Source organism: Sarcophilus harrisii, chromosome 3 (genome assembly GCF_902635505.1).
Source record: "Sarcophilus harrisii chromosome 3, mSarHar1.11, whole genome shotgun sequence".
NCBI lineage: Eukaryota > Metazoa > Chordata > Mammalia > Dasyuromorphia > Dasyuridae > Sarcophilus > Sarcophilus harrisii.
In genome coordinates this window covers 609,807,082-609,951,260 of record NC_045428.1, presented here as the reverse complement: position 1 = coordinate 609,951,260, position 144,179 = coordinate 609,807,082, and the positions used below count along the sequence as shown (strand labels likewise).

At 40.7% G+C, this 144,179-nt stretch overlaps 4 protein-coding genes and 2 long non-coding RNA genes across 9 annotated transcripts in view; 3 read left to right on the top strand and 3 right to left on the bottom strand.

Annotated features, from left to right (window-relative positions):
• Nucleotides 1-17,331, top strand: part of LOC100914046 (zinc finger protein 883) — an 18,518-nt gene extending 1,187 nt beyond the window's left edge. The window contains exons 2-5 of one of the 4 annotated variants that reach the window (XM_031963549.1): nt 11,589-11,715; nt 12,280-12,341; nt 12,644-12,711; nt 15,127-17,331. In XM_031963549.1, coding sequence (XP_031819409.1) covers nt 11,608-11,715; nt 12,280-12,341; nt 12,644-12,711; nt 15,127-16,829 — 1,941 coding nt within the window. In that variant the 5' untranslated portion in view covers nt 11,589-11,607 and the 3' untranslated portion in view covers nt 16,830-17,331. Of the gene's footprint in view, nt 1-9,480; nt 9,684-11,588; nt 11,716-12,279; nt 12,342-12,643; nt 12,712-15,126 lie in introns of all 4 variants that reach the window. The other 3 variants (XM_031963551.1, XM_031963552.1, XM_031963550.1) reach the window with 3 other exon arrangements.
• LOC116422959 lies at nt 16,877-22,729 on the bottom strand. Its single transcript, XR_004233442.1, has 2 exons — nt 21,592-22,729; nt 16,877-17,428 (listed from the first exon to the last, which is right to left on the bottom strand). It is a non-coding gene; the product is annotated as an uncharacterized LOC116422959 (long non-coding RNA).
• A 30,264-nt stretch (nt 22,730-52,993) lies between these two features.
• On the bottom strand, nt 52,994-111,201 carry LOC100931225 (zinc finger protein 471-like). Its single transcript, XM_031961841.1, has 10 exons — nt 111,146-111,201; nt 89,813-89,959; nt 84,384-84,533; nt 81,995-82,121; nt 80,914-80,982; nt 76,924-78,236; nt 69,128-69,139; nt 59,069-59,195; nt 58,038-58,106; nt 52,994-55,505 (listed from the first exon to the last, which is right to left on the bottom strand). Exons 3-10 carry the CDS (start codon nt 84,414-84,416, stop codon nt 54,325-54,327), a joined length of 2,931 nt encoding a protein of 976 aa, XP_031817701.1. The 5' UTR covers nt 84,417-84,533; nt 89,813-89,959; nt 111,146-111,201; the 3' UTR covers nt 52,994-54,324.
• Nucleotides 102,977-118,060, bottom strand: LOC100928035 (zinc finger protein OZF). Its single transcript, XM_031963558.1, has 5 exons — nt 117,955-118,060; nt 111,146-111,229; nt 108,783-108,909; nt 107,736-107,804; nt 102,977-104,945 (listed from the first exon to the last, which is right to left on the bottom strand). The coding sequence occupies exons 2-5, from the start codon at nt 111,176-111,178 to the stop codon at nt 103,681-103,683; spliced, it is 1,494 nt and encodes a 497-aa protein (XP_031819418.1). The 5' UTR covers nt 111,179-111,229; nt 117,955-118,060; the 3' UTR covers nt 102,977-103,680.
• A 14,627-nt stretch (nt 118,061-132,687) lies between these two features.
• LOC116422958 lies at nt 132,688-139,361 on the top strand. The gene is made up of 4 exons (XR_004233441.1): nt 132,688-132,707; nt 135,506-135,632; nt 136,574-136,639; nt 139,270-139,361. It is a non-coding gene; the product is annotated as an uncharacterized LOC116422958 (long non-coding RNA).
• A 170-nt stretch (nt 139,362-139,531) lies between these two features.
• Nucleotides 139,532-141,420, top strand: LOC116422956 (zinc finger protein OZF-like; the record flags this gene model as incomplete). The annotated part of the gene is made up of 1 exon (XM_031963559.1): nt 139,532-141,420. A coding segment is annotated over one exon (1,359 nt), but the record flags the coding sequence as incomplete, so codon positions are not given.
• Between the last annotated feature and the right edge of the window lie 2,759 nt (nt 141,421-144,179).

Below are 144,179 nucleotides of genomic sequence, written 5' to 3'. Positions count from 1 at the left end.
AGGTGTCAGGAGAGGAGTGCAAAGTGCAAAGACTGGATTACATAGATCCCCATCCCCATTCCCCCAAGGGGGAAATCTGGTCAAGATTGTGGGTAGTCCCCACTGTTTTGCTTCCCCTATTCCTACAGGTGAGGCAGAATTGGAATTTCCCGCCAGTTCTGTGATGAGACGAGTGAGCAAGCACCAATCTTGCTAATAATCCCCATAACTGATGTTTCAGGAATAGTTTTTTGGTTGTAATTTTAAATTCGAGCTCAGAACAAACGTGAAACAGATATTCGACAGGGAGACACAGACAGAGACAAAATGACATGAAAGAGGACTGGCCCGTCTTTGTCAAAAGCTACCCTGTAGCACTTCTGCCTTCTCTGGCATCCCAGCTGAGAGACCCTAAAAGTCTGGGGGCCTAGACTTGTGTTGCTAGTTGTCTCAAAAGAATTTACAGGCTTGAACCCATCCTGGCCAAGGGGGGAAGCTTTGTTGCAATAATAACACCATTACAAAGCCAGGTGAAAGTCCAAGGGAATTCTACAGAGAAATAGAAGGAAGGAGCTACAGTGATCCAACTTTCAACCACAGATAAGCTAATTCTGGGGCCAAGGTTAGGGCTAGGGCTAGATTTAGCATTTCCAGACTTATTGTTAGAAAAATTAGAAGCATAATAATAATATAAATAAGGTTTTTGATTTAAAACATGAAGAAAAATTGCCAGTGAAACGACATCAATGCATTTCTGAATTCTCTTCTTTAGAAAAATCACTTGATCCTTCTGACCATTTGACCCTCTGCACATCTGCCTTCAGAGGAGATGGAGTCATTCTGATCCAGTTATGCCAGTGTTTATTCTTCAGCTCCTGATCATATCACCTCAATGTCAGATTTTTAATGATCTCCCAGTAGAGGCTCAAATATCCCTGTTATAATGGGAGAACCAGTCTGCCTTTAAGTGAGCCCTCATTCTAATTGAGATCAGGAGAAAATTCAATGGAATCTGGATTAACAGTGGAAGTTAAGTAGAATTCCCATTTTCCCAAGGTCCAGTTGCTGTCAGCACCTCAAGTATAAGGCCCACTATTTTCTGTTTGGCTGCTGCCCAGGTTTTATCTAGCCACCTTTTTTGCTCTAGAGCACAAGGAATAAGGAGTGAGCCCCAGAGCTGTGAGGGAGATCCTGCTCCTGTGTGTGATTGAAGGACATAGCCCTTCTTGGGAAGGCTCAGGGGCTGGGGAACATGGGAACTCTTGGGACCAGGAGAAATTTCCAAGAGTGAACTGCCTGGAAACTGGAATTATTGGAAATGAGAGATCTCTGCCTTCTGCAAGCCAGTTCTGTAGGTGCAGGTCCCGCCGCCTTTGGATATATTTACCCCCACACCTCTCTGTTCTCCTCTGAGCTTTTGCTAGTTGCCTTTCTCTTTGCCAATGGGTGTAATGTTCTTCTCTAAAATGTAATCTTCTCTGGGAGCAGGTTTCTTGGGGGTTTCTGGGAGCAGCCTTAGTTTCAGCTTAGATGATAATCACCCCAAATGCAGCCAGGAATTAAAGTCCAAATCCTTTATTTTCTCTTTCAAGTCTTGTCTCCTTCTTTAGGCCCAGTTCGCTTTCTTAGAGGCCTCTCTCTCTCCTTGGTTCCAAGAGCTCTTGCTGCTACTTCTTTGCCTCTCCAGCTTCAGCCTCCAGCCAGCACAAAGGTGGAAAATGGAATGAATCTGTCTCCACCTCCAAGAGTGGGCTTGTCTTCTCTGACTTGTGAATCTCCTGGACTGAATGCTGGTTGAGGCTCCTCCTTATATATGCTCTCTTAAAGGTGTGAATCTTGTAGAAGTATAGTAAGCACTAAGTACATTAGTGACCTACAGAACTGTTGAGTAGCAGGCTAAATTAGATAACTAACTTAGCACCTTGTAAGAATCCTAAAAAATGGGGTTAGGGTGGGTCACCTGACCTTCACCTCCACAAAGAACATGCTGCTCTACCAGACTCTGCTATTGAACAACTGCTCCACAACCACCTCATCCCTTTTTTTCACACTCCAAAACATGAATGTTGAGGGTTACTGTCCCCAGATTTATCATCGATTCACGTTTTCCCAATTTCAGACCTTGCCCATAAGGACCCAGGAGTCCCACCTTATTGCTGAATCCTGATTAGAAATTTGGTGCTTCTGCCTTCTGACTTAGACCCCTGAGAGATTCAAGAGTTCTGCCTGCCCTGAGGACCCACTCTGGACGTGGGCCCCCAAAACTCCTACCTGGCTCTGCCTCTCTCCCCCCTCTCCTCAGGCTCTTGGGCTACTGCCCTATCAGACCCTTACCCTGGCTTGCTGTGTCCAGGCTCCCTTTAGAGTCACCAAGCCTAAACTCTACCAGAGGGTCCCAGGCAACCTCCCCAGCTGCTAGGTACCTCAGGACATAGTCTTGCTGCTTTCCCAGGCTCTGTCCCCCAGGAGCCTTGTGTCACTGCAGTGTCCCTGATCTTCCTGTCAGGACCTGAGTCAGAACATCTTCCTCCCAAACCTTACCTTTCCCAGGCCTTCAGGTTCTCTGCCCCCCACCCCTTTCTTTTAGAGCTCTCAGATCCTCCTCTCTCCCCTCCCTTTACCAGGGGGTTAGATCCCAGGCTTCCTCAAGTTCCCCTGGTGCCTCCTTCTAGAGCCATCCTTCCATCCACAACATTTATTAGCCTCCCTTCTTCCTGGATCAAGCTGTCAGTGGGTTGTAACTCGGCAGAGTACCAATGGGAGGCAGAGCTCTGACAGGCCTCATCCCAGTGGGATCTCAAAGGCTTCTCTGCTTCCTAGGTCTCTGTTACTGGATGAGAGAGGGGAGTAATTTTCCTATTCAGATCATTTTCACTTCCAGGTCTGCCCCTCCCTGATGCCCACAGTGTTCTCTTGATTCTGCTCATTTCACTCTTGATTTTCAGTCTTTTTTGTCTTGCTAAGACCAGTGAGCTCACTTCTCACAGACCAGAGACTCCACCACAACCGAACACCATGAACTTCGTCAGGGATTTCCTGATTGATGGGGATCCCTGCAATTTCTTTTTTTTTTTTTTTTATTTTTAAAAAATCCTCATTTTTAAAGTGGCAAAGAGCCACTTTCACCATCCCATCCAAACAAGTGAATGTCCTTCTGCTGCGGCCTGGTGGGAGTTGTGGTGAAGTGCGAGAATCGGGGTGGGGAATCCCCTCTGCAGAGGTGCAGGTCCAGTGTGAGGAATTCACAAACCCGATGGCAAAAAGGGATTTAATGGCACTTGAGAAGCCAGCTTGTGAGGAAGACCTTCTTCTTAGGGGCAAAGGTTAACTCTGAGAAGAGAATATCTTCACAGAGGGCAGGGGTCCTGGAGGCAGCTTTGCCAAGACTGTTTTCTTGGCAAAGGATAATCCTGTTTTAGATTTCTTTAGAGATTTGGGGCTCGGAATTGCCTTTTATTAGTGGTCTGAGGCTTGGGCTTCCATTGAATGAGATTCCTTCCATATTGTCAATGGTCCCAGGCCTAGATTTCCAGTTGGAAAGAGATTGGCTCATCTTGGGAGTTGAGCTACTGGGAGGGGCTCAGTTCAATAGAGGCCACACCTCTGGCCAGATCTCCCACTGCATGAGACACTCACTGCCCTGAAGGGTGGGTCTCTGTCAGGGGGGTTTCAGGGTTCACCACCATCATTTCCATATTGTTTTTATTTCCCATTTTCTTTCTCAAGTCCCCTTTTACCCTATCCCTGTGAGTATCTTTCTCCTCCCCTTCCCCCCCTTCCCCTTTTCTCACCTCTATATATTCAGAAAGGTTCCTTCCCAAAGTATACATTGTTTCCAGGAAATTCAGAGAGGAAGGTTAGAGTGTTACCAGCTCTCCACCTCCGCCCAACCTGCTTTCTCAGTATTAGTTGTTACTCTTGCCCATTTTTTATAATTGTTTCCTTTTTCCCTTTCCCACCCCAGCCTACACATTCAGAACCAACCTTGGAAACTACTTACAGTTATACTGAGTAAATAACTGGCCTTAATGAGTGCCTTGGGATTAGTGCTTCATGTTTTCCTTTTTGGGGATGTTTTATATTCAATTTTCCATTGAGTCCTGGTCTTTTTCTTACAAACACATGAAAGTTTTTCATTGTATAAAATCTCTATTTTTCCCCCTCATTCCATATTCTATTCCAGATTTCTGGGTAAATTATTCTGAATGGAACTCCAGTCCTTTGTGCTTTGAAATTTAATGTAACCAAAGCTATGGTCTTTTAGAGTAGTAATTACTGGGTTGTATGAAATCCTGACTATTTCCCTAGTATTTGCAGTCTGACTTATTTCCTTGTTGGATTGCAATCTTTTCTGCTAAACCTGGGAATTTTGGAACTTCGCCAGGATATTCTTGTAAGTTTTCCTCCTTTGAACTCTTTCACTTGGTGAGCATTTGATTTTTTTTCTTTCGACTTCTATCCTCTTGTTCTAGAAATTAAGGGCAATTTTCTTTCCTAATTTCTTATGTTATATCCAGAATGAATATGAAATTACATGAAAATCATAATGGCTTTGCTGTGTAAAGGCTTCTAGAAAGTTTTCATTTTTCTGAACCTAAGAAATTTCTTTTGATAATATTTTATTCTAGAAAAGGACCACAGATAAAAGGGAGATGTCTTGATTTGTATTTGAATGGGATGTAAGGGAGGCAGTGCTCGGCCAAATCCAGTGGCAAGATAAAAGTCCTGAATCCTTCCTCCAAGAAAACATGAGGTGATGGTAGCCTGGGGGAGGGGGAGCTCATTGGGAGATAAGATGGACAGCCTGGTGGATAAGTGACCAGGTGAATTATGAGTCTTAGGGTGGAATTTGGAAGCCTGGGAGGAGTCTAGAGCTGGAGAAGAGCCATTCCAGTGGTCATTGGCCATGTGATGATGAGCAGGACTTGGGGAGGGGAGGCGGGCAGCATTCAGAAGTCATCACCCTGGATGATTTGGGGAGTGAGGTCCCACCCTCCAGGCTTCAGTGGGCTGCTTGGGGCTCTTGAGCCTCAGAGGACAATCCTAGAATAGATTAATGGGAAGCAGGAAGGCTTGGGACTGAGATCTCTGGGCATTCTCTTCGATCTGCCATTTTCTACTTACCGCAAAACTTCCCTACTGGAGTAGGCCCCCAGTAGGTCTGAGCCAGGGCTCCTAACATTTCCTGACTTCTGCTGGCTGCCCTTGCATAAGCATTCACACTTCTTATCTGTTCTGATGGCCAATGGCCTCCCCATCTGTCAGAACAATTTCCTTCCAGGTCTGGCTAGTTAATGAATTCTTGGCCCCTACCTCTTTTTTAGGTTCCCAAACACTTCAAAAATACTGCATTGCTCTCTTCCTCAAGCTTACCCATTGAGTTGTATTTGCCCAAAGGCAGACTTTCCCCATAGTAACCCAGGAGTCCCACTTTAAGCCTCCTCATCTGGTGTATTATATCTGCCTCCAGGTCCTACTTAGTGAATTGATTGTGAGCCTTCAGACATGGTTCCTAGGAGGTTCCACAGGCTCTGCCTTTCTGCCCCCAGGACCCCTCCTTGGTTGCAAGAACTGAAGCCGTTTCCTGGCCCAACTTCTCTGGACCCACACATCTTGGGCTCCTTCCCAGGCAAGTGGCTCACTGTTTCCACATTCCCTTTCAGGATTCTAAGCCTGAAATCTATCCAAGAGTCTTAGGAACCTTCCCCCATCATCTTTTTAGATTTCAGGACTGTCATCCTGTTTTCCCTGATTCAGCTACCCACCTAAATCACTTCTGGACACTTAAATTTATTATTTTACCCAGGCTTCTGACCTCCCTGCCCCCTCTCTCACCACAGGTCCTGGGAGCTGAGTACCATACCTGAATGTCTCCCAGCCTCAGGCTTCTTCTATTTTTTTCCTGGGGCTCCATCTCAGAGCCCTTATATTCTACTGGATCCTTCACTCAGATTGTTGTCTAGATAATATGTCTGTTGGGGAGAAGGGATGCTGGGAGGACCAAATATCACTGGCAGGGAGATTTCTGACTCAGGGGACATTGAAGTTCTAAGCACTCTTGTGTGGGGAAAAAAGTGAAGAACTTACAGATTAAAACATATTGATCAGGGACTGTTAGCTAAAGCCTCCGTTTAGGAAACACGTGATTTTAGATAAGGTCTGGACTATATTCTATTGTTCAAAGAAGGACACTGGTGAGAAAGCTGTGCATCTACTGCATTCCACTGACCAAATAGGGGAATAGATTTATGTGACCAATCACAGCATATAGAGGGTGGGATTTTGAAGATTCTTTGTTAAAATGTATAAAAGCTGGAAACATTTTCAAGGGAGTGGCTCCGTCCTGCTGTGAATTCTGCTCACAGACCAGGATAGAGTCCGCTTCTCTAGATTCTAATAAGTAATTCTGCTTTCTATGAATGATTTCTGTAGTAGTCACTTTGGGTAGTTCTTTTTGTCCTAAACACTCTCATCCCATCTGGGGCCCCAAATCCCTCCTACCTCTTAGGAAGGTAGGGGAGAAGAAAGGAGTCACAGTCATCTTTTCCTTGTCCCTTCTGTCTTTGTAAATTCCTGCCTGCTCCTATGGCTGTAGTGTTTGTTTTTTTTTTTTTTTTTTTTTTTTTTAATAATATATATGATCGTTCTCTCTGGTAGCAGATTTCTTGGGGAGGTTTTCTGGCGGCAGCCTTAGTTTCACTTCAGAGTAATAATCGCTCCAAGTGCAGCCAGCTGTTAAAGTAGTTCTTTATTGTTTCCTCCAAAAGAGCCCAGTTAGCTTTCTTTGGTTCTGAGAGCTCTTGTTGCTTGCTTCAACCTCTCTCTGAGTCTTGGTTCTGCCTGACTGCAGATTAGCTTCTCAATCTCCCGAACTGAACTTTCACTATGTCAATCTTCCGAAGTGACTTCTGGCTCTGGCTCAACTCCAACTAGTGGCTTCTTCTGTACTGACTCTCCTCCACTCTGAATCTTTTCAATTGAACTCTGCTGCGTGAGCTCAGCTGTTTTTATGCTCTCAAAGGTTGACTCCTCCTCTGAGAGCGCGATTATGGGAGGTGTGAATTCACAATTAACTTTGTGAATCTTCCATACTTGTGAACTCCAACATGTGAGCTCTAATGTGTGAATTCTTAAAGGTGCAAATCCAAGCACACAAGCATTGTTTCCATCAATTCCATTGAGTTATCATTTTGTTTCAAGTTCTGGCTCATAACATATGTCCAATAACCCTGGGGACTTTTCCCTCCTAGACTTGTTTTTGACTGGGTAAAAGAGGTCATTGTTGGCTTTAATCCTTTTCAGGCTTTATTCCCTCTGTGGGTGTTGCCTCCTTCAGACTGAGAGCTTAGCTTAAGGTCAAGGTCTCCACTGCTTCCAGGGCCATCTCCATCATCCTGATCTATATCTGGCCACTGGAACCAGGTGGCTCTGGAGGAGGTAATGGGGCTGGGGACTTTACACCTCACCACCCTCTTTTCCTCTGTCCCAATTTAATTAACTGACTTCCCAATCTTCCTTCCCCTTCTCAAAGTCTGGGTCCTCTTAGAGAACAAAGCCAAAGAAGCCATTAGAAACTCAGTTCTTAACTAGAGTTACAAGTATTATCTCATGTAGGTAAAGAAGGGACCCTGAAACACTAAAAATCCTTGAAGGAGAAAATCTCCTTCAACTCTGCCTCAGTGAGGGACCCCCCCTGAGGGAAACAAGACAAACCATTTCATTCTGTTATCTAGGTGGAATAGGTTCAGTTAAAGAAACTCTATTCAAATTCCAGGTCAATCTGAAACTCAGCTTGTAGATGAGCCAACTTGGGACTCTACCCACTACCCCCCACCAGGTCTGACCTGCTCTGCTCCAGCTGGCCCAGCCCCCAGCAAGGCACTCAATATAGTAGCTTCCATCAACTAAGGCCTTTTGCAGATGGACCTTATAAGATCTTTTGCCACCAGGACCTTCTATCCACTGAGAACTGCATTCTCTCAGTGCAAAACTCCATTTTCCATAGATCTGCCACTATAGAAGTCAGTCTCTGGGTAAACTGTTGGAATCTTTACAAAGTGTTAAGCCATTGGAGTTGATTTAATCTTAGAAAGAGTTATTTTGGGCCAGAACTTGAACTAGGTACTAAGTACAACTGATGGAAACAATGCTTGTGTTCACACCTTTAGAGAGCTCATAAGTATCTAAGAACTCAATGGAGTTCACATGTTTGGGAGATTTCAGAGAGCATACTGGGAGATATCCCACAATCCCACTCTCAGAGAAGTAGCATAAATACAATTCCAGTGCGCGACTCAAGAGAATATTCTCGGGAATATCGACGGGGCTCAGAGACAGAACACTCTGGAAGAAAAGCCTACTAGCCCTATCTTTGAGGCAAGAGAGATCCATTGCATCTTCCAATTTGGTGCTGGCTGGAGGCTGAAAAAAGCAGAGGCAAAAGCCAAGGACAAAGCTGCAAGATCTCTTGGAGCCAGGTAGAGAGATAGCAACTGACCGGGCTAATTTGGAAGGAGAAATAAACGTTTGCACTTTTACCAGCTGACTGCAATTTTGGAGTAATTATTTATTTCAACTGAGAGTAAGGCTGCCTCCAGAAAACCACCACAGTAAACTAATTTCTATCTAAAAATAAACTTTCATTTTGCAACTAATAATTTGGAAATAAGTGAATTCTTTCACTTCTAAAACCTGCGGCTGATTTAAAGGGGATTCTTAACAATTCTCTTACAGCCACTAATCTAGACCACTCAAACAGCATCGTAGGGACAAAACCAGTTTAGTCTTTTTAATTTAGCTTTTTCTTTTTCTTTCCTTTTTTATGCTACTCTCGACAAGTCTTTTATTTGAAAATTTGGAGTCTCTGTTCTGCTGTGGCCTTTTCATCAAGAATGTTTGAAAATTCTCTTTTTCATTGAATGTTTTCTTTTGTGAAAGATGTTTAGTTTTGTTGGGTATTTTTTGCCATTTTTTGGCTATAATCCATGTTTCTTTACCTTCTGGAATATCATATTGCACTCCTGACTGTGCGTAAACAATATTTGACTTGGTTCTGGCTGCTTCCAATTTTTTTTTTGGATCTGGGAGTTTGGCAGTTTGGCTATAATGTTTCTAGGAGTTTTCGTTTTGTTATCTCTTTCAGGAGGTGATCAGTGGATTCTTTCCATGTATATTTTATTTATATTTGCTTCCAAATTTTTAATGAATTATTTTCTTTAGTGTACCTTCTTTTTCATTTGGCCAATTTTTTTTAAGGAGCTGTTTTCTTTAGTGGATGTTTGTGTTTTTCTTAAACCAAACTGGTGACTCTTTTTCTTTTTCCATGATTTTCTAGTTCTACTCTCATTTCTTTTCCTAATTTTTATTCTAGAGATTTCCCATTGGAGTCATTTTAGTCTTGTATTGTTGCGAGTTTGCATTTTGACCTTCCCTTTGACTAAAATAATGTTCTATTAAAAGAGATTTTTTTTATTTTGTTATGGTTTTTTTCTCATTTCCCAGACTTGGTAACTCTCATGGAACCTCACCCTGTATAATTTCCTGTAGGCTATCCCCCTCTCCAGGAAAAGAAGGGAATGACATCTGTTCAGTTATCATCTCCTTTCCCTCCCCCCCAATAATCTGCAGAGGACCACGGCCTGGCCCAAATCAGGAGCCTGGAGCCAGAGGGAATGGCACCTGGAAGCTGCAGAGCCCCACTCCAGGTGAGTGTATTCTGCTACAGATCTGGGTAACATCAGCCCAAGAGGCCATTTCCATAGATCTGGAGGATGGTCTGTGAGATGGGCCATCTCTCTTATCTGTGGATCCTTTACAAAAGTGGGCAGGAAAGTGAATGCAGTAATAACAACACTGCTCTCCTCTCTGCTATGTTTTGGATCAATGTCCCTTTGGCATTTTATGCACTAACTCCCTTCCCCCAGTTGCTGCCCCCAAGTTTGTTTAAATTTTCCTTCAATATAAGTCACTGACAAGGATGACCTCTTCACTCATTAGTGTTTATCTTGTAGGTATCTTGTCTTTGCTTTGGTCCAGAACCATCTCCCCACTACACACACACATACACACACACACACACAATCTAAACACTCTCTGTGTCCTGTGGCCATGCTCCTTCTTATACTCATTGACTTTCCCAGAAACCCTTGACCCTAAGTATTAACTGGAGCAGAACCCTGGAAGCTTCCCTAGCTCTTGTCCTCTCCCTGGCTAGGAGCAGCAGAAATTGTCCTCCTGCTGCTGCTCAGTTCCAGCTGCCTCAGGTCCCACAGATCTTCCCAAATCTCTTTGAATCTCTTCTCTTTGCCATTTTCCACCATTATTATTATAATTTCTTTCCTGAGGCAATTGTGGTGAAGTGACTTTGCCCTGGGTGACACCGCTAGGAAGTATTAAGTGTTTGAGTTCTAATTGGAACTCAGGGCCAATGTTCTAGGCACTGCATCATCTAATGGCCCCTATTATGATTTATTTTAACCCTACATACAAAATAAGAGAAGAAAACAAATTTCAGGCAACCAGCAGAACATAACAGCAGATTTGATATAAAACAAACCTACATAATAAATGCTACCCATGGTTCAAGAGCTGTCCGGTGTTTCTTGACTTCCTAGAAGGGTTTCTGCTGTTCCATTTTATTTTCTTTAACTCCGGAGACCCTCCATGCCCCCAAAGCTGCAATTAGGTACTTCTAGAATCACTCCTTCATACTCAACTTATACTTAGCCTTTCTGTCACTTTATCATTGCTTGTGTCAAAGCAACAGGCATTTTGAAAGGGAAGAGGCTCTGTGGGAATAAAAGGAGATGCAAAAAGGAAAAATCAGATCCTGCCCTCAAGAAGCTTCCATTCTAACATGGAAGACAACACGTCGGCAGCTGTGTCCACTCCAGCTCTGTACAGTGTAGAAGGGAGGCCTTTGCATGATTGTGCTTCCAAATATTCTCATAAAGGATGTGCCCTTTGGGTAAATCCCTTCTCTCTGCTTCAGTTTGCTTTTGTAAATTGATGGCTGTTGGGCCAGATCCATTTGAAGTGTGTGATTCTGGAATTTGGAACGCATAACCTTACAAAAATGAATGTTGAAAACTATCTGTACTTGCATTTGGGGAAATAATACTATTTGGGGGGGGAAGGATCATATTTTCATCTAGATAAAATTTAATTTCTGGCTTTAAAAAATTCATAGGATCTTTTTTTTTCTCCTTAGTGATCATGGAAATGTTTTAGCTCTACAGCACATCATACTTAGTAACTTCACACAAACACTTCATGCCATTTTCTTAACATAGCACTATCTGATTTCACCTCCAAAAATCCTCATTTCTCTCTGATAGAACCCATAACTTCCCGATTCCATGGGCAGTGCCATTTCCTAGTAAGATCTTTCTCAGTTTTATTCCAAATGAAAATACAAAGTTTTTCTATATTCCACTGGTCTTCAGGGGACTTTGGTTTCAGTGCTGGCTCTGACTCCTGTAAGGGCTGTCACCTTTGGGCAGATCCCTCTCCTTGCTTCAGGTCCGTTCTGTACATTGAGGAGCACTGGAGATTAGTTCAGTTATGAAGCTTGCTTCAACTCTTAATTCCTCTGGGTGTTGGTGTTTTAGGAGTTGGTGACCTTCAAGGATGTGGCTGTGGACTTCAGCCCAGAGGAGTGGGGTCTGTTGGACCCGGAGCAGAAAGAGCTGCACAAGGAGGTCATGCTGGAGAATGTCGAGAACTTGCTCTCCCTGGGTAAGGAGCTCTTCCCTTGGGACTCTGGAACTGCCATCAACAGGAGTGTCACTATCCCCTCCCTAAGGTGCAGAGTTTCAGGCTTTTACTAGTTCTTAGAAAGCCCCAAGAGCTGCCTCCTGTCCCCAAGAGACAGGGTCCTCCTGCTGCCTGGTTCTTCTATCAGTTGTCTTTGCACTGTAGGATGGGAACCTGGCAGTTTTGCCTGTAAACCTTATAAAAACTAATCCTGCCCCTTTTCACTGACAATGGGATAGGAGAAGGAAGCCCCTTCTTCTTTGGGGGAAAAGCTTTGTGGATTGTAGTGTTCTTTTGGGTAAAAAGGATAATTTTTTATCTCACTTCCCTGGTGTAACCCATAAATCCCCAACCAAGTGGGCCTTTTTCCTCCTTCATACATCACACAAACCTGTAAAGATACAGGGAGAGAAAGGAAGGGTAGGTTTTTCCATACATTTGCTAGGATCTAGGCCTTGTGTCCAGAGCTTCCTTCATGCACATTATCACACTTGATCCCCACCAAAACCCTTTGTTTTGGGCACCATCTTTATCCCCATTTTACAGGTCTGGAGGCTGACGCAAACAGATGAAATTACTTGCCCAGAGTCACATAGCCAGAATATGTTGTAAGCCAAATTTGAACTTGGGGCTTCCTGACTGCAGGGCCGGTGCTTCCTTCTCTGTGCTACCAGCTGTCTCTAATGCTACTGGGATAGGGGCAGCAAAATCAGGATCTTCTGATTCCAGATTTCTTGCATGACCTCCTTTCCCCTCTGTCCTCTTCTCCTGGCAATAAGCACCCTGAAAACCATCTTTGAGTTGTCCTTGGAACCCAGTAGACCTCACACACACACCCCTCCCACCCTGTTCCAATGAGGAATGAATGACAAGTTTCAAGACTCACACCCACTATCTTCCCCCTCCCCAGGACTTCCAGTTCCCAGAGAAGATTTCTTCTCCATGTGAAGAGAGGAGCCCTGAGGAACTCCTGTCCTGGTGAGTGAGTTGCAAGCTGGGGTGTGGGCTACTATTCCACAAGCTTCATGCTTGGAATCCCTTTTCAGACTCTTGGGGTAGTAAGATCCTGAACACTTCAATGAACCTCTTAACCTCAGTCTCTTCATATATAAAATGAGGGGATTGGACTCCATGGCTCTCAGTTCCCTTCTAAGGAAGGATCAATGATCTTAGTGGAAGTCTTTGTTGGAAATTTTGTGATGTCCAACTATCTACAACCAAAGAAAGAGGGCTCAGACTAATATACCTTTTCTTAGGCCTTCCTTAATCCAAAAAACATTTATTTTAACTTTTTTGATATTTATTTAGAACTAAAAACAAAATGGAAAAAGATAGAAAAGAACAGTTTTCAAAAATGTTTTATGTTCAGCGGAACATAAGGGAGGATTCATATGTAATAATAAATTTCCACAAACCATAAATGAAAGATATTGTATTCAGAACCTTCCATTGCTTTTTGCTTCCTTGTAGATTTTCTTTCATTCTCTGCTGTTCACATTTTACTTTATTCCACCCACCCCTTTCATCCTCTGCCAACCCCCTACACAGGATAGTTAGGCACAAATATATAGGAAAAGCAACAACCTCTGAGGAAAGTTGGCCACAAACTGGAATAGATCTGTTGGAAGACTCCTTCCTGCCTCCTCCCCTCCCTTCTTTCTCTCTCCTCTCTTCTTCCTTTCTTGCCTGTTTCACTATTTCTTTTCTTCTTTCCTTCCTTCCCTCTATCCTAGATGGATACCTAGGAGATCATATGCCCTTACCTACAGATGCTTTTAAAAGCATTTCCCTGGATAGATTTTTTATCTTTCTTCCCTCCCCTCCCTCTGTCCCTCCCTCCTGCCTTTCTTTTCTTTATTTCTTTTTTTTTTTTCATGAGGCAGTTAGGATTATATGACTTTTCCAGGGACACACAGCTAGGAAGTATTAAGTGGCTGAGGCCAGATTTGAACTCGGGTCCTCTTGACTTCAGGGTTGGTGCTCTATCCATTGCTCCATCTAACTGTTCAAGTCCCTTTCTTAAGGAACTTAAGGAACAAACCTTAAAACAAAATCAGTCTGATTCTCATTGACCATCCATAGGTCCTTTGCTGAACCCCATTTGGTCTTTGGATCCTCACTGACTTAGATTGAGTGCAAATCGCAGTCATTTCTGCTTTGGCCAGAAACCTTGAGCTTTTTCCTAGAGTCACTCATTCATTCATTTTTATTTATTGAGATTTTTTTGGCCTAGGTGAGAGAGGAGATTCTTTGCCTCCATTGCTCCCTAGCCTTAATCACTAGATGGGGGCAGCCTCAGTCACAGACCTGTTGGAGACCCTACCGTAAGAAGGCCCAGGTCTCCTCCTGCACCCAGAGCCATCTCCAGTAATCCTGATCTATAACTGGCCACTGGACACAGAAGACTCTGTGGAGGAAAGTGAGTCCTGTAACCTTGTGCAGCCCTCACTCACTTAAATCCAAGTCACTTACATGTCATGGCATGATCTCCCTCATGTCATTGTCCTCTCTTAGAGAGAAGGACTGACAAGAGTGAACCTGACTCTGCCTTCTTGATTTTCTCTGTCTCCATTAATCAGTTTGTGAATGGGAATGGAGCCCACCTTCTTACTCAGAAAGAAATCAGACCTAATTCATCTACTTTCTGTCTTTTCCTGGTTCCTGTTGACCAACCTTTGGCCCATTCTTGGAGCATCATTGGTCTAATTTACATAACTGACAGCTTCCCTTAGGTTAGGGATGTGAGAGGGAAAGATTCCTGCTTATTCCATAACAGCACCAGGAGCCCTAGGCCCTTGTTATCTTCACTAGTGACAATGATAGCAGTTAACAAGCATATGGTGCCTACTGTGTGCTAAGAGTTTTATAGGTATTATCTTATTTGATGCTGACACCAACCTGGGAAGTGGATACAATTATTACCTTCACTCTACGGCAAAACTGAGCCAAAGAAGCACATTCCCAGAGATGCAGAGCTAGGTGGTGCCTGAGATTGAATTTCAAAGAAAGGATTGGAAGTAAAATGGAGAACATCTGTCTAGTGCAGTGGATTGAGATGCCTCAGTTTCCAGTTTCAAGTTCTAATCTTTGCTGCAGAGATTTGGATCAGGTTACTCAGCCATTCAGAACTCATAGCCTGGTTTCTAAATGATGAGACCCTTCATCTTGCCTTTGTCTCAGCTTTGTTGTGGGGGTCCAATATCATTTTACTGTGTGTGGAACTCTGTGTTAATTGAACCACTTTACTGGTGTGAGCTAATAGTATTTTAAAATGATCGATTCTGTCTATTTCAGGTTGAAAATATTTTGCCTGGAGAAATTAAAAGTCAATGATTTTATTATCGGCCAGCTTTAGAGGGTGTGTTTATACATGTGTGTGTTTGTTTTTTTTAGATGCAGAGACGCAGTTTGATATGAAGAAGATGAGTGCAAATCTGGAAATGATCTCATGGAATGACCTTTTTCAGTATTGTGAATACAGGGCTGTTTTTGCCAACCACAAAAGAAAACACATTGAAGAGGAACATTGTGAATGGAATAGACACAAAAAAGCTTTAAGAAAGAGTTCTAGTGTTGCTGAAGATAAGAATATACATTGTGAAGAGAAACCACTTGAATGTCATAGATGTGATGCCGCTTTTCTTATACTCTTCCTTGCCAAGTATCAGAAAATCCATGCTGGAGAGAAACCTTATGAATGTAAGAAACATGGAAAGACTTTGAGAGAGCGATCTACTCCTGCTAAACCTGAGAGAATTCACCAAAAACAATCGTATCTATGTAATCAATGTGGAAAGGGTTTCCAATATTATTCCAAATTGGCTCAACATCAGAGAATCCACACTGGAGAGAAGCCTTATGAATGTACTGAATGTAGAAAGACTTTCATAGATGGCTCCAGCCTTGCTAAACATCAGAGTGTCCACACTAGAGAGAAGCCTTATGAATGTAATCAATGTGGAAAGTCTTTCACATCTCACTCTAGTCTTACTTCCCATCAGAGAATCCACACTGGAGAGAAGCCTTATAAATGTACTGAATGTGGAAAGAGTTTCATATATCGCTACATCCTTACTAAACATCAGAGAATCCACACTGGAGAGAAGCCTTATGAATGTAATGAATGTGGAAAGACTTTCACAGAGTGTTCCAGTCTTTCTGTCCATTGGAGAATTCACACTGGAGAGAAGCCTTATAAATGTAACGAATGTGGAAAGACTTTCACATTTCTCTCCAGTCTTACTGTCCATCAGAGAATCCACACTGGAGAGAAGCCTTATGAATGTAGTGAATGTGGAAAGGCTTTCGCAAAGCGCTCCTATCTTGATGCACATCAGAGAATGCACAATGGAGAGAAACCCTATGAATGTGACAAATGTGGAAAGACTTTCACATCTCATTCTAGTCTTACTGTCCATCAGAGAATCCACACTGGAGAGAAGCCTTATAAATGTAGTGAATGTGGAAAGGCTTTCATAAGTAGCTCCAGGCTTTCTTCCCATCAGAGAATCCACACTGGAGAGAAGCCTTATGAATGTAATGAATGTAGAAAGACTTTCATATCTCACTCTAGTCTTACTTCCCATCAGAGAATCCACACTGGAGAGAAGCCTTATAAATGTACTGAATGTGGAAAGGCTTTCCTAAATGGCTCCAGTCTTACTTCCCATCAGAGAATCCACAGTGTAGAAAACTCTTATGAATGTAATGAATGTGGAAAGGCTTTCAAACACACAAACAGTCTCACAGAACATCAGAGAATCCACACTGGAGAGAAGCCTTATGAATGTAATGAATGTGGAAAGACTTTCATATATCGCTCCATCCTTGCTAAACATCAAAGAATCCACACTGGAGAGAAGCCTTATGAATGTAATGAATGTGGAAAGACTTTCATATATCGCTCCATCCTTGCTAAACATCAGAGAATCCACACTGGAGAAAAGCCTTATAAATGTGATGAATGTGGAAAGACTTTTACGCGGCACCACAGTCTTGGTAAACATGAGAAAATCCACATTGGACAGAAACCTCATGAATGTGGAAACTTTCAGGCAGAGTTCAAATCTTGCTTAATAACAGAGAGTGCACATTAGAGAAAAACTTTTGAGTGTCTGGATCATGGTAAAGTTTTTAACATAGATTATTCTGGGACTAGACTAGACATGGAAGATCCCATACTAGATATAAAACCTCATTCACATAATCCATGTGGAAAAACATTCAGGCTCACTTCATTCCTTTTCGATCAATAATGATTAAGAAATTTTATCTGATTTTAAATTGTTTTTATTACTTAATTTTCCTCTTCATTCTCTTGTATATTCCCAAACTCTTTGGCTCTCCATCTGTGTGATAAGTAATGTGTTCCATGTTCTAATTTTCTTTTAAAATAGCTCCATTTTGAATTAGTTTGTTAAATTGTATTGGGTCAGTTTGAGGGTAAGTGAGGCCTTTTCAGAAAACTGACCCCAAGAAGAGTACCATAGTTTAGGGCTATAGTTCCAAAAAAATCTCCCCCTTGTACCTCCTTGTGGCTTGCACAAATCACTTTGTCACATCAGCAGGCTTTGTAATATATAGTTACTGTTCTAGAGATAGAACAGAAGGGTCCTGAGCCCCCATCCTGAGTTCTCACAGCCATTGTCCAGAGGACAAGCTACAGGGAAAACCTGAGCCAGTGTGAATCTTCTGCCTAAAAAGGGACAAAATGGGACAATAAGGTCTAAGTATTGGTGGAGTGAACATATTTTTTCTGGCCAGGGAATATAAAAACAATTTCCTCACTCATCATTTTGTGCATGTTAAAAACTTTGGACTTTCTTGAAATTTGGCAAAAGACTATGGGTCATGTTTTGTTTCTCCTCACAAGTCCAATTAACACTAGGAAAACATCTAGGAGTTCTGGTAGCTAAAAGCTATAAAGATACAATTTTATATATATTTACAATATGTCAATTATATCTTTTTCCTCCCAAGCTATCAGTATCATTTACAACTATAGGGGTCAAGTTATCATACCAAGTAACGTGTTTAATCATAGGAGGGGTTAGGCACATAAATCCAATGCAATCTTTTGTCTATCCTGTAGGCAACTGTGATAGACATTGCCAGGAAAGAGATCAATGTCCTAACCCCCTTCTCTTAACCCAAGAGGTCTTGTTTTCATCTTCCCATCATTTCTTTTTTTGGAGGTTTCCCTGCATCCTCAAGGCCCTCATCTTCTTGGCTAGTGTGTTGAAAATGCAGATATTTCTCTCTGGGACCTAGTTCTGCCTTTTCTGGAAGAACGCAAGCATAACTTCAACTCTACATTAGTAATGTGGCTGGACCAGTCCAATGACCCATTATTGGATATTTCCAATAGATATTTCCAGTAGATAGGAACATTTCAGATCAGGTGAATTTTCATACCTTGCACAACTCACATTTCTATTGAGCTCATTCAGTTGCTCTTTGCTCACAGAGCAGGGCTCCTTCTCTGATGAGGGTACACCAGGCTGGGCTGCCAGCTTCTCCCACATCATACAATCAATTCTAAAGTTCTTCAGAGAGATCGTGAGAACATCCTTGTATCAGCATTTCTGACTCCCTTGTGAGCACCTGGCCTGTGAGAGCTCTTCATAAAATTCATCTTTGGGTTAGTGTCCATTGGGTATTTAAAAAATGTGCCAGACCCAAGGAATTGTGCTTTCTGCAGTGGAGCTGGAACGCTCAGTAATTTAGTTGCAGAAAGGACCCAGTGTCTGGTACCTGATCCTTTCAGGTGATCTTCAGAATCTTCCCAAGACAATTTAAATTGAAGTGATTCAGTTTCCAGGTGTGGCGTTGATGGACTATCTGGGTTTCACAGGCCTATGACCGTAAGGTCAGCACATAGGTTCAGTAGATCTTCCGTTTGGGAGTCAGTCTAATCCCTCTCCTCTCCCTTATTTTCCTTCAGAGCCTCCCAAATAGTGAGCTAGCTCTGGTAATACATGTGCCAACCCCATTATCACTGTGGATATCCCCAGAAAGTATATTGCCAAAGTGAGTGAATTTAACCAGGGCACTCAAGATTTCTCCCTTTGCTGTAACCAATGCTGGCTGGTGGATCACCTGCATTTTCTTGGTGTTAACTGTTACATCAAAATTAGCACAATTGGAAGGGAATCGATTCAAACTCTTCTACATCTCAGCTCAGAGACTTCATTTAGTGCCCAGACATCTGCAAATAAAAAGTCATTCACCAACATTCCCTCTATTTTAAAGGAAATATTCGCCAATAAATCTGACAATCTAAATGAAGCAGATTGATATTTACAGAAATACAAATTTCCCAGATTAACAGAATAGAAAATGGAATACTTAAATAACACAATCTTAGAAAAGGAAATTGAACAAGCCATTTATGAGCTCCTCAGGATCACTGTAAATCACAAGTGAATTTTATCCCCATTTAAAGAACCTATCATATCTATCAAATTGGCCAATATGATAGAAAAGGAAAATGATAAATGTCAGATGAGATGTGGGAAAATTGGGACACTAATGCACTGATGGAGGTATGAATTGACTCAACTATTCTGGAAAACAATTTGAAACTGTGCCTAAAGGGCCATCAAACTGTATATCCTTTAACCTGAGAAAAACCACCACTAAGTCTGTATGCCAAAGAGATGTAAAAAAAGGGGAAACAACCTTTTTCTGCTCTTTTTATGGTAGCAAAGAATTGGAATTCGAGGGAAACAACTGGGGAATGAATGGTTTAACAAATTGTCTTATATGATTACAGCAGAATATAATTGTGCTATAAGAAATGACAAGCAGGATGATTTCAGAAAAACCTAGAAGGGCTTACATGAACTGACGCAGAGTGAAACAAGTAGAACCAGATCATTGTGCATAAAAAGGACAAAACAGAATAACCAAGACCTGTGAATGACTTGGATATGCTCACAATAGAATGATTTAAGACAACCCCAAAGGATTCATGAAAAATACTATCCCTCTCCAGATAAAGAACTACTAGAGTCTGAATGCAGATCAAAAGCTAGATTTCTTTTCTTTTTTCTTAATTGTCTTCCCTTCTTGTTTAAGAATTTGTCTATAAACTGATTATTTCAGAAATAGGTTATGTGTATGCAATTGTATAAAAACATATCTCAGATTACTGACCATTTCTGGAAGATGTCAAGGGAGGGAAGAAGGTATTGAATTGAGAATTCAAAAGAAAAGTATTTAAAATGTTTTATAGGTCTAATGTGTAATTGTGAAAATTTTAATTACAATTAAAAAAAAAAAAAGACTAATAAACCCCAAAGAGTATCAAAAAGTCAGGCACGACTGAAACAGCAAATACAACAACACAATCATTCCCCACTAAATAAATGGACAAAGGACACAAAGAGGGAATTTTCAAAGGAAAAACTGCCAGTATTCCCAACCATGTGGAAAACGCTCCAAAGCACTAAAAAGAGAAATGTGAACCCAAACAATGTGGAGACTTCATCTCATACTTGTCTGATGCCTTTTGGACAAGACCTGAGGGTCTCCTTTAGGGCACCCCAGCTTCCACGGGAAAAGAAAACTCCAAGTACTTTGAATAGTCTCCCAAACTTAGCCCTTTCCCTAAATTCTCTCCAAGGGAAGGCTGAGGGCCTGAACAAATGCTAATTAACTGCTATTTAAAACAAAAAAGGCATTCTCTTTGACCTGGTCCCAATAGTTCAGGGTCTTTTAGTGTGACCAAGAAGCCAACTTCACCCTGGTTCTTGAGTTGCTGTATTCTCCAGATGGATGTGGGATAAGCAGGAAACCCCTAGTATACAACATTTGCTCCTTCACCCTCCCTGCTTTCTGAGTGTGCCCGAGAGTGGAACCAGCTCCAAGACAGGGGTCAGCCAGTGTGCACCAGGGTGATCAACTGTGCACCTGGACCCTTGAGAATAAGCAGGGCACCCTGGTTTCAAGATCTGTCAGGGAAAGCTTGCTCAAAGGGGAGAAAAGGGGAGGGGAGCAGTTCTATAGATTGTGAGGGAGGATGCTGGGTGTACGTAAAGTGAGCAATGACCCCATCCCTTCAGAACAGAGAGGAAGGAGCGAAGTGGTCCTCCTTGGGTGAGAACTGGATCAGAGTTACAGAGACTAGAGAAACAGAGAAATGAAACTGAAATTAGGAAATAAAAATCGAAACTTAAAAAATGGAGGCTAGGACCAATAGTAAAAAAAAGGACAATGTAATGGGGCTGGGGGCCTCAGACTGGAAAACAAGAACAAAATGTAATCAGAGGTGGGGCCTGAGAATAAAAAAAAGATTGTAAAACATAATCGGGGTGGGAACTCACAAGTAAAAGGGAAGAATTTGCACTGGGGTGGGAGGGGAGGGAGTAATGATGTAATTGAGGGTGCTGGGATTCTGTGCTCTGAATAGGTTGTGCCCTCAGTGGTACTCAGTGGGTGGGGGACTAGGGGAAGGGCTTCTTTCAAGTATAAAAGAGACATATTGATGCCAACTGTCCCTACTCTATAGGATACCCCCTCAGTTGTGTAACTGAGGACTTGAACTTCATCCCTCCCAAGTCCAGGGGGTTATTTCTCGCATGGGTGACTCAGAAATCCAGAGGATGGAGGGCAGCAAGTGGGATGGGGGGATCAGGGAAAGAGGGGAGTTAGTGCTGCTGATGCTGAAGCGCTGCAGATCAGTTTGAAATCCGGAGGGAGAGAGTAGGGCAGTGTCGCTTGGGTTCCATTCAATCTCCTGACAATTTTTGTAAAGAAACAATCCAAAGGGAAGGTATTGCCAGTGTCACAGACAGCCCTGCGTGTCTATGGGAACGGCCTCTGGGATGTTGTGGAGTCTGGGGGCAGGACACTCACCTGAGGGGGGGGGGGGTGGCTCCCACCGGCCATCCCCTCCGGCTCCGGCTCCCTCCTTGGGCAGGCCTTGTCCTCTGAACAACTTTTCCTTGTCTTTCTGGGACAGGAGGCTGGGCTGAGGGGCTTTATCAAGGGTGAGGCCTCACAGCAGTCACAAAGAGAGGGAGGGAGGCAGCAGGGAGGGGCAGGGCTGGAAAAGGGAAGTCTTTATACCTTCTTCCCCTTCCTCTTCCCCATCTTCCTTTAGAGACCCAGGAGGAAAAGGGGGCTTGGGATCCCACATGGGATGAGTCCAGTCAGATCCTCAATAGTCCATGAGTCAGAGATTCCCCCTCCCATATGTCTTCTGCCCTCCCTGTCTCCCATCACACCAATACTCTCCTCTCTCTCTCTCACTCTCACTCTCATTCTTCACTTTCATTCCTCACTCTCTCTGTCTCTCCCTCTCCTTGTCCCTCCCTGGGCCCTCCCCCTCACAAACACATAGTCCTTATCTAGACAACAAACTGCCTGCTTGACCCTGGCAGGGATCCTGGAGGGATCAGGGTCCCAGCCACCGGGGAAGGAGCAGGGAATGCCTGCGGCTGGGAGACAAAAATCCCATCTGGGACCCAGCCCCCTGGCAGAGAGCCTGGGGGCTCTGAAAGAAGAGGGGGCAGGGAAGCCCAGGTAGGTCTGGGAGGAAGATGTTCTGACACAGCTCATGGCATAGAGGGCAGGGACACTGCACTGACAGCAGGCTCCTGCTGGACACAGAGCCTGGGAAAGCAGCGCGGCCGTGTCCTGAAGCCTGCCTAGGACGCCTGGGACCCTCTGGCAGAACTTACACTTAGAGTCCCTAAAGGGAGCCTGGGTAGAGGGAGCCAGAACCGGGGGCTGGCAGGGCAGCAGCCCAAGAACTGAGGGGCCGGACAGGGCCAGGCGGGAGCTCCGTTGCCTGCACCCAAAGCGGGGCCTCAGGGCAGGCAGGACCGAGGATCCTATGAGGGGCTGGATCTGGAGGCAGAACAGCTGAATCTCTAACGAAAAGCTGGGGACAGGGAGACAGGACACCTGGGTCCCTGGGCTGTAAAGTCTGAATTTGGGGGGAAAGGTGACGCAGTGCTGAGTGTGGGCAGGGTTACCTCAGACATTTGGGAAGGGACTGGGAATCTGCAGTTAGGGCAGGGAGCTTGCCCAGTAGCCTACGTGGTGAGATAAGGAGGCTGAGGGCCAGAGGCCAGAGCAGCCGGCAAAACCTCACGGGGAGGGGGGAAGGGGCGGGGGTGGAGGTTGGGGTTGGAGGCTGGCTCAGACCTACCTGGGACTTGCACCTGCAGAGCTAGCTCCCAGAAATCTCAGATCCAGGGAAGGAGGCCCAGAGATCTGAAGGAAAGCACAGAGGTCGCAGCTCCGGGGAAGGAGGCAGAGAAGTGTCAGCTGACAGGCAAGGAAGGAGGGAGGTCGCAGCTCCAGGGAAGGAGGCAGAGACCACAGCTGACAGGGAAGGAGGCCGAGCGATCTCGGCTATACAGCAGGAAATCCGACCTCAGCTTAAGGCAGAGTCTCCACCTGTGTGAGAGACCAGCCGGGGGCAAGTGTCCAGAACAGTTGAAGTGCAATTTCTCCGAAGCCAAGAGCCCACGGGGAGCAACAGCGACAAGCCGAGCTCCCGCCGCATGTTGTAGGCTCCAGGTCCCGGGGGATCTGAGCAATGGGCCGTCGGAAGCACAAACGGCCCCGGGGCGGAATTCTGACAAGGGGTCTAGGCTGGAAAGCGCTTTAAAGCGGCCCGTGCAGTGGAACTGGGGGCCCGAGCCCAAGATGCGCCCAGGGCGGAGCAATAACGCCGACCTAGAGCCGGAGGGGGGAGAGGGGGGAAGAAGGCGGTCCTGGGACGTCCCGGGAATTGTTCCTCTGGCCAATTGTGACTTAAGCTGGAGAAGGACGGGGGGGGGGAAGCCTAGAAAGGCTTCCTCCGGCCTCTAACGGGGACCCTCTTCTGGGGGCGGGGCCCTGCGCCCTTCCGTCTCTCTCACGCTTTGGAGAAGACATCATGGACTTTGACCCTGACGCCGAAAATTAAAAGTGGGGCTTCTGTCTAACTCCTGCAAGGGAGCAGGGAGAGGAACCCCAGCCCCCACCGGGCGGGGCCTCCTGCTCCCCGAAGCCCCGTTTCCTCCCATCACGCCCAGGACCAGCCCCTCAGGTCCCGCCCACTGCTCCCCAAACCCTGCCTCCATCACGTGGGACGCCTTACCCACTGCAATGGCCGCTCCCCCCCTCCCCCAGACCTCCGGACTCCACCCCAAGGCTCCACTTCTACCTGGGCCACACCCACCGGCCGGTCATCTCCCAGCGCCCCCCGCGAGGTTGGGGCCTCTGGTCGCGGAGCCGGGTCCGACCGGGAGGAGGCAGTGGAGATTCCCAGGAATCCAGCGATTCGCAGCCAGAAGGAGTTTAGTTTCGTGGGGGACGTGAAGACGCGGCTCCTACTGCGCTCTCGGAGGCGTCTCCGGGTCCAGGCCGCCAGGTTCTGCCTTGTGACTGCGAGGAGCGGGGCGGGCCCTTCCTTCCCGGCGGATCCGGAGCAGAAGCCGCGTCCTGAAGCCCCAAACCGTAAGCCTTCCTCCCCCGCCTCGGAGCTGCTCGGGCCCAGGCGCTGGCGGCCCCTCCTGCGCCTCAGTCGGCACTTACTCCCGGCTGCCCGCCGCCGAGCCGGCTCTGGGCGAGGCGGGAGGGGGCCACACGTCCGGGAGGTGTCCACACGTCCGGGTCACACCCTGACCTCTCTTTTGAGAAGTGGAAACAGACGTAGGCTTTGAGCGAGCCCAGCTACTAATATTGGGAGTCTTGGCTTTGTCTGTGCCGGTCGGTTTCACAGTCGGGTCCCGGATCCGGCGGGTTTGGTTAGCACGTTTCCCCCCCATCTAAATGAACATGGGCCCATTTAATGCCCCGTGTGTCCTCCCAGGAAGTCACCGCGCCGCTGGACCCACTTAGGGTAGATCAGGCCTCAATGTTTGACATTAAGGGGCCGCGTTTAGGAGCTGGAGGAATAGAAATCGAATGTGGCCGCAGCGGAACTGTGCTGGTGAACTCTCCGAACGCCAGCAGGCCAGAGGGTCCGATGGAAAAAAGGACAGAGGGGGTAAAAAAGGCCGATATAAGGATAAGGTAACTGAGTTAGGGCTATTTGACTGGCAGTTTTGCTTCAGATTTTAAACTGGGCCGTTGTTGACGGTGTTGTTATGCTTCGAATTATTCTCTTTTCGGGATTTGGGCAAAACAAAATGTTGCTAAAACGGAAAAAAGATTTCTAGAGGAATGTATGATCACGCTCCTGAAAATGAACCCTTCTTTTCTTGAATTAATTATCAATTAAACTGTAGAAAATGTAGTTAAGATGTTAAAAAAAGAAAACAAAATGTAGTTAAGATGTTAAAAAAGAAAACTCATGCATTTAATTGGGTAGATTTTGTTTAAAATGATTAATGATTTTTTTACCAAATAATGAATTCTTGGCCCCAAAGCTTAAGTCTTTATATTAGTCAAATACAAAGTGCGTGGGCCGGCAACTCTTACCCAAATTAAAATCGGAGACTCTTCTGGTATAAAGCAAAAAGGGATTTTTTTTATCAATCTGCGGAGAGAGGACAACTCCCAACTGCCAAGGTGTCAGGAGAGGAGTGCAAAGTGCAAAGACTGGATTACATAGATCCCCATCCCCATTCCCCCAAGGGGGAAATCTGGCCAAGATTGTGGGTGGTCCCCACCATTTTGCTTCCCCTATTCCTACAGGTGAGGCAGAATTGGAATTTCCCGCCAGTTCTGTGATGAGACGAGTGAGCAAGCACCAATCTTGCTAATAATCCCCATAACTGATGTTTCAGGAATAGTTTTTTGGTTGTAATTTTAAATTCGAGCTCAGAACAAACGTGAAACAGATATTCGACAGGGAGACACAGACAGAGACAAAATGACATGAAAGAGGACTGGCCCGTCTTTGTCAAAAGCTACCCTGTAGCACTTCTGCCTTCTCTGGCATCCCAGCTGAGAGACCCTAAAAGTCTGGGGGCCTAGACTTGTGTTGCTAGTTGTCTCAAAAGAATTTACAGGCTTGAACCCATCCTGGCCAAGGGGGGAAGCTTTGTTGCAATAATAACACCATTACAAAGCCAGGTGAAAGTCCAAGGGAATTCTACAGAGAAATAGAAGGAAGGAGCTACAGTGATCCAACTTTCAACCACAGATAAGCTAATTCTGGGGCCAAGGTTAGGGCTAGGGCTAGATTTAGCATTTCCAGACTTATTGTTAGAAAAATTAGAAGCACAATAATAATATAAATAAGGTTTTTGATTTAAAACATGAAGAAAAATTGCCAGTGAAACGACATCAATGCATTTCTGAATTCTCTTCTTTAGAAAAATCACTTGATCCTTCTGACCATTTGACCCTCTGCACATCTGCCTTCAGAGGAGATGGAGTCATTCTGATCCAGTTATGCCAGTGTTTATTCCTACAGCTCCTGATCATATCACCTCAATGTCAGATTTTTAGTGATCTCCCAGTAGAGGCTCAAATATCCCTGTTGTTATAATGGGAGAACCAGTCTGCCTTTAAGTGAGCCCTCATTCTAATTGAGATCAGGAGAAAATTCAATGGAATCTGGATTAACAGTGGAAGTTAAGTAGAATTCCCATTTTCCCAAGGTCCAGTTGCTGTCAGCACCTCAAGTACAAGACCCACTATTTTCTATTTGGCTGCTGCCCAGCTTTTATCTAGCCACCCTTTTTGCTCTGGTGCACAAGGAACAAGGAGTGAGCCCCAGAGCTGTGAGGGAGATCCTGCTCCTGTGTGTGATTGAAGGACATAGCCCTTCTTGGGAAGGCTCAGGGGCTGGGGAATATGGGAACTCTTGGGACCAGGAGAAATTTCCAAGAGCCTTGGGCTTCCATTGAATGAGATTCCTTCAATATTGTCAATGGTCCCAGGCCTAGATTTCCAGTTGGAAAGAGATTGGCTCATCTTGGGAGTTGAGCTACTGGGAGGGGCTCAGTTCAATAGAGGCCACACCTCTGGCCAGATCTCCCACTGCATGAGACACTCACTGCCCTGAAGGGTGGGTCTCTGTCAGGAGGGTTTCAGGGTTCACCACCATCATTTCCATATTGTTTTTATTTCCCATTTTCTTTCTCAAGTCCCCTTTTACCCTATCCCTGTGAGTATCTTTCTCCTCCCCTTCCCCCCCTTCCCCTTTTCTCACCTCTATATATTCAGAAAGGTTCCTTCCCAAAGTATACATTGTTTCCAGGAAATTCAGAGAGGAAGGTTAGAGTGTTACCAGCTCTCCACCTCCGCCCAACCTGCTTTCTCAGTATTAGTTGTTACTCTTGCCCATTTTTTATAATTGTTTCCTTTTTCCCTTTCCCACCCCAGCCTACACATTCAGAACCAACCTTGGAAACTACTTACAGTTATACTGAGTAAATAACTGGCCTTAATGAGTGCCTTGGGATTAGTGCTTCATGTTTTCCTTTTTGGGGATGTTTTATATTCAATTTTCCATTGAGTCCTGGTCTTTTTCTTACAAACACATGAAAGTTTTTCATTGTATAAAATCTCTATTTTTCCCCCTCATTCCATATTCTATTCCAGATTTCTGGGTAAATTATTCTGAATGGAACTCCAGTCCTTTGTGCTTTGAAATTTAATGTAACCAAAGCTATGGTCTTTTAGAGTAGTAATTACTGGGTTGTATGAAATCCTGACTATTTCCCTAGTATTTGCAGTCTGACTTATTTCCTTGTTGGATTGCAATCTTTTCTGCTAAACCTGGGAATTTTGGAACTTTGCCAGGATATTCTTGTAAGTTTTCCTCCTTTGAACTCTTTCACTTGGTGAGCATTAGACTTTTTTTCTTTCAACTTCTATCCTCTTGTTCTAGAAATTAAGGGCAATTTTCTTTCCTAATTTCTTATGTTATATCCAGAATGAATATGAAATAGCATGAAAATCATAACGGCTTCGCTGTGTAAAGGCTTCTAGAAAGTTTTCATTTTTCTGAACCTAAGAAATTTCTTTTGATAATATTTTATTCTAGAAAAGGACCTCAGATAAAAGGGAGATGTCTTGATTTGTATTTGAATGGGATGTAAGGGAGGCAGTGCTCGGCCAAATCCAGTGGCAAGATAAAAGTCCTGAATCCTTCCTCCAACAAACTTCTGGTGATGGAAGCCTGGGGGAGGGGGAGCTCATGGGAGATAAGATGGACAGCCTGGTGGGGAAGTGACCAGGTGAAATATGGATCCTAGGGTGGAATTTGGAAGCCTGGGAGGAGGCTAGGGCTAGAGAAGAGTCATTCCAGTGGTCATTGGCCATGTGATGATGAGCAGGACTTGGGGAGGGGAGGCGGGCAGCATTCAGAAGTCATCACCCTGGATGATTTGGGGAGTGAGGTCCCACCCTCCAGGCTTCAGGGACTGTTGGGGCTCTTGAGCCTCAGAGGACATTCCTAGAATAGATTAATGGGAAGCAGGAAGGCTTGGGACTGAGATCTCTGGGCATTCTCTTGGATCTGCCATTTTCTACTTACTGCAAAACTTCCCTACTGGAGTAGGCCCCAGGTAGGTCTGAGCCAGGGCTCCTAACACTTCCTGCCTTCTGCTGGCTGCCCTTGCATAAGCATTCACACTTCTTATCTTCTCTGATGGCCAGTGGCCTCCCCATCTGTCAGAACAATTTCCTTCCAGGTCTGGCTAGTTAATGAATTCTTGGCCCGTACCTCTTTTTCAGGTTCCCAAACACTTCAAAAATGCAGTGTTGCTCTCTTCCTCAAGCTTACCCATTGAGTTGTATTTGCCCAAAGGCAGACTTTCCCCATAGTAACCCAGGAGTCCCACTTTAAGCCTCCTCATCTGGTGTATTATATCTGCCTCCAGGTCCTACTTAGTGAATTGATTGTGAGCCTTCAGACATGGTTCCTAGGAGGTTCCACAGGCTCTGCTTTTCTGCCCCCAGGACCCCTCCTTGGTTGCAGGAACTGAAGCTGTTTCTTGGCCCAATTTCTCTGGACCCGCCCATCTTGGGCTCCTTCCCAGGTGGTGTGGGTTTATTGTTTATATTTTTAGGATGGGTTGGAATGCATTCCAAGAGTTTTAGGAATTTTTGCTTTTGTGGATTGTTATCTTGTTTTTTCTTGGATATATTTAATGTAATTTTGGATAATGATGGCTTAAGCATTTCGTTTCATTATGTTTTGGGAGTGAGGCTATACTTGAATGTTTTGTTTTTTTGGGTTTATTTTTGAGTTTTGGTGGTTTTGCTGGGATTTTGGCTTAGATGGTTGTTTGGGAGAAGGTGTTTGGGGAGAAGGGAGTGAGGACTAAAGATGGTAGGATGGATTAGAAAGTTTTAAGTATTTTTGTGTGGGGAAAAGAAGAATGGTGATAAAATATGATTAGGGACAGTAAGTAAAGTTTTGTGGTAGCATGTGATGGGGAGTAAGTGTTGATTAGGTTTTGTTGTTTTAAAGAAGGACATTGTGAGAAAGTGTGTATTTGCATGTGGTTTCATTACCAAATAGGGGAAGATTATGTACTAATTACAGTATAGTGGGATGAAGTATTTTTGTTAAATGTAGTGTGTTGGAAATATTTTTTTGGTGAGTGTTTGTTTGGCAGATTAGATAGAGTTTTAGATTTTAAGGTATTTTTTGGTGGAATGAGCTGTAGTAGTTTTGGTGTTTTTATTTAAATACTTTTATTCTATTTGGGTTTTAAATTTTTCTGCATTAGAAGGTAGGGGAGAAGGTGAGTTAAGAAGGTTTTTTTGTTCTTTTGTTTTTGTAAATTTTTGCTGTTTTGGTGGCGTAGTGAGTGGCATATATGGGTGACGTTTTGCAGTAGATTTTTGGGAGGTTTTTTAAAGTTTTTATTGAGTATATTGGTGTAGCAGTTGTTAGTAGTTTTTATGTTTTCTAAAGAGTTTAGTTAGTTTTTGTTTTGAGAGTTTTGTTGTTGTTAGCCTCTTTTGAGTTTTGTTTTGCTTGATGTATTAAGCAATTTCTGAATTGAATTTTTGCTTATGTTAATTTTTCTGGTGAGCTGTTTTGGTTTAATTTAATTAGTGGTTTTGTGGGCTGGGATTTTCATTTAATTTTTTAATTGGAATTTTCAAGGTGTGAGTTAGTTGTTTATGTTTCAAGTGATTTCTGAGAGTGCTGGGATAGTGGGAGGTGGGGTTTGCTAACAATTTTGGGAATTTTATGGCTTGTGGGAATGCAATATGTGAGTTTAGTTGTATTTTAAATGGCATATAAGTATTGTTAATGGTTGAGTTATTGTTTTTGTTGTTTGCTTGCATGTTTAATAAATTTTGGGATTTTTCTTGTGATTTTGTTTTTGAGCTGGGGTGTGAGGTTGTTGTTGCTTTTAATTTTTTGTGTTTTTGTTTTCTGTGGGTGTTGTTTTTCAGATGGAGAGTTTAGTTGTTGGTGTTTCATGTTTAGGCTATTTTCATTATTTTGGATGGTTTGCTATTGGAATGTGTGTTTGGAGGGAGTGTAAGGAAGTTGGGACGGCATTAGCCATTTTTCTTTCTGTTCTAGCTTAATTAATTGATTTCTAATTTTTTCTTTCTTCAAAGTTTGCCCTTTAGAGAATAAAGCAGTTAGTATGAAATTTGGAAGTTTAATTAGAGTTATGTATTATTTCATGTAGGTAAAGAAGGGATTTTGAAATATTTAAAAATTTAAGTGAGAAAAATTTTCACTTGTTTCAGTGAGATTTCTGAGGGAAATAAGATAAAATTATTTTGGTTTTGTGTTTGTAAATAAAGAAATGTTAAATTTAGAAATTTGAAATTTTGTAGGGAGAAAGTGGGGCTACTAGGTTTAATGCTTGTTTAAGTGTTTAAAGCCAGTGTGTGTATTTTTAAGAGTAGTTTGGCTGGTGTGGTGGTAGGGATTTTTATGATTTTTGCCATTAGGATTATTTGCTGAGAACTGTATTTTCAGTAAATTTATTTATAGATTTATTATAAGTGTTTTGGAAATGGTGTGTGTGTTGCTGGGAGTGATGAATTTAGAAAGTGAAGTTAGAATTAGCTAGGTACGGTGGCAATTGATGGTTAGTGTTTGCATTTTAGAGAGTGCAGGTGGCATTAAGGGAGTTATGTTTGGGAGATGCAGAGAGTAGGGCTGGGAGAAGGACCAAGGCAATTTTGGCTTTTGGTAAGTAGTAGTAATTTGTGTGCGGCTGCAGAGAATATTTTGGCATGATGGGGTTAGAGACAGAAATACTTGGAAGAAAAGCCATAGTTTTGCTTTTTGGAGGTAAGAGAGATTTGTTGTATTTAATGGTGTGGGGTTGGGAAAGCGAAAAGTGTGCCAAGTGATAAAGTGTAAGTATTTTGGAGTTGTGTAGAGATAGTAATTACTGGGAAGTACTTTTGAAGGGAAATAAATGTATGGGCCAGTTGACGTGTGTACTTTTGGGAGTAATGTTTATTTTAATTGAGGTATGTTTCTAGAAAACTAACATAGTAAAATTACTTTTATTTAAAAATAAATTTTGCTTTTGTAAATTACTTGGAAATAAGTGGGGTTTTTTTACTTTTAAAATTTATGTAAGATTAGTGATTTTTAATACTTTTGCAGTTACTAATTTAGCTACTGTAGTATTTAGGGATAAAACTAGTTTAGTTTTTAATTTTAGTTTTTTTTTTTTTATGTTATTTTTACAAGTTTTTGTTTAAAAATTTGGAGTTTTGTTTAAGTGTGTTTTTCTAACAAGAATGTTTTGAAAATTTTTGTTGAATGTTTTTTGTGAAAGATGTTTAGTTTGTTGTATGTGTTATTTTTTGGCTATAATCTATGTTTTTTACTTTTGAATATTGTTGTACTTTGATTGTGTGTAAATAAGATGCATTTTGGTTTCATGTTTCTAATTTTTTTGGATTTGGGAGTTAGTGTTTGCTGGTAATGTTTTTAGGAGTGTTATTTTAGAGGTATTGTGTGATTCTTTTCTATGTATATTATATTTGCTTCTAAATTTTAATGGAATTATTTTCTTTTAGTGTACTTTTTTATTTGGCCAATTTTTAAGGAGTTTTTAGTGGATGTTGTGTTTTTTAAAACCAAATTGTGACTTTTTCTATGATTTTAGTTCTACTTTTATTTTTTCCTAATTTTATTCTAGAGATTTTCTGTTGAGTTGGTTTAGTTTTGTATTGTTGTGAGTTTATTTTAATTTTCCTTGATTAAAATGTTAATGTTTATTAAAAGAGATTTTTTTTTATTTTGTTGGGTTTTTTTTTTCTATTTCTCAGACTTTGTAAATTTCTTGTGAAACTTTCACCCTGTATACTTCCTGTAGGTTATCTCTTCTAGAAAAGAAGGAATGACATCTGTTCAGTTATTATCTCTTTTCCTTCCCCGCCACACCTGTAGAGGACTACGGTTTGCCTAAATTAGGAGCTCTGAGCCAGAGGGAATGGCATTCTGAGAGCTGCAGAGCTCCCACCCAGGTGAGTGTGTATTCTGCTACAGATCTGGGGTAATATCAGCCCAAGAGGCCATTTCCAGATCTGAGGATGGTCTGTAGATGGCCACCTCTATCTGTGTGGATCCTTTTACAAAAAGTGGGCAGGAAAGGAATGGTAATAATAACACTGCTCTCCTCTCTGCTATAAGCTTGATCAATGTCCTTGGTATTTTATGTACCAATCCCTTCCCCAGTTGCTGCCCCTAAGTTTGTTTAAATTTTCCTTCAATATAAGTCACTGACAAGGATGACTCTTCACTCATTAGTGTTTATCTTGTAGGTATCTTGTCTTTGCTTTGGTCCAGAACCATCTCCCCAATACACACACACACACACACACAATCTAAACACTCTCTGTGTCCTGTGGCCATGCTCCTTCTTATACCCATTGACTTTCCCAGAAACTCCTTGGACCTTGGTATTAGCCTGAGTAGAACCCTGAAGCTTCCTTTAGCTCTTGTCCTCTTGCTGGGAGCAGCAGAAATTCTCCTGCTGCTGCTCAGTTCCAGCTGCCTCAGGCTACACAGATCTTCTCAAATCTCTCTGAATCTCTTCTCTTTGCCATTTTTCACCATTATTATTATAATTTTCCTGAGGTACTAGAGAAGTGACTTTGCCTAGGTGACAGCTAGGAAGTATTAAGTGTTTGAGTTCTAGGCACTGCATCATCTAATGGCCCCTATTATGATTTATCTTAACCCTAAATACAAAATAAGGGAAGAAAAAAATTTCAGGTAACCAGCAGAACATGACAGCAGATTTGATATAAAACAAACCTACATAATAAATGCTACCCATGGTTCAAGAGCTGTCCAGTGTTTCTTGACTTCCTAGAAGGGTTTCTGCTGTTCCATTTCATTTTCTTTTATCTCTCGAGACCCTCCGTTCCCCAAAGCTGCAATTAGGGCACTTTTGTAATTACTTTTTGGTATTGTGTTTATGGCTGAGTTTTTTGCTTTTGCTGTTGTGTTAAAGTAACAGGTGGTTTTGGAAAGAGAAGAGGTTTTGTGAGAATATAGAGGGATTTGGTGTGTAAATTGGCTACGTTTCAAGAAAGTTTGTTTATATGGGAAGAGCAATATGCTGGTAAAGTGTGTTTTACTTGTGCTTGGTGGCAGTAGGGAGGGAGTGTGGTATGGTTGTGTAAATATTTTTGGCAAGGAGGTGATTTCGTAAATTTTCTTGTTTAAGCGTGGTGTGATGTATTTGCTGGGGTGTATTTGCTTGGTGTGTATTTTGAATGGAAATAAAATTTTGGTAAAAATGAAATGTTGAAAATATTTGTATGTGGCTGGAAAAAATAAGGCTATGTGAGGGAGGGACAGGTTTTTGTTTGGCAAGATTTAATGTTTTTAGAAAATTATAGGATTTTTTTCTTTGTGTGATTGGTGGAATGTTTTTAGTTTATAGTATATACATGGTAAGCATAACATGTAATATGGCTGGCTGTGTGATGTATTTAAAAATTTTGCTTTTCTGGATAGAATTTGGTACTTGGTTTATAGGTAGTGGTTTTTGTAAGATATTTTGTGTTTTGTTTTAAAGCGAAATAAGCAAAGTTTATATTTTACTGGTTTTGGGATTGCTTTGTGTGTTGGGTTTAATTGTGGGGTTGCTTGGTAGATTCCTTCTATGTTGGGATATGTGTTGCTGAGGGAGTGTTGATGTTTGGGGTTATAAAGGGCTTGGTGCTTTCTGGTGTTGTGTTAGGGAGTGGTATTTTTTATGTGGGGTTGTGACTTAAAGTTTGTGAGGGAGGGGGTTTGGACGGAGTAGAGTGCATAAGTGAGGTTAAAAGTGAGAATGTAGAATTTTGTTTTCTTGTGGTGAGTGTTTTTGGAATTTTGGAATTGCTATTAATAGAGTGTTACTATTTTTCTTATGTGGTAGAGCTAGGTGGCCATGTGAGAGTTGGGTGATTTCTTTCTTGTTTTAAGAGATAGGTTTTCTTGGTGGCGTTTTTTATGAGAGGGTTTTTGGAGCTAGGAATTTGGTAAGTTGTTTGCAAATTTTATAAAATTAATTTTTGCTTTTTGCTGAGAAGGGAGGTAGAGAAGGGAAATTTTTGGGGGGGAAGTGGTTGTTATAATGTTTTTGGGTAAAGTATATTTTTATTTTTACTGTTTTGGTGTAAATTTATAAATTTCAAGACAATAAGGGGTTTTTCTTCTTTCTTATATATTTCTAAAAGTTTACATAGGGAGAGAAAGGGAAGGGAGGGAGTTTTTTATATATTTGTTGGGATTTGGATTTTGTGTTTGTGAGTTTTTTCATATTATTGCATTTTGATTTTGGTGAAACTTTTTGTTTTTGGGGTACTATTTTTATTCTTTATTTATAGGTTTGGTGTTAAGTAAATAGATGAAAGCTTATGTGTTTAGAGTTATAGTGTGCTTGAAGTATGTTGTGTTGGGCTTAGAAATTGGGGTTTTGATGTACTTGGTGTTTTGTTATTAGTTGTTTTAATGTTGCTGGGAGGGGAAAATCAGGGATTTTCTTATTTTATTTTGTGGATGGTTTTTTCTCATGTTTTTCTTCTGGTGCATTGTAAATTATTTTTGAGTTGTTTTGGAATTGTGCTAGTGATTTTGCATACATACTTTCTACTGTTTAATGAGAAATGAATGATAAAAGCGAAATTGACATTTGCTTATTTTCTTGTGACGTGTTTTGAGAAGAGTTTTTCTATGTGAAGAGAGGGAGTTTTGGAGGAATTTGCTTGGTGAGTGAGTGTGTGCTGGGGTGTGGGTTATGGTTTCCAGAGGTTTATGTGGAATTTTTTAGACTTTTGTGGTAGTTGGGATTTTGGAGTACTTGGAAATTTTGTGCTTTGTGGGGTTTTTGGTTTTAAAAGTGAGGGATGGATTTATGGTTTTCAGTTTTTCTTTAAGTGGAATGATGGTGATTTTAGGAGACATTTTGTTGGAAATTTTTGTGATGTTCAAATTATTTGGCAAAATTAAAGAAAGAGGGGTTTAAAGCAATATATTTTTCTTAGGCTTTTTAATCTGGGGAAAGAGTTTTTGCTTTTTTTGATATTTGTTTTAAAATTAAAATAAAATGGAAAAGACAGTAAGATTACTTTTTAAATGTTTTATGTTTAGTAGAAATATAGTGAGATTTTATATAATAATGCATAAATTATAAATGAAAGATGGTTGGTTTTAGAATTTTTCTATTGTGTTTTTTGTGTTTTTTGTTTTCTGTTTTTACGGTTATTTTATTTTCTTTCTCATTTTGCTTTTTCATTCCTTTGCTACTTTGTTCAGGATATAGTTACAGATATAGGAAAAGTAACAAATTTCTGAGGGAAAGCATAAATTGATGGATTAGTTGAAGACTTTTCTTGCTTTCTTTCTTTTCTTTGGTTGTTTCTACTATTTTTTTTCTTTCTATTCATTTAGGATATTATATACTTATTTATATATGTTTAAAAGTATTTCTTTTGCTTGGCCATTGAATTATTTTGGATAGATGTTTTTATTTTTCTCTTTCCATTCTCTTTTCCTTTCTTTTTTTCTTTTTCTTTTTTTTCATGAGGTTAGGGATGGAGTATGACTTTTTCCAGGGACACACAGTTAGGGAAGTGGCTAAATATCTGAGGCCAGATTTGGATTCAGGTCCTCTTGACTTCAGGTTGGTGCCCTATCCACTGCTCCATCTAATTATTCCAATCCCTTTCTTAAGGAACAAATCTTAAAACAAAATCAGTCTGATTTCTGTTGACTACCATAGGTCTTTATAAACTCCTATTTGGTCTTTGTTTCTGTCTCTCACTGACTTATATTGAGTGTAATGTAGTCATTTCTTGCTTTTGGTTAGAAACTTGCTTTTCCTAGAGTCACTTATTCTATTTGGTTTATTGAGATTTTTTTTTGGTTTAGGTGAGAGAGAGGAGATTTTTGCTTCATTGTTTCCTTTAGCCTTAATCACTAGATGGGGTGGTGCCTCAAATGTATAGGGAGACCTGTTGAGACCTTACTGTAAGTAGTCCAGGTTTCTGCACTCTAGAGCTATTCTAATCTTGATCTATAATTACATTGGACATAGAAGGATTTAGGGAGGAAAGTGAGTCTGTAAATTTGTGCAGCTTACCTACTTAACCCAAGTTACTTATATGTCATGGCATGACTTCTCATGTCATTGTCTCTTTAGAGGAAAGGATTGACAAGAGGAATTGACTTCAAGGTTTTCTTTACTTTTCTGTCTCCATTAATCTAGCTAGAATGGGAATGAGCCTACCTTCACTAGAAAGAAATCAGAGCCACCACTTTCTGTCTTTCTGTGTTCCTGTTGACTAACCTTAGCCTGTATTCTTGAGTATCATTGGTCTAATTTATATAACTGACAGCTTCTTAGGTTAGGGATGTGGGAGAGAGGGAAAGACTCCTGGTTATTTTATAACAGCACTAGGAGCCTTAGGCCCTTGTTAGTCTTCAGTGACAATGATAGCAGTTAACAAGTATATGGTGCCTACTGTGTGCTAAGAGTTTTCCATGGGGTATTATTCTATTTGATGCTGACACCAACCTGGGAAGTGATAATTATTACCTTCACTTCTACGGCAAACTGGAGCCAAAGAAGCATTCAGAGATGCAGATTAGTAGCTCTGAGATTGAATTTCAAAGAAAGGATTGAAGTAAATGGAGAACATCTGTCTAGTGCAGTGGATTGAGATGCTCAGTTTCCAGTTTCAAGTTCAATTCCTTTTGCTGCAGAGATTTGGATTGTGTTACTTCAGCCATTCAGAACTCATAGTTTGTTTTGAAATGATGAGACCTTCATCTTGCTCTTTGTCTCAGCTTTTGTTAAAGTGGGTCCAATATCATTTTACTGTGTGTGGAACTCTGTGTTAATTGAATCACTTTATTGGTGTGAGCTAATAGTATTTAAAAATGATTGATTCAGTCTTTTTCAAGTTGAAACATTTTGCCTGAAGAAATTAAATGTCCATGATTTTACGGCCGCTTTTTAGAGGGTATGTTTAGCATGTTTGTGTTTGTTTTTAGATGGTAGAGACGCAGTTTGATACATGAGATGAGGCAATCTGAAATGATCTCATGGAATGACCTTTTCAATATCGTGAATACAGGGCTGTTTTTAAGCAACCACAAAAGAAAACACATTGAAGAGGAACATTGTGAATGGAATAGACACAAAAGCTTTAAAAAGAGTCTAGTGTTGAAGATAAGACTATACATTGTGAAGAGGAAACCACTTGAGTTTAGATGGATGAAGCTTTTTCTTTGTACTCTTCTGTTGCCAAGTACCAGAAAATCATTGGAGAGAACTCATGAATGTAAGAAACATGGAAAAGACTTTGAGAGAGCCATCTACTCCTGCTAAAACCTGAGAGAATTCACCAGAAAAGCACCTTATATATGTAATTAATGGTGCTGATTTGCATGTCTCCAAATTGGCCTAACATCAGAATCCACACTGGAGAGAAGCCTTATGAATGTAATCAATGGAAAGACTTTCACATTTCTCTCTCAGTCTTACTTCCCATCAGAGAATCCAGAGAGTTTTATAAATGTAGTGAATGTGGAAAGACTTTCACAGATGGCTCTAGGTCATAAACATCAGAGGTCTACACTGGAGAGAAGCTTGAGGAATGTAATCAATGTGGAAAGACTTTCACATTTCTCACTCTAGTCTTACTTCCCATCAGAGAATCCACACTGGAGAGAAGCCTTATAAATGTAGTGAATGTGGAAGGCTTTCCTAAATGGCTCCAGTCTTACTTCCCATCAGAGAATCCACACTGGAGAGAAGCCTTATGAATGTAATGAATGTGGAAAGACTTTCACATATCGCTCCACTCTTACTAAACATCAGAGAATCCACACTGGAGAGAAGCCTTATGAATGTAATGAATGTGGAAAGACTTTCACACAGTGTTCCAGTCTTGCTGTCCATTGGAGAATCCACACTGGAGAGAAGCCTTATGAATGTAACGAATGTGGAAAGACTTTCACATCTCACTCTAGTCTTACTGTCCATCAGAGAATCCACACTGGAGAGAAGCCTTATGAATGTAGCGAATGTGGAAAGGCTTTTGCAAAGCGCTCCTATCTTGATGCACATCAGAGAATGCATAATGGAGAGAAGCCTTATGAATGTAACAAATGTGGGAAGACTTTCACATCTCACTCTAGTCTTACTGTCCATCAGAGAATCCACACTGGAGAGAAGCCTTATGAATGTAGTGAATGTGGTAAAGCTTTCATAAGTAGCTCCAGGCTTACTTCCCATCAGAGAATCCACACTGGAGAGAAGCCTTATAAATGTAGTGAATGTGGAAAGGCTTTCATAGATGGCCCCAGCCTTGCTAAACATCACAGTGTCCACACTGGAGAAAAGCCTTATGAATGTAATGAATGTAGAAAGACTTTCACATCTCACTCTAGTCTTACTTCCCATCAGAGAATCCACACTGGAGAGAAGCCTTATAAATGTAGTGAATGTGGAAAGAATTTCATAAATGGCTCCAGTCTACTTTCCCATCAGAGAATTCACAGTGGAGAGAAGCCTTATAAATGTAATGAATGTGGAAAGTCTTTCAAACACACAAACAGTCTCACAGAACATCAGAGAATTCACACTGGAGAGAAGCCTTATGAATGTAATGAATGTGGAAAGACTTTCATAAGTAGCTCCATCCTTGGTAAACATCAGAGAATCCATACTGGAGAAAAACCTTATAAATGTAATGAATGTGGAAAGGCTTTCACGCAATATTCCAGTCTTGCTGTCCATTGGAGAATCCACACTGGAGAGAAGCCTTATGAATGTAATGAATGTGGAAAGACTTTTACGCGGCACCACAGTCTTGGTAAACATGAGAAAATCCACATTGGACAGAAACCTCATGAATGTGGAAACTTTCAGGCAGAGTTCAAATCTTGCAAATCTTAACAGAGAGTGCACATTAGAGAAAAACTTTTGAGTGTCTGGATCATGGTAAAGTTTTTAACATAGATTATTCTGGGACTAGACTAGACATGGAAGATCCCATACTAGATATAAAACCTCATTCACATAATCCATGTGGAAAAACATTCAGGCTCACTTCATTCCTTTCTCGATCAATAATGATTAAGAAATTTTATCTGATTTTAAATTGTTTTTATTACTTAATTTTCCTCTTCATTGTCTTGTATATTCCCAAATTCTTTGGCTCTCCATCTGTGTGATAAGTAATGTGTTCCATGCTCCAATTTTCTTTTAAAATAGCTCCATTTTGAATTAGTTTGTTAAATTGTGTTGGGTCAGTTTGAGGGTAAGTGAGGCCTTTTCAGAAAACTGACCCCAAGAAGAGTACCATAGTTTAGGGCTATAGTTCCAGAAAATCTCTCCCCCTTGTACCCTTGCTTAGTCTTGCACAAACCACTTTGTCACATCAGCAGGCTTTGTAATAAATAGTTACTGTTCTAGAGATAGAACAGAAGGGTCCTGAGCCCCCATCCTGAGTTCTCACAGTCATTGACCAGAGAACAAGCTACAGGGAAAACCTGAGCCAGTGTGAATCTTCTGCCTAAAAAGGGACAAAATGGGACAAAAAGGTCTAAGTATTGGTGGTGTGGACATATTTTTTCTGGCCAGGGAATATAAAAACAATTTCCTCACTCATCATTATTGTGCATGTTCAAAAATTTGGACTTTCTTGGAATTCGGCAAAAGACTATGGGTCATGTTTTCTTTCTCCTCAAAAGTCCAATTAACACTGGTAAAATATCTAGGAACTCTAGTAGCTAAAAGCTATAAAGATACAAACTTATATATATTTAAATATGTCAATTATATCTTTTTCCTCCCAAACTATCAGTATCATTTACAACTATCGGGGTCAAGTTATCATACCAAGTGACATGTTTAACCATAGGAGGGGTAAGGCACATAAGTCCAATGCAATCTTTTTTCCATCCTGTAGGCAACTGTGATAGACTTTGCCAGGAGAGAGATCAATGTCCTAACCCAAGAGGTCTTGTTTGCATCTTCCCATCATTTGTTTTTTTTGGACATTTCCCTGCATCCTCAGGGCCCTCATCTTCTTGGCTAGTGTGTTGACAAATGCAGATGTTTCTTGCTGGGACCTAGACCAGTTCTGCTTTTTCTGGAAGAATGCAGCATAGCTTCAACTCTACATTAGTAATGTGGCTGGACCAGTGCAATGACCCGTTATTGGATATTTCCACATGCAGGGAAAAAAAAAGATTCATCTCTGAATATTCATACCTTATCTTCATATCTGAATAAATGTCTTTTTTTAAAAAATTATTATAGCTTTTTATTTACAAGTCATATGCATGGGTAATTTTACAGCATTGACAATTGCCAAACCTTTTATTTCAATTTTCCCCCTCCATCCCCCTAATGGCAGGTTGACCAATACATGTTAAGTATGTTAAAGCATATATGTCCTAACAGTTATTTTGCTGTACAGAAAGAATCGGACTTTGAAATAGTGTACAATTAGTGAAGGAAATCCAAAATGCAGGTGGGCAAAAATATAGGGATTGGGAAATCTATGTAATGGTTCATAGTCATCTCCCAGAGTTCTTTTGCTGGGGGTAGCTAGTTCACTTCATTACTGCTCCATTGGAACTGATTTGGTTCATCTCATTGTTGAAGATGGCCATGTCCATCAGAATTGATCATCATATAGTATTGTTGTTGAAGTATATAATGATCTCCTGGTCCTGCTCATTTCCCTCAGCATCAGTTCATGTAAGTCTCTTCAGGCCTTTCTGACATCCTCTTGCTGGTCATTTCTTACAGAATAGTAATATTCCATAATATTCATATATCACAATTTATACAGCCTTTCTCCAATTGATGGGCATCCACTCAGTTTTCAGTTTTTGGCCACCACAAAGAGGGCTGCCCCAAATATTCTTACACATATAGGTCCCTTTCCCTTCTTTAAGATTTCTTTGGGATATAAGCCCAATATAAACACTGCTGGATCAAAGGGTATGCACAGTTTGATAACCTTTTGAGCTAGTTCCAAATTGCTCTCCAGAATGGCTGAATGTTGAATAAGTTTAGAAGTAGATAGTAAAAAAAAAATCCAAATTCATATTGCCTGTGAAAAACGATGTTCAGTTATTAAACATGTTCAAAGAGACAAAGTCATAGCCTACTATACTCAGAATCACTTTAAACAGTGGTAACAGAGGCAGCTAGATGGTGCAGTGGATAGAGTACCAGTCCTGAAGTCAGGAGGACGTGAGTTCAAATCTCGCCTCAGACACTTAACACTTCCCAGCTGTGTGACTCTGGGTAAGACACTTAACTAAAATTCCCTCTGCAGAAAACCAAAAAACAACAATGAGAACACACCTGCACTGTGTACTTACTCCTCAAAGAATATTGAGGGGTTGAGCAACATGGTTAGTTGGGAGGATTATTCCTAAGATTTTAGCCTTCTGTGATGGTGTAGTCAGTTTGCATGACATTACATTTCTTATTTAAATAGTATCCTGATTGCCCTGAAATAAAGCCATCTGTAAATGCAGTAAGTACAGAAGAGGATAGTTCCAAGTCAGTTGTTTTCCCAATTAGGTGTTTTACACTTTTTTCTATGTTTTAATTTTTTTTTTTTGGTTTTGCTTTACCAATTTCTTCTCGTCTCATTGAGACATGCATTTCTATCTATCTAATTTGAATTTTAAATGATTTTTCATTTTTTAATAACTATGGAGAGAGGACACCCCAACTGCCAAGGTGTCAGGAGAGGAGTGCAAAAGTGCAAAGACTTCGATTATATAGATCCTCATCCCCATTCTGTTGGGAAATCTACAAGATTGTGGTGGTCCCCACCATTTTGCTTCCCTATTCCTACAGGTGAGGCAGAATTGGAATTTCCGCCAGTTCTAGATGAGACGAGGAGGCACCAATCTTGCTAATAATCCCTATAACTGATGTTTCTGTGGAATAGTTTTTGCTGTAATTTTAAATTGAGCTCAGAACAAACGTGGAAAACAGATATTCATAGGGAGACACAGACAGAGACAAAATGACACAGAGGACTGGGTCTGTCTTTGCTTCAAAGCTACCCTGTAGCACTTGGCCTTCTCTGGCATCCCAGCTGAGAGACCCTAAAAGTCTGGGGGCCTAGACTTGTGTTGCTAGTTGTTCAAAAGAATTTACAGGCTTGAACCTATCCTGGCTAAGGGGGAAGCTTTTGCTTGCAATAATAACACCATTACAGTTGTGTGAAAGTCCAAGGGAATTCTACAGAAATAGAAGGAAGGAGCTATGTGATCCAACTTTCAACCACAGATAAGCTTAATTTGGGGCCAAGGTTAGGGCTAGGGCGATTTAGCATTTCCAGACTTATTGTTAGGAAAAATTAGCACAATAATAATATAAATAAGGTTTTTAATGAAACATGAAGAAAAATTGCCAGTGAAACGACATCAATGACATTTCTGAATTCTTCTTAGAAAATCACTTGATCCTTCTGACCATTTGACCTCTGCACATCTGCCTTTCAGAGGAGATGGAGTCATTCTTGATCCAGTTATGCTAGTGTTTATTCCTACAGCTCCTGATCATATCACCTCAATGTCAGATTTAGTGATCTCTCAGTAGAGGCTCAAATATCCCTGTTGTTATAATGGGAAACTAGTCTGTTTCGTTGGAGCCCTCATTCTAATTGAGATCAGGAGAAAATCTAATGGAATCTTGATTAACAGTGTGGAAGTTAAGTAGAATTTATTTTCCCATGGGGTCCAGTTGCTGTCAGCACTCAAGTAAGACCTAATTATTTTCTATTTGGCTGCTGCCTAGCTTTTATCTAGGGGCTACCCTTGCTCTGGTGCAATAAGGAACAAGGAGTGAGCCCCAGAGCTGTGAGGGAGATTCCTGCCCTGTGTGTGATTGAAGGGACATAGCCCTTCTTGGGAAGGCTCAGGGCTGGGGAATATGGGAACTCTTGGACTAGGAAATTTCCAAGAGCCTTGGGTTTGTATTGAATGAGATTCTTCAATATTGTCAATGGTCCCAGGCCTAGATTTGTGTTAAAAGAGATTGGCCTCATCTTGGGGAGTTGAGCTGGGAGGGGCTCAGTCTAATAGAGGCCACACCTCTGCCAGATCTCCACTGCATGAGAGACACTCACTGCCCTGAAGGGTGGGTCTCTGTCAGAGGGTTTCAGGGTTCACTACCATCATTTCCATATTGTTTTTATTTTCCTATTTTCTTTTCTCAAGTCCCTTTTACTCCTATCCCTAGAGTATCTTTCCTCCTTCCTTCCCTTTTCTCACCCTATATTCAGAAAGGTTCCTTCCCAAAGTATACATTGTTTCTGGCTAGCTTTATTCTACCCCTAGCCCCTCCTAAAATCCTCTATACACCAATCCACTAATAGTGGAAAGGATCATTTTCAAGCATATACCCATAGAGTATTGTCCAATCAGAAGTTAGCCTCAAGCCCTCAGCAGTCCTGACCTCGGTGCATTAACCCAATAGTTTCAGCCCTCTACATCTCCAACTTTCTTTTGTTTTAGGACACAGGTGGACATGCCATCCCTGACTTCTCAGGATGGTAAGAGCCCCAAAGATGGTGATCACACCCTCCTTGATTTCTCAGGAAAGGATGTGAAAACACCGAAAAGCAGGTGATAATCGCCCCCTTCTTCTCAGGAAGGGAAGTGGAAGCTACTAAAAGATGATTACGCCTTCCCCAACATCTCAGGAAGGGAGATGAAAACCACCAAAGGGAAGTGGGGATTGTTAGCGGGTTTCTGGGCATATCTTAGAAACAGGTATGCACAAACCCATCTGTGGTGTTTTTCTTCTTTAAAATATAATGGTTCTCTTTAGGAGCAGGTTTCTTGGGGAGGTTTTCTGGAGACAGCCTTAGTTTCAGTTAAAAGTAATAATCACCCAAAGCAGCCAGGTGATAAAAGTTCAAACATTTATTTCTCCTTCCAAAATAGCCCGGTTAGTTTTCTTAGAGGCCTATCTTTCTACTTGGTTCCAAGAGCTCTTGCAATTGTCCTTTGCCTCTGCTTTCTTCAGCTTCCAGCCAGCACCAAGGTGAAAGTTGGAATGAATCTTTCTTGCATCCGAGAGAGGACTTCTGGCTCTCAATCTCCCAGAATGCTCCTCTCCGACTCTTAGCAATGTTCCAAAGTAAACTAAGTTGACTGGCTCCCTGAAGCTCTATTTGTGCTCCTTCTCCAAGAGTGGGATTGTGGGATATGAGAGTGGGATTATCCTCCCAGAGTGCTCTCTGGCCCTAAGAGCTTCAAGGGAGGTATGAATTCACAAAGTTACCTTTGTGAATCTCCCATACTTGTGAACTCCAATGAGTACTTAAATACTTCTTGCTTATATGAGCTCTCTAAAGGTGTGAATACAAACATTATTGTCTATCAGTTCTATTTAGTACCTTGTTTCTTCTGGCCCATAACATCTCCATGTAAGATCAGATCAATCATACTGAACCATGCTAAATTAGATAATTATTGTCTCTATGAATTCTAATGATTTAACACTTTATAAGGATTCCAATAAATTAGAGTTAATTCTCTATATATTTTGGAAATGAGGCCTTTATCAGAACCTTTGACTGTAAAAATATTTTCCCAGTTTATTGCTTCCCTTCTAATCTTGTCTGCATTAGTTTTGTTTGTACAAAAACTTTTCAGTTTGGTATAATCGAAATTTTCTATTTTGTGATCAGTAATGATCTCTAGTTCTGCTTTGGTCATAAAAACCTTCCCCTTCCACAGGTCTGAGAGGTAAAAATGGTCAAAGGATATGAACAGACAATTCTCAGATGAAGAAATTGAAAATATTTCTAGTCATATGAAAAGATGCTCCAAGTCATTATTAATCAGAGAAATGCAAATTAAGACAACTCTAAGATACCACTACACACCTGTCAGATTGGCTAAGATGACAGGAAAAAATAATGATGATTGTTGGAGGGGATGTGGGAAAACTGGGACATTGATTCATTGTTGGTGGAGTTGTGAACGAATCCAACCATTTTGGAGAGTAGTTTGGAACTATGCTCAAAAAGTTATCAAACTGTGCATACCCTTTGATCCAGCAGTGTTACTACTGGGATTATATCCCAAAGAGATTATAAAGAAGGGAAGGGGACCTGTATGTGCACGAATGTTTGTGGCAGCCCTTTTTGTGGTGGCTGGAAACTGGAGGCTGAGTGGATGTCCATCAGTTGGAGAATGGCTGAATAAATTGTGGTATATGAAAATTGTGGAGTGTTGCTGTTCTGTAGGAAATGACCAGCGGGATGGTTTCGGAAAGGCCTGGAGAGACTTACACGAACTGATGCTAGGTGAGGTGAGCAGGACCAGGAGATCATTGTATACTTCAACAACAATGCTGGATGATGACCAGTCCTGATGGATCGGGCCATCCTCAGCAACGAGATCGACCAAATCATTTCTAATGGAGCAGTGATGAACTGAACTAGCTATACCCAGAGGGAGAACTCTGGGAGATGACTAAAACCACTACATTGAATTCCCAGTCCCTATATTTATGCACACCTGCATCTTTGATTTCCTTCACGGGCTAATTGTGCAATAATTCAGAGTCTGATTCTTTTTGTACAGCAAAGTGGTGTTGTGGTCATGTATACTTGTTGTGTATCTAAGTTATATTTTAATATATTTAACATCTACTGGTCATCCTGCCATTTGGGGAGGGTGGGGGGGGGGGGGTAGGAGGTGAAGGGTTGGAACAAGAGGTTTGGCAGTTGTTGATGCTGTAAAGTTACCCATGTATATATATCCTGTAAATTAAAGGCTATTAAATAAAAAATAAAAAAAAATAAAAAAAAAAAAAAAAAAAAAAAAAATAAGGATTCCAATATCTCCCCTTTTCTTTCGATTTAGAACATAGGTGGTCATAACCTCCCTGACTTCTCAAGGATGTGAGAACCCCCAAAAGAAGGTGATCACACTTTCCCTGACTGCTCAAAAAAGAAGTGAAAACACCATAAAAAGAAGGGGGTCATGCCCTCCCTGATATCTCAGGAAAGGAGATGAAAATACCAAAGAAAATAGAAAATCAAATCAGATTAGTGGGTTCCTAAAGGGGCTCACTTGAAACAGGTATGAAACAAGGTGTACATAAACCCATCAGTATGGGAGGCATTACATATAATTGCATGAAATACATAAGCACAAAGCAATATAACACAGGCTAGTAATAATGTAACAAATAACATGAATCAACATGAGAATTTATACATGCCCATAAGTCCTAGTAATAGTCCCAAAGGAATCCATCGTCCATTAGTTCATGTGCCAGGAATCCAATAATCCCTGCAAGCTCTGAAGTATTGCGATAGTCTCATCAATGATTTTTTTATCTCAAGGAATCCAGTGATTCCTGAAGATTTTAAAGTTCTTTTAACAGTCTCAATGTCAGCCATGCTCTTTCAGTGTCACATATTTCTTAAATCTTCTCCTTTGTTTTGAGGTTTTTCTCTTTTTCTGTTTCTCTCTGATGGACAAGGCCAATACAGCTCATTGGCACCCATCTGATTTCTTCTCCTCCTGTAGAGATACAAGCAAACCCTCTTCCCCAAGCAGTTAACCTATCTAATTCCCTTCTATTTACCACTTTTGGGATTTCTCCTCATCATCTGGTAATTACATTTGAGCTGTTTGCACTGGACACTGCCCTGTTGGGTTAAAAGACCTGTATTCTCTCCAACTGTAATCCCGATTGCTTTTCTGTTGGTTGATAACATCAGAGTCCTGAATTTCTAAAGACTCTTCTGGGTGTAACCTTAACTGCTATCTTGCCTCATCTGTCTTTTGATTGATACCTTGGAACGGGGCCCTGCCTCTCATTTCTCTGGGTCAATCTACATTCAGAGACCCAGTGAAAGCCTCAGTTGCATTTTGGACATGGGGTTTTAGGTTTTATTCTCTCACCCTGTTCTCTCACTCTATCTCTATATCTACATTGGGCTCTCAAATGTGAGAAGCACAGAAGTGGAAGATGGAATGAATCTCTCTCCACCTCCAAGAGTGGGCTTGTGGGCTTCCTCCCAGAGTGCTCCTCTCTGACCCCTGGCAATATTCCAAAGTAACTAACCTGAAGCTCTAAGAGCTTCTATATATATGATCTCCCAAAAGTTGACTCCCCCTTATGGAGGAAGGGATTAAGGGAAGTGTGAATTCACAAAGTTAACTTTGTGAATCCCCCATACTTGTGAACTCCAATGAGTAAAGATGTGAACACAAGCATTGTTTCTCAGTTCCACTTAGTACCTTGTTTCTTCTGGCCCATAACATCTCCTTGTAGGATGAAATCAATCATACTGAACCATGCTAAATTAGATAATTATTGTCTCTATCAACTCTAATGACTTAACAATTTGTAAAGATTCCAACACCCATCAGCATGGGAGGTATTACACGAGCACATAGCAATAACACACAGGCTATTAGTGATGACTCTCACCACAGTCAGCACAGGCTCAATGTGGTACAGCAGACATGAATTGTACATGCAAGTAGTGATATAACAAACAATATAAATCAATATGTATAAGAGATTTCCAGAAGTCCTAGAAGGAGGGTATATAAACAACAGTCACACATACGCCTTCTTCAGCAGCCAAGAGATAGTCCAAAACCAATCTATTTTCCATTGCTTCACGTGTCAGGGAATCCAATGATCCCCAGAAGCTTTTGAAGCCCTCAACAATCTTTTCATGTGTTAGCAAATCTTATCATGTTTCAGAGAATCCAATGATTCCTGAGGGTTTTGAAGTCCAACAATTTTTGATGTCCATGAGTCAGACACCATAACTGCCATGTTCATTCAGTGGCAGGCACAGTCAGCAATGGAACCACCCAATGTTTCTTGGGTCTTCTCCTTCATTTCAGGAGTCCACTCTGTCTGTCTGCGATGGACAAGGCGAATATGACTCGATGGCATCCATCTGATTCCTTTTCCACCTGTGGAGATACAAGCAAACCCTCTCTCCCAAGCAGTTCACCTATCTGGTCCCTTCCATTAACCACTTTCTGGGTCTCTCCATATCACTTGGTGATTATCTAAAGATAGTGGAGCTGCTTGCATTGGACACTGTCCTTCTGGGTGGGTTATAAAACCTGTCTGCCGGAGCCAGTGCATCTTTGTCAGAAATCAAGAAATTAATAATATAAAGAGCTAGATTTAGAAGTTCTCTAGGGTTGCCTGTGGCTCTCCCTTTCTTTTGTTTTTGGAGGAGTGTCTTAATGTCTCTGTTTCTCCTCTCTACTATTGCCTGTCTTTGAGGATTAAAGGGTATGCCAGTGGTATGTAAAATCTTATACTGTGCACAAAAGTGCGCAAAATGTTTAGAAGTATATGCAGATCTTCAATAGCAGCCCTGCCTAAAAAACCAAAATACTCATTTTTAATACTAATTGTTGTAAAATATTTCTTCCCCACAGATTGATGGGGATTTTTTCAACTATAAAAGGAGTAGAAACTCCTGATTCACCTTCAATTATCCATCTCAAAGGGGTAGCACTAACTTCAGCTACTATTGATCCCTCTACACCAGACATGTAGGTGTCTACCTTAATCTTTGGCCAGTGACTGGGCCAGTTGGCACCTCTAATGACTGTACCATCTGCACCAGTGTCTACCAATTCTTCTAATGGTATATCATTTATATAGATAGTGAGCATAGAGCGGTCAGCTGTCACAGCCGCTGTCTAGTATATTCCTGGATTTTGTTGGTTGGAGTCAGAATCTGGGCGACTATCACCAGATTCCTTATTAGGAGTCTGTATCAGTAAACCTGATGCTACTACTTCTCCTGGGTGATAAGTCATACATTGTCTACCTGTATTAGTGACTGGGATATTATCTGCATATTCCCCAGTTTCCATCAGAAATAGAGACATTAAGACTCTCCTCCAAAAACAAAAGAAAAGGGGAGCCACAGGCAACCCTAGAGAACTTCTAAATCTAGCCGTTTATACTATTAAATTCTTGATTTTTGACAAAGATGTGCTGGCTCTGGCAGACAGGTTTTATAATCCACCGGAAGGGCAGTGTCCAGTGCAAGCAGCTCCACTATCTTTAGATAATCACCAGGTGATGTGGAGAGACCCAGAAAGTGGTGAATAGAAGGGACCAGATAGGCTAACTGCTTGGGAGAGAGAATTTGTTTGTATTTCCACAGGTGGAGAAGGAATCAGATGGGTGCCAACAAGCGTTATTTGCCTTGTCCATCGGAGAGAGATGGAGCAGACCCTTGAAATGAAAGAGAAGACCTAAGAAACATCAATTGGTTCCACTGCTGACTGAGCCCACCACTGAAACAGCATGGCAGTTATGGAGTTTGAATCATGGACATCAAAAATTGTTGCATCCTCTTGGGACATAATAAGACTTTTGTGGGACTTGAAAACTCTCAGGAATCATTGGATTTTCTGAGAAATGATAAGACTGTTGCAGGACTTCAAAAACTTGTGGGGAATCAATGGATTCTCCGACACATGAAGCAATGAACAATAAATTGGTTTTGGACTCTTTCTTGGCTGCTAAAGAAGGCATATGTGTGACTGTTGTTTACATACCCTCCTTCTAGGACTTCTAGAAATCTTTTACAATACCATGTTGATTCATATTGTTATGCCACTACTTGCATGTACAATTCATGTTTGTTACACCACATTGAGCCTGCACTGACTGTGGGGAGAGTCATCACTAACAGCCTATGCATTATTGCTATGTGCTTGTGTAATACCTCCCATGCTGATGGGTTTGTGCATACCTGTTTCTAATAAGATCCTTCAGCCCAGAAACCCACTAGCAATCCCCACTTCCCTTGGGTGCTTTTCATCTCCCTTCCTGAGAAGTCAGGGAGGGAGTGATCATCTCCCTTTGGGGGCTCTCACCTCCCTGAACAGTCAGGGATAGCGTGACTACCTGTGTTCTAAAACAAAAGGAAGTGGGAGATGTAAAGATCTGAAACTCTTGAGTTCATGCACTGAGGTTCACACAAGCAATCAGTAATTACCAATTGGACAATACTCTATTAGCATTTGCTTGGAAAATGGCCTGCCCCACCATTCTATGCTGGCTCCATCTGTTGATATATAGGTAGATTGGGAGGAGGGATAAAAGGGGTGGAGTAGGACAAGCAAGTGTGATTCCAGGCTATATGAGAAAGAAGAGACTCCTGTGTCCACTCTCTCTCCTCTTGCTTCGACAAAGAATAAAGATTAAGTGTTAGAATCCTAGTGTTAATTCAATGGAAGTGACTATTTTGGAATTGTCTATTTTGGAAGAAACAATAAAGAACTACTTTAACACCTAGCTGCATTTGGAGTGATTATTACTCTGAACCAAAACTAAGGCTGCCTCCAGAAAACCTCCCCAAGAAACCTGCTCCCAGAGAGAACGATCATATTATATAAAAGAAGAGAACATCACAATTAAGGACTTTTGCTTATCCTGACTCTGGCTGATTCTAAAGTATCCAGGGTGCTAATGCTGTCTTTACACCTGAGGATCTAGGGAAACTCTCCAAAAAAAAAAAGGACCAATAGAAAGAAGAAAGCAAGCCCCCAATGGAGAAGAAGGAGGATAGGACATTGATTTGTCTCCTGGCAATGATGTCTATCATGGTTACCTACAGGATGGAAAAAAGATTGAATTGGATTTATGTGCCTTACCTCTACTATTGTAAAACTGTCACTTGGTATGATAACTTGACCTTGATAGCTGTAAATAATACTGATATTTTGGGAGGAAAATGCTATAACCCACATATTGCAAATATATATGATTGTATTTTTGCAGCTTTTAGCTACTAGAGCTCCTACAAGTTTTTCTAATGTCAATTTGAGTTGTGAGGGGAAACAAAACATGTGCCATAGCCTTTTGTGGAATTACAAGAAATTCCAATTTTTTGAACATAAGCAATGATGATCAGTGAGGAAATTATTTTTATTTTCTCAAACTAGGGAATAATATGTCCACATCACCAATACTTAGATCGTATTATCTGATTTTGTCCCTTTTTAGTAATGTGGAAATGCATCACTCATCACACTGTATGGGATGGGGGGCCCAATTTGTTCCTGTGGTCTGACACTCAAAGTCAAATACCCATAAGATCCCTTATAGAGGACACAATTATAGTGGAATCTGAAAAGGTCTCTGAAGATCTCTGGAGAACCATGGCAGAGCGAGGTCCCAGAACACAAAAACTAGTGTGGGAGCAATTAATTAGTTCTAAAATTCATTCTGTAAAAACATACATTAAGTATTCTGAAATGTTTCTTCCTGGAAATTTATCCATCCAAAATTTCATAAAAGAAGTTTTTACTATATCTTGTATTGTACTCTATCTAGATACACAGACACCACTTCAAGACCCAAACTTTGAATTGTAGAACAACCATATTATGCCTTGTTTCCAATGAAAATGTGGGATCAGTCTTCTGGAGAAGAAACTTTTGACATAATAGCTCGGGAAAATTCTGGTAAAAGCTAGAAGCAAAAGATTTATTGCCTCAAGTTGTAGGAAGTTTAACTGCATTTTCTATTATTGGCTCACTTCTTATGTCTGCAGTTTTTGCAAACTCATTTCCTAATGATTTAGTTTAGAACATGTCTGCAGCTTTAAAACATCAAACAGATATAGAAGATATAATGCAACAAGAATTGGATGTTTTAGAACACTCAATAATAGCAATAGGTAAGGATGTACAATTAGAAACTCACTCCAATTGGGAAAGTGATTATCATTATTCTCTTTTCTGTGTAAGTCCTTATGAATATTCCAGCTCTACCAATTGAACTACTGAGCAAATATTGAACAAGCTACAGGGTGCTGCATTCTGAAAATATTACATGGGAAATTAGTCAATCATCTAAGATAAATATAAAATAGCTGATTCTCAGATTAACGGTATTGATCCTCAGGATATTGCAAACAGGTTGTGGAACTGGATCAATCAACCCAATCCTCTTAATAATCTATCAAGCTGCTTGTTGTATTTTCTGCCTTGGATATGTTTTGTTACCCTGGCATGTTTCCTCCTGCACTGTTCTCTAATACAGGCTCACCACTCCTTAGATGAACTACAAGCATCCCTTCTATATCTCAAGGTACACAGAACAGGGAGAGGTTGAAGGGCCACCTCTGAAGAGGCAAAGGATTCAGACCAGCTCAGGTTTTCCCTGTAGCTTGTCCTCTGTTCGATGGCTGTGAGAACTCAGGCTGTTGGCTCACCACCCCTCTGTTCTGTCTCTAGGGAAAAGGATGTCGTTGGAGATTTCAAGGAAGGGAGGAAACCATCTGGGTACTTTCATAGCTAATAGTCCCCCGAGAAAAGACTAATGTTCCCAGGAGAGCACACTATTGTCTTGGTAAAAGATATATAAATGTTTATTGTCAGATGAATAAATGGAATTTGCTCTTTTCTGCCACCTGCCTTGTGTTTCATGTCAATTTGCCCTCCAGCCCTTCTCCCACCAAGGTCTAGAAGCTCACAAGCTGCCTGGCTGCTAGGGCTGGACGGGCAGCAACTTAAGTTAATTCTAAGATAATCAAGTGAATTTATGTTATTTGCCAATTTCCTCTCATGTTTTAAAAACACTAACATTATTCATGAAATTGTTTTTATTATGATTTTTCTCATTTTGGAATTTAGGGGAAAATATTTTCTTAGAAACACTGTTATTTTTAAAATAATTTCTGGAGGATTATGTAAATGTGCCCTTAGAAAATGAACTCTTCTTTTGATCTGGATTCTGCAAAATTAAAAATTGAAGTTAGAATGTTTGAAAACTTACCTGTTTTACTGGTATATTTTTCTTTACAATGAATATTAAAATTTTTAAACCAAATAATAAATTCTTCTCCCACATCTTTACTTTTTAAATTTGTCAAATTCAAGATAATAATTTATATGATATCTCACATCATGTGGGACAATGATCACCAACCCCAAATAATTCAAACAGATATTTCTCAGAGTCAGAGCAGAAAGCAGTTGATTTCATTTCTGCAGGAATAGGGCATCACTTCAAATGGTGCAGTCTAGCAAAGGGAGGCAAAGTGCAAGTATCAGAGCAGGAATTTTAATACTCTGAACTGAGCAACTTTACCACATAGTGGACTCCAGCTCTCCCTGACTTTGTATCAGGGCTCACAATGTGTCATAGGAACCCACTCCACTTAAGAACAGTAACTATATATTACAAAGCTTGCTGATGTGGCAAAGTGGTTCATGCAAGACTAAGCAAGGGTACAAGGAGGAGAGTTTCTGAAAGTGTAGCCTTAACTACTGCACTCTTCTGGGGTAAGTGTTCTGAAAAAGGTCTCACTTGTTCTCAAACCCACTCGATACAATTTAACAAGGTCAAAATGGAGACCTAAGCCATATTTACAGATATTTTAAAAGGAAAATTAGAACTTGGAACATATTACTTATCAAACAGATGGAAGCCAAATAATTTAGGAATAAACAAGAGAATGAACAGGAAAATTAATAAAAACAATTTAAAATCAGATTTAAAAATCTCTTACTCATTGTTGATTGAGAAAAGAAAGTAAAACAATTAGTTTCCCCCATTATAAAAACCCTTCTTTGGACACCAATCATGGGATTTCAGAGAAAAACTCAATCTATTTTCAGACTTTATACACAGTATAAAATTTTAATGTCTAATGAGATCTGTGCTGTAGGAAGAGGCCTTCCCTCATTCATTATATTCACATATTTCATCTGCAGCAAGATTTCTACACAAAGGATGAGATCCAGATGAAAGCTTTTCTATAAATACATTTTTAATAATGTTTCTTTCCAGTGCGAAACTTGTGATTTATAGTGATCCTTATCTTCCAGATAAGGGCAAGTCTTCATTCAGCACATTTATAATTTTCTCCATTCGGTATCCTCAGATGAAAACTCAGAGATGAACCTGGGCTAAAGACTTTCCCATGCCAAGTCCATAGATTTGTTCCCAAGCAGAAAATCCCTGCTAACTGACAAGCTCTGTTCTATATCTTTATGCCTTTATCCATGATTTCAATCATCTAGGAATTTTCGGGAGGCAATTCATGTGGATTATATGAATGAGGTTTTACATCTAGCATGGCATCTCCCAAGTCTAGTCAGGGACTAATATATATCAAAAACTTTACCATGATCCAGACACTCAAAAGTTTTTTTCTAATGTTCACTCTCTGTTGTTAAGCAACATTTGAGCTTTGTCTGAAGGTTTCCACATGAGATTTCTGTACAATGTGGATTTTCTCATGTTTACCAAGACTGTTGCGCCGTGTAAAAGCCTTTCCACAGTCATTACATTCATAAGGCTTCTCTCCAGTGTGCATTCTCTGATGAATAGCAAGACTGGAACGATATGTGAAAGTCTTTCCACATTCATTACATTCATAAGGCTTCTCTCCAGTGTGGATTCTCTGATGGACAGCAAGATGGGAGCGATATATGAAAGTCTTTCTACATTCATTACATTCATATGGCTTCTCTCCAGTGTGGATTCTCTGATGTGCATCAAGGTAGGAGCGATATGTGAAAGCCTTTCCACATTCATTACATTTATAAGGCTTCTCTCCAGTGTGGATTCTCTGATGTTTAGCAAGACTGGAACTCTGTGTGAAAGTCTTTCCACATTGATTACATTCATAAGGCTTCTCTCCAGTGTGGATTCTCTGATGTTCAAGAAGACTGTAACTCCGTATAAAAGTCTTTCCACACTGATTACATTCATAAGGCTTCTCGCCAGTGTGGATTCTCTGATGTTCAAGAAGACTGGAGCTCTGAATGAAAGCTTTTCCACATTCATTACATTCATAAGGCTTCTCTCCAGTGTGGATTCTCTGGTGTGCATCAAGGTAGTAGCGCTTTGTAAAAGCCTTTCCACATTGCTTACATTCATAAGGCTTGTCTCCAGTGTGGATTCTCTGATGTTGAGCCAATTTGGAATAATACTGGAAATCCTTTCCACATTGATTACATATATAAGATTGTTTTTCTGTGTGAATTCTCTCATGTTTAGCAGGAGGAGATTGCTCTCTCAAAGTCTTTCCATGTTTCTTACATTCATAAGGTTTCTCTCCAGCAGGGATTCTCTGGTGCTTGGCAAGGGAAGAGAGTACAAGAAAAGCTTTATTACATTCATAACACTGAGGTGTTTTCTCTTCAATGTGTATATGTTTATCTTTAGGAATACTGGAACTCTTTTTTAAAGCTTTTTGGTGTCTATTCCATTCACACTGTTCCTCTCCAGTGTGGTTTCTTTTGTGCTCACCAAGAACAGCCCTGTATTCATGATATTGAAAAAGCTCTTTCCATGAGATCATTTTCAGATTTCTACTCATCTCCTTCATGTCAAATTGTGTCTCTGCATCTGAAACAAACAAAAATACACATGTATAAATATATCCTCTAATGCTGGCTGAAAAAAAAAATGGACATTTAATTTCTTCAGGCAAAAAGATTTCGAACTGAAATGGACAGAAAAAATCATTTCTAAATGCTATTAGCTCATACCAATGATTCAATTAACACAGAATTCCACCCACAATACAATGACATTTGACCCCCACAATAAAGCTGAGACAAAGGTAAGGTGAAGGTTCCCATGATGTAGAAACCAGGCTATGAACTCTGAATGGCCGAGTAACCTGATCCAATTCCCTACAGCAGAGATTACAACTTGAACCTGGAAACTGAGACATCTCAATCTATTGTACTAGACAGATGTTCTCCATTTTACTTTCCATCCTTTCTTTCAAATTCAAACTCAGGCACAGTCTAGCTCTGCACCCCTGGGAATGTGCTTCTTTATCTCAGTTTTCCTGCATAGTGAAGGTAATAATTGTACCCATTTCCCAGGTTGTTGTGAGCATGAAATGCTCTTGGCACACAATAGGCATCATATGCTTGTTAACTGCTATCATTGTCACCTATTTTGATTCTCTCCATCTCAACTATTCCTTCCTTCCTTCCTAAACTTGCCTTCCCCTCTCTCTTTATATACATATGTCTGTTGAACATGGTGCATTTCCATATAAAACTCTTTCCTTTGCCTGAATTTGCTAAGAATATGTTTCATAATCTGCTGTTTCTTCTCAAACCATCCCCAAGTTTTTATGCTGGATTTAAAACTTGTTGACAGCTTCTCTTTATATACCCAGGGCTTAATGCAATGCACACAACAGAACAGGTGCTTAATCAATGTTTATTGATTGGTTGATATTACTCAGGGCTGATCATATGGCCTAACCCCACTCAATGCTTGCATGTTGGTCCCTCTGAGGTGCCAAATCGATGTTTCTATTTCTGTCTCTTTCCTACTCCCTCTCACCTATGAACAAATCCCATAGTGAAAATAACAAGGGCCTAGGGCTTCTAATCCTGTTATGGAATAACTAGGAGTCTTCCCTCCCATATCCCTAACCTAAGGGAAGCTGTCAGTTATGTAGTGAGTGACTCGGATTTAAGTAAGGGAGGTGTCCAAGATCACTGGCCTCACTTTACCCCCCACAGCCATCTACATCCCCATGGCCAGGTACAGATCAGGATTACTGCAGATGGCTCTGGATGCAGAGGAAGACCTGGCCCTTCTTAAGGTAAGGTGTCCCAACAGGTCTCCTGTGACTGAGGCTGCACGCATCCATTGATTAACATTAGGGATCAATGGAGGTAAAGATTCTCCTCTCTCTTCTGGACCAAAAAAATCTCAATAAATAAAAATGAATGAATGAGCGACTCTGGGAAGAACCTCAGGGTGTCTGGCCAAAGGAGAAATGATTGCAATTTATACTCAATCTGAGTGTATCAGGACCCAAACAAAGACCAAGTGGAGTTTAGCAAAGGACCTATGGATGGTCAATGAGAATTAGACTGATTTTGATTTAAGGTTTGTTCCTTAAGAAAGGAATTAGGGCACATTGGATAGAGTACAAGCCCTGAAGTCAAAAGGACCAGGGGTCACATCTAGCCTCAGACACTTAATACTTTTTAGCTGTGTGTCCTTGGACAAGTCACTTAACCCCAATTGCCTCAGCAAAAAAAGAAGAAAAAAAGAAAGATAAGAAAGAGCATCTGTAGGTAAGGGTATATGATATCCTAGGTGGACAGAGGGATAGAAAGAAGAAGAAAAAAAGAAGGAAACAGGCAAGGAAGGAAGAAGAGAGGGGAGGGAGAGAGAACAAAGGGAGGAAGGGAGGAGAGAGGCAGGAAGAGAGTCTTCCAATTGATTGATTCCAGCCTGTGACCGGTTTTCTCAAAGGTTGTTGCTTTTCCTATATAGATCTGTGCTTAACTGTAGCCTGAGTGTGGAGAGTGGGCAGAGGATGAAAGGGGAAAAAGAAATAAAGTAAAAAGGGCACAGCAGAGAACAAAAGAAAACCTATAAGGAAGCAAAAACTAATGGAAGGCTCTGAATACAATATCTTTCATTTATGGTTTATGAAAATTTATTATTACATATATTGAATGCTCTCTTATATTCTGCTGAACATAAAACATTTTTTAAATTGTTCTTTTCTGTCTTTTTCTATTTTGTTTTTATTTTTAAATAAATATTAAAAAAGTAAAAATGCTTTTAGGCTTAAGGAAGGTCTAATAATAGTCATATTAGACAGCCTGAGACCTCTTTCTTTCTTTGTAGATAATTGGACATCCTAAAATTTCCAACAAATACTTCCAATAAGATCATTGATTCGTCATTAAAAGGGAACTGAAAGGCCAGAGAATCCAATCCCCTCATGTTATAGATGAAGAGACTGGGGATCAGAGATTTAGTGAGGTGCTCAGGATCTCACTCCCACAAGAATCTGAAAAGGAATTCCAAGCCAGTTTTCCACCCCCATGCCCATCACATGAAGAAGCCTCTTGGGATAGCAGCCTGCACCCCAGCTTCCAACTCACTCACCAGGACAGGAGTTCCTCAGGCCACCTCTCTCCACATGGGAGATGAAATCTTCTCTGGGAACTGGAAGTCCTGGGCAGGGAGAAGATAGTGGGTGTGAGTCTTGAAACTTGTCATTTATTCTTCATTGGAACAGGGCCGGGGAGCAAGGCCAACTTGGTAGTTCCAAATGCAACTCAAAGATGTTTTTCAGGGTGTTTACTGCCAGGGGAAGAGGACAGAGGGGAAAGGAGGCCATGCAGGAAATCTGGAATCAGAAGATCTTGATTTTGCTGCCTCCTTCATAGCAGGATGGCCCCATCCCACAGCTTCCATTTTCTGGACATTAAAAGCAACTGGTAGCACAGAGAAGGGAGCACCAGGCCTGAAATCAGGAAGCCCCGAGTTCAAATTTGGATTTAGATACGTCCTGGCTGTGTGACTCTGGGCAAGTAATTTCATCTTTTTGCTTCAGTTTCCAGATCTGTAAAATAGGGATAAGATGGCACCCAACACAAAGGGTTTTGGTAGGGATCAAGTGTGATAATGTACATGAAGGAAGCTCTGAGCACATGGCTTGGATCCCAGCAAATGTATGGAAAGACCTCCTTCCTTCTCTTTTTCTCCCTGTATCTGTACAGGCCTTTGGGGCATGTAGGAAGGAAGAACAAGGACCTACTTGCTGTGCTGGGGATTTATGAGTTACACCAGGGGCAGTGAGATAAAAATCTATTTTTTTAAACCAAAAAGAACATTGCAAAGACAAAGCTTTCCCCAAAGAAGAAGGGGGTTCATTCTCCTATCCCATGCTCAGGGAAAAGGGGCAGGATTAGTTTTTATAAGGTTTGCAGACAAAACTGCCAGGTTCCCATCCTACAATGCAAAGACCACTCATAGAAGAACCAGGCAGGAGGAGGACCCTGTCTCTTGGGGACAAGAGGCAGCCCTTGGGCCTTTCTAAGAACTGGTAAAAACCTGAAATTCTGCACCCTAGGGAGGGGAGGATGACATCCTTTTGATGGCAGTTCAAGAGTTCCAAGGGAAGCACTCCTTACCCAGGGAGAGCAAGTTCTCGGCATTCTCCAGCATGACCTCCTTGTGCAGCTCTTTCTGATCCGGGTTCAACAGACCCCACTCCTCTGGGCTGAAGTCCACAGCCACATCCTTGAAGGTCACCAACTCCTACAACACCAACACCCAGAGGACTTAAGAGTTGAAGCATGCTTCATAACTGACCTAATCCAATGCTCCTCAAGTTACAGAAGGGAACTGAAGCATGGAGAGGGATCTGCCCAAAGGTGACAGCCCTTACAGGATTTAGAGCCAGCATTGAAACCAAGTGAAAGACCAGTGGAATATAGAGAAACACATTTTATATTTTCAGTTGGAATAAAATTGAGAAATGTCTTACCAGGAAATGGTAGTGTTTGGGACAAAGAGACCTACCCAAATTGACTACTCAGAGATCACTCATAAAAAGCAGATTAGAATCTCGAGAAATGGACCCCCATCCTGGTTTGTGAGCCGAATTTCACAGTAGGAAAGAGCCAGTCCCTTGAAAATCCTCACAGTTTTTATACGTTTCAGACAAAGAACCCCCCAAATCCCACCCTCTATATGGTGTGGGTCACATAAGTCTCTATTCCCCTATTTGGTCAGTGGAATGTAGTAGATAAGGTGATGTATAGCTTTCTCACCACACATCCTGCTTTGAACAAGGGAATATAGTCCAGGCCTTATCTAAAATCACATGCTTCATCAACTGAGGCCTTTAAGGCTTTAGCTAATAGTCTCTGATCAATATGTACTTGATCTGTAAGTTCTTCACCTTTTCCACACAGTAGTTTCTGTGAAATCAGGAAAGTTAAGGTTTCTATGAGAGAGATGAGGATTTTTGAAGGTGAAATCAGACAGTGCTATATTAAGAAAATGGCATGAAGTGTATTTGTGAAGCTGGCAAATATTATGTATTGTAGAGCTAAAACATTTCCATGATCACTGAGGAGAAAAAAGATCTTGTGAATTTTCCAAAAGCCAGAAATTATCTTATCCAAATGACAACACTATTCTTCCCCAAGAGTATTTTATTTTTCCAAATGCAAGTACAGATAGTTTTCAACATTCATTTTTGTAAGATTTTGCATTCCAAATTTTTCAATCACACACTTGTTAATGGATCTGACCCAATGATCATCCATTTACAAAACCAAACTGAAGCAGAGAGAAGGGATTTACTCAAAGGTCACATTCTCTATGAGAACACTTGGAAGCACAGTCATGCAAAGGCCTCCCACCTACACTGTACAGAGCTGGTGTGGACGCAGCTGCCAAAATGTTGTCTTCCATGTTAGAATGGAAGCTTCTTGAGGGTAGGGACTGATTTTTCCTTCTTTGCATCTCCTCTATATTCCCAAAGAGCCTCTTTTCTTTCTAAATGCCTGTTGTTTTGACCCAAGCAATCGTGAAGGGATAGAAAACCCTGGGATGAGCCGAGTATGATGGAGTTATTCTGGAAGTACCTAATTACAGCTTTGGGGGCATGGAGGGATCTCAAGAGATAAAGAAAATTAAATGAAATAAAAGAAAACAAACCAGGAAGCCAAGAAACACTGGACAGTTCCTGAACAATGTGTGGCATTTATTATGTAGGTTTGTTTTATATGGAATCTGCTGTTATGTTCTGCTGGTTACCTGAAATTTTTTTCTTCTCTTATTTTGAATTTAAGATAAAAATAAATTATAATAGGATTGCTAGATGGTGTAGTGGATGGAGCACTGGCCCTGAAAAAAAAAAAGAACCTGAATTCAAATCTGAACTTAGACATTTAATACTTTCTAGCTGTGTGACCCTTTCTGGCTGCAGGCTCTCTGCTTGAGCCAGGCCTTGGTCCTCTGCAGGCTGTTGGGGCAGGATGATTATAGTGGAACAGATATCTTTCCCTTATTTTTCTAGACAGGAGGCTAGCCTAGAGGAATTTAGAGAGTGTGAGGTTCTAGGGGAGTTACTATGCCCTTGGCCTTGACCTTAGAGCAGAGACCCCAACCAATAGAGTGAGGGAGGCTGAAGAGAGGGGCAGGTTGGAAAATGAAAATGGTGGAGTCAAGATGGGAGAGAAAAGGTAAGATATTGCCTGAACTCTCTCCAGTTTCCTATGAAATAACTTTCAATTAATAGTGGAGTGACAGAACCTAAAAAACAATGTGGAGAAACAATTTTTCAGCCTTGGATAATTTAGAAGGGCTGCAAGAAAGATCTGTCTCACTTGGATAAAAGGTAAACATAACCCCAGCACAGATCAACCGCAGGTCTAGCCCCCAATGGTGAATGGCACAGCATGTGAATAATCAGTTCCAGAGCCCTTGGCACAATTGGCAAGGAGCCAGCCCCTAAGGCTCTGTCTTTGAAGCAGGAAGTCAGTAACCAAGCTTCTGGCTCCAGAGCAAAATAGTTGGGACAGTATCATCAGCTCAGGAGAAGAGCTCAACCTTAAAGGCCACAGTATAGTCTGGGAAATGAGGAAAAAAAACAACACAACAAAATAAAAAAGTTCTGACACTAGAAAATGATTATGGTTGAAGGGAAAGTCAAAAGACAAACTGGGAAGAAGACAAGATCAAGATGCCTCCAATGCAAAGTTTCAAAGAGAAATATGAATTAGTCACAAGTCCAAATAGTCCTCCTGGAGGAGCAGCAAAAGGATTTTTAAAATCCAATAAGAGAAGTAGAATAAAAATTAGGAAAAGAAATGAGAGTGGAACTAGAGAATCATGAAAAAAAATAGTCACTAGTTTGGTTGAAAGAAAGCACAAAAATCCATTCAAGAAAGCAACTCCTTTAAAAGAATTGGCCAAATAAAAAAGAAAATTCGGTTAAGAAAATAATTCACTAAAAATTTGGAAGCTAATATAGAGAAAATATACATGGAAAAAATTAACTGACCACTTATTGAAAGAGATCCCAAAGTGAAAACTCCAAGGAATATTATAGCCAAATTGCAGAACTCCCTGGTCAAGAAAAGTATTTAGAAGCAGCCAGAACCAACTCATATATTGTTCAGACACAGTCAGGATTGCAATATGATATTCCAGAAGGCAAAGAAGCATGGACTACAGCCTAAATAACTACCTAACAAAACTAAACATCATCTTTGCGGGGGGGTGGGGGGGTGGGGAAACACTCAACAAAAAAAGGGAATTTTCAAACATTCTTGATGAAAAGGCCAGAGCAGAACAGAGAATTCCAATTTTCAAATAAAAGACTCAAGAGTAGCATAAAAAAATAAAGAGTAAAGAAAATGAAATAGCTAAGTTAACAAGACTAAACTGTTTATGTCTCTATGTGAGATAATACTTTTAACTCTAGTTAAAAACTGAATTTCTACTGGCTTGTTCTTTGGCCTTTGTTCTCTAAGAGGACCTAGATATTAGGAAGGGGAAGCCAAGATTGGGAAGTTAATTAATTTAATTAGGACAAGGGAGAAGAGGTTGGTGAGGTGTGAAGTCTCCAGCCTCATCACCTTCTCCAGAGCCACCTGGTTCCAATGGCCAGATATAAATCAGGATGACTGGAGATGGTCCTGGAAGCAGTGCAGACCTTGACCCACAGAGGAATTAAAGCTAAGAAAGGGATGAAGACAAGAATGGCCTCTTTTACCTTGTCAAAAACAACAAACTGGGGAGGGAAAAGTCCCCAGGGTTACTGGCCATAGGGGCAGTCAGGAGTATATACAGATAGAAGGGACAAGGAATAAGATGACTTTGATGGGAAGGTATAAAACTGAAAATGGGCTCAACTTTTTTACTCCTACTCTTCTGACACTTTCCTCTCCCTCACCCTCCTAAAGAACCAAGAGGCAGGAGGGATTTAAAGCTCAGATGGGATGAGAGTATGTAGAACCTCAATGTCCTAATGTCTCAATGTTTGACTCAGGTCAGAAATCTCCCTGCCAGTGATACTTAATCCTCCCTGCATCCCTTCTGCCCAACAGACATATTATCTAGACAATAAACTGAGTGAGGGATCCTGCACAAAGCTAAGGCCTCTGAGATGGAGCCCCCAGGGAAAGACAAGAGGATGCCTCCTAAGGCTGGGAGACAATCTAGTCTGGGATTCAGCTCCTAGGACCTGTGGTGAGGGAGAGGACAGGGAGTTGGAAAGCCTGGGTTAAAAAGAATAAATTTAAGTTTCCAGAAGTGATTTAGATAAGTAGCTGAATCAGAAAAAAATAGGATGGCTGAGTCCTGAAATATAGTAGAATATGGGGGAAGATTCCTAAGACTCTTGGGTAGATTTTAGGCTTAGAATCCTGAAAGGGAATGTGGAAACAGTGAGCCACATGCCTGGGAAGAAGCCCAAGATGTTTGGGTCCAGAGAAGCTGGCCCAGGAAACAGCTTTAGTTCCTGCAATCAAGGAAGGTTCCTGGGGGCAGAAAGGCAGAACCTGTGGAACCTCATAAGAAATCATATCTAAAGCCTCACAATCAATAAAGTAAACAGGAGCAGGAGGCAGAGGTAGGACACCGGTCCAGAAGGGGAGCCTGGGTTACTATAGGGAAAGTCTGATCTTTGGGCAAATATGACCTAATGGTAAGCTTGAGGAAGAGGCAACACTAGATATTTCTGAAGTGTTTAGGAACCTGACAAAGAGGTAGGGGCTAAGAATTCCTTAACTAGCCAGACCTGGAAGGAAGCTGTAATGACAGAAGGGGAGGACACTGGCCATCAGAGCAAATAAGACGTATGAACCCTTAGGCAACCACAGCCAGCAGAAGCCAGGACTTGTGAAGAGCCCTCGCTCACACCTACCTGGGTCCTACCCCAGTAGAGATGTGTTGCACTAAGTAGAAAATGACAGATCCAAGAGAATGCCCAGAGATCTCAGTTCCAAGCCTTCCTGCTTCCCATTAATCTATTCCAGGAATGTTCTTTGAGGCTTGAGAGCCCCAACCAGCCTAGGCCCTGAAGCCTGGAGGGTGGGACCTCATCCCAAAATCATGCAGGGTGAAGATCTCTGAATGCTGCCTCCCTCTCCTCCCACAAAACAGCCCACTATCACATGGCCAATGCCCATTGGAATGGCTCTTCTCCAGCCCTAGACTCCTCCCAGGCTTCCAAACTCCACCCTAGGACTCATATTTCACTAGGCCATTTACCCACCAGGCTGCTCATCTTATCTCCCATGAGCTCCTCCTCCTCCATGCTTCCATCACCTGATGTTTTGTTGGAGAAAGGATTCTGACTTTATCTTGCCACTGGACTTGGCAGAGCACTGCCTCCCTTATGTCCCATTCAAACACAAATCAAGACATCTCCCTTTTATCTGTGGTCCTCTTCTAGAATAAAACATCATCATGAACAGAAACTTCTTAGATTCAGAAAAATGAAAACTCTTTCTAGAAGCCTTCCACAGCAACCATTATGATTTTCATATTATTCGATTTTATATTGTATTCATAATGAACATTTTATATTATATTCCTAATAAATATACTAATATTTTAGATTTCTCAGAGCTGCCTTTTCTGGGTAAAGAAGCAAGACTCACAATGCAAAGTAAAATGATCAAACATTCTGATAATGTATATTTTTATGCTGTACTGTGCTTCTATACAATAAGTGAATTGAAAGGACAACTACAGAAAACTTATCACAGAACTCTGTGCTTTGGAAAAGAGCTGGTCACAACCCACAAGATTTGAAACAATCCAAGAACTGTGTATCCTCTTCCACTGGGAAACCAATCAAACTCAGGGTATGGTTGTAGTGTAACTCACTTTCCCCACCATTCCTACTTAGGATTTCTATATAAAACCCTCTACCTCTGACACTGAATGACAGGGTTTTCAAAAAGGTAAATAATCTCCACTACAACAAGCTCACAAAATAATGTGAGAAACAAGCAAAGAAATAACTTGCAAACAAGCTACAGGCAAGATAAATAGGATATCACTGAAAAGAGGGAAACACTGGAAGCAAGAGTGTTTATGGATGAAGTGAACTGTGAAAGCTGTCTTACAAGATACAGACAGTGTTCTAAAAAATTGAATGAGGGTTGGCTACACTCCATGCCCAAGTTTCTTTCTCCAGAGATCACCAGTTTTACAAAGAATGGGATCATATTACTCTTTCTTGTAGGACAAAATTAGGTCTATGTTGGCATTAAAACTCCATATAAGGTAATTTAATAATCCTAAAGATGTAATGGGGTTAGAAATTTTTCCTTATTTACTACTTGAATGTGAGGTCATTTGTCCTGACCAATCAGGGCAACCTACAGGTCCAACCTACAGGGAGTGTTACCTCAGACCCCTTATGTAGTTATTGTCTGTTTACTGTCCATTGCCTCTCTTCACTGCCAGATCACTCAGGGTCAAATCTCCTCAAGGTCTGTCAAATTAAAACCCTTTGTTTTCTACCTTAAGATGCCTCTGATTTATTGAAGTCGGTGGTCTTCTGCCCCACACAGTTAAAGGTTTCCTATGGAAAGAAAGCTTTCAGTAGGAACATAAAGGTAACTGGCAGGCACAAATGAGAGAGACAGTGCCAGAGCATTGCCAGGATATTTCTTGAAGGCAAGAGATAGGGTATCATCTTCCTGGAACAGCAAGGAAGCCATTGCCATGAGATCCCAAAGAACTAAGGTGTAAGAACCCTGACCACAATCAGCAAGGAATAGAAAGAGTTCACATTTGCAGTTTGGTAGAAAATCCGTGGTGTTTACTGAGTCCGGGAAAATTGGATCTTCAGGAAAATCACCTTGTTGGCTAAATGAAGGATGCATTGAGTCAGAGAGCCTGGAGTCAGGGCAACCCACAAGCAGGCTGCGCCGACTCAAGGGTGAGGTGACAAGGATCTACAGCAAGGTTGAAACATCAGTGAAGAGAAGATGGATGGCAGAGATGTTGCAGGGTTGACATGATGTAAGTGAGGATAAGAAACAGAATTCATGGAGGACATCTAGGTTGTGAGCTTGAGGGACCAGAGAATAGTGGGGCCCTTAACAGGAAGAGGGAAAAGACAAAGAAAAGAAAACGAGTTCAGTCTTACATGTAATTGTAAAATATCTCAAATTAGAGAACTGTTCGATATGTCTAAAAGACATTTGGAACAGAGGGAATTGAGGTTGATTGACCTCATTTTTTTATATCAAATAGTATTTTATTTCCCAATTATATGTAAAACAATTTTACAAATTTAAATTTTATTTTCAGTTCTAAATTCTCTCCCTTCCCTTGTCACTTCCTCTCACCCTAAGATGATAAGCAATTTGCAAAGGTCATATAGGTGCAATAATGCAAAACACATTTCCTCAAGAATTTTCACCTCATGAAACTGAGTAGGGCAAGACTGAAGGATCCTGGTGAGGGCTAGCCGAGCTGGCCAGACATTATGCTGGGCTACAGCAGTGGACAAGGAAGAACGAGCACTTGCTAGGAAAGTACAGTACTTTAGGGAGCAAAAATATTGCCAGGACAGCAGTTGAGGAAGTCTGCATGTGACTTAGGTGAGAATTGTTGTGGATGTAGACCTCCAGGGCAGAATTCAGAGCTTAACAGTATATGGAGCTGAGATAACTCTCAGGCAGCATTAACCAGAACTCAGAAATCAAATGACTACAATAATGATCATTGTTACATAAAAATAAAATAACACCCACTTGAAAATCCAGGATGAGTAAGCAAAGGAAAAAGAACCTGACAATCGCTTCTTTGCTATACAGGAAGATCTAGTTAACATTCAAAAGATAGGGAGGTTAAAAAAAGCCATTCCTGTCCCAAAGAGTAACATCAAAGGTATAAGACAAGCCCAAAAGGACTTCCTGGAAGAACATAAAAAGGAATTCAAAAATCAAAGAACGGATCAAGGAAATATTAGGGGAGAAATGGAAGCAATCCAAGAAATTACTTAAACTAAAGTTAATCAATATGAAAGAGGTGAAAAAATGTTCTTGAAAAATAGAATTTAAGCAAAAGATTTAAGTGACATTGTGAGACACCAGAAAAGTAACTAAACTAGGAAAAATATGAGAGAATCTTAAACATCTCATTAGAAAACCTGGAGAACAGATCAAGGGCAGACAATAAAAGAATTGTTAGAATATCTAAAATTGTTATTTTTAAAAGAATATGAATAAATATTACAAGAAATGATGAAAGAGAATCACCCTGAAGTTCTAGAACAAGAGGATAAAAGTGCAAGAGAAAAAATCTACTGTTCTCCAGCTGACGAGATCACAGGAGAAGTTTTCATAGCAAATGTCAAAATTCCCAGGTTAAGGAGAAAATCTTGCAATCCAACCAGGAAATAAGACAGACTTCAATACTGCAGAAATAGTCAGGATTTCACAAAACCCAATAGCTTCAACTCTAAAAGACCAAGGGTTTGGTTACATTAAATTTCAAAGAACCAAAGACCTGGACTTGCATCCTGAATAATTTATCCAGAAATCTGGGATAGCATATGGAATGAGGGGAAAATAATATTTGACAAACTGAAAACTTTCATGCATTTCTAAGAGAAAGACAACGTCTCAGTGGAAAATTTAATATAAAAGATCCAGAAAAAGGAAAAACATTAAAGACAATTCCAAGGCATCTCATTAAGGCCAATTATTTACTAGAAAGTGTTATCATTCTAACTCTAGATGGAGGGGAGGGAAGATGGAGAGCTGGTAACACTGTAACTTTCCTCTATGAATCAGGAGGAAAACAATGTATCCATCCGGAAGGAGTTAGAAACCTTGTGTATATGTAATAAACCTGGGATGGAAGGATGGCTCTGGATGGAGGCACCAGGGAAGCTTGGAGAAGCCGGGGATCTGTTGGGGGGCGGGGAGTAAGGCAGAGTTTGAGGGATTTAAAACAGGGAGCAGAAGGCCTGGGAAAGGAGATCCCTGGTAAGATCTGGGAGGAAGAAATTTGACACAGATCGGGAGGGAGATCAGGGACACGGGAGGGCAGAAAGCTTAGGGGGGAGGGGGGATAAGGACCCTAGGGAAAGCAGCATGACTGTGCCCTGAGGTTTTCCTAGGATCTGGGGAGGTTGTCTGGGAATCTCAGGATTGGACCCTAAAGGGAGCCTGGACACAGGGAGTCAAGGCCTGGGGTCTGATCGGGAAGGCAGAACCACCACATTTGTAATCAGGATCCAGGAACAAGGCGGGACTCCTGGCTCCTTATGGCCAAGGTCTGAAATTGAGAAAATGGGAATCAATGATAAATCCGGGGACTGTAAATTCCGAGGTTTGGGAGATATTGGGGTGTGAAAAACAGGGATGGTGGGAAGGGGGATGGATGTGGGGAGCTGGGGAGGGAGGGCTTGTTCAATAGCCCAGTCTGATAGCAGCACGTTCCTGAGGTCAGATGATCCCCCCATTAGCAAAGACAAAGGCAACCAGGAAAAGACAGGAGGAAGCCCTCCGGAATGACCAGGAGAAGCCAGACACTGGGGGACACACAATCCTGTCTGCGATGCTTCCTCCGCAGGGAAACTGAGGAGCCCGAAAGAAGAGACAGGGGAGGAGGCGCTTCGGTGCCAGAGTCCAAGGCGGGTCCTGGGGCAGGGAGGGCGAACTCCGGGACTCTGAGGGGGTGTAAAAAGTCATCTTGTTCTGCGCCCCTTAGGACCCCCTCAAGGCCAGCGGCTGCCCCGGACAAATCTCCCCACAGACTAAAGGCGCAGGAGCCACACGCTGGATCACAAAGTAACGCGGGCTGGGCGGAAGCCATGGCGCCGCCGCAGCGCCCGGAGCTCGGCCCGGAGCTCGGCCCGGAGCTCGGCCAGCCCCGGGACCTCGGGACCCCGAGAGGGCTCCTCGCTTGGGGACCATCTGGGGAAGTAAATGAGCTCGCCCCAAGATGGCGGGGGGGGCGCTTCCCAAAACCCTCTAAAAAGGAGACTCGACCCCAGCCGGGGCCCAGCGCCCAGCTCTAACCTGGCGGGGGCGGGAGGGATGCTCTCGGGCCCCGGCCCTCCTCCGCTGGCCCCGCTCCGCGAGCCACGCCCTCTGCTCAGTACCCCTCCCCACTTTCCACTGCGGTCTGGTGCCGCCCCATTTCCCCTCCGCCAAGCGGGGTCTTTCCCGGAAAGGGCCCAAAGAACCAGGCGCGCCTACCCCCATTCCTTCCTTTCATAAACTGGTCATCCAGTCACTTGGCCCAGGAAGCTCCGCGGGAGAAGGCGCGGCCGGTGAGGAGCCATGCGGGTCAAACCACTTAGAAATGCAGGGGGAGCTGTAGATGGAGCCATCGCCTCCTGACTTCCTATGTCACTGTCCCGGGCTAGAGTTCTCCAGCGCTTCCCCCCGCACCCTGAGCCCCGCCCCCAATTTACCCCCCTTCCTTGCCGTATCCCCTCCTCCCGCCGCTCCTTCCCCTGCCCTCTCCTTGGGGCGCCCGGAAGGAAATACTGGTCAAAGGCCGGCCAGAGGGTGATCGTGTCTGCCTCCCCGATTTGGGGCTTTCCTACCCCGGGATAAAAGAAAAAGGGCCCAAGGGGACTGATTTGTTTTGAGTTACAAGTTGTTTATGGGCCATATACAGTTTGAGAAATTAAAGAAAAAACCTCCCCCGCAAAAGGAACTGATCGTGGTCAGGTTATTTTTTGGGGGGTGGGGGGATCTCAAAAGATGGGTTCAAATAGCGCCCTACCTCGGGTGTCGCACAAGGTGGGCAGGGAAGCTGGGGAGGGACAAGTGGGGGAAAAGAGCCGCCGTAAGAAATCCCCACCCGGTCCTGGATTTGGAGTGATAGTCCCTTGCCCACTCCCTCCTGCTTGGGCTGGAGATCTTTCCGGGCTCTGCCCATATCCTTCCTGCAAGGGCTCTCTAGCCGCATCCTCCTGCTCTGATGTCTCTAGCCAGGCTTCTCTTAGTAGGGGTCTCTAGCCCCACCACGCAGGTTGGGGTTAAGTCTCTAGACTTCCCTGAGATGGCATTGTAAATGAATTAGAAAATATAAAACTACATAAATCATTAGAAAGGAATTAGAAATTGAATAAGATCATGTAAGCTCTTGAGAATCTCAAAGACAACAGTATTACAATCAGCTAGGGTTATCTAGAAAATAATAAATGAGGTCATCTGTTAGGGAAAAATTAGGAGAATGAAGAGGAAGGTTATAGATAGTCTGGGACAAGAAAGAGAAGGAACAGATGAGATATAGAAGAAGAAGAAGGAAAATTCTGTTTTGAAGATATTTAATCAAAGTCATTGGAGAGATTTAGTTTGTTTTTTTTTTTAAGGGACTTGCCCAGGGACACACACAGAAGAGTTAAGTGTCTGAAACCAGAGAACTGAGGTCTTCCTGACTTCAGGGCTGGTGCTCTGCTGGAGAGATTTATAGAAAGAGAAAAATTGAAGTAGGTTTGAAAGAAAGGCTTGAAGGAGGGTTTTGATCTGTTAAGATTAGGCATTTCAATAATATGGTCAGTATAGTAATATATTTGTCACATGAAATTATTCAAAAGTAGCATACTAAAACTCTGCCCTTGAAAGACCATTAAAAAAATATATTTTAAAACAAAACAAAAAGATCCTCACCACAGTAGCTGCTGTGAGGACAGGGAAGCTCAAAACCCAAACACAGAAGACAATGGCTAGACAATATCTACAAGGAAATACTCAAAAGGAAAATGCAGATGGAACATATATCCATTAATAGCTAGATAAATAGGTAAAATTAGCAAAAAACAAAAATTGCAAAAATCAAAGGGATAGATGAAAAAAGTGAACTATGCAAGACATTTGCAGTATTTTTGAATAGACAATATTTTTGGGAAACAGACTCCTTTCAAAAAATTGTTCTAATGAAAACTTATAATTCTGTGAGATAATGAGTGATATTAAAGGAAATTAAAAGATCCCCTCCCCCCAAAAAAGGAAAAGATGCCATATCTCATGAGAAAAAAGCACAAGTAGAAAAATAGATCAAGGACAAAAAAATTAAGACTCATTGGACAACCAGAACATCATGAACAATTTTTAAAATAGTTGTTATTTCAATAAATTATAAAGGAAAACTGCCCGAATACTTTAGAACAAGATTGAATAGAAATTGAAAGAATCCATGGTCACCTCCTGAACTAAACCTCAAAATCTAAACACATTGGAATGTTATAATTGAAATCCAGAACAGTCAGATTAAGGGGAAAATACAGCAAGCTGGCAGAAACAAACAAACAAAAATATTGAAGTAACATGAAGCCACAGTCAGTGTCATCCATGATCAGTCATGATCATCCATCATGTCACTACTCTAAAGTAATAGAGAGTTTGGAATATGATGTCTTGGAAGACAAAGGACCTAGGATTACAACCAAAAAGTATGTATGCTGCAAAATTAAATTTAATCCTATGGGGTAAAATATGGATGTTCAATGAAATAGAGGATTTTAAGCTTTCCTTGTTAAAAAAAAAAAAGTAAATAAATAAAGCAAAATCAGTGCCAAACTGAAAATTTGACATTCAAACACAGGATTCAAGAAAAGTTAAAAGGGCAAACATGAGTGATAAATCATAAGGCTAAAGACAAATTGTGTACTTTCTTATATGGCCAGAGGATGGCAGTAGATCTGTGAGCCTCCATTCTATCCCCATTGGAATTTGTGGGCCCCAAAATGGCCAATTTGCAAGAACAGTCATTGGGACAGAGCTCTGCGCCAATAACCATTTGTTGAAGGGACCTGGCTCTCTTCAATGAATAGTACTTCAGATCTTCCTTCTGATCTGAGATGTTCCTTTTTTCCAAGGCCTTGGTTTAAAGTGCTTGATACCCAACCAATACAGATGAAGCAAAATGAAAATACCGCCTCATTGATGGGTAGACTTTGCTCTTAATTCTCCAGGAGGGTCTACACAAAATACAGAATTCCATTAATAACAAACAGTCTAATGAGCAGACCTTGACAGACTTTTCAAGTTGTCCTGCCAAACTAATGAGCAGGCCCATAGGCTGGCCTGATGAACAGTTGTCAAAACATCTACATGGACCAATGAGGTTGGTCATGGGCCAACACAGAGTCACTGATTGACCAAATGCGCATAGCCATCTCCTCAGGTTTGACAATAAGGGGTGAGATGAAGGACAGAGGGGCGATGAAATGGTTGGGCTCCTTTTCATTTTGCTGAGTCAACTCTGTCACACTGGACTTTTCTCACGTCTGCAGCTTTACAACATCAAATTGATGTAGACGCTGTGATGCCACAAGAATTGGATGTTTTAGAACAATCAGTAAGAGCAATAAGTAGGCATGTACAACTTAGAAACTCTTCAATTGGGAATGTGATTATCATTATTCTTTTCTCTGGGTAACTCCTTATTCAAACTCTACCAATTTACCAATTAAGCAAATATAGAACAAGCTACAGGGTGCTTGGCATTCTGAAAATATTACATGGGAAATTAGTCATTTTTCTAAGATACAACATAAAGTAACTGATTCTCATATTGACGGTATTGCTTCTTATGATATTGCAGTCAGAGTGCTGAATTGGAGAAACCACCTCAATCCTTTTAATAATGTATCAAGCTTGCTGTTACATTTTCTGCCTTGCATATGTTTTGTTACAGTTTTCTAATACATGATTGCCACTCCTTAGATGAGTTTCAAGCATCCCTTCATTATCTCAAGGTAGCACACAAGAACAGGGAGAGGTTGAAGAACAGCTCTGAGGAGGCAGAGGATAAAAATTGGCTCAGATTTTCTCTGTAGCTTGTCCTCTGTCTGATGACTGTGAGAACTCAGGATGTTCCCTCACCACCTCTTTGTTCTTTCGCTAGGGAAAAGGATGTCCTTGGAGATTGAAAGGAAGGGAGGAAACTGTCTGGGTGATTTCATAGCTAATAGTTCCATGAGAAAAGACTAATGTTCCCAGGAGAACATACTGACTATTGCCTTAGTATAAGACATATAAACCCTTATCTTCAGATGAATAAACAGAATTTGCTCTTCATATCTCCCATCTGGCCTGTGTTTTGTGTCAGCTTGTCCTCCAGCCCTTTCCCCACCAAGGTCTAGAAAGTCACAGGCTGCCTCACTGCTAAGTGAGGACAGGCAATCAGCTGAATTCATATTATTTGGTAATTTTGCCATGTAGCCTTAGCAAATGAAGTCATCTTCTGATTTTTCTCATGCACCAAGATAACTGTATAAATACCTATACGTATATTGGATTTACTATATATTTTAACATATTTAATATGTATTGGATTACCTGCTATCTAGGGATGGGGGTAGGGGAAAGGAGAGAAAAATTTGGAACAGAAAGTTTTGCAAGGTCAATGTTGAAAAACTACCCATGTATATGTTTTATAAATAAAAAGCTTTAATAAAAAAACCAAATGAACTCATCTCCTGCTAACAAAATCTGGTTTGACTCCCCATTTCCCTTTTCATCTCTTCCTGAGACATCAGGATGGACCTGGTCACCTCCTTTTTTGGTGTTTTCACTCCCTTTTCTGAGAATTCAGGGAGGATGTCATCACCTCCTTTTGGGGTTTTCACCTCCCTGAGAAGTCAGGGGGCACATGACCACCTATGACTGAAAACAAAAGAAAGCTGGAGATGTCATGGGCCAGAATTCTGGAGAAATATACTTGAAACAAGGATTCTTACAAGGTGTTAACTCGGTGGAATTGATAAGACAATGGTTATCTAGTTCAGCATGTGAGTTCTCTCGTTCGGTATGATTGATTTAATCTTAACAACAAATAATGGTTCCCTAGTGATAGAATGAGACTCAGTATATACTCAGTATAATGTAATGATGTAATTATAATAGAGTGTATAAGCAGGAGCTCAAGGTCTCAGATTCAGAGAGACATTCTATCTTGGGGTGGCTCTCCTGCTTCCTCCACTGAGAACAAGGCCCATCTGAAGGGCCTCCAGAAAGCTATCTGGGGCCCAGTCAAGGAGACAGACCGTGAAGGAGACACTAAAGACTTTTGGACTTTATACCTGGTTATTCTCATGGTGCTTTGGCTAAAATGAAGGCTGGTCTCAAGACCTCCAGAAAGTTAATCAGAACATTACACATGTATTAATATAATCATGATTTTAAAACTTTTATTATTGATAGAATCAATTGTTAATTTTTTTTAAGTAAAATCCTACACTCCTGGTATAAATCTGACTTAAGTTACAATGTATGTTTGTAATATTTTAGCTAATGATTTGTTTCTCTGTCTTCTTGAAGTATTATTATCACATATTGCTTTATAAAAGGAGTTTGAGAGGATCCTTTCTTTACTTACTGTTCCAAATAATTTAATATTGTACTTGATTTTTAAAAGATGGATATGAATCTCTTCTAATGCTTTTCTCTTATCTTATTTTTATGCCCTCTTCAATTTCTAATTTTTTTCTAAAACAGGTCTGTGTAGATATATTATTTTCTCTTTGCTTTCTTTGCATTTTTGCTATGTATTGAAACAATCCTTACACTAGATTTAATTTCAGCTTCATTAGTCATATATTATCTTTCCTCTTTTTAACACTAGGGATTTGGTTTCCTTTTCTTATTAAATATTACTGATTTGCCTATTTTATCTTTTATTTTCATAAAAACCATGATTGTATAAATGCATTTGGTTTTTTACTCAATTTTATTAATCTCTTCTTTAATTTTTAGGATTTCCAATTTAGTGTTTAAGAGATTTTATTCATTCTTTTTTCTACTTTTTTATATATCCAATTCATTGGTTTGCTTTTTCTTTATTCTACTGATGTAAGCATTTAGTTATATAAAATATCCTCTGAGCATGGCTTTTGCTTTATTCCAAATGTTTTGAAATATTGTCTCATTGTCAGGATCTTATGTTTAAATTTATTCGTTAACCCACTCGATAAGATTCAGTTGTTTAATCTCAAATTATTTTTTAATCTGTTTACATAGTCCTTTATTAATGAAAATTTTTATTGCATTTTGACCTGATAAAGTTTGTGCAGATGCAGAAAGTCAGGTAGGAATAGATTATGTGATTTGCCCAAAGTTACACAGTCAGTAATTATCAGAGAAATCTGGTTTTGCCCCTTCAAAAAAGCCCCCTTATCTGTTGTGTTCACCAGTCTAAAAACATCATTACAAAAATAAATATCCAGGAGAATAAAAACATTTAGACTATGACTTTTTCTATCACCTAATATCATCAAGCAAAGTGAGCAAAATGGCTGAGGTTATACCACAGGAATGCCATGGACTATTATACAGGAGTAATAAGAAATCTTGGGATTTCAGAGACAAACTCAATCTATTTTCTTTTTTTTTTTTTAATAATTATAACTTTTTATTGACAGAACCCATGCCTGGGTAATTTTTTCCTGCATTATCCCTTGCATTCACTTCTGTTCTGACTTTTCCCCTCCCTCCCTCCCTCCACCCCCTCCCTCAGATGCAAGCAATCCTATACATGTTAAATATGTGACAGTATATCCTAAGTAAAAATAATCTGGGAAGAAAAACAAAAATGCCAACAGTTTACACTAATTTCCCAGTGTTCCTTCTCTGGGTGTAGCTGCTTCTATTCATCACTGATCAATTGAAACTGAGTTAGATCTTCTCTTTGTCGAAGAAATCCACTTCCACCAGAATACATCCTCACACAGCATCGTTGTTGAGGTATAATATAGTGATCTTCTGGTTCTGCTCAGTTCACTTAACATCAGTTCCTGTAAGTTTCTCCAATCCTCTCTGTATTCAACCTGCTGGTCATTTCTTATACAACAATAATATTCTATAATGTGCAGATACCACAATTTTTTCAGTCATTCTCCAATTTATGGGCATCCATTCATTTTCCAGTTTCTGACCACTACAAACAGGGCTGCCACAAACATTTTGGGACATACTGGTCCCTTTCCCTTCTTTAGTATCTCCTTGGGGTATAAGCCCAGTAGTAACACTGCTGGATCAAAGGGTATGCATAGTTTGATAAATTTTTGGGCAAAATTCCAGATTGATCTCCAAAATGGTTGCATTTGTTCACAGCTCCACCAACAACGCATCAATGTCCCAATTTTTCTGCATCCTCTCCAACATTCATCATTATTTTTTCCTGTCATCTTAACCAATCTGACAGGTGTGTAGGGGTATCTCAGAATTGTCTTAATTTGCATTTCTCTAATCAATAGTGATTTGGAACACTTTCATATGAGTGGAAATAGTTTCAATTTCTTCATCTGAGAATTATCTGTTCATATCTTTTGACCATTTATCAATTGGAGAATGGCTTGATTTCTTATAAATTAGAGTCAATTCTCTACATATTTACAAACTCAATCTATTTTCAAACCTTTATACACATTGTAAAATTGCAATGTTGAATGAAATTTATGCTGTAGGAAGATGCTTCTGTCATCATTATATTGATAAGTTTAATCTGGAGCAAGATTTATTTAGAAAGTATGAGATCCACATGAAAACCTTTCTACAAAGACAATTTTTCTAATTTTTTTTTTTACACTGTGAATATTGTGGTGTCTAGTCACCTTTATCTTCCAGGTAAATGTGATTCTTCTCTCCCCTCCGTATCCTCAGATGTAAACTCAGATGAACTTGGGCTAAAGACCTTCCTGTGCCAAGTCCAGAGGAGATTTGTTCCCAAGCAGAAAATCCCTGCTGACTGACAAGCTCTGTCCTCAATTTTTATGCCTTTATCTATGATTTCAATCGTCTATGGATTTTCTGGTGGAAATTAGGGGATGAAGTGAGCCTGAAAGATTTTCCACATGGATTATATGAATGAGATTTTTCTTCTACTATGGAACCTCTCATGTCTACTTAGGGATTAATATATATATATATATATATATATATATATATATATATATATCCAGACACTCAAAAGTTTTTCTCTAATGTGCACTATCTATTGTTAAACAAGATGTGAGCTTTGTCTGAAGGTTTCCTCATTCATGAGATTTCTGTCCCATGTGGATTTTCTGATGTCTACCAAGATCAGACCGCCGTGTGAAAGCTTTCCCACATTCATTACATTCATAAGGCTTCTCTCCAGTGTGGATTCTCCAATGGACAGCAAGACTAGAACGCTGTGTGAAAGCCTTTCCACATTGCTTACATTCATAAGGCTTCTCTCCAGTGTGCGTTCTCTGATGTTCACGAAGATCGGAGCAATATGAGAAAGCCTTTCCACATTGTTTACATTCATATGGCTTCTCTCCAGTGTGGGTTCTCATATGATAAGCAAGTTTGGCCCTCTGAGTGAAAGCCTTTCCACATTCATTACATTTATAAGGCTTCTCTCCGCTGTGGATTCTCTGATGGCTAGCAAGTTTGGAGTGCTGTATGAAAGCCATTCCACATTCCTTACATTCATAAGGTTTCTCTTTAGTGTGGATTATCTGATGCTCACGGAGATTGGAGCTCTGTATGAAAGCCTTTCCACATTGATTGCATTCATAAGGTTTCTCTCCATTGTGCATTCTCTGATGTGCATCAAGGTAGGAGCGTTTTGTGAAAGCTTTTCCACATTCATTACACTCATAAGGTTTTTCTCCAGTGTGGATTCTCTGATGCATAGCAAGATGGGAGCGATATGTGAAAGTCTTTCCACATTCTTTACATTTATAATGTTTCTTTTCAGTGTGGATTCTTTGATGTTTTACAAAATTCTTGCTGTATATGAAAGCCTTTCCACATTCACCACATTCATAAGCTTTCTCTCCAGTGTGCATTCTGCAATGGATAGCAAGCCCAGAAAGCTGTGTGAAAACCTTTCCACACTGATTACATTCATAAGGTTTCTCTATATTGTGGGTTCTCTGATGTTTTGAAAATTTGGAATAACAATGGAAATCCTTTCCACACTGATTACATTTGTAAGACTGTTTTTCTGTGTGAATTCTCTCATGTTTAGCCGAAGTAGACTGCTCTTTCACAGTCTTTTCATGTTTCTTACACTCATAAGGTTTCTCTCCAGCATGGATTCTCTGATGCTTGGCAAGGAAAGAGAGTTCAAGAAAAGTTTCATCACATTCATGACACTCAGATGTTTTCTCTTGAGGATGTGTATTCTTATCTTTAGCAACACTGGAACTCTTTCTTAAAGCTTTTTTGTGTTTAGTCCATTCACAATGTTTCTCTCCAATGTGCTTTCTTTTGTGGTTGGCAAAAACAGCTCTGTATTTACGATATTGAAAAAGGTCATTCCATGAGATCATTTTCAGGTTTGCACTCATCTCCTTCCTATCAAACTGTGTCTCTGCATCTGAAAGAAAATAAACACACTCATATATAAATATATCATCTAATGCTGGCTGATAATAAAATCAATGACTTTTATTTTCTCCAGGCAAAAGGCTTTCTAACTGAAATTGACAGATTCAATCAGTGATTTAATTAACACAGAGTTCCACACATAATACAGTGACATTGGACTCCCACAACAAACCTGACTCAATGGCAAGGTGTAGGTTCTCATCATTTAGAAACCAGGCTATGAGCTCTGAATGGCGGAGTAACCTGATCTAAATCCCTGCAAGCAGAGATTAGAACTGGAACCTGGAAACTGAGACATCTCAATCCATTGAACTAGACAGATGTTCTCCATTTTACTTTCAATCCTTTCTTTCAAATTCAATCTCAGGCACCACCTAGCTCTTCACCCCTCAGAATGTGCTTCTTTGCCTCAGTTTTCTTGTAGAATGAAGATAATAATTGTACCCATTTCCCAGGTTATTGTGAGCATCAAATGAGATTATACCTATAAAAATCTTGGCACACAGTAGGCACCATATGCCTATTAACTACTATCTTTACTATGATTTTGATTCTCTCTACCTGAACTCTTCCTTCCTTCATAAACTTCACTCCCCCTCTCTTTATATACATATGACTGTTGAACATGATGTATTTCCATTAAAAAAAAAAAGTACTTTGCCTGGATTAGCTAAGAATAAGTTTCATAAATTGTTGCTTATTCTCAAACCATCTCCAAGTTTTTATGCTGAATTTAAAACTTCTTGACAGCTTCTCTTTGTATACCCAGGGCTCAATGCAATGCATAGAACAGAACAGGCGCTTAATCGATGTTTACTGATTGGTTGACGTTACTCAGGGCTGATCACATGGCCTAACCCCATCTCGGTGCTTTCATGCTGGTCCCTCTGAGGTGCCAAATCTGTTTCCATTTCTGTCTCTTTCCTGCTCTCTCTCACCTAATGAACAAATCCCATAGTGAAAATAACAAGGGCCTCCCATATCCCTAACCTAAGGGAAGCTGTCAGTTATGTAAATTAGACCAATGATCCTCCAGGAATGGGCCAAAGGACCAGGACAAGGCAGAAAGTGGATGAATTAGGTCTGAATTCTTTCTGAGTAAGGCAGTGATCTCCACTCCATTCACAAAGTGATGAATGGAGACAGAGAAAATCACAAAAGCAGTCAGGCCCCATCTTGTCAGTCTCCCCTTTAAGAGAGGACAAAGCATGACGGAGGTCATACCATGACACGTGAGTGACTTGAATTTAAGTGAGCGAGGGTTGCACAAGGTCACCGGCCTCACTTTTCCCCCTATAGCCATCTGCGTCCAGTAGCCAGCTACAAATCAGGATTACTGCAAATGCTCTGGATGCAGGGAGAGGTAAGGTCTTCTTAAGGTAAGGTCTCCAGCAGGTCTCCTATGACTCAAGCTGTACCCATTAATGATTAAGGCTAGAGAGTAATGGAGGCAAAGAATCTCCTCTCCCACCCAGGAGAAATGACTGCTATATACACCCAGTGTCAGTCAATCAGGACCAAAACAAAGACAAAATGGGGTTCAGTAAGGGACCTATGGGTGGTCAATGAGAATCAGACTGATTTCGGTTTAAGGTTTGTTCCTTATGAAAAGAATTGGGGAGACTAGGTGGAGCAATGGATAGAGCACCAGACCTGAAGTTGAGTATCCCAGTTCAAATTTGGCCTCATACACTTAATACTTCCTAGATGTATGTCCCTAGGCAGTCACTTAACCCTGATTGCCTAAGGAAAAAAAAAGTAAGAAATCTATCCAGGGATGGTTCAGAGGTGAAGAAAGGGGGGGGAGGGGGAGGGAGGGAATGCTTTTAAGAGCATCTGTAGATAAGGGTATATTATTTCCTAGGTGAACAGAGGAAAGGAAGGAAAGAAGAAAAGAAATAGGGAAGTGGGCAAGGAAGGAAGAAGAGAGGGGGAAAAGAGAAAATGTAGGAAGAGAGGGAAAGAGGCAAGAAGGCAGTCTTCTAACTGATTGATTCCAGCTTATGACCGGCTTTCCTCAGAGGTTGCTGCTTGTCGCATATAGATCTGTACTTAACTGTAGTTTGGGAGTTGGCAGAGGATGAAACAGGGAAAAAGAATAAAGTAAAAAGGGCACAGCAGAGAACAAAAGAAAACCTACAAGGAAGCAAAAAGCAATGGATGGTTCTGAATACAATATCTTTCATTTATGGTTTATGGAAATTTATTATTATGATTTTGAATGTTCCCTTATGTTCTGCTGGACATAAAACATTTTAAAAATTTGTTCTTTTCTGTCTTTTTCAATTTTGTTTTTAGTTTTAAATAAATATCAAAAAATAAAAAATAAATGCTTTTTGGCTTAACGAAGGCCCAAGAAAAGTGATATTAGACAGCTTGAGCCCTCTTTCCTTGGTTATAGATAGTTGGACATCCCAAAATTTCCAACAAAGACTTCCATTAGGATCATAGATTCTTTCTTAGAAGGGAACTGAAAGGCCATGAAGTCCAACCCCCTCACTTTACAGATGAAGAGACTGAGGTTCAGAGGCTCAGTGAGGTGCTCAGGATCTCACTAACACAAAAATCTGAAAAGGGATTCCAAGCCAGTTTTCCCACCCCCACGCCGATCACATGAAGAACCCTCCGGGGACAGCAGCCGACACCCCAGCTTGCAACTCACTCACCAGGACAGGAGTTCCTCAGGCCTCCTCTCTCCACATGGGAGAAGAAATCTTCTCTGGGAACTGGAAGTCCTGGGGAGGGGGAGGATAGTGAATGTGAGCTTTGAAACTTGTCATTTATTCCTCATTGGAACAGGGCCGGGGTGTGAGGCCCACTGGGTGGTTCCAAGTGCAACTCAAAGATGGTTTTCAGGGTGTTTATTGCCAGGGAAAGAGGGCAGATGGGAAAGGAGGCCATGCAGGCAACCTGGAATCAGAAGATCTGATTTTGCTGGCTTCTTCCTAGCAGGATGGCCTCATCCCACTGCTTCCATTTTCTGGACATTAGAGACAGCTGGAAGCACAGAGAAGGGAACACTGGGCCTGCAGTCAGGAAGCCCCAAGTTCAAATTTGGATTTAGACACGTCCTGGCTGTGTGACTCTGGGCAAGTAATTTCATCTGTTTGCTTCAGCATACATACTCCACACCTGTAAAATGGGGATAAAGATGGCGCCCAAAACAAAGGGTTTTGATGGGGAGCAAATGTGATAATGTGCATGAAGGAAGCTCTGAGCACAAGGCTTAAGATGCCAGCAAATGTATGGAAACAGCTCCTCCCTTCCCTTTCTTTCCTCTTTCTGTACAGGCCTTTGGGGGATGTAGGAAGGAAGAACAAGGGCCCACTTGCTGTGCTGGTGATTATGAGTTACACCAGGGGCAGTGAGGTAAAAGTTTGTTACATATATATGTTTTATATATATATATATATATATATTTACCAAAAAGAACATTGTGAAGACAAAATAGTTCTCCTCCCCTCCCCCCCAAGAGGAAGGGGATTCCTTCTCCTATCCCATGTTCAGTAAAAAGAGGCAGGATCAGTTTTCAGAAGATTTGCAGACAAAACTGCTGGGCTCCCATCCTACAATGTAAAGACCACTCATAGGAGAATCAGGCAGCAGGAGGACCCCCCAAGAGGGGGACCGGAGGCAGCCCTTGGGCCTTTGAGAACTGGTAAAATCCTGAAACTCTGCACCCAAGGGAAGGGATGGTGACATTCGTTTTGATGGCAGTTCCAGAGTTCCAAGGGAAGTACTGCTTACCCAGGGAGAGCAAGTTCGCAGCATTCTCCAGCATGACCTCCTTGTGCAGCTCTTTCTGATCCGGGTTCAACAGACCCCACTCCTCAGGGCTGAAGTCCACAGCTACATCCTTGAAGGTCACCAACTCCTAAAACACCAAAACCCAGAGGATGTAAGAGTTGAAACACACTTCACAACTGACCTAATCCAATGCTCCTCAATTTCCAAAAGGGATCTGAAGCATGGAGGAGAGATCTGCCCAAAGGTGACAGCCCTTACAGGATTCAGAGCCAGCACTGAAAAAGTCCCCCAAAGAACAATGGAATACAGAGAAACACATTTTATATTTTGTGTTGGAATAAAATTGAGAAATGTCTTACTAGGAAATGGCACTGACTGTGCAATCGGGAAAGTTATGGGTTCTACGAGAGAGGAGGATTTGTGGAGGTGAAATAAAACAGTGCTATATTAAGAAAATGGCATGAAATGTTTGTGTGAAGCTAGCAAGTATTATATGCTGTAGAGCTAAAACATTTCCATGATCACTGAGAAGAAAGTTTTTCAAAGGCCAGAAATTAAGTCTTATCCAGATGAAACACTATCCTTCTCTCGCAACAGTATTTTATTTTTCCAAATGCATGTACAGATAGTTTTCAACATTCATTTTTGTAAGATTTTGCATTCCAGATTTCAGAATCATACACTTCTTAATGGATCTGGCCCAGTGGTCACATCCTGTATGAGAACACTTGGAAGCAGAATTATGCAAAGGCTTCCCACCTACACTGTTCACAGTTGGTATGGACACAGCTGCCAACATGTTGTCTTCCATGTTAGAATGGAAGGTTCTTGAGGGTAGGGAGTGATTTTTCCTTCTTTGAATCTCCTCTATATTTGCACAGAGCCTCTTCCTTTTCTAAATGTCTGTTGCTTTCGCCCAAGCAATGGTAAAGGCTTGTGATGAGATGACTCTAATGGAGTTATTCTAGAAGTACTTAATTGTAGCTTAGGGGGCATGGAGGGTCTCAGGAGATAAAGAAAATAAAATGGTGTAATATTCTCTCTAAAATGTAATGTTCTTTGTTGAGGTTTTCGTGAGGTCTCTGGAGGCAGCCTTCCTTTCAGTTCATTAATCACCACAAGTTCAGCCAGGTATTAAAATCCAAATCCTTTATTACTCTTTCCAAGTCTTATCTCCTTTCCTGAGACCTGGTTAGTTTTTTTAGAGGCCTATCTCTCTCCTTGGTTTCAAGAGCTTGAGCTCATGTCTCCTTCTCTGGCTTTTGAATCTCCCGAATCCAAAGGTTTGTGCTTCAGTCTCCAGCCACCACAAAGATGGACGATGGAATGAATCTGTCTCAGCCTCAGAGAGCTTCTAGTGCACTTGTCCCTGAATCTCTAAATCTCCGTGGCGGAGACTTCTAGTCTATAAGCTCCACACTGAGTATACACCAATCATTATATCACTAGGAAAGTATTATTTGTTGTAGGATTAAATCAATGATAAACTAGACTTAACCATTGTCTCCTGAGTTCCACTTAGTACCTTGTTTCAAGTTCTGGCCCATAACAAAATGGAATAAAAGAAAACCTACCAGGGAACAAAGAAAGGCTGGACAGCTCCTGAACCATGTGTAGCATTTAATATACTGCTTTGTTTTATATCAAATCTTCTGTAGGTTCTGCTGGTTACCTGACTTTTTTTTCTTCTATTATTTTGTATTTAAGTTAATATACACTAAAAAGGGGCTGCTAAATGGCACAGTGGATAGGGCACTGGGCCTGAAATCAGGAGAACCAAAAAAAAAAAAAAAAATGGTAAAGAGAAGGGATTCAGAGAGATTTGGGAAGATCTGTGTGCCCTGAGGCAGTTGGAGCTGAGTAACAGCAGGAGGACAATTTCTGCTCTGCTACCAGCCAGAGAAAGGACAAGAGTTGGGGAAGCAGGGTCCCGCTCCAGAGAATACTCAGGGCCAAGGGTTTCCAGTGGCTACAGGAGGGACTTTGGCTACAGGACAACGAGAGAAGCTAGAAGGTGTGTGATTGTCAGTATGAGTATAGTGGAGAATTGATGCTGGACTAAAGTAAAGACATGATACCTACAGGACCGACATTAATGAGTGAAGTGGTCACCCTTGTCAGTGACCTATATTGAGGGGAAATTTAAGCAAACATCTTGGGGCAGCAACTGGGGGAAGGAGGTTAGTGCTCAAGATGCCAAAGGGATAAGGAATCAGTCCAAAACCTAGCAGAGAGGAGGGCAGTGTTATTCTTACTGCATTCACTTTCCTGCCCATTTTTGTAAAGGATCCACAGATAAGAGATGGCCAGACTCACAGACCATCCTCCAGATCTGTGGAAATGGCCCCTTGGGCTGATGTTGCCCACATCTGTAGCAGAATACACTCACCTGGGTTGGGGGGTTTTGGCTCTCAAAAGCCATTCTTTCTGGCTGCAGGCTCTCTCCTTGGTCCAGGCCTTGGTCCTTTGCAGGCTATTGCTGGAGGATGATTACAATGAATCAAATGTGTTTCCCTTCTTTTCCTGGACAGGGGGATAGCTGCAGGAAATTACAGAGAGTGAGTTTCCAGGGAAGTTACTAGACCTTAGGGCAGAGACCCCAACCAACAAGGGGGACGGAGGCTGAAAGGAGGGACAGGTTGGAAAATGAAAATGGTAAAATCAAGATGGGAGAGAAAAGCCAGGATATTCCCTGAACTCTTTGGTTACTTATGAAATATATAATGGATTTTTGTGGTATCCACTGTGCCACCTAGCTACCCATCACTCCAGAATCTTAATGGAAAGTTATTTCATAGGCATATTTCATAGAGCACCAGCCCTAAAGTCAGGAGGACCTGAGTTCAAATCTGGCCTCAGACACTTAAGGCTTCCTTGCTGTAGGACCCTGGGCAAGTCACTTGACCTCAATTGTCTCTGCAAAAAAAAAAAAATGGTTCTGGAGTGACAGAACTTACCAAACAATGGGGAGAAACAATTTTCCAGTCTTAGAAAACTTGCAAAAAAGATTTATCTCACTTGGGGAAAATAGTCCCAACAAAGATCAACAACCGAGGTCCAGAGGTCCCTGGCACAGCAGGTGAACAGCCAGTTCCAGACCACTTGGCACAACTGACAAGGAGCCAGCCCCAGAAGTCCTGTCTTTGAAGCAAGAAGTCAGTAGCCAAGCATCTGGCCCCAGAGCAAAAAACGTGGGACAGTGTCCGCTGCTCTGGGAAATGAGAAAAAGCCACAACAAAATAAAAAAGCTCTGACAATAGAAAATTATTGTGGTTGAAGGAAGTTCAAAAGGCAAATTTGCAAGAAGACAAAATCAAAATTCCTCCAAAGTGAAATCTCAAAGAGAAATTGGTCACAGGTCCAAAAAGTCCTCCTGAAGGAGCTCCAAAAGGATTTTTTAAATCCAGTAAGAGAAGTACAATAAAAATTAGGAAAAGAAATGAGAGTGGAACTAGAGAATCATGAAAAAAAAAAAAAAAGAGTCACCAGTTTGGTTTAATGAAAGCACAAAAATCCACTAAAGCAAACAACTCCTTTAAAAGAATTGGCGAAATGAATTTGGAAGCAGCCAGAAGCAATTAGAAATATTGTTCAGGCACAGTCAGGATTGCAATATGATATTCCAGAAGGCAAAGGAACATGGATTACAGCCAAAAAAATAACAAAACTACACAACAAAACTAAACCTCATCTTTCACAAAAGAAAACACTTAATGAAAAGGGGAATTTTTAGACATTCTTGATGAAAAGGCCCAAGCAGAACAGAGAATTCCAATTTTCAAATTAAAGATTCAAGAGTAGCATAAAAAAAGTAAAGAGGAAAGAAAAAGAAATAACTAAGTTAACAAGACTAAACTGTTTATGTCCCTGCATGAGCTAATACTTGTAACTCAAATTAAGAACTAAATTTCTACTGGCTTGTTGTTTGGCCTTTGTTCTCTAAGAGGACCCAGACATTTGGAAGGGGAAGCCAAAACCAGGAAGTTAGTTAGTTGAATGGAATCAGGGGAAAACAGGGTGGGGAGGTGCAAACTCACCAGCCTCCCTTCCTTGTCCAGAGCCACCTGGCTCCAGTGGCCAGATAAAGATCAGGATGACTGAAGATGGCCCTGAAGCAGTGAAGACCTTGACCTTAAGCTAAACTCTCAGTCTGAAGGAGGCAACACCAGAGAGGGATTAAAGCCTGGAAAGAAATGAAGTCGACGATGTTCTCTTTTACCCAGTCAAAAACAAGTCCCGGAGGGAAAAGTCCCCAGGGCTATTGGCCACAGGGGCAGGCAGTGTTTACAAGATAGGGAATAAGATGACTGTGATGGAATAGTATAAAATTGAAGATGGGCTCACCTTCTCTTACTCCTGTTCTTCTGACTCCCTTCCTCTCTCCCACGTTCTACAGACCCAAGAGACATAAGAGATTTGGCTCCCCAGATGGGATGAAAGTGTGTAGAACCCCAATGTCCCCAGAGTCAAAAATCTCCTTGCCAGTGATACTGGGTCTTTCCAGCATCCCTTCTCCCCAACAGACATATTGCCTACTAAATAAACTGACTGAGGGATAAAGTAAGGATGTAATAAGGGCTCTGAGATGGAGCCCCCAGGGAAAGACAAGAGGATGACTAAGGCTGGGAGACAATCCAGTCTGGGGTTCAGCTGCTAGAACCTGTGGTGAGGGAGGGGGCAGGGAGCTAGGAAACATTGTTAAAAAAAAAAAAAAAAAAAAAGAATAAATTTAAGTGTCCAGAAGTGATTCAAGTGGGTAGTTGAAACAGGAAAAAAGGGATGGCTGCGTCCTGAAATCTAATTGGAAGATGGGGGAAGGTTCCTAAGACTTGAGTAGATTTTAGGCTTAGAATCCTGAAAGGGAATGTGGAAATAGTGAGTCACATGCCTGGGAAGGAACCCAAGATCTGTGGGTCCAGAGAAGTTGGCCCAGGAAACAGCTTCAGTTCCTTCAACCAAGGAGGGTTCCTGGGGGCAGAAAGGCATTTAGGGCTCACAATCAATACAGTAAACAGGAGCTGGAGGCAGAGCTAGGACACCCGGGTCCAGAAGGGGAGCCTGAAAGTGGGTCTCCTGGGTTACTATAGGTAAAGTCTGATCTTTGAGCAAATATGACCCGAGGGAAAGCTTGAGGAAAGAGACACTGGATATTTGTGAAGTGTTTGGGAATCTGAAAAAGAGGTAGGGGTCAAGAATTCATCAAGTAGCCAGACCTGGAAGGAAGTTGTATTGACAGAAGGGGAGGCCACTGGCCATCAGAGCAGATAAGAAGTGTGAATGCTTGTGCAAGAGCAGCCAGCAGAAGGCAGAACTTGTGAGGAGCCCTGGCTCACACCTACCTGGGTCTTTCCCCAGCAGAGATGTTTTGCAGCAAGTAGAAAATGGCAGATCCAAGAGAATGCCCAGAGATCTCAGTTCCAAGACTTCCTGCTTCCCATTGATGTACTCCTGTAAAGTCCTCTGAGTCTCAAAAGCCCCAAGCAGCCCAACCCTTGAAACCAAGAAGGTGGGACCTCTCTCCCAAAATCATTCAGGGTGATGACCTCTGAGTACTGTTTGCCTCCCCTCCCCTCCCCTAGCCCTGCCCATCATCACATGGCCAATGGCTATTGGAATGGCTCTTCTCCAGCCTAGACTCCTCCCTTCCAAACTCCACCCTAGGACTCTTATTTCACCTGGCCACTTCTCCACCAAGCTGTTCATCTTATCTCCCATGAGCTCCTCCTCCTCCAGGCTTCCATCACCTGATGTTTTGTTGGAGGAAGGATTCAGGACTTTTATCTTGCCACTGGACTCGGCAGAGCACTGCCTCCCTTATGTCCCATTCAAACACAAATCAAGAAATCTCCCTTTTATCTGTGGTCCTTTTCTAGAACAAAACATCATGGACCACAGAAATTTCCTAGATTCAGAAAAATGAACACTTTCTAGAAGCCTTCCCAGTGAAAACATTATGATTTTCAGGTTATTTGGTTTTATATTGTATTTGTAATGAATATTTTATATTATATTCCATATATACACGAATAATTTAGATTTCTCAAAGTTGCCTTTTCTGGGTTAGGAGGCAGGACTCATAATGCAGCTTAAAATGGTCAAACACTCTGATAATGTGTATTCTTATGTTCTATTGTACTTATGTACAATAATTGAACCAAATGGAAAACTGGGAAAGCTGTTCTTATCACAGAACTCTGTGCTTTGGAGAGGGGCTGGTCACAACCCTCAAGATTTGAAATAATCCAAGAACTGTTGTATTGAGACTTCCATTGGAAATACAAACTCTGGGATTCTATTGTAACTTGCCTTCCCCCTTCCTTCCCATGTACCTATTGTGCCACAAGTGGAGATCTCCTGCCCAGGAGAACTTCCAGTTTGCAAACTGTATCCTCACTGAGAAAGTGATAACTTAAACAGGTACTTCATTTCCAAAACCTGCCTCCAGGCCAGCTCTCCACACATTCATTACATTTATGAGGCTTTTCACCAGGATGAATCTTGTATCTAATAAGATTTGAATTAAACCAAAGACCTCACACTGTTTGTGTGTTTTTGCTGCAGTTTGAAATCTAAAATGTTAAGCAAGAAATTAAGATAATTTATCTCATTGATAATATTTCTTTCCAGGGTGAATTTTCTAAAGGGGCCAACAAATTCTGATTTAAGGCCCAGCCATCTTCATTACATATGTAAGTATTTCACATTGACTAGCCAACATTTAGTCTTCATTTGGGCTGGGACTGGCTCAGACTGAATGTAAATAGCAATTTTTTTTTTTCCATTTTGACAAAAAAATTAAAATTAACAAATAGGGCATAATATGCTAGTAAACTTACATTTATCTTTAAAACCCTACTTGATTCCTCCCATTTTATATCTCATATGCTTTTCCGGACACATTTTCACAGCTTTTCAATTATATAAAAAATATAGTTGGCATTGCAGTGGGTATAGAGAGCTAGGGCTAGAGTTCAAATCTGACTTTATACACTTTCCAGTTGTGATGGTGTGCAAATCACTTAACCTCCATTTGTCTCCGTTTGCTAAATATAAACATAATAAGTGTTTTATATATTGTAACTATTATTATGGCTATTATTTTAAATGTTTTGAACAGTTCTTCCACAGAGAATTTTCTTAATTGTTACTTTGGGTTGTATAATTTTAAAATTAATGATTTATCTGTCTGCCTCAGTTTCTCTATTTGAGAGAATGAGGAAAATAACAAGCCTAAACTGTAAGGCTAAATCAATCAGTCCAACAATAAACACTTATTAAATCCCTCCTCTTTGTCAGATCCTGAATGACAGGGGTTTTCCAAAAAGATAAATAACCATCTCTGCCCACAACAAGCTCACAAAATAATGGGAGAAACAACAAGCAAAAAAATAACTTGTAAACAAACTACAGGTAAGATGAATAAGATATCATTGAAAAGTGAGAAACGGTGGAAGCTAGAGTGCTTATGGACGAAATGAACTGTGAAAGCTGTCTCACAAGGTGGAGACACTGTTCTAAAAATGAGTGAAGATTGGCTATACCCCAGGCCCAAGTTTCTTTCTCCAGAAATCACCAGTTTTGCAAAGAATGGGATCATATAATCCTTTTCTTGAGGGACTAAGTTAGGGCTAAATTGGCATTAAAATTCCCATATAAGGCAATTTAATAATCGTAAAGATGTGATTGGGTTAGAAGTTTTTCCTCATTTAGGATTTGGAATGTGAGGTCATTTCTGCTGACTAATCAGGGCAAAGGTCCAATTTATAGGGAATTTTAGCCCTGATCCTTATGTAATCTTTGCTGCTGACTGTCTCTTACCTCTCTTCACTGCCAGACCACCTTAGGTGGCTGGGGAGATGCTCAAATCTCCCAAGGTCTTGCAAATTAAAACTTCTTTGTTTTCTACATCAAGATGCCTCTGATTTGTTGAAGTTGAAGGTCTTCTGCCCCACAGTTAAAGGTTTCCTGTAGAAAGAAAGCTTTCAGTTGGAAAATGAAGGTAACTAGGAGGCACAGATGAGGGAGAGCACATTACAGAGAATAGCCAGAGAAATGTCTTGAAGGTGAGAAATAGGGTATCATCTTCCTGGAATAGCAAGGAAGCCATTGTCATGAGATCCCAAAGAACTAAGGTGTAAGAACCCTGCTCATAATCAGTGAAGAATAGAAAGAGTTCACATTTGCAGTTTGGTAGACAATCCCTGGTGTTTACTGAGTCCGGGAAAATCGGATCTTCAGAAAAATCACCTTGTTGGCTAAATGAAGGCTGCATTGGCGTCAGACAGCCTGGAATCGGATCAACCCACAAGCAGGCTGCTGCCGTACTCCAAGGGTGAGGTGACAAGGAGCTACAGCAAGGTTGAAACATCAGTGTAGAGAAGATGGATGGCAGAGATGTTGCAGGGTTGACATGATGTAAGTGAGGATAAGAAACAGAATTCATGGAGGACATCTAGGATGTGAGCCTGAGAGACCGAGAAAGTAGTGGGGACCTTAACAGGAAGAGGGAAAGGAGAAGGAAAAGAATATGAGTTCAGTCTTACATGGTAATTGTAAGACATTTCAAATTAGAGAACTAGTTCTATATGTCTAAATGACAATTTGGAACAGAGAGGGTTGAGGTTGATTGACCTCAATATTTTATATTGAAGAGTATTTTATTTCCCAATTACAAGTAAAGGCAATTTTTAACACTTTAAATTCTTTTTTCAGTTCCAAGTTCTCTCCCTCCCCTTTTCACTTCCTCTCACCTTAAGATGATAAGCGATTTACAATAGTTATATAGGTACAATGATGCAAAACATTTCCTCAAGAATTTTCACCTCATAAAAACTGAATAGGGCAAAATTGAAGGATCCTGATCCAGGTTACCAGTGCTGGCCAGACGTTCTGCTGGGCTGTGGACAAGGACTAATGAGCACTTCCTAGGAAAATGCAGCATTTTAGAGAGCAAAAACATTTCCAGGGCAGCAGTTGAAGGACCCTACATGTGACTTAGGTGAGAACTGTTGCCGAGATTGAGCCCCTGGACAGAATTCAGAACATAAGAGTAAGGAGGAGCTGAGGGTAAATGCAGCATTACTCAAAACTCAGAAATCAAACTTGATTATAATAATGATCACTGTTATAAGCTGTTAAAAATAAATATAAATTTATTTTTATAAACATGTATGTAAAAATAAATCAAATCAAATCACATTAAAATTCAGGATGAGTGAAGAAAGGAAACAAACAAAGAACCTGACAATAGCTACTTTGCTATACAAGATCTGGGTTAATATTCAAAGAGTTAGGTTAAAAACAAGCCATTCCTGTCTTAAAGAATAACATCAGAGGTAAACAACAAGTTCAAAAGGAGCCCCTGGAAGAACATAAAAAGAAATTCAAAAATCAAATAAGAGATCAAGGAAATATAGAGGGGGGAGGGGAGGAATGAAAGCAATCCAAGAAATTAGGAAAAGTTAATCAATTTGAAAGAGGTAAAAAAAAAAAATCCTTGAAAAATAGAATTGAACCAGAGGAATCAAGTGACCTTATGAGACACTAATAATAATAATAATAATAATAATTAAACTAGAAAATGTTTCAGATTCTCTTCTGAAACATCTCAGTAGAAAAACTGGAGAACAAAACTGTAGTGTTCTTCTTTTCTCAAATATGATCATTCTCTGGGAGCAGATTTCTTTTGGGGGCTTTTGGAGGTAGCCTTAGTTTCAGTTCAGTGTAATAATCACCTTAAATGCACCCAGCTGTTAAAAGTGCAGATCCTTTATTGTCTATTCCAAAATAGCCCAGTTAGCTTTCTTAGAGACCTATCTCTCTCCTTGGTTCCAAGAGCTCCCGTTGCCAGTCCTTTGCCTTTTCCAGCTTCAGCCTCTCTTTTTCCAAATCCTTCCTTCTGCCTCACTGCAGTCTCTGGCTTCTCAATCTCCCCAACTCACCCCTGGCTGAGGCTCCAAGAAGTTCTTATATATAATCTCTTAAAGGTGTGAACTCAAAGGTTGACTCCTCCTCCGAGAATGGGATTGTGGGAGCTGTGACTTGTGAATCTCCTCCACTGAACCTGTGAATCTCCCAACTCAGTCCTGATTTGTGAATCTCCAATGCTAATGGGTGAACTAATGTGTCAACTCTTAAAAATGTGAACTTAAGTACATAAACATTGTTTCTATCAATTCCAGTGAATTAGCACCTTGTATCAAATTCTGGCCCATAACGCAGAACAAGGAGATACAATATAACAATTGTTAAACTACCTAAAAGTGATTATTTTAAAAAAATTCTGGATACAATATTACAAGAAATTATGAAAGAAAATTGCCCTGACTTCTAGAACAAGGGTAAAGAAGTGGAAAGAGAAAAAAATCTAATGCTCACTGAATGAAAGAGATCAAAGGAGGAAAACTTACAAGAACATCCTAGCAAAGTTTCAAAATTCCCAGGTTAAGGAGAAAATATTGCAATCCAACAAGAAAGTAAGACAGACTTCAATACTGCAGAAATAGTCAGGATTTCATAAAACCCAGCAGTTTCTATTCTAAAAGAACATGGTTTTTGGTTACATTAAATTTCAAAGAACAAAAGAATTGAAATGGCATCTTGAATAATTTACCCAATAATCTGGAATATGGAATTAGGGGGAAAATACACATTTGACAAACTGAGCAACTTTCATGTATTTGTAATAAAAAGACCAGAACTCAATGGAAAATTTAATATAAAAGATCCAGAAAAAAAGAAAACCTTAAGGACTAATTCCTAGGCACTCATTAAGGATAATTATTTACTTATATATGTGAAAATGTTCTCAGTATAACTGTAGGTAGTTTCAAAGGTTGGGATTGAATTGTGTATAATGGGATAGAGAAGGGCAAAAGGAAAGAGTTATAAAAATTGGGCAAGAGGAAGAACTAGAACTGAGAAAGCAGGTGGGGGCTGGGGGGGTGGAGAGCTGGTAACACTGTAACCTTCCTCTCTGAATTGTAGAAAAAACAATGCATACATGGAAGGATGTAGGAGCCTTCTGAACATATAGAGGTGAGAAAACAGGGATGGGGTGGAGCAAGGACTTCTAGCTGGATAGGACTGGGACCGGGAGAGTGGGAGAGAAGATAAAGTCACAGGAATAGGGGAAAAGGGAACTTTAAAAAGTAATGGTGAGTAAAAACAAGATGGAAGGACATTCAGTTGTTTGGATGGGATGTTTGCCATTTTAAAAAGAAAAATGTTTAAATTTTTTTTTTAATGAAATTGCACTGATCCCCATCAATCAGGAAATCCCTGACCAAGTTTCTGATGTTTGATTGTAATGGAGTCTCTGGTCTGTGAGAAGTGAGCTCAGTGGTGTTAGAAAGACAGAAAAGACTTTAAATGAAGAGTGAAATGAGCAGGATCAAAAGAACACTATAGGCAGCAGGTGTAATGCCAGAGAAACTGAGGCAAGATAGAGATTAGAGAGTTTTTAATATTTTATTTGGATTTCTGAGAGGGAGAGACTGTGCTGGGGGCATGATGCCCCCAGGGCTGATGTCCAAAGCAGCCAGCAGCAAATGTGAGTTCTCAATGACCTATTTATAGCTCCTAGCTCAGGTAGCTAAACAAAGGCAGGGGGTGAGTCCCAAAGGAGGGGGAATCTCCATGCAGGGACCATCAACACAGTTCTGACAGGTTGGGAGATAGGACCATAAATTCTTGCAAACTGGGAGTTAAAGAGGTGTCCAGTTTAGAGCCAGGAAGTCTGGATTTAGAGGTATAAACAATGCCAATTAGGTATCTGAGATAGGACATCTGGAGTCTTATCTTCTGGAATGTCAGATCTCCACTGCCCTAATCATCTCAGTTCTAATGCGCAGAAAAGGAGGGTGGCAAGCAGTGAAACTGAGGCAAAACAATTCAGGGAAACAGGCAGGATACTTTAGGGAAATTGAGGCAGGACACTAAAAGGGAACTGTGGCATACTTAGAAATAAAAGTTATCTGAACAGGAAAATTACTCCCCTCTCTCATCCAGTCACAGAGACCCAGGAGGCACTGAAGCCTTTGGGATCCCCCTGGTTTGAGTGTCAGAGCTTTCCCTCCCATTGGCACTCTGCCTTCCCATCTTCCTGACTCAGCACAGACTGCTTGAACCAGGAAGAAGGAAGGCTAAGAAATGTTGAAATTGGAAGGATGGCTCTAGATGGAAGCAGCAGAGTAAGCTGGGGAAGCCTGGGATCCAGCTGTCTAGTGTAAGGAGAGTGTGGGGAGTGAAAGCTTGAGAGCTCTAAATAAAGAGGGGCCAGGGAAGCTGGAGGCCTGGGAAAGGAGAGCCCAGATATGGTTTGGGAGAAAGATGTTCTGACTCAGCTCCTGACAGGAAGATCAGGGACACTGCAATGACAGAAGGCTCTTGGGGGACAGAGCCTGGGAAAGCAGCATGACTGTGCCCTGAGGTCTACCTAGCAGCTGGAGAGGTTGCCTGGAACCATCTGGTAGACCCTAAAAGCAACCTGGACACAGGGAGCCTGGAACCTGATAGGGCAGTAGCCCAAGAGCCTGGGGGATAAGAGGGAGAGAGAGGGAGAGCCAGCTAGGAGTTTTTAGTGCCCACATCCAGAGTGGGTCCTCAGGGCAGGCAGAACTTTTGAATCTATCAGGGGCCTAAGTTAGAAGGCAGAACCATCATGTTTCTAATTAGGATCCAGGAACAAGGTGGGACTCCTGGGTCCTTGTGGGCAAGGTCTGAAATTGGGAAAAAATGAATCAATGATAAATCCCAGGATGGTAACCTCCAAAAGTCAGAACATGTTTTGGGTGTGAAAAACAGCGACGAGGTGGTTGTGGAGGGATTGTTCAATAGCCAAGTCTGGTAGAGCAGCATATTTCCTGAGACGGTTAAGGTCAGATGACCACTCACCCCCAAAACTGGCAAAGAGAAAGACAACTAGCAAAAGTTCAGAGGTGGGAAGCGATGGTGCGAGGTTGGTGGACCTACCTGGGACCTGCACCTAGAGAGCTGGCTTGCAGAAGGCAGAGAGGTCTCAGCTCCAAAAGTTCCAGTTTCCAGTCAGTTCAGTCTTGGAATTTCTCCTGGGCCAAAAACTTCCCACATTCCTCAGCCCCTGAGACTTCCCCAAAAGGGCTGTTTCCTTTAATCCCTCACAGGACCAGGATCTCAGACCCTCCCCAAATCCAGGCCTCCATTTTGTACAATGTCTTGACCACTGGAATGGCTCAACTTCTGCCCTGGACTCCTCCCAGGTTTCTAACTCCACCCCAAGTGCTCATTTTCCACGTGGATCACCACCCACCAGGCTCTTCATCTCTGAGATGTCCTCTGCCACCCAAGCCTCCACCACCACCCTCCCTCTTTCACAGCTCTGAGGTTCACTCCTAACACTTCAGAGCAGAAAGGGTGCTTAGATAAAACTTGGGCATCAGCCTAACAGAAAGTAGTGGGTCCTATACTTGAGGTGGCTGACAATCAAATCAACTTTGGGAAAATAGGAATTCTTTCCACTGTGAATCCAGATTGGATTAGATTTTCTCCTAATCTAAATTGGAATAAGGGCTCACTTAAAGTCAGACTTTTTCTTCCATTCCAATAATAGGGATATTTGAGCCTCTACAAGTGATGGGGGTGAACCCTGGAACTGTCCAAATGATGGGGGTGAACTCTGAAACTTTCTTCTGACAGAGACCCACCCTTGAGGGCAGTTAAGGGGTCTTATTCAGTTGGAGATCTGTCCAAAGATGTGGTCTCACCCTCTGTTGAATTGAAGATTAGCCTGGGACCACTCCCAATAACTCAAACTCCCAGTTAAGTGATTTTATTCAATTGGAGATCTCAGCCTGAGTGCCTTGAAACTCTAAGATAAGTAATCTCTTTTCACCTGGAAATCTAGGCCTGGGGGCATTGACAACATTGAAGGAATCTCATTCAATAGAAGCCCCAGTCTGAGACTGCCAATAAAAAACAACTCTGAACCCTAAATCTTTGCAGAAGTTCTGAAACAGGATTATGTTTTTACAAGAACCTCTCTTAGTAAAGTTGGCCTGCCAGGATTTTTGCCCACTGTGAGATATTCTCTTCTCAGTGTTAACCTTGGTTTTTTCCCTACTAGGACCTTTTTACCTTCTGAGAAGTCTGTCTTCCTAGGAAAGCAGGCTTCTCAGTGCCAATAAAATTCCCTTTGGCCTCAGATTTTGGGGTTTGTGAATTCTTTCACACGGGCCCTGAGCCAACCAGAGGGGATTCCCCACCCCACTTCTCACATCTCTTCACTAGCACCACATCACAAGCACATCACTTTAAATCTGACTATCGGTATTTGATTAGGAGCTATAGAAATAAACATTCAGCATACTTGGATCAGAATGACCCCATTCTGGATGATTTTAGAAAGGCCTGGAGAGATTCACATCAACCAATGCTAAGTGAAATGAGTAGAACCAGGAGATTATTATACACGACAATATCAATATTATATGACAATCAATTCTGGTAAATTTCCCACAATGAGATGGTTGATGCCAATTCCAATGTTCTCGTGATGAAGAGAGCCATCTACACCCAGAGAGAATTGTAGGAACTGAATGTGGAACACAGCATAACATTCTCCCTCTTTTTGTTAATGTTTGCTAGCATTTTGACTTCTTACTCATTTACTTTCTTTTTTTAAAATCTGATTTCTCTTGTGCAGCAAGAGAATTGTATAAATATGTTTATACATATTGAATTTAAGGTGGAGGTACCTTTTGGTTTTACACTTTAAATAGTCCCTAAAGTAAACATCCCCTCCCACCACTGACCATCATCCTCATTGGCTGAGGGTCCTACATTCAACTACCCAGGAAATTCAACTTTGGCCAATAAGTACATAGTTGTCCATATTTGATCGAAGTAGGGAGAAACTCTCCCTGGATTTATCATTGATTCACATTTTCCCAATTTCAAACCTTGCCCATAAGGACCCAGGAGTTCTGCCTTGTTCCTGGATCCTGATTAGAAACATGGTGGTTCTGCCTTCTGACTTAGGCCCCCTGATAGACTCAAGAGTTCTATCCAGATGTATACATTGTTTTCTTTACAATTCAGAGATGAAGGTTACTATATTACCAGCTCTCCACCCCCCCCCCCACCTGCTTTCTCACTTCCTTCTTCCTCTTGCTCAATTTTTATAATTGTTTCCTTTTGCCTTTTCCTAGCCCATCATCATACACAATTCAATCCGAATCTACACTTGTCTAGTTATGTTGGTAACATTTTCTCACATACAAGTAAATAATTGGTCTCAATGTATGTCTTGCAATTAATCTTTAAAGTTTTCCTTTTTTTCTGGATCTTTTCTATTAAATTTTCCAATGAGTCCTGGTCTATTTCTTACAAATACATAAAAGCTTTTCAGTTTCTCAAAAGTCTGCTTTTTCCCCCTCATTCCATATGCTATTCCAGATTTCTGAGTAAATTGTTCAGGATGCAACTCGAGTTCTTTTGTTCTTTGAAATTTAATGTAACCAAACCTATGATCTTTTAGAGTAGAAACCACTGGATTTGTGAAATCCTGACTATTTCTGCAATATTGAAGTTGATAAAAGTTTCAAGGATTTTTTTTAAAACCTCTTCCATAATTTCTTGGATTGCTTTTATTTCTGCTCCACTAATATTTCCTTGATCTCTTACTTGATTTTTAAATTTCTTTTTATGATCTTCCAGGAACTCCTTTTGGGCTTGTTGTATACTTTGGATGTTACTCTTTGGGACAGGAATGGCTTGTTTTTTAACCTCATTATCTTCTGAATATTAACCCCAGATCTTCTTGTATTTTTACCACTAGATATTTGACTTCCATCTCTTATTAAATATCGCTGATTGTCTATTTTATCATTTTTTCATAAAACCAAGTTTATTAATGCATTTGCTATTTACTGAGTTTTATTAATCTCATCTTTAACTTTTAGAATTTCAAATTTAGTATTTAATTGGAGATTTTCCTTCTCTTTTTCAGTTCTTTTATATACTCAACTCATTGGTTTCCATTTTCTTAATTCTACTGATGTAAGAAGTTAGTCATATAAAATATGCTCTGACCATGTCTTTTGCTGTATTCCAAAGGTTTTGGTATATTGTCTTATTGTCATGATTTTATATTTGTTCTGTAACCAACTCATTAAGATTCAGGTGTTTAATCTCCAATTACTTTTTAATGTATTTCCATGGTCCTTTATTAAAGAAAAATTTTAGTGCATTTTAACCTGAAAAAGTTTGTACAGATGCAGAAACTCAAATAGGAATAGGTTAAATGGCTTACCCAAAGTCACATAGAGAACTTGGATCCTGCACATTCAGAAAAAACCTTCTTATCTGTTGCATCCACCAATCTAAAATTATCATTACAAAAATAAATATCCAACAGAACAAAAATTGGAAGAAACTGAGTAAAATGACTGAACTTATACCATGGAACATTATACAGGAATTATAAGGAATCTTGGGATTATCCCAAAGAGATCATAAAGAAGGGAAAGGGACCTGTATGTGCACGAATGTTTGTGGCAGCCCTGTTTGTAGTGGCTAGAAACTGGAAACTGAGTGGATACCCATCAATTGGAGAATGGCTGAATAAATTGTGGTATATGAATATTATGGAATATTATTGTTCTGTAAGAAATGACCAATAAGATGATTTCAGAAAGGCCTAGAGAGACTTACACGAACTGATGCTGAGTGAAAAGAGCGGGGCCAAGAGATCATTATATACCTCAATAACAATACTATATGATGACCAGTTCTGATGGACCTGGCCATCCTCAGCAATGAGATCAACCAAATCAGTTCCAATGGAGCAGTAATGAACTGAACCAACTACACTCCGAGAAAGAACTCTGGGAGATAACTAAAAACCATTGCATTGAATTCCCAATCCCTATATTTTTGCCCACCTGCATTTTGGATTTCCTTCACAGGCTAATTGTACAATATTTCAGAATCCGATTCTTTTTGTATAGTAAAATAAGGGCTTGGCATGTATACTTATTGTGTATCTAATGTATATTTTAATATATTTAAAATCTACTGGTCATCCTGCCATCTGGGGGAGGGGGTGGAGGGAAGGAGGGGAAAAATTGGAACAAGAGGTTTGGCAATTGTCAATGCTGTAAAGTTACCCATGCATATAACCTGTAAATAAAAGGCTATTAAATAAAAAAAAAAAAAAAAAAAAAAAAAGAAATCTTGGGATTTCAGAGAAAAACTCAATTCATTTTCAGAACTTTATAAACAGTATAAAATTGCAATGTCCAATAAGATCTGTGCTGTAGAAAGAGGCCTTCCTTCATTTATTATATTCATAAATTTTATCTGCATTCAAATTTCTATACAAAGTATGACATCTCGATGAAAGCCTTTCTGCAAACATAATTCTTGTACTATTTCTTTCCAGTGTGGATATTGTGATGTCTAGTGACCTTTATGTTCCGGTTAAAGGCAGGTCTTCATTCAGCATATTTGTAAGTCTTCTCTTCACTATGTATCCTCAGATGTAAACTAAGATATAAATCGAGTGTAAAATTCTTCCCAAGGCAAGTACATGGGGGATTTCTTCCCAAGCAAAAAATCCCTGTTGACTAACAAGCTGTTCTCTATCTTTAAGCCTTTGTACATGATTTCGATCTTCTAAGACTTTTGGGATGGCAATTAGGGGATGAAGTAAGCCTGAATGATTTACCACATGAGGTTTTTCTTCTAATATGGAACATCTCATTTCTAATCAGGGATTAATGTGTATTAAAAATTTTACCATATTCCAGACACTCAAAAGTTTTTCTCTAAAGACCATTGTGAAATAAAATTCGAGCTTTGCCTGAAGGTTTCCCCATTTATGAGATTTATCCCACATAGATTTTCTGATGTCTACCCAGCCCAGACCACTGTGTGAAAGGCATTCCACATTCATTACATTCATAAGGCTTCTCTGATGTAAATCAAGGTAGGGGTGCTTTGTGAAAACCTTTCCACATTGATTATACTCATAAGCCTTCTTTCCAGAGTGCATTCTCTGATGTTTACTAAGACTGGAGTGGTATGGGAAAATCTTTCCACATGTTACATTCATAAGGTTTCTCTCCAGTGTTGATTTTTTGATGTTCATGAAGATTGGAGCAATATGTGAAAGCCTTTCCACATTGATGACATTCATAAGGCTTCTCTCCAGTGTGGATTCTCTGATGTTTAGCAAGATTGGAGCTCTGCAGGACCAGGAGATCATTATATACTTCAACAACAATACTATATGATGACCAGTTCTGATGGACCTGGCCATCCTCAGCAACGAGATCAACCAAATCATTTCCAGTGGAGCAGTAATGAACTAAACCAGCTACGCCCAGAGAAAGAACTCTGGGAGATGACTAAAAACCATTACATTGAACTCCCAATCCCTATATTTATGCCCACCTGCATTTTTGATCTCCTTCACAAGCTAATTGTACAATATTTCAGAGTCTGATTCTTTTTGTACAGCAAAATAACGTTTTGGTCATGTATACTTATTGTGTATCTAATTTATATTTTAATATATTTAACATCTACTGGTCATCCTGCCATTTAGGGGAGGGGGTGGGGGGGGGGTAAGAGGTGAAAAATTGGAACAAGAGGTTTGGCAATTGTTAATGCTGTAAACTTACCCATGCATATAACCTGTAAATAAAAGGCTATTAAATAAATTTTAAAAAATGGAAAAAAAAAAACAAATTATTCAATGAGATAAGGCACTCCTATATACAGAATTAATACATTGCTTTTGAACCTGATATTTAATCAATGTTCTCACCCTTTTTGTCAACAGATGCTGTAAACTATCAACACTTTTGTAAATTTTTAAAAATGAATTTCTTGGACCAAAATCATCATTACTTGGTGACTGAAATTTTTAATTCACCAGACTGGATTTTGTAATCAAGGCATGTGAGACATGGTTGAATCTTTGAAGACTTTCTAGTGTTTATGGGTCTTGCTTATGTATCAATTGTGTAACTTTCACTAACCCAGAATCATCTTTAGACTCCAGTGAAGCATCACATTAAAGCTACTCTGTATATACTTTATAATAATAAAATACTTTGACATTTCAAAAAAAAAAAAAAAAGATTGGAGCTCTGTATGAAAGCCTTTCCACATTCATTACATTCATAGGGTTTTTCTCCAGTGTGGATTCTCTGATATAGAACAAGTTTAGAGTTACATCTGAAACTCTTTCCACACTGATAACATTCGTAAGGTTTTTGCCCAATGTGAATTCTCTGGGGTTTAACAAAAAACTTGTTTAACTTTTTTTTCTAACAAAAAGTCTAATAAGACTAGAACTTCATCTAAGACTTCCCACATTCATTACACTCATAAGGTTTCTCTTCAGTGTGGATTCTATGATGTTCTATGAAACTCTTGTGTTTGAAATTTTTCCTCAGTCAATACACTCATAAGACTTCTCTCCACTGTGGATTCTCCAATGGACAGTGAGATTGGAACACTGTGTGAAAGAATTTTTACATTCATAAGGCTTTTCCCCAATCTGGACTTTCTGATCTTCATGGAGATTCTAACTGGGTATGAAAACCTTTTCATATTCACTACATTCATAAGGCTTCTCTTCAGTGTGGATTCTCTGATGGTTATGAAGTCTATCACTACATATGAAAGGCTTTCCACATTCATTACATTGATAAAGCTTTTCTCTAGTGTTGAATCTTTGATGTTTAAGTTGGAAGAAAAGGTTTTACAATTATCAATGCTGAAAAATCACCCATGCATATATCTTGTAAATAAAAAGCTATAATAAAAAAAAGAAAAAGAATTACAAAAAATATAAATTTGCCTTGATTAGCTGAAGAGGAAATAAGGTATCTGAATATATCTGTTTTAGAAAAAAAAAAATGAACAAGTCATTAATGAACTTCCTAAGGTAAAAAAAAGCAGCAGGATTAGTAGGAATTACTGGTGAATTCAATCAACTCTTTAAAAATCACCTAATTCTAATATTTAACAATTTATTTGGAGCAACAAATAAAGAAAGGATTCTATCAAATTCCTTTTAGGAAGCAAATAAGATACTGATGCTTAAACCAAGATGACCAAAAACAGAAAAAGAAAATTAAAGACCAAATTTATTCATCAATGTACATGCAAAAATTCTAAATAAAATACTTAAAGATTAGAACAATATATATATTACAAAGATTATACATTACGATCAAGTGGAAATTGTATCAAGATTTCAGGGATGGTTTCAAATAAGGAAAATTACTAACATAGTTGATTGAATCAGTAAGAAAGTAAAAAAAAATCTAATTTCATCAATAGATGCAGCAAAAGCTTTTCCTAAAGTTCAACACTTTTTTAAATTAAAATTCTTGAAAAAAAAAAAAAAGAAAGAATTCTCGGAACATCTCCTGAAAAATATCCCAAAATGAAAACTCCCAGGAACATTATAGCCAAACTGCAGGACTCCCAGGTCAAGAAAAAAATTTGGAAGCAGCCAGAACCAACTCAAACATTGTTCAGACACAATCAGGATAGCAATATGATATTCCAGAAGGCAAAGAAGCATAGAGTATAACCAAATAATAACAAAAAATACCCAACTAAACTAAACATTTCTCAACAAGGAAATCATTCAATGAAAAAGGGAATTTTCAAACATTTCTGATGAAAAGGCCAGAAGAGAGAATTCCAACTTTTTAAAATAGCTTTATTTACAACTTATATGGATGGGTAATTTTACAGCATTGACAACTGCCAAACCTTTTGTTCCAATTTTTCCACTCCTTCCCCCCACCCCCTCCCCTAGATGGCAGGACGATCAATACATGTTAAAGTATAAATTAAATACAAAATAAGTATACATATCCAAAGCGCTGTTTTGCTGTACAAAAAGAATCAGACTCTGAAATAGTGTAAAATTAGCCTGTGAAGAAAATAAAAAATGCAGTTGGACAAAAATATAGGGATTGGGAAGAGAATTCCAATTTTCAAATAAAAGACTCAAGAATAGCATAAAAAAAAAAGTTAACAGGAAAGAAAAAGAAATGTTAACCAGACTAAACTGTTTATGTCCCTACATGAGATAATACTTATAATTCTAGTTAAGAACTGAATTTCTACTAGCTTGTTGTTTGGCCTTTGTTCTTTAAGAGGACCCAGACATTGGGAAGGAGAAGCCAAGACTGGGAAGTCAGTTAATTGACTTGGGACAGGGAAGGAGAGGGTGTTGAGGCCCAAAGTCGCCAGGCTCACCTTCTCCTCTAGAGTCACCTGGTTGCAGTGGCCAGATATAGATCAGCATGATTGGAGATACCCCTGGAAGCAGTGGAGACCATGACCTTAAGGTAAGCTCTCAGTCTGAAGAAGGCAACACCCACAGAGGGATTAAAGTTGTCTAAGAAATGAAGCCAAGAATGTTCTCTTTTACCCAGTCAAAAACAAGTCTGGAAGTTAAAAGTTTCCAAGGTTATTGGTCATAGGGGAAGTCAGGAGTTTACATAGATAGAAGGGAAAGGGAATAAGATGACTTTGATGGGATGGTATAAAATTGAAGATGGGCTCACTTTCTCTAACTCCAATTCCTCTGACTCCCTTCCTCTTCCTCTCCCTTCTACAGACCCAAGAGGTAGAAGGGGCTTGAGGACTCAGATGGGATGAGAGTATGTGGAACCTCAATGTCCCCTGGTAAGATTTGAGCTTTGCCTCAAGGTTTCCATATTCATGAGGTTTCTGTCTAATGTGCCCAATGTCTCATGTTGTCCCAATCTGTGGTGCCAGGTGAAATCCTTTCCACAGTCATTAAGTTCATAAGGCTTCTCTCCAGTGTGGATTCTCTGATGGATAGCAAGATAGGAGCGCTTTGTGAAAGCCTTTCCACATTCATTACATTGATAAGGCTTCTCTCCAGTGTGGGTTCTCTGATGGGAATAAAGATTGCTGCGCTGGGCGAAAGCTTTTCCACATTCCTTACATTCATAAGTCTTCTCCCCGGTGTGGATTGTCTGATGGTAAGTAAGACTGCTCTGCTGGGTGAAAGCCTTTCCACATTGATTACATTCATAAGGCTTCTCTCCAGTGTGGATTTTCTGATGGATAGCAAAACAGGAGCGCTTTGTGAAAGCCTTTCCACATTCATTACACTCATAAGGCTTCTCTCCAGTGTGGATTCTCTGATGTTCACGAAGATTGTCACTCCGTATGAAAGTCTTTCCACAATTGTTACATTCATAAGGCTTCTCTCCAGTGTGGATTCTCCGATGGACAGCAAGACTGTAACGTTGTTTGAAAGTCTTTCCACATTCATTACATTCATAAGGCTTCTCTCCAGTGTGGATTCTCTGGTGAACAGCAAGATAGGAGCGCTTTGTGAAAGCCTTTCCACAGTCATTACATTCATAAGGCTTCTCTCCAGTGTGGATTCTCCGATGGATAGCAAGATAGGAGGGCTTTGTGAAAGCCTTTTCACATTCATTACATTGGTAAAGCTTCTCTCCAGTGTGGATTCTCTGATGTTGAGCGAATTTGGAAAAACACTGGAAATCCTTTCCACACTGATTACATATGTAAGATTCTTTTTCTGTGTGAATTCTCTCAGGAGTAGATCGCTCTCTCAAAGTTTTCCCATGTTCCTTACATTTATGAGGTTTCTCTCCAGCATGGATTATCTGGTGCTTGGCAAGGGAAGAGAGTACAAGAAAAGCTTTATCATATTCATGACACTCGGATATTCTCTCTTCAGGATGTATATTCTTATCTTTAGCAACACCAGAACTCTTTCTGAAAGCATTTTTGTGTGTATTCCTTTCAAAATGTTCCTCTCCAGTATAGTTTCTTTTGTGCTTAGCAAGAACAGCCCTGCATTCACGATATTGAAAAAGGTCTTTCCAAGAGATCATTTTCAGATTTGCACTCATCTCCTTCATATCAAACCATGTCTCTGCATGTGAAAGAAACAAACACAATAAATTTATGCTCTAATGCTGGCTGATAAAAAAAAAAAAAAAACCTTTTAATTTTTCTAGGCAAAAAGTTTTCAAACTCAAATGGACAGATTCAATCATTGTGTTTAAATTAACAGAGTTCCACACACAATACAATGACTTTGGACCACTCCCTCCCCCACAACAAATCTGACAAAGGGCAAGTGAAGGTTCTCATAATTTAGAAACCAGGCTATGAGCTCTGAATGGCTGAATAACCTGATCCAAATCCCTGCAGCAGAGATTAGAACTCAAACCTGGAAACTGAGGCTTCTCAATCCATTGCACTAGAGAGATGTTCTTCATTTTATTTCCAATCCTTTCTTTCAAATTTAATCGCAGGCACTGCCTAGCTCTGAATCCCTGGGAATGTGCTTTTTTTGGGTCAGTTTTCCTGCAGAGTGAAGGTAATAATTGTACCCACTTCCCAGGTTGTTGTGAGCATCAAAAGAGATAATGCCTATAAAACTCTTTGGCACACAGTAGGCACCATATGTTTGTTAACTACTATCGTCACTATGATTTTGACTCTATCCACCTCAACTCTTCCTTCCTTCATATACTTTCCTTCTCTTCTCTCTTTATATACAAATGTCTGTTGAACATGATGCATTTTCAGAAAAAAACACTTTCCTTTGCCTGGATTAGCTAAGTTTTATAAACTGTTGCTTATTCTCAAATCATCTCCAAGTTTATATACTGGATTTAAAACTTTTTGGCAACTTCTCTTTAAATACCCAGGGCTCAATCAAGTACATTGAACAGAACAGGCACTTAATTAATGCTTACTGATTGGTTGACATTACCCAGGGCTGATCACATGGCCTAACCCCACCTTAGTGCTTGCATGCTGGTCCCTCTGAGGGGCCAAATCTATGTTTCTATTTCTGTCTCTTTCCTGCTCCCTCTGAACTATGAACAAATCCCATAGTAAAAAATAATAAAGGCCTAGGGCTCCTGGTGCTGTTATGGAATAACCAGGAGTATTTTCCTCCCATATCCCTAACCTAAAGGAAGCTGTCAGTTATGTAAATTAGACCAATGATACTCCAAGAATGGGCCAAAAGTTGGTCAACAGGAACCAGGAAAAGGCAGAAAGTAGATGAATTAGATCTGAGTTCTTTCTGAGTAAGGCAGTGATCTCCACTCCCATTCACAAACTGATGAATGGAGACAGAGAAAATGAAGAAGGCAGAGTCAGATTCATTCTTGTCCGTCCTTCCCTCTAAGAGAGGACAATGACATGAGGGAGATCACTGTGACATGTGAGTGACTTGGATTTAAGTGAGGAAGGGCTTCCCATGGTCACCGGGCTCCCTTTCTCCCATAGAGCCTTCTGCTTCCAGTGGCAGAATGGCTCTGGATGCAGATAGATAGGGGAAACCTGGGCCTTCTTAGGGTAAGGTCTCCAACAGGTCTCCTGTGACTGAGGCCGCCCCCATGCAGTGATTAAAGCTAGGGAGCAATGGAGGCAAAGAATCTCCTCTCTCACTTAGGAGACAGGTGAATGCTGTGAAAATCTCAATAAATAAAATAGAATGAATGAAGTCACTGGGAAGAACCCCAGGGTTCAGAATGATTGTGAATTACACTCAGTCTAAGTCAGTGAGGACCCAAACAAAGACCAAATGGGGTTAGCAAGGGACCTATGCGTGGTCAATGAGAATCACACTGGTTTTTGTTTAAAGTTTCCTCCTTAAGAAAGGAATTGGGGCAGCTAGATGGCACAGTGGATAGAGAGAAGTCAAAAGGACCAAAGTACAAATCTGACCTCAGACACTTACTATTTCCCAGCAGTGTGTCCCTGGGCAAATCATTTTACTCCAAGTACCTCAGCAAAAAAAAAAAAAAAAAAGAAAAAAAGAAATCTATCCACGGATGGTTCAGTAGTGAGGAGGGGGAAAAATGCTTTTAAGAGCCTCTGTAGGTAAGTGTATATGATAGCCTAAATGAACAGAGGAAGACCGGGAAGAAGAAAAGAAAGAAGGAAATAGGCAAGGAAGGAAGAAGAGAAGGAAGAGAGTGAGAAGTGAGGAAAGGAGAGAAGGAGGCAAGAAAGGAATCTTCCAACTGATTGAATCCAGCTTGTGGCCAGCTTTCCTCAGAAGTTGTTGCTTTTCCTATCTATCTGTGTTTAACTGTAGCCTGTGTGGTGAAGTTGGCAGAAGATGAAAGGGAAAGAAAAGAATAAAGAAAAAAGTGCACAGCAGGGAACAAAAGAAAAACTATAAGAAGGCAGAAAGCCATGGAAGATTCTGAATACAATATCTTTCAGTTATAGTTTACAGAAATTTATTATTATATATTTTGAATCCTCCCTTATGTTCTGCGGAACATAAAACATTTTAAAAATTGTTCTTTTCTTCTTTTTCTACTTTGTTTTTAGTTTTAAATAAATATGAAAAAAGTAAAAATAAATTTTTTTGGCTTAAGGAAGGCCTAAGAAAATTCATATTAGATAGTCCAAGCCCTCTTTCTTTGGGTGTAGATATTTGTACATTACAAAATTTCCAACAAAGATTTCCACTAAGGTCATTGATCCTTCATTAGAAGAGAAGTGAAAGGCCATGAAGTCCAATCCCCTCATTTTGCAAATGAAGAGACTGAGGTTCAGAGGTGAGGTGCTCAGGATCTCACTACCACAAGGGTCTCAAAAGGGATTCCAAGCCAATTTTCCTGCCCTCAGGCCCATCACATGAAGAAACCTCTAGAATAGCAGCCTGCACCCCAGCTGGCAACTCACTCACCAAGACAGGAGTTCCGCAGGCCCCATCTCTCCACATGGGAGATGAAATCATCTCTGGGAACTGGAACTCCTGGGAGGGGGAAAATAGTGGGAGTGAGTCTTGAAACTTGTCATTTATTCCTCATTGGAACAGGGCAGGGTTCTAGGCCCACTGGGTAGTTCCAAGGACAACTCAAAAGATGGTTTTCAGGGTGTTTATTGCCAGGGGAAGAGGGCAGAGGGGAAAGGAGGCCATGCAGGCAATCTGGAATCAGAAGATCCTGATTTTGCTGCTTACATAGTAGTGGGATGGCCACATCTGAGAGCTTCCATTTTCTGGACATTAGAGGCAGCTGGTAGCACAGAGAAGGGAGCACCAGGCCTGCAGTCAGGAAGCCCAGAGTTCAAATTTGGATTTAGACACATCCTGACTGTGTGTGACTCTGGGTAAATAATTTCATCTGTTTGCTTCAGCCTCCAGACCTGTAATATGGGGATAAAGATGGCGCCCAAAACAAAGGGTTTTGGTGGGAATCAAGTGCAATAATGTACATGAAGGAAGCTCTGAGCACAAGACCTGGAACCCAGCAAATGTATAAAAACACCTTCTCCCTTCCCTTTCTCTCCCTATATTTGTACAGGCCTTTGGGGGGCGGGGGGGGGCGGTGTATGAATGAAGAATAAGGGCCCACTTGCTGTGGATTTATGAATTACATTAGGGGCAGTGAGGTAAAAATTTGTTTATTTTTTTTTTACCAAAAAGAATACTGTGAAGACAGAATAGTTTCCCCCAAGACGAAGGAGATTCCTTTTCCTATCCCATGTTCAGTAAAAAGGGGCAGGACCAATTTTCAGGAGTTTTGCAGACAAAACTGCTGGGTTCCCATCCTACAATGCAAAGACCACTCATAGAAGGACAGGCAGCATGAGGACCCTGTCTCTTGGGGACATGAGGCAGCCCTTGGGCCTTTCTGAGAACTGGTAAAAGCTGAAACTCTGCACCCTAGGGAAGGGATGGTGACACTCCTTTTGATGGCAGTTCCAGAGTTCCAAGGGAAGCGCTCCTTACCCAGGGAGAGCAAGTTCTCCGCATTCTCCAGCATGACCTCTTTGTGCAGCTCTTTCTGATCCGGGTCCAACAGTCCCCACTCCCCCGGGCTGAAGTCCACAGCCACATCCTTGAAGGTCACCAACTCCTATAACACCAACACCCAGAGGACTGAAGAATTGAAACATGCTTCATAATTGACCTGATGCAATGTTCCTCAATTTCCAGAAGGGACCTGAAGCATGGAGGAGGGATCTGCCCAAAGGTGACAGCCCTTACAGGATTCAGAGCCAGCACTGAAACCAAAGTCCCCCAAAGACCAATGGAATATAGAGAAACACATTTTATATTTTCAGTTGGAATAAGATTGAGAAATGTTTTACTAGGAAATGGCACTGCCTGTGGAATCAGCAAAGTTATGGGTTCTATCAGAGAAAGATAAGGATTTTTGGAGGTAAAATCAGACAGTGCTATGTTAAGAAAATGGCATGAAGTGTGTGGAGAAGCTAGCAAGTATTCTATGCTGTAGGGCTAAAACATTTCCATGATCACTGAGGAGAAAAAAAGATCTTGTGAATTTTCCAAAGGCCAAATTAAGTCTTATCCAGATCCAGTTTTCCCCCTCAGCCCCCAAGAGTATTTTTTTTCCAAATGCATATACAAATAGTTTTCAAAATTCGCTTTTGTCAGATTTTACACTTCTTTTTTTTTTCTCATTATTTTTTGTTATAGCTTTTTATATTCAAAACATATGCATGGGTAATTTTTCAGCATTGAACCTTGGCAAAACCTTCTGTTCCAACATTTCCCCTCCTTCCCCCCACACCCTCCCCTAGATGGCAGGTAGACCAATACACCTTAAATATGTATATGTTAAATATAATATATGTATACATATTTATACAATTATTAAGTTGCACAGGAAAGATCGGAGAATCACACACTTCTTAATGGATCTAGCCCAATGGTCACCAATTTACAAAAGGAAACTGAACCAGAGAGAAGGGATTTACATAAAGGTCAAATCTTTTCATGAGAACACTTGAAGTACAGTCATGCAAAGGCCTCCCACCTACACTGTACACAGCTGGTGTGATGTAGTGGTGGTGGTTTGGACAGTTGCCAAAATGTCTTCCATGTTGGCATGAAAGTTTCTTGAGGGCAGGGACTAATTTTTCCTCCTTTGCATCTCCTCTATGTTTGCACAAAGCTTCTTCCCTTTCTAAATGCCTGTTGCTTTGACCCAAGCAATGGTAAAGGGGGAGCAAGGCATGGGCAGAGCTGAGTATGCTCAGTATGATTCTAGATATCCCTAACTGCAGCTTTGGGGCATGGAGGGGCCTCAAGAGAAAAAGAAAATAAAATGGAAGAAAACATGCCAGGAAGCACAGAGCCACTTCAGGACAGCTCCTGAACCATGTGTAGCATTTATTATGTATGTTTGTTTTATAAGGAATCTGCTGTTATATTCTGCTGGTTACCTGAAATTTTTTTTCTTCTCTTAAGAAAAAGAAATTTATAATTTCTTCATTTATAAATAAATTATTATTTATATAATTATAAATTATAATAGAGATGCTAGATGGCACAGTGGATAGAGCGCTGGTCCTGAAGTCAGGAGAACCTGAGTTCAAATCTTCCCTCAGACACTTAATAATTCCTAGGTGTGTGACCCTGGGCAAAGTCACTTAACCCCAATTGTTTCAGGGGAAAAAATAAAATAAAGTTACAATGATAAGGCAAAAATGGCAAAGGGAAAGGATTCAGAGAGATTTGGGAAGCTCTGTGTGGCCTGAGGCAATAGGAGCCCAGCAACAGCAGGAGGACCATTTCTGCTCTGCTCCCAGTCAGGGAAAGGACAAGAGCTGGGGAAGCAGTTGTCTGAACCCAGACAACAGGGTCAAGGATTTGAGGAAAGTCAGTGGCTACAGGAGGGAGCTTGGGCACAGGACACAGAGAGTGGCTAGAAGGTAGGAGTCTGTGTGTGTGTGTGTGTGTGTGTGTGTGTGTGTGTGTGTGTATGTGTGTGTGTAGTGGAGAGATGGTGCTGGACCAAAGCAAAGACATGATACCTACAGGAAAGACACTAATGAGTGAAATGGTCATCTTTGTCAGGGACCTAGATTAGGGAAAATTTAAACAAAGATGTGGAGGCAGCAACTGGGCGAAGGGGGTTAATGCTCAAGATGACAAACAGACAATGAACCAGTTCAAAATATAAGAGAGAGGAGGTTAGTGTTGTTATTACTACATTCACTTTCCTACCCATTTTCGTAAAGGATCCACAGATAAGAGAGACGGCCCGCCTCACAGACCATTCACCAAATCTGTTGAAATGGCCTTTTGGGCTGATGCTGCCACATCTGTGGACAGAATACACTCACCTGGGCTGGGGCTCTGCGGTTCTCAGGGACCATTCCCTCTGGCTCCAGCTTTCCTGCTTGGGCCAGGCCTTGGTCTTCTGCAAGCTGTTGGGAGGGAGGGGGGAGATTACACAGAAGTGGTTTCCTTTTTTTCCTGGACAAGAGCCAAGCCTACAGGAAATTGCAAAGAGTGAGGTTCCAGGGGAGTTACTAAGCCCCGGCCCTGCCCTTAGTTCAGACCCAAACCAACACGGGGAGGGAGGCTGAAAGAATGAAAAATGAAAATGGTGGAGTCAAGATGGAAGAAAAAAGGCAGGATATTGCCTGAACTCTCTCCAGTTTCCTATGAAATAACTTTCAATTAAGAGTGGAGTGACAGAACTTAAAAAACAATGGGGAGAGACAATTTTCCAGCCTTAGGTAATTTAAAAGGATTGCAAGAAAGATTTTTCTCACTTGGGTAAAAGAGGAACATAGCCTGGGACAGATCAACAACTGGAGGCCCATTGGACCCTGCCACACTCAACAGCTAGTTCCAGAGTCTTTATCACAACTGTCAACTACCCGGCCAACAAATCTCTATCTTTCAATCAGGAAGTCATTAACCAAGCTTCTGACCTCAGAGCAAAAGACTTAGGACAGTGTCATCTGCTCAGGGCAAGAGCTCAATCTTAAAAGCCACAATATGGCATGGGAAATGAGAAATAAAGACAACAAAATACAAAAGCTCTGGCAAGAGAAAATTATTGTTGTTCAAGGGGAGATCCAAAGACAAATTCAGAAGAAGACAAGATAAAAATGCCTCCAATCCGAAATCTCGAACAGAAATATGAATTGATCACAAGCCTAAAAAGTCCTCCTGGAGAAGTTGCAAAAGGATTTGAAAAATCAAGTAAAAGAAGTAGAATAAAAATTAGGAAAAGAAATGAGAGTGGAACTAGACAATGATGAAAAAAAAAATGTCAGTTTGGTTTAAGGAAAGCACAAAAATCCACTAAAGAAAACATCTCCTTTAAAAGAATTGGCCAAATGAAAAAGAACATACGCTGAAGAAAACAATTCGTTAATAATTTGGAAAGTAATATAAATAAAATATACATGGAAAGAATTCACTGATCATCTTCTGAAGGATATCCCAAAATGAAAACTCCTAGGAACATTATGGCTAATTTGCAGAATTCACAGGTCAAGAAAAAAAACTGGAAGCAGCCAACTGAAATATTATTTAGGCACAGTCAGGATTGGAATATGATATTCCAGAAGGCAAAGAAGCATGGATAATAACCAAAAAATAATTAATCAGCAAAACTAAACATCATATTTTGTTGGGCCCGGAAACCTTCTACCCGACCTGTTTTTCATTGCCCCTTTAACACAATGCCTTGGGTACAGTAAAAACCAGAATTGGGTTGAGGCACCTGAGCATGTATTCTGCTGACAGCTGTGCACTAGGTGTTCCAGCAAGAGGATTATGGCACAAACAGTCATGCATTGAATACAAGCCAAGAATGGACCAAGCACTCCCCTTGCCCAGAAGGACTGTTTGAGGCAAGTGACCATGGGGGAAATGGAGGATGGTTGGGGGAAAGATGTAAGGGACAAGGGACAAGGTGAGAGGGAGAGACATAATGGGAGACATCATGAGCTTCCAAATGAAGTGTGCCTACTGCAATCTTCCTCAGGTGTGGTGACTGACTATCTCTCCTCTCTTGTATCCGGAGATGTCTGAAGAGTCCTTGTGGCCACTGGGTAAGGAAAGGTACCGCCTGGTTAGAAGTAGCCTAACACTCTTTCACAAAGGAAAACATTCAATAAAAAAGGAAATTTTAAAAATTCTTGATGAAAAGACCCAAGCAGAACAGAGAATTCAAAATTTCAAGTAAAAGACTCAAGAGTAGCGTAAAAAAATAAAAAGGAAAGAAAAAGAAAAAACTAAATTAAAAAGACTAAACTCTTTAGATCCCTACTTGCGATAATACTTGTAACTCTACTTAAGAACTGAATTTCTACTGGCTTGTTGTTCTCTAAGAGGACCCAGACATTGGGAAGAGGAAGGCAAGACTGGGAAGTTAGTTAATTGAATTGGGACAGGGGAGGAGAGGGTGGTGAAATGCAAAGTCCCCAGCCTCATCACTTCCTCCAGAGCCACCTGGTTCCAGTGGCCAGATATAAATCAGAATGATTGGAGATGGCCCTGGAAGCAGTGGAGACCTTGACCTTAAGCTAAGCTCTCAGTCTGAAGGAGGCAACACTCACAGAGGGATTAAAGCCTGGAAAGAAATGAAGCCAAGAATGTTCTCTTTTACCCAGTCAAAAACAACAAGTGTGGGAGGGAAAAGTTCCCAGGGATATTGGCCATAGGGGCAGGCAGGAGTTTACATAGACAGAAGGGACAGGGAATAAGATGACTTTGATGGGATGGTACAAAATTACTCCTAGTCTTCTGATTCCCTTCCTCTCCCACAGCCTCCTGCAGACCCAAGAGGAAGGACGGGTTTGGGGCCCCAGATGGGATGAGACTGTGTTGAACCTCAATGTCCCCTGAGTCAGAATTCTCCTTGATACTAATACCTGCTCCTCCCAGCATCCCTTTTCCCCAACAAATAAATGATGAGGAAAGGGGCAGGGAGCTGAGAAACCTGGGTAAAAAAGAATGAATTTAAGTGTCTAGAAGTGATTTAGGTGGGTAGTTGAATCAGGAAAAACAATGGCTGAGTTCTGAAATCTAAGTAGAAGATGAGAGAAGTTTCCTAAGACTCTTAAGTAGATTTTAGGTTTAAGGAAAAGGGTAGAAAGAGTGAGCCACATGCCTGGGAAGGTGCCCAAGATATGCGGGTCCAGAGAAGTTGGCCCAGGAAACAGCTTCCATTCCTGCAACCAAGGAGAGTTCCTGGGGCCAGAAAAGCAGTGACTGTGAAACTTCTTAAGAAATCATGTCCGCTGTATGTGCACGAATGTTTGTGGCAGCCCTTTTTGTAGTGGCTAAAAACTGGAAACTGAATGGATGTCCATCAGTTGGAGAATGGCTGAATAAATTGTGGTATATGAATATTATGGAATATTACTGTTCTGTAAGAAATGACCAACAGGATGATTTCAGAAAGGCCTGGAGAGACTTACACGAACTGATGCTGAGTGAAATGAGCAGGACCAGGAGATCATTATATACTTCAACAACAATACTGTATGATGACCAGTTCTGATGGACCAGGCCATCCTCAGCAACGAGATCAACCAAATCATTTCCAATGGAGCAGTAATGAACTGAACCAGCTATGCCCAGAAAAAGAACTCTGGGAGATGACTAAAAACCATTACATTGAATTCCCAATCCCTATATTTATGCACACCTGCATTTTTGATTTCCTTCACAAGCTAATTGTACAATATTTCAGAGTCTGATTCTTTTTGTACAGCAAAATAACGTTTTGGTCATGTAAAAAAAAAAAAAAAAAATCATGTCCGAAGGCTCACAATCAATTCACTAAATAGGAGCTGGAGGCAAAGCTAGGACTCCTGGGGCCAGAAGGGGAGGCTGAAAGTGGGACTCCTGGGTTACTATGGGGAAGCCTGCCTTTGGGCAAATATGACCCCATGGTAAGCTTGAGGAAGAGGGTCAGTGGATATTTGTGAAGTGTTTAGAACCCTGGAAAAGAGGTAGGAGCCAAGAATTCATTAAGTAGCCAGACCTGGAAGGATGTAGAAGTTTTCGGAATATATATAGAGGTGAGGAAATTGGGAGATGGGATGGGGGAGAGACTTTTAACTGGATGGGATGGAAAGTAGGAGTGGGTGAGAAGATAAAGTGACAGAGATAGGGTAAAGGGGGGCTTGAGAAACAGATGGGTGAGTAAATATAAGATGGAAGGACATTTAGTTGTCTGGACTGGATGTTAAAATGGCTCTTTGGGATAGCAAATACCTGGAAATTGCTGTGATCCTCATTCATATCATATTTATTTTAAATTAAAAATCCCATCATCAGAAATTAGAGAGAGTCGGTCTTGCAGTGCAAAGAATCCTGAGAGCGGATTCAAAAAAGCTTGATTTCAAATCCATCTTCATACTCTTACTAGTTGTGTGTCCCCAGAAACATTACTTCATGTATGTGTGCCTCAGTTTCCCCAATTATTAATAGGGAAAATGATGGGATCAAATTCACAGATATGTTGTGGGATTCAAATGAGAAAAGAATATATATATTTGGCACAGTACTCAATACATAGTGAGTATATATAGATTATTTCTTTCCTTACTTTTCCCACTAACTGTGCTGGAATTTGAGGGAAGAATGAATGAAGTATAAGAATAATTTTTTTTTTTTTATACCAGGCAGCATTAGGAACAAGGAGGAACAATTTATTCTCAATAACAAGATATCTAGATAACACTCCAGAAAACCTTTCTAAAATCTAGGCCTATCCCAACAAGGAATGGGTTGCCTAGACAGAGAAAGAGTTCCTTTCACTGCACAACTTCAAGAAAAGGCTGCAGGGGCAGTTTTCAGAGACTTTGTAGAAGTCTAAATTCCCATCTGGTTAGAAGTTACACTAGATGTCTCATCTAAGATTAGCTCCTATTAAGCAAGTCTTTAATGCTGTATTGCATTTTGAGCATTGCAGAAACCAGATACTGACCAAGATCTAACACTCTGTACCGCGATAAGGTCAGAATGAGTTCTTGATTTAGATACAGTGAACGATAATATAAACAACTTAGGAGAACAAGGGATAATCTGCCTCTCAGATCTGGGGAGAAGAAGGCATTTCTGGCCAAAGAAGAACTAGAAGATATTATCAAATACAAAATGGATAACTTTGATTACATTGAATTAAAAAGGTTTTGCACAAAGGAATGTCTTGCCAGACATTACGCTGGGCTGGGCTGTGGACAAGGAGGAATGAGCACTTGCTGGGAAAGTACTTTAAGGAGCAAAAACATTTTGGGGACAGCAACTGACAGACCTTGCATGTGATTTAGGTGAGAGCTGCTGCTGAGGTTGAGCCACTGGACAGAATTCAGAACATAACAGTAAGGAGGAGCTGAAGATTAAGGCAGCATTACCCAGGGCTGAGAAATCAAACTTGACTGTAATAATGACCAGTTATAAGCTGCTAAATATAAAATAAAACCAAATGAAAATTCAGGAGGAGTAAGCAAAGGAAAAAGAACCTCACAATAGCTACTTTGGTATAAGAGAAAATCATGATTAATATGCAGAAAATAGTGAGGTTAAAAAATAAGCCTCATATCCCAAAGGGTAACTTTAAAGGTACACAACAAGCCCAAAAGGAGTTCCTGCAAGAACATAAAAAGGAATTCAAAAATCAAATAAGAGATCAAGGAAATATTAGGGGGAGAAATGAAAGCAATCCAAAAAATTATGAAAAGAAAGTTAATCAGTTTGAAAGAGGTAACAAAAAAGTTCTTGAAAAATAGAATTGAAGAGGAATCGAGTGACATTATGAGACACCAAAAAACAATTAAACTAGAAAACATAGAAGAGAATCTGAAACATCTCATTAGAAAAGCTGGAGAACAAACCAAGGAGAGACAATATAAGAATTGTTGAACTAGCTAAAAGTTATTATTTAAAGAACAATCTGGATACAATCTTTGAAGAAATTATGAAAGAAAATTTCTCTGAACTTCTAGAACAAGCAAGTAAAGGGAGAAAGAAAAAAAAATCTACTGTTCACCAACTGAAGAGAACACAAGAGAAAACCGTACAAGAAATACCCTAGCAAAATTTCAAAATTCCCAGATAAAGGAGAAAATACTGCAATCCAACCAGAAAAGAAGACAGACTTCAACACTGCAGAAATAGTCAGGGTTTCACAAAACCCAGAAGCTTCAACCCTAAAAGACCATGGGTTTGGTTACATTAAATCTCAAAGAACAAAAGAACTGGACTTGCATCCTGAATAATTTAGTCAGAAATCTGGAATAGAATATGGAATGAGGACAAAAATAGACATATGCAAACTGAAAAACTTCCATGTATTTGTAACAAAAAGAGCAGAACTGAATGGAAAATTTAATATAAAAGATTCAGAAAAAAGGAAAACATTAAATTCCAAGGCACTCATTAAAGCCAATTACTTATATATGTGAAAATGTTATCGGTATAACTATAGAGTTTCTAAGGTTGGAGCTGAATAGTGTATGATGGGTAGGAAAAAGAAAATGGAAACAGTTATAAAAATTGAGGAACAGGAAGAACTAGAACTGAGAAAGGTGGGGTGGGACAGGGTGGAAAGCTGGTAATATTGTAACCTTAATCTCTGAATTGTAGGAAAAAAAAAGGTAATGTATACATCGAGAAGGAGGTAAAATCCTTCCGAATATACAATAATCCTTGGGAATGGAAGGATGACTCTGGATACGGGCTCCAGGGGAAGCTGGGGAAGCCTGCTATCTGGCCCCCTGGGGTGAGGAGTGGTGAGGGGAGGTTTCAGGCCTTTAAAAGAGAGCCAAGGAAAACAGGCAGACCTCTTGAATCTATCAGAGGACTAAGTCGGAAGGAAGAACCACCCCGTTTCTCATCAGGATCATGGAACAGGCAAGATTCCTAGGTCCTTAAGGGCAAGGCCTGAAATTGGGAAAATGTCAATCTATGATAAATCCGGGGATGGTAACCTCCAAAGTTTGGGAAACATTTTGGGTGTGAAAAACAGTGATGGCTGGGGGTGGAGGGGAGGCTAGGTAGGGAGGGCTTCTGGTGCTGAAAGTCAGATGATCCCCTATTAGCAAAGAGAAAGGCAACTAGCAAAAGCTCAGAGGTGGGAAGGGAGGTGGGGGTAGACATGCCGCGGGGTGGACGGACCTACCTGGGACCTGCACCCACAGAGCTGCCTTGCAGGAGGCAGAGAGATCTCAGCTCCCAAAGTTCCAGTTTCCAGCCAGCTCTCTGGAAGAGATTTCTCCTGGGCCCAAGAGTCCTCACTTTAGCGAGCCCTGAGACTTCCCAAAATGAGCGGACTCCTTCTATGACGCCCAAGAGCAGGAAGTCAGGCGCTGCGCGCCTTCCCCACCCAAAACCCCGCCCTCCAGCAAGTGAAATATCTTCACCACTGGAGAGGCCCAACTTCTGCCCTGGACTCCTCCCAGGCTTGCAAACTCCACCCCAAGGGCTCATATTCCACCTGGGTCACCACCCATCAGGCTGTTCTGCTCAGAGATCTCCTCCTCCCCCCAGGCTGCCACCTTCTCCCACTCTCATTCCTAGCTTTGGGGCTCACTCCTTCCTCTCTGGAGCTGACAGGGTGGCAGGATAAAACCTGGGCAGCAGCCGATTTACCTTCAACCGTTAATCCAGATTAAATTGGATTTTCTCCTAATCTACATTAAAATGAGGGCTCACTTGTCTCCAATCTCAGTGTTAGGGATGTTTAAGTCTCTACTGGGAGATCACTAAAAATTTGATATTGAGGTCTTGTGATTAGGAGCTGTAGGAATAAACATTCGGCATAATTTGACCAGAATAACTTCATTCTATTCTGACTTCAGTGAATCTAGAGGGTTAAATGGTCAGAAGTGACTTTTCTATGGAAAATAATCCAGAAATGCATTGCTGTTTCCCTGGCCATTTTTCTTCATGTTTTAAATTGAAAACTTTATTTATATCATTATTATGCTTCTAATTTTTCTTATATTGGATTTTTGGGAAACCATAGTATATAAAATGCTAATCTCAAAAATGATTCTGAGAGTGTGACATGATTATCTATTTAGAAAAGTAACTAATATTTTGATCTGGTAGAGGCAAGAGCTGAAATACAAAAACAAAAAAAAAAAAAAAAAAAAAAAACCAAAAAAACCTTTAGGAAGTTTTATATTACTAGAGTTCAAAACCAGGAAGAAGATAGCAACAGCTTAGTGCTCAGCTTGAAGCAGTTTCCAAATACAGCACACAGGTTGCTGAAAGGATAGTGTGACGCAGGAGAAACTGAGGCAAGATAGACGTTAGTTATAGTAATTTAATTTATTGGAGAGGAAATCAATTGACTGGATCAGACTCTCATCTCCAAGTATCCAGTATTGAATGAGGGATATAGAGATTCTTTATAGGATGACAGAAACAATGACATATTGGGGGGGGGGGGGGGGGGGGGGGGGGGGCTGATGGCGATGACATAATGGGGAAGGATCTGGAGATGGGGAAAGTCATCTGATATTCTAATGGGGTAAAGTTTCTGATATTCTAATTGATTGGGACTGGGAGCAACATCTGATATTGTAAAATAGAAGACCTTTTATCCTTATCAGTTATTCTGATGATCAAGAGGTTTGGGGCAGAATAACTGAGGTAGGGCAATTCAAGGAGACTCTGGCATTACAGTGGGTCTCAGAAAATTCCTTGCCTCATTGTCTGGATCACCCTCCCTGCCCCCCAAAGGGCTCTGGGATCAGTGTGACCAGCACATCCTGATTAAGCAACAAATCTGATCTGAAAGCTTCAAACTAATTTAGTCTCTATGATATACGAGGCAAAAGTCAAACATGGCAATCCCATTTTTCCAAAGCTTCTAAATTTGTTTCGAATTCAATGAGGTGAAATCTTTTAAGACAGTTGTGAAAATCAAGTAAGGCTTCATCTACTTCACAGCTCGAGTAGGCTTTGTAATGCTGGAGAAACTGAGCAAGACAGAGATTAGAGAACAATTTAATAATTTATTAAATGGAGAGATTTACTGGGACCAATGGATCCGTGGTTGGTCCCAGGGCTGAATGAGACTATGGTCTCAAAGATATCAGATAGCAAGGTTCTTTTATAGGGTAACAAGAACAATGACATAATGGAGGAGGTACCTGAGATGGGTATGATCTAATGGGGGGAGGCACCTAGGATGACATAATGGGAGGTACTGGAGAGGCTCCTGATACTCTTTTTTTAAAAAAATAACTTTTTATTGACAGAACCCATGCCAGGGTAATTTTTTACATCATCTCTTGCACTCACTTCTGTTCCGATTTTTCCCTTCCCTCCCTCCACCCCCTCCCCGAGATGGCAAGCAGTCCTATACATGTTAAATAGGTTACAGTAGATCTTGGATACAATATGTGTGTGCAGAACCCAACAGTTCTCTTGTTGCTCAGGGAGAATTGGATTTAGAAGGTATAAATAACCCGGGAAGAAAAACAAAAATGCAAGCAGTTTACATTCATTTCCTAGTGTTCTTTCTTTGGGTGTAGCTGCTTCTGTCTATCCTTGATCAATTGAAACTAAGTTAGATCTTCTCTTTGTCGAAGATATCCACTTCCATCAGAATGCATCCTCATACAGCATCGTTGTTGAGGTATATAATGATCTCCTGGTTCTGCTCATTTCACTCAGCATCAGTTCATGTAAGTCTTGCCAATCCTCTCTGTATTCATCCTACTAGTCGTTTCTAAGAGAACAATAACATTCCATAACATTCATATACCATAATTTACTCAACCATTCTCCAATTGATGGGCATCCATTCATTTTCCAGCTTCTAGCCACTACAAACGGGGCTGCCACAAACATTTTGGCACATACAGGTCCCTTTCCCTTCTTTAGTATCTCTTTGGGGTATAAGCCCAGTAGAAACACTGCTGGATCAAAGGGTATGCACAGTTTGATAACTTTTTGAGCATAGTTCCAAATTGCTCTCCAGAATGGCTGGATGTGTTCACAGTTCCACCAACAATGTATTAATGTCCCTATTTTCCCACATCCCCTCCAACATTCCGCGTTATCTTTCCCTGTCATTCTAGCCAATCTGACAGGTGATAGTGGTATCTCAGAGTTGTCTTAATTTCCATTTCTCTGATCAATAGTGATGTGGAACACTCTTTCATATGAGTGGTAATAGTTTCAATTTCATCATCTGAAAATTGTCTGTTCATATCCTTTGACCAATTATCGATTGGAGAATGGCTTGATTTCATATAAATTAGAGTCAATTCTCTATATATTTTGGAAATGAGGCCTTTATCAGAACCTTTGACTGTAAAAATGTTTTCCCAGTTTATTGTTTCTCTTCTAATCTTGCCTGCATTAATTTTGTTTGTACAAAAACTTTTCAATTTGATATAATCAAACTTTTCTATTTTGTGATTAATAATGATCTCTAGTTCTTCTTTGGTCATAAATTCCTTCCTCTTCCACAGGTCTGAGAGGTAAACTATCCTATGCTCTTCCAATTTATTTATAATCTCATTCTTCATCCCTAGATCATGAACCCATTTTGACCTTATCTTGGTGTTTGGGGCTCCTGATATTCTAATGATGTCTGAAATGGATAAAGACCTTTATCTCATTAAACATTAAGAGGGAATGGTTATAACCTGAGGCAGATAGGACAATGGGGAAACTAGGTCAGGACATCCAAAGGGAACTGTGACACAACAGCCTGAAGGACTTTGAGCATTGCCTCAAGGGCATACTAAAGTCCCCTCAATTTCTTGGGTAATTCCTGAGTTTAGCATGTAAGACCTCAGCCAATGAGGATGAGGATCAGTGGTGGGAGGGATATTTGCTTTAGAGATTAAAGTGCTTCCTCCCTTCAGTTCTCTGCTCAGTGGGTGAGAAGCCCTTCTCCAGAGAATGTATAATAAACTTTGCTTTGCTTCTAGAGATCTCTCCAGCTTTCCTCACCATTTCTGAATTTTGGGGGCTAGTCTGGATCACATTACTTGGTGAGTAGGCGAACTCTTGGGTCCTAGTGGGGTGGCATCCTGCCCTGATCTAGGCATCCAGAAGCTTCTCCTTACTCTCTCTCTAGTATTCTATTTACCTCTTTAATTTCTTTCTTATTTGTTTTGTGATTTGATTTATCTAAATCTGAGAGTGCAAGATTGAGGTCTCCCGCTATTATAGTTTTGCTGTCTATTTCTTCTCATAACTCTCTTAACTTCTCCTTTAGGAAGTTAGATGCTATACCACTTGGTGCATATATATATTTAATACTGATATTGCTTCATTGTTTATAGTACCTTTTAGGAAGATATAGTTTCCTTCCTTATCTCTTTTAATTAGATCAATTTTTGCTTTTACTTGATCTGAGATAAGGATGGCTACCCCTGCTTTTTTTACTTCACCTGAAGCATAATAGATTCTGCTCCAGCCTTTTACCTTTACTCTGTATGTATTTCCCTGTTTTAAATGTGTTTCTTGTAAACAACATATTGTAGGGTTCTGACTTTTGATCCAGTCTGCTATCCGTCTCCTCTTTATGGGGGAGTTCATCCCATTCACATTTACGGTTAAGATTACTAATTCTGTATTTCCTGCCATCCTAATATCCCCAGATTATGCTTTTCTTTTTCTTGCCCTCCTTCCCCACTTCCTTAGTATTACACTTATTGGTCCCACTTGCGTCACCCAGCTCTCCCTCTTTAGTATTCCTCCCTCCTCCCTTTGAATCCCTTCCCCTTTCTTGTACCCTTCCCTTATTACTCTTTTTCCTTTTCACTTTTCCTCTCCCACTTTTTAATGAGGTGAGAGAAGATTCTCTGTAAAACAAATGTGTCAGTTATTTCCTTTTTGAGCCAACTCTGATGAGAGTAAGATTCACACAATGTTCCTCCCCCTCTCTAAGTTCCCTCAGATAAGATAGGTTTCCTTTGCCTCATCGACGCATGAAGTTTCCCTCTTTTTATCTCCCCTTTCCCCTTTTTCTGACACTATCCCCTTTCCATTTCTACTTCCCTTTTTTATGCTATATCAGTAAAATCAAATTATACATGTGATTTTTATATATATCCACAACAGAAATACAGTTCTCAAGAGTTCCTTTTACCTTTTTCTACTTGTCTTGAGTCCTGTTGTTGGAGATCAAATTTTTTGTTTAAGTCTGGTTTTTTCTTTAGAAACAGATGGAATTGCTCTGTTTCATTAAATGTCCATCTTCTTCCATGGAAAAAAATGCTCAGCTTAGCTGGGTAATTTATTCTTGGCTGCATTCCAAGTTCTTTTGCCTTTCGGAATATCAAATTCCAGGCCCTTCGATCCTTTAATGTTGAGGCAGACACATCTTGTGTGACCCTTAGTGTGGCACTTTGGTATTTGAACTGTTTTTTCCTGGATGCTTGTAGAATTTTTTCTTTAATCTAAAAATTCTGAAGTTTGGCCACAATATTCCTTGGAGTCTTTATTTTAGGGTCTTTTTCAGAAGGTGTTCAATGGATTCTTTCCACGCTTATTTTACCTTCCGGTTCTATTACTTCTGGGCAGTTCTCTTTAATAATTTCTTGTAAAATAATATCTAGGCTCTTTTTTTCATCCTATTTTTCGGGTAGTCCGATGATCCTTAGGTTTTCTCTCCTTGATCTATTTTCCAGGTCCGTTGTTTTTTCAAGTAACTATTTGACATTTTTTTCCAATCTTTCATTTTTTTGGTTTTGCTTGACTGATTCTTCCTGTCTCAATGAGTCAGTCATTTCTATTTGTTCAGTTCTGATTTTTAGCGTGTTCTTTTCTTCATTAGCTTTTTTTTACTTCTTTTTGTATATGTCCGATTGAGTTTTTAAATGAGTCATTTTGCTCTATGGAATTTTTTTCTATTTCACTAATTTTTTTTTTTTTTAGTGAGTTATTTTCTTTCTCCAATTCACAAATTCTGTTTCCCTGCACTTCTTGGGAGTTTTTTACCTTTTCTAGTTCACATTTCAGGGAGTTGTTTTCTTTTTCCACTTTGTCAAATTTTTCTTTTAGTGAGTTATATGTCTTTTCTGTACTCTCTTGCATAGCTTCTCTTTCCTTTCCCCATTTTTCTTCTACTTCTCTTTTAAGGTTTTTAATAGTCTCTTCTAGGAGAGCCTTTTGTATTGGGGACCAACAATTGTCTGGAGACTTTCTGCTATTAGTCTCTTCAGGGTTGAAAAGCTGCTCTCTTTCTGTGTAGAAACTATTAATTGTCCTTTTGATTTTCTTACTCATATTGTTAAAGCCTGTAGGATCTGCCTTCAGGGCCAGGAGGTTACCAGCTTCCTCTGCAGAGCAGTGAGAGATGTATGGACGGATAGCTGTCCTGCTAGCCGGCTGCAAAAAGCAGCAAGGTGCTGGAGTGCTCTGGGAAAGAGTTCCCCACCTGGAAGTAACTCCGGCCTGCAGGGCAGAGCTGGGAAAGTGGCCTGCAAAGAACCCCTGCTGTGTGAGATAATGACTGCCCTGGGGCTAGACGCTGAGCAGTGAGAGTTTCCCTATCCCAAGCCAAATCCTGCCCTGGGGCTGTGGGTATTAGCAGTTGAGCAGGGAATGGATTTTCAGGGACAGGAAGTGTCTCTGCCCGGGGAAGCACAGTCCAGTTGGGGAAGTTCTACTGCCCCAGGCCGAGCCCCCCACTGTGCTGATTAGAGGCTGCCCAGGCTGTGCCCCCCCCTGCCGTGTGGGTTTGTAACTGCCCCCGCAAAAGCCCGAACTGCAGGGTGTAGCTGCAGGGCTGTTTCAGTGTCCTGAGTCACTTCCGGGTTTGAGTCGCTACAGCCAGTATTAGGTTCTGGCGTTTTTTAGAGTACCCTCTGTTCCAGGCTTTAATTTCTCTGCCAGTTTACTGCTTTGTAATCAAGGCAGAGCAGTTAGCCTATAGCAGAGTGGTCTCTATAACTTCTCTAGCCACAGAGATCACCCCCCACCCCTGGTCTGCTCAGGACGCTAGACTCTCCCTGCCTGCGCTGGTCTGTTTCTGGCCCCTCAGGACAAACCTTTCCTGGCGATCTTCCAGATTGACTTCAGCAGGTAAGTTGGATGCTTCTGATCTTCATGAATTTAAGCAGTGAAGAGCTATTTCTGAGGCTGGATAATAGTTGGTTATGAGGGGAATGAGAGGAGCTTAGAAAGTCGTGTGTGCCTTCTCCACCATCTTGGTTCCGCCCCAATTTACTCAATTTCTCTTCTCCTTACTCTCTAAGATAAAGTGGGCCCGAAGTGTTGAAACTCAGCAAAGCAAAGGAGAAACTGCAGCTCCTTGCTGGTTCAGATAATAATTGCTTTTCCTGTTTAAAGGAACAGCCTACATTGATATGGTGTTAATACCTCAATGCTTTATTTTATTTTTCAAGCCTATAGCTACTCTAAGAAGTTTGTGGGAACTGTAAGTTTTCTGCAAATTATTTAATGTTTATTTACATGCATAATAGTCTCCTTATTTAAGGAATATGATAAAAAAAAACTAGAGCAGGATTTTAATCTGATCTGATAATTTGATAGGGTTCTTGCCAAAAGTTTAATTCCTTTTTAGAATGGAGTATTAGTTTAAATTGGTAAACTGATTTCTAAGGGAACAATAAACTTTGCAACTAAAAATAATTTTGCAACTAATAATTTGAATGAGTAAATTCTTTCAATCCTAAAACCTCGGCGATTAAAAGGGGATTCTTAACAACTCTCTTATAAGGCACTAATCTGGAAGTCAAACCCTCAAAACGACATCAATGCATTTCTGGTTATCTTCCGTAGAAAAATCCTTCATCCTTGACCATTTGACCCTGTGGATTTTACTGCCTTCACAGTAGAATGGAGTCATTCTCATCCAATTATACCAATGTTTATTCCTACAGCTCCTAATCATATGACCTCAATGTGAAATTTGTAGTGATCTCCCTGTAGACTCAAACATCCCTAATAATGGGATGGAAGAACAAGTTTGACTTTAAGTGAGCTCTCTTTCTAATTTAGATTAGGGAAAATCCAATGAAATCAGGATTAACATTTGAAGGTAAATAGAACCCAATTTTCCCAAAATCGGTGCAGTCAGGACTTGAAATATGGGACCCACTACTTTCTGTTTGGGCTGCTGCTGCCAGTTTTTGTGTAGCCACCCTTTCCCTCCAGAGGAAGGGTGGCCCCAAAAGTGGTGAATACAGGTGGGAAAGGTGGCAGCCTGGGGGAGGAGGGATCTCAGGATGGCAGCCTGGTGGATGGTGATTCAGATGGAATATGAGCCCTTTGGATGGACTTGAAAATCTGGGGAGGAGACCAGAGCAGACGTTGGGCCCTCCAGTAGTCAAAATTTCACGTGATGAGGGGCGGGGTTTGGGGCGGGAAGCAGCTCAGGGCCTGAGATCCCGTTCTTGGGCGTCGTAGAACAGACAGCACATTTTGGGAAGTCTCAGGGGCTGGTAAGCTGGTCTCTTTGTCCAGGGCAATCTCCTCCAGAGGCTGGCTGGAAACTGGGACTTCTGGACTTGAATCTCTTGCCTCCTGCAAGCCAAATTCTGTGATTTGGGACCCAGGTGGTCCGTCCCACCTTTCCCCGTATCTATCCCCATCTCCCTGCCCACCTCCTGGGCTTTTGCTACTTGCCTTTGTCTTTTGCTAATGGGGGCTCGACCTTAGCACCCACAAACCTTCCTCCCCAACCCTCCACCACCCATCCCCCTCCCTCTTCACTTTTCCCACCCTCCTAATACCTCCCGAACGTCAGACTTGTCCCCGGATTTATCACCGATTCACATTTTTCCCAATTTCAGACCCCATAAGGACCCAGAAATCCCCCCCTTGTTCCTGGATCCCAGGTAAAAGCTGGTGCTTCTGCCTTCCGACTTAGGCCCCTGATAGATTCAACGGTTCTGCCTGCCCTGAGGGATTCCCTTCTGGACGTGGGCATGAAAAACTCCTGCCCCCCCCCCCCGCATCCCCTAAGGCTCTTGGCTGCCCCGATCCAGACCGGGGCCGGCTCCCTGTGTCCAGATTCTCTTTAGAATCACCCGGTCAAGCTCTACCGGAATCCCGGGCAACCTCCCGGCTCCTGGGAAGACTTGGGCACAGCCATGCCTTTCCCAGGATCAATTTCTCCCCAGCCCCCAATTGGCCATCCCTCCAGTGTCCCCAATCTCCTTCCCTGAGCTATGTCAGAATCTCTCTCGGATCACCGGGCTCTCCTTTCCTCCTGCTTCCCTGGAAAACTTCTCCCTCCCCTTCCCTCCATGAGGGGCTAGATCCCAGGCTTTGGCCCCCTGGTCCCCTCCATCCAGAGCCATCCTTCCATCCATTTTACATATTCCACAAGCTTCCTACATCCTTCCCAATGAACAATTTTTTACCTTCAAAGGATTAAGGTTACATATCACCAATCTCTGCCCCCATATTTTTCTCAGTATTGGTTATTTCTCCCATTTTTTAAATAATTGTTTCCTTTTACTTCTTCCTACCCCATCATACACAAAATTTAATTAAACTTTGAAAAGTAATTATATTACATTGTTACATTTTCATATATATAAATAAATAATTTGGCTTTAACAAAGGTGACTTGAATTAAGGTCTTAATGTTTTTTCCTTTTTCTGGATCTTTTAAATTTTTTCCAAAAGGTCCTGGTCTTTTTTTACAAATCATGAAAAGGTTTTCAGGTTGAAATCAAAGTATATTTCCCCTCATTTCATATTCTATTCAAGATTTCTGGAATTTAAATTTAAATTTTGGGGATCAAGTCCAGTTCTTTTGTTCTTTGACATTTAATGTAAAAACTTATAGGTCTTTTAGAGTGGAAGCTTTGGTTTTATAAATCCTGATTATTTCTGCAGTATGAAGTCCTGTCTTATTTTTCTGGTTTGATGGCAATTTTTTTCTTCTTAACCCCGGGAATTTTGGGAAAATTTTGCTAGGGTATTCTTGAGAGGTTTTTCTACTTGATCTCTTCAGTTAGGAACAATTAGATTTTTTCTTTCCCCTTTACCCTCTTCTGGGCAATTTTTCTTGTTTAATTTCTTGAAATATTTTATCAGATTCTCCCCTCTAGTATCTCTTTTTGATTTTCTAATTCCTTTTTGTTTTCTTCCAGGAGTCCTGTTGGGCTTGTTGTGGACCTTTGATGTTACTCTTTGGGATAGGAATGAACTTTTTTTTAACCTCACTTTTTCTGGATATGAACCATGATCTTCTTTTTATGAAAAATGGCTATTGATGGGTTCTTTTTCCTTTGCCTTACTCCTGAATTTTTCATTTTGGCTTTATTTTTTTTTGAGCTTTAACAATGAATCCATTAATTACAATCAAGGTTTGGTTTCTCAGCTCCTGGGTAATGCTGCCCAACCCTCAACTCCTCCTTACTGTTATGTTCTGAATTCTGTCCAGGGACTCCAACCTCAATTACTTCTCACCCCTTAAAGTCCCATCAAAGATCTGTCAACTGCTGTCCTGGAAATGTTTTTTCAAAATGCTTCCCAACCAAGTGCTCATTCCTCCTTCCACAACCATGGCCCAGCAGGAGATTCTGGCCAGCCCTCTACCCTTTTGCTTTTGAAAACCAATTCAATGTAATCAAATTTATCCATTTGTTTTGCTAATATTCTCTATTGGCCATAAATGCCTTTCTTCCCCAGATCGGGAGGCTGACTATCCCTTTTCTCCTAATTTTATTTGTAGTATCATCCACTTTATCGAATCAATCACCTCATTTTAAACCTTATCTCAATTAAATTTTTAAGATCTTAGTCAATGCCTAGTTTCTGCAATGCTCAAAAAGTAATGCAGCATTAAACTTTTAATGGGAGATAATCTTAGACAGGCATCTAACATAACTTCTAACCAGATAGAATTTTGTCTACAAAGGCTCTAAGAAAACTGCTCCTGCAGCCTTTTTGAAGTTGTGCATGAAAGGAACCCATTTACAAAACCCCTTTTTTGGGATAGGTCTGGACTTTTAGAAAAGGTTAAGAATGTCTAGTTATCTTTCTTATGGGAATAAATTGTTGGTCCTTGTTCCTAATGCTGTCTAGTAATAAGAAATTTGTCCTTTCTTCCTTCATGGTTCCCTCAAATTGGGACCGGGTGGGTGGGAAAAGGAAGGAAAGGAATAATCATCTCTATATTTACTGTTTAATTACCTTTAAAGTATATAAATATTATCTAATTTAGGCCCTACAACATATCTGTGACTTTGTTCCTAATTTTCTTTAATTAATAATTGGGAAACTGAGGCCACATTATAATTGCCCTGGGAACACTAATTGGGGTATGAGGGATGGATTTAAGTCAATCTTTCTGGTTCTGATTAAAGGCTTTCTCAAAATATATAGAGGAATTGACTTTAATTTATGGAAATCAAAATTCTCAATTGATAAATAGTCATAGGAATGAACAATTTTTTAGACAAAAGGGAAATTGAAACTATTTCTAGTCATATGAAAAATTATTCCAAATCATTTGTTGATCAGAGAAATGCAAATTAAGAACAATTCTGAGATACCTAACACCTGTCAGATTGGCTAAGATGTCAAGGAAAAGATAATGACAAATGTTGGAAATTGTGGGAAAATTGGGACACTGATGCATTGTTGGTGATGTTGTAAATAGATCCAACTATTCTGGAAGACAATTTGGAAATATACTCAAAAGTTATCAAACTGTGCATACCCTTTGACCCAGCAGTGTTACTACTGGCTTATATCTCAGAAGAGATATTAAAGAAGGAAAGGGACCTGTATGTGCAAAAATGTTTATGGTAGCCCTTTTCCTACTGGCTAGAAATTGGAAACTGAGGGGTTATTGTTGTATAAGAAATGACCAGCAGGATGAATACAGAGAGGCTTGGAGAGACTTACAGGAACTGATGCTGACTGAAATGAGCAGAACCAGGAGATCATTATACACTTCAACAACAATACTACATGATGATCAGTTCTGATGGACATGGCTCTGTTCAACAATGAGAGGATCTAAATTCAATTGATCAGCAATGAACAGAACCAGCTACACCCAGAGAAAGAACAATGGGAAATGAGCATGGACCACAACATAACATTTCTACTCTTTCTGTTATTGTTTGCTTCCATTTTACGCTTTTTCTTCTCAGGCTATTTTACCTTCTTTCTAAATCTGATCTTTCTTGTGCAACAAGATAACTGTATAAATATGGACACATATAGTGTATTTAGCATATTTAACATGTATGGGACTACCTGCCATCTAGGGAGGGATAGAGCTAAGGAGGGAAAAGTTGAAACAGAAGTTTTTGCAAGGGTCAGTGTTGAAAATTACCCATGCATATGTTTTGTATGTAAAAAGGTATAATATTTTTTAAATGAAATTAAAAAAAAAAAAGAAGAATTCCATTTTACTGATGTATCTAATAAAAAGACAGGAAAATCAAAGGAAAAAAAAGAAAGAAATCAACCTTTCTTGATTCCAGTCTCAGGATTCTTACGTACTGCAAGACCAACTAATTTCTAATAATGGAATTTTCAATTTAAAATAAATATGGAATGAACAGGGATCACTGCAATTTCGGATTTTTGCTCTCACAAAGAGCCTACTTTAAACATCCTATCAAACAACTGAATGTGCTTCCATTTTATTTTACTCACCATTTTCTTTCTGAGCCTTTTTACCCTATCCCTGTGACTTTATCTTCTCTCCCACTCTCTCACTCCCAATCCCATCCAGCTAAAGTCCTTCCTCCACCCCATCTCCCAGTTTCCTCACCCCTATATATTCCGAAGGCTTCTTCATCCTTTTGGATGTATTCATTATTTTGAGGAATTTAAAGAGTAAAGTTACAATAGTACCAACTCTGCACCCTCCCCCACCTGCTTTCTCAGTATTAGTTCTTCCTCTTGCCCAAATTTTATGTGTTTCCTTTTACCTTTTCCCACCCCAACATACACGACTGAGCCCCAATCTTTCAATCTACCTACAGTTATGCTGACATTTCACATCTATAAGTAAATTGTTGGCCTTAAGGAATGTCTAGGGCTAGGGAGCAGTCTCTGTATTTGGTTGTTACTGACCAGATCTTCAGTCACCAATGAATTGAAGGGTGGTCTCTGGATTTGATTATCACAGACCAGATCATCAGTCAGCAAACAACTGAGGAATGGGTCTGGAACTTGGTTTCCATTGCCAAGATTATCAATCATCAATGAATTGGGAAATAGTCTATTCGGAATCAGACAGATTGTTGTTCTTAGATTGGGAGGACTCTGAGGCAGACTCCACACTCAAAGATTTAGCATTTCCTGACTTATTGTTAGAACAGAAGATCCCTAAAATCAGGAGATCACAAAAACATATTACAGCAAAACCTCTACCTTTTCTGCAACAAGTGGAAATTTCCTGCCCAGGAGTACTGCCAGTTTACAAATTGTATTCCTCACTTGAAAGTGATAACTTAAACAAGTACTTAATTTCTAAAACCTGCCTCTAGGCTGGCTCTATTAGGCTCCAGCTCTTTACTATTTAGAACCCTATGAGGAAAAATTCTGTTAATATTTTATTGTTTTTGTTTTGTTTTTTTTACTCTAGGATATGAGTGCAGTTTGCTCTCTTTGTGATCATTATTTTCAGTCCTAGAATTCTTCAATTCTCTCTCTTGGATCTGGCTTCCAGATCAGTTGCCTTTGTTCCAGCCAGATAGTTTACATTGGCCTTTATTTTTTTAATTTTTTGACTTTTAAAATTCATTTTTGATCTCATGGAGTCATTAGCTTCCATTTTCCCAATTTTAATTTTAAGGAATTATTTTCTTCAGTAAGCTTTTGTACTTTCCTTTACATTTGACCATTACTTTTAAAGGCGTTTTCTTTAGTGGATTTTTGTGCTTTCCTTAAACCAAACTGGTGAATCTTTCTTTTTCATGATTCTGTTGCACCACTCTCATTTCTTTACCTAAATTTATTCTACTTCTCTTATGTGGCTTTTAAAATCCTTTTGAAGCTCTTCCAGTAGAATTTTTCACACCTAAGACTAATTCATATTTTCTTTTCAGTACCTTCTTTTCATTTGGCCAATTCTTTCAAAGGAGTTGTTTGCTTTAGTGGATTTTTGTGCTTTCCTTAAACCAAACTGGTGATTCTCCCCACTCCCCATTGTTTTGTAGTTCCACTCTCATTTCTTTTCCTAATTTTTATTCTACACCTCTTACTGGATTTTTAATCCTTTTGGAACTCCTCAGGCGGACTTTTGGATCTCTGACCAATTTGTATTTGTCTTTGAAATTTTGCATTGGAGGCATGTCTTTTAACCTTCCCTTCAACCACAATAATTTTTTATTTCAGAGCTTTTTATTTTGTTGTGTTTTTCTCATTTCCCAGGGTATACTGGGGCTTTGAAGTTGAGCTCTTCCAGTGAGCAGATGACACTGTCCCAAGATTTTTGCTTTGGGGCCAGAAGCTTGGTTACTCTCTTCCTGCCTCAAATATAAAGCCTCAGGAGCTGGCTCCTTGCCCATCATGCCAAGGGCTCTACAACTGGCATTTCAACTGCTGTGCCAGGTACCACTGGGGTTTGGGGAAAAAATGTTTCTCCCTCTTCTTTTGTAGGTCCTGTCACTCCATTCTTAACTGGAGAATTCAGGCAATATCCTGCTTGTTGTCTCCTGGACTCGACTGTTTTCATTTTCAACCTGCCCCTCCTTTCAGCCTCTCTTCCCTGTTGGTTGGGTTTGTGCACTAAGGGTTTGTACTACTAAGGGTAGTGTCAGGGGCTTAGTAACTCCACTGGATCCTCACCCTCTGTAATTTCTCTGGCTAGCCCCTGTCTAGGAAAAGAAGGGAACAACATCTGTTCAATTATAATCATCTCCCCAAACAGCCTGCAGAGGACCAAGGCTTGACCCAAGCAGGGAGCCTGGAGCCAGAGGGAATGGCCCCTGAAACCACAGACTCCCATCCCAGGTGAGTATTCTGCCCACAGATGTGGCCAGCATCGGTCCAAAAGGCCATTTCCACAAATCTAGAGAATTGTTTGTGAGGCTGGTCATCGCTCTTATCTGTGGATCCTTAGTTTACAAAAATGGGCAAGAAAGTGAATGCACTAATAACAACACTGCCCTCCTCTCTGCTATGTTTTGGACTGATTCATTGTCCCTTTGGCATCTTGAGCACTAACTCCTTTCCCCCAGTTCCTACCTCCACATATTTAAGTTTTCCTCAATATAGGTCACTGACAAGGATGACCACTTCACTCAATAGTGTCTGTCCTCTAGGTATCATGTCTTTGCTTTAGTCCAGTACTGTCTCCCCTCTCACACACACACACACACACACACACACACACACACACCTTCTAGCCACTCTGTCTCCTGTGCCCAAGCTCCCTCCTGTAGCCACTGACTTTCCTGGAAACCCTTGACCTTGTTGTCTGGAGCAGAACCTGTTAAGGGGCAGGTCAGTTTTCCAAGAGCCTCCACAGATGTGGATCATAACATCTTCAGAGTTCCTTCAGTAATCCATGGGAAGGAAAGGGAGAAGACTCCTGGTAAGACTTTTTAGTCAGGATAATTAAATGGACCAAAACATCAAAGGACCAAGCTGGAGACTGAGGGGAGACTTAAATGCCTGTTCTGACTATAGTCCTCTTCTCTGTTTGAAAGTTTGCCTCCATGTGATCAACATATGCTACAGCCATCCAGAGGCGATAGTGCTCTTTCATTCTTCAGTGGGCGGACCATGCTGTGGGGGAAATAACAGCAAAACCAAAAATGGAATTGTTAAGGGGCATGTCAAAGTAGGAATGAGATAAATTGGAGGAAGAGGAGGTCAGACAACACAACCGCCTCTCAGTCAGAGAGGTCAGAGAATAACAACTGCCTCTGAGTCTCCTTGTATCATCCTCTCACAAGAAGAGATCATTTCTGGGTTGGGTCTCGAGCAGCCACTGTCAGGTGGCTCCTGTATGCCAACAAGAACCCTTTATTTGAAGCTTCCCCGCTCTTGTCGTCTCCCTGTCCTCAGTAGCAGAGCAGAAATTGTCCCCTGCTGCCTCAGGCCACACAGATCTTCCCAAATCTCTCTGAATCCCTTCCCTTTACTATTTTTGTGGTTTATAATATAATATTGCTGAAGCATTTGGGGTTGTGTCTTTGCTCAGGGTCACACAGCTAGGGTATATTAAGTGTTTGAGGGCAGATTTAAAGTCAGGTTCTCCTGACTTCAGGGCCAGATGCTCTAACCACTGTGCCATCTAGCAGCCCTGTTATAATATGTTTTAATCGTAGATACAAAATAAAAGAAGAAAAGAATTTCAAGTAACCAGCAGAACATAACAGTAGATTTGATATAAAACAAAGCCACATAATAAATGTTACACATGGTTTAGGAGCTGTTTAGTCTTTCTTTGCTTCCTGGTAGATTTTCTTTTATTCCATTTTACTTTCTTTATCTCCCGAGACCTCTCCATGCTCCCAAAACTGCAGTTAGGTACTTCTAGAATCATTGCATCATACTCAGCTCATATTAGCCTTTCTCTCCTATACCATTGCTTGGGTCAAAACCACAGGCTTTTAGAAAGGGAAGAGGCTCTGTGCAAATATAGAGGAGATGCAAAAGGAAAAATCAGTCCCTGGCCTCAAGAAGCTTTCATTCTAACATGGAAGACAACATGTCAGCATCTGTGTCCACACCAGTTCTGTACAGTGTAGGTAGGAGGCCTTTGCAAGACTGTGCTTCCAAGTGTTCTCATAGAGGATGTGACCTTTGGGTAAATCCCTTCTCTCTGTTTCAGTTTGCTTTTGTAAATTGATGACCTTTGGGCCAGATTCATTGTGTGATTCAGAAATTTGGAACACAAAATCTTACAAAAAATGAATGTTGAAAACTATCTGTACTTGCATTTGGAAAAATAAAATACTCTTGGGGGGAGGGGAAGGATAGTGTTGTCATCTGGATAAGACTCAATTTCTGGCCTTTGGAAAATTCACAGGATCTTTTTTTCTTCTTGGTGACCATGGAAATGTTTTTATTTATTTATTTTTAATTTTACCTTTTTATTGACAGAACCCATGCCTGGGTAATTTTTTAGAACATTGTCCGTGGCACTCACTTCTATTCCAACTTTTCCCTTCCCTCCTTCCACCCCCTTCCCTAAATGTCAGGCAGTTCTATACATGTTAAAAGTATATCCTAGATACAATATATGGGTTCAGATCCGTATAATTCTCTTGTTGCACAAACAACCTGGGAAGAAAAACAAAAATACAAACATCATTGATCAGTTGGAACTGAATTGGATCTTCCCTTTGTCAAAGATAACCACTTCCATCAGAATACATCCTCATACAGTATCATTGTTTAAGTGTATAATTGACAATGGAAATATTTTAGCCCTACAGCACATAATACTAGCTTCATACAAACACTTCATGCCATTTTCTTAACATAGCACTGTCTGATTTCACCTCCAAAAATCCTCCTTTCTCATAGAGACTTTCCTGATTCCACAGGCAGTACCATTTCCTAGTGAGACATTTCTCAATTTTATTCCATCAGAAAATATAAAATGTGTTTCTCTATATTCCAGTCCTCTATTGGGGACTTTGGTTTTGGTGCTGGCCCTGTAATCCTGTAAAGGCTGTCACCTTTGGCCAGTTCCCTCCTCCATGCTTCAGGTCCCTTCTGTACATTGAGGAGCATTGGATTAGGTCAGTTATGAAGCATGTTTCAATTCTTATGTCCTCTGGGTGTTGGTGTTTTAGGAGCTGGTGACCTTCAAGGATGTGGCTGTGGACTTCAGCCCAGAGGAGTGGGGTCTGTTGGACCCAGATGAAAAAGAGCTGTACAAAGAGGTCATGCTGGAAAATGCTGAGAACTTGCTCTCCCTGGGTAAGGAGAACTTCCCTTGGGACTCTGGAACTGCCATCAAAAGGAGTGTCACCACCCCCTCCCTGGCGTGCAGAGTTTCAGGCTTTTACCAGTTCTCAGAGAGGCCCAAAGACTTCCTCCTGTCCCCAAGAGACAGGTCCTCCTGCTGGCTGCCCTTCTATGAGTGGTCTTTGCATTGTAGGATGGCAACCCAGCAGTTTTGCCTGCAAACCTTCTGAAAAGCAATCCTGTCCCATTTCACTGAATATAGGATAGGAGAAGGAACCCCCTTCTTCTTAGGGGGAAATTTGTCTTTGCAATGTTCTTTTTGGTTAAAAAAAAAAAAATTTACCTCACTGCCCCTGGTGTAACTAATAAATACCAAATACAGCAATTGGGGCCTTGTTGTTCCTTCATACATCCCCCAATACAGATATGGGGAGAGAAAGGGAAGGGAGGAGGTCTTTCTCGACATTTGCTGAGATCCAGGCCTTGTGCTCAGAGCTTCCTTCGTGCACATTATCACCCTTGATCTCCAACAAAACCCTTTGTTTTGGGTGCCAGCTTTATCCCCAATTTCAGGCCTGGAGCCTGAAGCAAAAAGATGAAATTTCTTGCCCACAGTCACATAGCCAGGATTTGTCTACATCCAAATTTGAAGTTGGGGCTTCCTGACTGCAGGCCCGGTGCTCCCTTCTCTGTGCTCCCAGGTGTTTCTAATGTCCAGAAAATGGAGGCTGTGGGATGTGGCCATCCTGCTGGGAAGGAAGCAGCAAAATCAGCATCTTCTGACTCCAGAATGCTTGCATGGCCTCCTTTCCCCTCTGCCCTTTTCCCCTGGCAATAAGCACCCTGAAAACCTTGTGACCACCCAGTAGTCCTCACACCCCAGCCCTGTTCCGATGAGGAATAAATGACAAGTTTCTCTCCAGGCTCACACCCACTATCTTTCCCCTGCCCAGGACTTCCAGTTCCCAGAGATTTCATCTCCCATGTGGAGAGAGGAGGCCTGAGGAACTCCTGTCCTGGTGAGTGACTGGCAAGCTGGGGGGCAGGCTACTATCCCAAGAGGCTTCTTCATGTGATGGGCCTGGGGGCAGGAAAACTGGCTTGGAATCCCTTTTCAGACTCTTGTGATAGTAAGATCCTGAGCACCTCACTGAGCCTCTGAACCTCATTCTCTTCATCTGTAAAATGAGGAGGTTGGACACTGTGGCCTTTCAGTTCCCTTCTAATGAAGAATCAATGATTCTAGTGGAAGTCTTTTTTGGGATATCCAACAATGTACAACCAAAGAAAGAGGGCTCGGGCTGTCTAATATGACTTTTCTTAGGTCTTCCTTAAGCCTAAAAGCATTTATTTTTACTTTTCTAACATTTATTTAAAACTAAAAATGAAATAGAAAGACACAGAAAAGAACAATTTTTTAAAATGTTTTTTGTTCAGCAGAACATAGGAGAGGATTCAAAATATGTAATAATAAATATTCATAAACTATAAATGAAAGATGGTGTTCAAAACCATCCATGGCTTTTTGCTTTCTTGTAGTTTTTATTTTTTTCTCTGTTTTACACATTTTACTTTACCCCCTACCCCCTTTCATCCTCTGCCAACTCCCCCAAGTAAGGTACAGTTTAGCACAGATATATATAAGAAACACAATTACCTCTGAGGAAAGCTGGTCACAAGCTGGAATAGATCAGTTGGGAAGACATACTTCCTGCCTCCTTCCCTCCCTTCCTCCCTTCTCTCTCTCTCTCCTCTCTTCTTTCTTCCTTGACTGTTTCCTTCTTTCTTTAATTTTCTTTCTTTCTTTCTTTCTTTCTTTTTTTTTTTTTTCTGAGGCAAATGGGGTTAAGTGACTTGCCAGGGACACACAGCTAGGAAGTATTTATCTGAGGCCAGATGTGAACTCTGGTCCTCTTGACTTCAGGGCAAGTACTCCATCTACTGCATTCTCTAGCTGTCCCAATTCCTTTCTTAAGGAATACACCTTAAACCAAAACCAGTCTGATTCTCATTGACCACCCATACGTCCCTTGCTAAATCCCATTTAGTCTTTGTTTGGGTCTTGATTGACTCAGACTGAGTGTAAATCCCAATCATTTTTGCTTTGGCCAGAAACCCTGAGGTTCTTCCCAGAGTCACTCATTCATTCATTGTTATTTATTGAGATTTTTTTGGCCTAGGTGAGAAAGGAGATTCTTTGCCTCCATTGCTCCCTCCCCTTAATCAATGGATGGGAGCAGCCTCAGTCACAGAAGACCTGTTAGAGACCTTACCTTAAGAAAGTGCAGGTCTCCCCCTGCATCCAGAGCCATCTGCAGTAAACCTGATTAGTCCTGTAATGAGGTGACTGTCCTCATGTCATTGTCCTCCCTTAGAAGGAAGGACTGATAAGCATGCACTTGACTTCTTGATTTTCTCTGTCTCCATTCATCAGTTTATGAATGGGAGTGGAGACCACTGCCTTACTCAAAAAGAAATCAGACCTAATTCTTCAACTTTATGCCTTTTCTTGGTTCCTGTTGACCAACCTTTGGCCCATTCTTGGAGGATCATTGGTCTAATTTACATAACTGACAGCTTCCCTTAGGTTAGGGATATGGGAGGGAAAGACTCCTGGTTATTCCATAACAGGACCAGGAGCTTTAGGCCCTTGTTATCTTCACTATGGGATTTGTTCATAGATCAGAGAGAGCAGGAAAGAAAGAGAAATAGTAACATAGATTTGGTACCTTAGAGGGACCAGCAAAGCAAGCACTGAGGTGGGGTTAGGCCATGTGATCAGCCCTGGGTACTGTCAACCAGTCAGTAAGCATAGATTAAGCACCTGTTCTGTTCATTGCATTGAGCCCTGGATATACAAACAGAAGCTGTCAAGAAATTTTAAATCCAGCATATAAACTTAGAGAGGGTTTGAGAATAAACAACAATTTATGAAATTTAGCTAATCCAGGCAAAGGAAAGTATTTTTTATGGAAATGCATCATGTTCAACAGACATATACATATAAAGAGAGAGGGGAAGGGAAGTTTATGAAGGAAGGAAGACTTGAGGTGGAGAGAATCAAAATCATAAGGACAACAATAGTAATTAACAAGCGTATGGTGCCTAGTGTGTACCAAAAGTTTTATAGGTTTTATCTCATTTAATGCTCACAACAACTTGGGAAATGAGTATAATTATTACCTTCATTCTACAGCAAAGCTAAGGCAAAGAAGCACATTCCTAAGGGTGCAGAACTAGGTGGTGCCTGACAGTGACTTTGAAAGAAGGGATTGGAAGTAAAATGGAGAACATCTGTCTAGTGCAATGAATTGAAAAGCCTCAGTTACCAGGATCCAGGTCTAATATCCACTGCAGGGATTTGGATCGGGTTACTCAACCATTCAGAGGTCATAGCCTGGTTACTAAGTTATGAGAACCTTCACCTTGCTTCTATCTCAGCTTTGTTGTGAGGTTCCAATGTCCTTGTACTGTGTGTGGAACTCTGTGTTAATTCAATCAGTTTATTGGTATGAGCTAATAGCATTTAAAATGAATCTGTCCATTTCATTTTAAAATCTTTTTGTCTGAAGAAATGAAATGTCCATGATTTTATTATCAGCCAGCATTAGAGGATATATTTATACATGTTTGTGTTTGTTTCTGTCAGATGCAGAGACACAATTTGACATGAAGGAGATGAGTGCAAATTTGAAAATTATCTCATGGAAAGACCCTTTTCAGTATAGTGAATACATGGCTGTTTTTTGCTAAGCACAAAAGAAACCATACTGAAGAGGAACATTGTGAATGGAATAGACAGAAAAAGCTTTAAGAAAGGGTTCCAGTTTTGCTAAAGATAAGAATATACATCCTGAAGAGAAAACACCTGAGTGCCACGAATGTGATAAAGCTTTTATTGCATCTCTTCCCTTGCCAAGCATCAGAGAATCCATGCTGGAGAAAAACCTTATGAATGTAAGAAATATGGGAAGGCTTTGAGAGAGCAATCTATTCCTGTTGAACATGAGAGAATTCACACAGAAAAACAATCTTACATATGCATTCAGTATGGAAAAGATTTTCAATATTATTCCAAATTTGCTCAACATCAGAGAATCCACACTGGAGACAAGCTTTATGACTGTAAGCAATGTGGAAAGGCTTTCACAAAGCGCTACTACCTTAATACACACCAGAGAATCCACACTGGAGAAAAGCCTTATGAATGTAATGTATGTGGAAAGGCTTTCACCCTGAACAGCAGTCTTACTTCCCATCAGAGAATCCACACTGGAGAAAAGCCTTATGAATGTAATGAATGTGGAAAGACTTTCATGCGGAGTTACAGTCTTCTTGAACATCAGAGAATCCATACTAGAGAGAAGCCCTATGAATGTAACAATTGTGGAAAGACTTTCAAATGGCACTCTAATCTTGCTAGGCATCAGAGAATGCACTCTGGACAGAAGCCTTATCAATGTAATGAATGTGGAAAGACTTTCACACACTGCTCCAGTCTTACTAAACATCAGAGAATCCACACTAGAGAGAAGCCTTATGAATGTAATGTATGTGGAAAGGCTTACATAAAGAGCTCCAGTCTTCTTGAACATCAGAAAGTCCACACTGGAGAGAAGCCTTTTAAATGTAATGAATGTGCAAAGACTTTCACAGATCGCTCCAGTCTTACTAAACATCAGAGAATCCACACTGGAGAGAAGCCTTATGTATGTACTGAATGTGGAAAGACTTTCACATATCATTCCAGTCTTGCTGTCCATCAGAAAATCCACACTGGGGAGAAGCCTTATGAATGTAATGAATGTGGGAAGGCTTTCATACAGCGTCACAGTCTTCTTGAACATCAGAGAATACACACTGGAGAGAAGCCTTATAGATGTAATGAATGTGGAAAGACGTTCATGCGCAGTTATAGTCTTCTTGACCATCAGAGAATCCACATTGGAGAGAAGCCTTATGAATGTAATGAATGTGGAAAGGCTTTCATACGGAGTTACTGTCTTCGTAAACATCAGAGAATCCACACTGGAGAGAAGCCTTATGGATGTAATGAATGTGGAAAGGCTTTCACAAAGCGCTCCTACCTTGATGCACATCAGAGAATCCACACTGGAGAGAAGTCTTATGGATGTAATGAATGTGGAAAGGCTTTCACACAGTGCAGCAGTCTTGGTAAACATGAGAAAATCCACATTGGACAGAAATCTCATGGATGTGGAACCCTTCAGACTAAGCTGAAATCTTGCTTAACAGAGAGTGCACATTAGCAAAATACTTTTGAGTGTCTGGATCATGGTAAAGTTTTTAGTATATATTAGTCTCTGACTAGACTTGGGAGATCCCATACTAAATGTAAAATCTCATTTATACAATCCAAGTGACAAAACATCCAGGCTCACTTCATTCCGGAATTGCCTCCAGAAAATTCCTAGCAGATTGAAATCATGGATAAAGGCATAAAGATGGAAGACAGTGCTTGTTAGTCAGCATCAATTTTCTGCTTGGGAAGAAATCTCCTATCAACTTGGCATGGGAAGATCTTTTAGCCCAGGTTCATTTCTGACTTTATATCTGAGGATACGGAATAGAGAGAAGACTTACAAATGTGCTGAATGATGACTTGCCCTTACCTGGAAGCTAAAGGTCAGTATAAATCATAATATTCACACTGGAACGAAATAATATGCAAAATGTATTTGCAGAAAGGCTTTCACCTGGATCTTTGAGTAGAAATCTTACTGTGGATGAAACACATAAATATAATGAATGAGGCAAGGCCTCTTCATACAGCTCAGATCTCATTGATATTAAAATTTTATACTATGTATAAAGGTGGGAAAATAGATTTGAGTTTTCTCTGAAATCCCAAGATTGATGTCCAACGAAGAGTCTTTATAATGGGGGAAAACCAATTGTTTTAATCTCCTTTCTTAATAATGAATAAGAAATTTGTTTACGTCATTTTAAATTGTTTTTGTTACTTAATCTTCCTCTTCATTGTCTTATTTATTCCAAAATCCTTTGGCTTTCCATCTGTGATAAATAATATTTTCAGATTGTAATTTTCTTTTAAAATATCCATAAACAATGAGATGATTCAGGCCAATTCCAACAGACTTGTGATAAGAGGGAACCATCTGCTTAGTAATTTCCTCTGTTTTTGTTGTTTATTTGCATTTTGTTTTCTTTCTCATTTTTTATCCTTTTTGATCTGATTTTTCTTGGGCAGCATGATAAATATGGAAATATGTAAGAAAATAAAAATATCTGTACATGTGACTTAGGTCTCCATTTTGACTTTATTTAATTCCATTGGGTGGGTTCGAGGGGAAGTGAGGCCTTTTTAGAAAGCTGACCCTCAGAAGAGTACCATCATTTAGGGCTATAATTCCCAAAAAACCTTCCCTCTTTACCCTTGCTTAGTCTTGCACTAACCACTTTGCCACATCAGGAAGCTTTGTAATGTATAGTTACTGTTCTAGAGTTAAAACAGAGAGGTGGTGAACCACCATCCTGAATTCTCACAGCCATTGAACAGAGGACTAGCTACAGGGAAAACCTGAGACAGCCTGAATCCTCTGCCTCCTTGGAGCTGGCCCTTACCCGCTCCCTGTTCTTCTGCGCTACCTTGAGATAAAGAAGGGTTTGAAATCTGTTTTCTTTCACCATAAAAACTGTCTATATTCAGAGTTGTCTTTGCTTTTTCACTCTTTTTTTTTTTTTTTTTTTTTTTTTTAAAGGTAAGGTCTGCTTTTACTGCAGGGGAGTTTTTCCAAGCTTTCCTATAAGCAGTGGCTTCTTGTATAAGGGCCACAGGTGTACTGGGTCAATGCTGACTCATTTCTAGTGCTAGTGAGCATCCTATGTGACTCTGGCATTTTGGGAGTTCCGTATTTGCCTTTTGTGTTTGGGTTGGGTATTTTCTAACTTCTCTGCTGATCTATTGGCTTGCAATCAGGGAAGAGTGGCCAACACTACTGTGATTTTCTCCCCATTGATTTTCACTCATGCAGAGTCTACACGATCCCATAGAATCCACGTCACTCCGGGGCTCTGAGCTGGCATCTGTGCTCAGCCAGCTTGTGCTTGGGTGCCTTCCTCCTGTTTCCAATTGAAAGAGAGCTTTTGTGATGATCTTTGAAATTATCTTCAGCTGGTAATTTGTTGCACTCCCAATATTGGTGGATTCTGCCATCCAAAACTAATTCAGAGGCTAGATTTGCTCATTAGTCTAAAAGTTGTAGGAGAAGGTCAGAAAGAAATGTCTGTCCTCTCTGCCATCTTGGCTCTGCCTCAGAAGTCCTAGGTACCCATTCTTGCAAGAATATAAAAAATATTTTCTGCATGCAAAACCCCTCCCACAAAACCAAAAAACAAGTTTGCTTCCAACATAGATGTAAATTTATCTGAGTATGATTATGAAAAGTATGAAATTGCTGCTGGAATAATACGTATTGAAGTGACATCTATGAACCACCTCAAGAAACTTTAACTCTGATTCAAAATGGGCTTTCTTCCTTAGAATGCAGAAAATAAAAGAGTGTCTCAGATTCTCTTGAACTCAATCATGTTAATTTAAGAAGAATTTATGCATCGATCAATAAACATTTTAAGCACCTACTATGTGCCAGGTGATAAACTAAGTGCTGAAGATACAAAGAAAGCTTAAACAGTCCCTTACAGCTGTTTTATATTTATACTATTGCCATTACCATCTTCATTTTCCTGACTGCTCCTTCCTTTTTCTATCTATTCATATAGGGCTTTCCAGGTTTTTTTTTTTTTTAATACCCCCATCATTTCTTATAACAAAATAATAAGCTATATTCTTATATCATATTCAGCCATTTCCCAATTAATTGGTATCCTCTTAATTTCCAATTACCTGCCACTATAAGTAGAGCTGCTATAAATGGTTTCTTCCCTTTATCTCCCAGTAATAGTATTGCTGGGACAAAGAGCACACAACCACATTTTTTCTAAAGATAGGACTAATTCACAATTCCACTAACAATGTATTAGCATATCTACTTTCCTACGTTCCCACCAGCATTTGGTATTTTCCTTTTTTCTCATTTTTTCCTATCACAGATGTCAGGTGGTACCTGAGGTTTTTGTTTTTTTTTAAACTTAAGTTTATCTAATTATTAGTTATTTGGATAAATTCATCGTAATGTTTTCCTATCTAAAATATAATGCTCTCTGTGAGCAGATTTCTTGTGGGCTTCTGGAGGCAGCCTTAGGTTCAGTTCAAAGTAATAATCCCCTCAAATGCAGCCAGCTGTTAAAAGTTCAGATCCTTTATTGTCTCTTCCAAAATAGCTGGTTAGTTTTCTTAGAGGCCTATCTCTCTCCTTGGTTCCAAGAGCTCCCTCCCAGTGTCTCCAGCCAGCATACAGGTCGAATATGGAATAAATCTGTTTTGACTCTGAAAGTGGGTTCTGAGTGTCTGTGGGCTAGTGGGAGCTCCTTGCTTATATGCTGTACACTGAGTACATGCTAATCATTACATCACTAGGAAACCATTATTTGTTGTAGGATTAAATCACTGCTAAA

What these genes read in the sequence shown, in the direction of transcription:
- LOC100928035 (XM_031963558.1), bottom strand. Translation starts at nt 111,178, where the DNA reads ATGGTCCCTGAGAACCGCAGAGCCCCAGCCCAG. An exon ending in GGAGAACTTGCTCTCCCTGG is followed by an intron (nt 107,805 to 108,782) that starts GTAAGGAGCGCT and finishes TCCCCCTCCCAG; the next exon opens with GAGTTCCAGTTCCCAGAGAT. An exon ending in CCTGCGGAACTCCTGTCTTG is followed by an intron (nt 104,946 to 107,735) that starts GTGAGTGAGTTG and finishes TTTCACATGCAG; the next exon opens with AGACATGGTTTGATATGAAG.
- LOC100931225 (XM_031961841.1), bottom strand. Translation starts at nt 84,416, where the DNA reads ATGGCTTTTGAGAGCCAAAACCCCCCAACCCAG. An exon ending in GCCAAAACCCCCCAACCCAG is followed by an intron (nt 82,122 to 84,383) that starts GTGAGTGTATTC and finishes TTGGTGTTTTAG; the next exon opens with GAGTTGGTGACCTTCAAGGA. An exon ending in CGAGAACTTGCTCTCCCTGG is followed by an intron (nt 58,107 to 59,068) that starts GTAAGGAGTGCT and finishes CTCCCTGCCCAG; the next exon opens with GACTTCCAGTTCCCAGAGAA.